At 36.2% G+C, this 127,439-nt stretch overlaps 9 protein-coding genes across 15 annotated transcripts in view; 4 read left to right on the top strand and 5 right to left on the bottom strand.

Moving 5' to 3' along the window:
• The window catches only part of LOC125655001 (uncharacterized), a 22,337-nt gene extending 18,616 nt beyond the window's left edge, over nt 1-3,721 (bottom strand). For both annotated transcript variants that reach the window (XM_056145097.1, XM_056145096.1), the window contains exons 1-3: nt 3,625-3,721; nt 1,993-2,099; nt 1,226-1,302 (exon numbers count right to left, since the gene is read on the bottom strand). In XM_056145097.1, coding sequence (XP_056001072.1) covers nt 1,226-1,302; nt 1,993-2,099; nt 3,625-3,693 — 253 coding nt within the window. In that variant the 5' untranslated portion in view covers nt 3,694-3,721. The remainder of the gene's footprint in view (nt 1-1,225; nt 1,303-1,992; nt 2,100-3,624) is intronic.
• Nucleotides 3,722-6,740: 3,019 nt separating this feature from the next.
• Nucleotides 6,741-13,024, top strand: LOC125655391 (leucine-rich repeat and fibronectin type-III domain-containing protein 2-like). 2 transcript variants are annotated; one of them, XM_048885660.2, is made up of 2 exons: nt 6,741-6,857; nt 7,563-13,024. In XM_048885660.2, the coding sequence occupies exon 2, from the start codon at nt 7,583-7,585 to the stop codon at nt 9,515-9,517; it is 1,935 nt and encodes a 644-aa protein (XP_048741617.2). In that variant the 5' UTR covers nt 6,741-6,857; nt 7,563-7,582; the 3' UTR covers nt 9,518-13,024. The 2 variants fall into 2 exon arrangements, with proteins under 2 accessions (XP_048741617.2, XP_056001070.1); XM_056145095.1 differs by having other exon boundaries at nt 6,764-6,989; nt 7,454-13,024.
• A 2,649-nt stretch (nt 13,025-15,673) lies between these two features.
• On the bottom strand, nt 15,674-25,614 carry LOC125655155 (uncharacterized). 3 transcript variants are annotated; one of them, XM_048885325.2, is made up of 6 exons: nt 25,357-25,614; nt 23,113-23,236; nt 22,742-23,020; nt 22,521-22,616; nt 22,272-22,388; nt 15,674-22,184 (listed from the first exon to the last, which is right to left on the bottom strand). In XM_048885325.2, the coding sequence occupies exons 2-6, from the start codon at nt 23,156-23,158 to the stop codon at nt 17,911-17,913; spliced, it is 4,812 nt and encodes a 1,603-aa protein (XP_048741282.2). In that variant the 5' UTR covers nt 23,159-23,236; nt 25,357-25,614; the 3' UTR covers nt 15,674-17,910. The 3 variants fall into 3 exon arrangements, with proteins under 3 accessions (XP_048741282.2, XP_048741283.2, XP_056001068.1); XM_048885326.2 differs by having other exon boundaries at nt 25,568-25,592; XM_056145093.1 differs by lacking the exon at nt 25,357-25,614 and having other exon boundaries at nt 23,113-23,543.
• A 3,460-nt stretch (nt 25,615-29,074) lies between these two features.
• Nucleotides 29,075-40,345, bottom strand: LOC125655888 (uncharacterized). Its single transcript, XM_048886414.2, has 10 exons — nt 39,919-40,345; nt 37,521-37,740; nt 36,967-37,271; nt 36,738-36,878; nt 36,371-36,568; nt 36,043-36,158; nt 35,426-35,877; nt 30,283-30,982; nt 29,847-30,141; nt 29,075-29,658 (listed from the first exon to the last, which is right to left on the bottom strand). The coding sequence occupies exons 1-10, from the start codon at nt 40,102-40,104 to the stop codon at nt 29,254-29,256; spliced, it is 3,018 nt and encodes a 1,005-aa protein (XP_048742371.2). The 5' UTR covers nt 40,105-40,345; the 3' UTR covers nt 29,075-29,253.
• Nucleotides 40,346-40,383: 38 nt separating this feature from the next.
• On the top strand, nt 40,384-51,251 carry LOC125655239 (uncharacterized). Its single transcript, XM_048885451.2, has 8 exons — nt 40,384-40,724; nt 46,341-46,593; nt 46,827-47,131; nt 47,677-47,823; nt 48,118-48,449; nt 48,609-49,868; nt 50,000-50,228; nt 50,531-51,251. The coding sequence occupies exons 1-8, from the start codon at nt 40,488-40,490 to the stop codon at nt 51,008-51,010; spliced, it is 3,243 nt and encodes a 1,080-aa protein (XP_048741408.2). The 5' UTR covers nt 40,384-40,487; the 3' UTR covers nt 51,011-51,251.
• A 459-nt stretch (nt 51,252-51,710) lies between these two features.
• On the top strand, nt 51,711-62,125 carry LOC125655241 (uncharacterized). Its single transcript, XM_048885454.2, has 8 exons — nt 51,711-52,838; nt 57,002-57,251; nt 57,584-57,876; nt 58,078-58,224; nt 58,594-58,931; nt 59,248-60,561; nt 60,893-61,148; nt 61,242-62,125. The coding sequence occupies exons 1-8, from the start codon at nt 52,650-52,652 to the stop codon at nt 61,698-61,700; spliced, it is 3,246 nt and encodes a 1,081-aa protein (XP_048741411.2). The 5' UTR covers nt 51,711-52,649; the 3' UTR covers nt 61,701-62,125.
• Nucleotides 62,126-71,717: 9,592 nt separating this feature from the next.
• Nucleotides 71,718-82,490, top strand: LOC125655358 (uncharacterized). Of its 3 annotated transcripts, none has more exons than XM_048885624.2 (9): nt 71,718-71,850; nt 72,788-73,178; nt 76,149-76,401; nt 76,856-77,145; nt 77,606-77,752; nt 77,946-78,283; nt 78,812-80,101; nt 80,902-81,133; nt 81,584-82,490. In XM_048885624.2, the coding sequence occupies exons 2-9, from the start codon at nt 72,972-72,974 to the stop codon at nt 82,082-82,084; spliced, it is 3,258 nt and encodes a 1,085-aa protein (XP_048741581.2). In that variant the 5' UTR covers nt 71,718-71,850; nt 72,788-72,971; the 3' UTR covers nt 82,085-82,490. The 3 variants fall into 3 exon arrangements, with proteins under 3 accessions (XP_048741581.2, XP_048741582.2, XP_048741580.2); XM_048885625.2 differs by lacking the exon at nt 71,718-71,850 and adding an exon at nt 72,041-72,057; XM_048885623.2 differs by lacking the exon at nt 71,718-71,850 and adding an exon at nt 72,182-72,590.
• A 7,066-nt stretch (nt 82,491-89,556) lies between these two features.
• Nucleotides 89,557-91,938, bottom strand: LOC125655733 (uncharacterized). The gene is made up of 2 exons (XM_048886178.2): nt 91,794-91,938; nt 89,557-90,256 (listed from the first exon to the last, which is right to left on the bottom strand). The coding sequence occupies exons 1-2, from the start codon at nt 91,797-91,799 to the stop codon at nt 89,954-89,956; spliced, it is 309 nt and encodes a 102-aa protein (XP_048742135.2). The 5' UTR covers nt 91,800-91,938; the 3' UTR covers nt 89,557-89,953.
• Nucleotides 91,939-109,011: 17,073 nt separating this feature from the next.
• On the bottom strand, nt 109,012-124,582 carry LOC125654786 (DNA replication licensing factor mcm2-like). The gene is made up of 18 exons (XM_048884841.2): nt 124,430-124,582; nt 123,796-123,986; nt 120,897-121,066; nt 118,763-118,848; nt 118,180-118,354; nt 117,664-117,773; nt 116,388-116,497; nt 115,992-116,199; nt 115,305-115,439; nt 114,875-115,066; nt 114,081-114,425; nt 113,526-113,690; nt 113,207-113,281; nt 113,008-113,091; nt 112,419-112,574; nt 111,353-111,535; nt 109,812-109,967; nt 109,012-109,559 (listed from the first exon to the last, which is right to left on the bottom strand). Exons 1-18 carry the CDS (start codon nt 124,433-124,435, stop codon nt 109,449-109,451), a joined length of 2,658 nt encoding a protein of 885 aa, XP_048740798.2. The 5' UTR covers nt 124,436-124,582; the 3' UTR covers nt 109,012-109,448.
• Nucleotides 124,583-127,439: the final 2,857 nt, after the last annotated feature.

The raw sequence follows: 127,439 nt of genomic DNA, 5'->3' as shown, positions 1-127,439 counted from the left end.
TCCAAGGGTTCCGTGTTTGCCCAACTCTCTGTTTTGTATTGCTTATAGGAGTTATGAGATTGATCACTGTTCGTTATTTTCGCCTTTCATGTGTGAGAAATTTCAAGTAGTGAAAGTGATTGAATTCGGAAGAGATCAAGCAAAAATGTTGCTGCAGAGTTTGGTTTGCATATGCCAATTATTGGGACAATCTGGGGAGGTAGAAAGAAAATTAAACCTGCGATTTGAAATTAGTCCTGCACGTAAAAAAGCTTAGAATGTGCGCTAGTCCAGAAATCAAAAAAGCATTATTTTTGTTTAAAGTTGTGAGAAATGAAAATTATTCCAATATCTGATGAAATACTCAACCATTGTGATGAAATGTCAAATTGTTTGATGTCACGGCCAAATGTAAACTTAATGGTATTGATATTATAGAACAAACTGTAAAAAAAAATCCTTAAAACAAAAGCAAACCACCCTTGATGAATTGTTGAAATAAAAACCTTAACAGTTTTGCTTATTATAAAATGTCTTTGTAAATACATTGATAAAATGTTACTAGATACTCATTAAGAAAAATTCATTGTGTAAAACAAAGTTAATTCAGACAAGCATCAGAGTATATAATGTATATTGATATAATTCCAATGTTATTTATTACAATTGTTTTGATTGGACAAAAATAAAGCTGAACAAGAGTTTATACATCAATAAATCTGAAAACGTGATGTATTTATACACACCTGAAAACAAATAAAATACTGCGGGGAAACTATTCAAATTTTTGCAATTGTTAATAAAGTGAATGAATTGGAATTATAAGAATCAAACATTCTTTTTGAAGAATTTATCGATGTGTAAACTCTGGACATTTTACTCACAAACTTAACATAAAAGTGCATCGCACTTTTATTCAGTTTGTGAGTAAAATGTCCGAAGTTTACACATCGATAAATTCTTCAAACAGAATGTTTAATTCTATAATAACAAATTGTTAAGGTCCGATAGAAAATATTAGGGCCAAAGTTTACTACATATTCCTGTCTAAAAAAAAATTCATAATCTCTCTTTCAAAAGAGGAATGACCCACTCAAAGATATTTTGTGACAATTCTGGTTGAAATTAGTGCCTTGGTTCTGCAGAAGTTGGAAATGTGAGAAGTTTGCAGACTACCCTGATGATAACGGATGACAGACAAATTTTAATCTGAAAAGCTTGCTTTAGCCTTGGGCTGATTATTTACGTTGAATTCTGGAGTCCAGTTTGGATTCAGCTGTTGCGAATTTTGGTTCAATGTATTCATGGAGCTTGGAATCAAATCTGAAAGAAGTCGAGAAGTCATAGGTATAAATAATCATTATCGATGAATAGTGCTGCTGAAAATATATTGAACTTCTGCATTGTGTGTTGAAAATACCAATTATACATGTGTATGTATTTATATTCAATAGATTTTTTTCCTCATCAACTCTGTTGAAAAGCTTCAAATTCATATACATGTCATTTATGTGTAAAGCCCTAGGCAAGATGCCAAATCCTGGTGGACCAAGTGTCAATTGCCAAATCAATGAAAATGACAGATGCCAATTTATCCTCATCTATTTAATATTTGTTTGTCATTTTAAGCAAAAATCGCAAACAGAAAATAAAAGCTTCATGTAAAATTTTTAAGAGTATTTTTCAGTGAAGTATTAAACAAGTCCAAAAGAATTAAACTTTGGACTCCATCTGATTAAAATACATGTAAGATCTTTGATCCACTCCATTATTGTAATGTCGCTACATATTTGATATTATTTTACAGATTGACTTTGGACTATTCCCTCAATCACAAAATCATGTGATCACCTGTTCTATCATCTGTTCTTGCTGTTCATTGTTTTCACATTACCAAATACGGTTGTAAATGTGTACATTATAGACTTTAAAATGCATTGTACATTAATGCTATTGAAACATCACACAATACACTGCACTAGTCAGGTGAAAATTGAGATAAAGTTGACGTACTTTGAGAAGAGCCATTGCAGCAGTCTAATTCTCGGTTCTCCCGGTTTGTAGATCATCTCCAGGATCCAGGATTCATCCACTCCCTCTGTGTAAGGACATGCTAATTTCTGTAAAATATATCACAATCAGTCCGGTTCCTCATTATAAAATCTCAAAACAACATTTATCTATATATATATACTATATCTGTTTATTTATTCTAGTTTAAAACTTTAGATGCAGACCTTGTGGTATCCACTCATGAGAATTTCAACCTTAAAGGTTTTATGTGATAAATGATAGGATTAATCATATAATAAAGATTTGTCATACTATTCTGTTGATATACAGTCTAGATAAGCTTCAGTACTAATTTGAAAACGTTAAAAATTGAAATTCCCGCTATCTATATAGAAGTTGCCATGATGTGAAACTCATTTGTATTCAAGACCACAAAAATCAATAATTTTGACGTCACACTGTCTGTTCCAGTTCTGACGATATTCTAAGATAATCAAAGACGTGCATGTGGTAGATTTTACGAATAAATAGGTTGATGCCTTCAAGTCAAGCAGTTAATTACACTAATGAGAAGGGGAGATGTGAAAAAAGTTTTTTCAAAATTCCTGACCCAACCAAGTCATCTGAAAATAAAAGACTATGTAAACTGTGGATCTATCATTTGCATAATGACAAGTTGAGGTTCGAGACATTTGTATGAAGAAACATTTAACATCTGCCTGGTCTGCGACTCAGCTGAACGTTTTATTTTTCTTAATTTCTTCTTGTGAAAAAACGGGCTCAAATCTATACCGCTACAAACTTAATTGTTAGTGACTTGTCATGTTTACAGTGCTGCTGATAAAATAAACCGGGGTAACAGACAGTGTCATGTCATAAATTAAACTTCAATAGTTGCTCTCTTAGTGGCGGGTTATTTAAAATACATGATAGATAAATATTGATTTAATTGTTAGGCAATGATTTTTGTTGCTAAAGCCTGTCATTTATGGCCCTAACACCAACAAATTCATATGAAGCATCACTTGTATTAGTCTTCACATCGCCTTTCGATTTCTTTGCCCATGACGTCAGCACATAAACACACAAAATTCCATCATTTAACGTACATATTAATCATGATCTATTTGTAGAATAATCTTCCAATAACTGAATCCTCACGTCTTGAAAGATAGATCCGCGAAATAAAGTTGTAAGAGGTAGGTAAAGCAGCGACACCAACTGGTGTCACTGAATCCCCACTTTTCAATATGGAGTCCGCTCTGACTCTCCCCCACACATGTCACAATATCAAAGCGGGGGTAAGAGTCAGAGGAATCTTGGATTATGTTTGGTGGAGATGGAGGAAAACTCGAAAATTGGGTGGAGGTATATGAACATGGTGAAATGCTCGTGTTCAGTGCCTGTGGAACGAAGTATCATCAAGAGTATAAAGCAGGTCTTAAGACTAGAACGATGCATATCTCATATTAGATCTAATCGAAGTAATCTAAAAAGTTCTACTGCGATTGTGAATGTGATTTTACATTGAAATCAATAGCAACAAGCCCCTGTAGTTTCCTACTTTCTGCCTCGGTGAATAGATGCAAATAAATCTAAATCAATTTCCCTTTCAAACAAACAATACATTACATCTAATCTCTCTTTAAACGATAACATCAAACTTTTTTGTTTTGATTCCCGTTTTGAACTCAGCGCCATATTGTTTACAAAATAGACTTAGAATTTCGATCCCGACTTTCCGTAAAAGTTGAGGTATCCAGTCAATTCAACCTCATGATGTTCGGTCCATACGACTTACATGTACCAAGTGACTCAGCCAAGGTTTACAGTTATGGCCCATTTTGCGCAAGGTCTATCTAATATTCAGTATAATTATTTATTTCATGTAGGTCACATGTTCTACAAGTAAAAGAAGTGAAGGTAAGTATAAATGCTGGAGAATTCTAACTTCTTGGGTAGAATGAATGATCCGGCAATATTCCTCAAAACATTTTAATGATTCATCCATTATCATGAACCCTATATTGTTAATCCGAACGAAGTAAATGATTTTAAAGAGGTCTGCACCTGAGATTTGCAGTAATATTAATTGTTTTTGAGAAGTGTATTTTTGATTTCTACGTTGAAGGAGAATTAGGAAATTATTGTGCTACATGCAATGTTCTAAATATGACCTTTTTGCACTTAGAATTGAGTTCAGATTTACTTGATTTCAATGATTTGTCTGTTGTTGTCAACATAACATCAGCAACACAAATGAATCATTACATAGAATGAATACATAATCACGTCTTCTGACAGTTTGATACAAGTAATGGAAATAAATAATAACCTTTTTGCACTTGATTTGCGGGAAAAAATCCATGATATCAGTCTTAAAATTTAAAATGGAACTTTAAAAAATGGGGGTTAGAGATAAAAAATTTAATTTATTGGCGAAATACCAAATGTTTATACAATTTTCTAGTAAATTGATTTAAATCTTTTGAAAGAAACGGTGTTTTGTTTAGAATTTCAATAAATTTTGATAAATTCATAAATTTTAATAAATTACAATATCTGAATTACTTCCAAGTCAGAACTACTTGTATTATAAATTATAAAACTGAATTACACGTATAGGGGTATAAAAACAGAAGATATATTGGATGAAACAAAAACTGTAATATCATGCAGATTTAGGGCTTTTTGATTAATCAATCCTTTCGCCACAAAATAATAGTCTCTGCCAAACCCTTTGAAAATGCCATGTTACTAAATGTAAAGCTTCTGGAGATTTGAAATGAAAGCGCTAAAGCTTTACTAAACGTCTTCGTGTTTCATTTTTATTTTTTACCTATACTTTTACCGATCATTGTGAAAAGTAACTATATTCTCTCTCTCTCTCTCTCTCTCTCTCTCTCTCTCTCTCTCTCTCTCTCTCTCTCTCTCTATATATATATATATATAGTATTGAAACCCACTGCTTCCTTTTTGATTTACGCAGTTTTGCTTGATTACTATGTTTATTTAGTAAAAATATGCAACTTAATTGCTTGATAAAACCGCAAAATGGCATTGGGAATTGAGAAATAGATACAATACGCAACTTCCGAGATATCAGCTCTTCTGTGGTGGAGGTACATTCAGTGTTCTGTTGGACGCTTAGGTGGGTACAAGATGTATGTACATATTACTATAGACTAGCTATGTCAAAATGGATAAAAGTAATGAAAGTGTAAATTTTGTTTATATCAGCCGTTGGTATACATTAAACTGACCATATCAAGAATGACATTTGTTTGAATTATGCCATTAAATTAAATATGAACTTATTTTTAATTTCCTCCTCTGCACGAGTGATATTTTAATCAAAGAAAAATGGTGATTATCGATTTTTGTTTGAGCTAATTTATTATTAAATACTAATAACTTGGGCAACTCGGAAATTGCGTATTAATAGACATTGAATTCATGTATTTTCAGAAAACATTTTTATTATAGTTTTATCAAAGGTCAAAAGGTCGGGGGGGGGGGGGGGGGTAACGTGATCCTCATGCATTGCTGCGACCATGAGCGCCATGCATGCATTGGTCTAAATTACAGCTAGTGACGTCTTCGTAATTGTGAGTGAAAACTTCTTAAAAGAGACGTGAAACAATTAAATAAATCAAACCAATCTTGAACTATTACCTTAATTGAGATTTATTTGTCCTTATATTAACGTACTTTGTTGCTCCTTCTCTTAACTGATTCGATATGCAAGAGCCTGTTTTGCATATGATCATTTTTGTTTAAATCGAGACAGGATACTGACAATTAAGTTGATGTTGCAGGGGGTTTCAACAGTCTCGTTTAAACCTGTCAGCATTTCTCAAATTCTATGGTCAATAAAACGATCTCATTTATCAATAAAACCTATCATTTGGTCAAATGCTGCTGACTTGTTTCATACAAATTTTTGACCACAGATTACACCGTTTACCTGGTTGAGACATAGGGTTCACGGAGTGCGTGGACCGGTTAACAGGGGATTCTTACTCCTCCTAGGCACCTGATCCTAATTATATATCCAGGGGTCCGTGTTTCCTCTACTCCTTATTTTGTATTCTTTATAAGAGTTATAAGATTCGTCACTGCATGTTCCTTTTCACCTTTTCATTAATAATGTGACTTCGATGAAAAGGAGCATGCACCTTTTCATTAATATTGTGACTTCAAACCGCCGCGGTTGCCTAGAGGTTAGAGCGTTCGCCCTGCATGCGGAAGGCCGGGGTTCGAATCCCGGCCGCGACAGACCTAAGTCATTAAAACAGGTAGTGACAGTTCCATCACCAAACGCTCGGCTTCAGGTGTGAATGTCACTGACGGGTCCTCGAAGATGACCTTAAAAACGAATGCACCGTGTGACACGCTAAGAACCCTCACTGCTCAATAGTTGTAATTAGCGCCGAGTAAAGGTCTAAATTTGAAGCTCTTCACCTTCTTCCATATGGGTGAAATATTCTCGAGAGAGACGTTAAAGTAGATACAATCAATCAATCAATCAATCAATTATGACTTCAAAAGATTTTAATACACAGTTGACAGCTAATGATTAACATTTATCTAGTAGCTCTGGTGCTCACTTGAGAACGTTTGGGCCGAGCTGTCAATGGACCGTATTAAAATACGTCTAGGGTGAAAAAATGCCCTAGAGTTGAATATTTTAGGATCAAATTATCCAGGGCCGAATCGTCAATGGGTCGAACTTGACTTGACAATCGCAGGTACCCACAATTTCTAGACCGGAAGTTCGTAAAGGTATTTTCAGCGTAACCATTATGGTTATTGAACTTCCTAATACCATCAGCTGACATTAAGAAGAATCGGGCCCCTAGCAGGTACGAGTTGTAAATTAATGTTTTATGAAGAATCAGCCGTTTGTCACTATGATTCCATGGACAGGCTTGTTTGAAGATGATTTTTAAAACAAAATTGTACGCAACTTCGAAGTGGCCATTGTTCATTGACAGGTTGGGAACACTTCCCCTATAGCGAGATATTTTCGCTAAAACGCGATTATCCCTCTCTAGCGAGAATAAATATATCGCGTACAACAGAGAAAAACACCCTCGGAGTACATCTTTTCGTGATTCACGTGAAAAGAAGAAAAAGTGCTAAAATGTCTGATACTTCTGCAAATATATGAATCAAAACAAAAACACTCACGATGTGTATTGGATTTCAGACTGCTTCCCTCTTACGCAGCAACTTTGGTATGCAATTTCATTACTATGTTGTCAATTTCATAGAAACAATTCGCATCATATTGAGTGCGTGTCGCACTTATTCAGCGTTTCACGGGATTTGCCATTATTTTCAATAAAGACGCCAAAACACCTGTTTATGGTAATGTCTATTTCTCGTTAAAGAGGAATAATCGCGTTTTAGCGAGAATATCTCGCTAAAGGGGAAGTGTTCCCAACCTGATTGATAGATAACTTGTAGACAGCCAAGAGTTTGTATAAGTATGTAAGAGTTAATTGTCTGAAGATGTCATAAACTGTCACTAATTCGAAATTATACTTCTGATTCTTTAATTACAGTACATGATAGACCTGTAAAGATGCCCTCCATATTTCTCCCAGTCGTCTTCTTGTTAGCAGCATGGAACAAACACCTTACCCAGTCTGTGTACATTCACGAAGTTATTACACACCCTCCAAAGGAAAACACGACTTTTTCTGCATGCCCTCAATTCTGTGTATGTGACTTTTCTAGACATGAAGCCTCGTGCTCCTCGTATTATAAGGGATTTTCTCTCCGTTCCATTCCAAGAACTTTCACTGTCAGACGTCTTAACTTATTTGGAGGTCTTTCATCTGTCCCCCTTGAAATCCAGTTGATGAATGGACTGGAAGAACTTGATCTCAGTAGAAATGCTTTGACTGTGATTGCCGCCCTACCTGTTGGTAACCCTATGTTGCTGCAAGCTTTAGATCTTAGTTCAAATGATATTGTGAACATTTCTCCAGGTGCTTTCAGCAAATTTGTGAATCTAAAAATGTTATACCTAAGTGAAAACAACTTGCAAGTCTTCCCAAAAGATGTTTTTCAAGGATTGATTAATTTGAAAACGCTTCATTTAAGTTTCAACAATATCCATTCCATTCCTGTGGGTGTGTTTGGTGAGCTACACTCTCTGAAAGAGTTGGATTTGAGGAGTAATTACATTCACTGGATTGCAGAAGGCACATTCAATAATCTGACTAATTTAAAAACCCTCCAATTAAGTGAGAATAATTTAAGAACCCTGTCAGGAGACATTGTGTTAGATATGACAAGCATAGATGTAGCTTTATATGGAAATCCATGGGATTGCTCGTGTGAATTAGACAGCTTTCTCAAATTCTTGGCCGTCCACAAAGAAAACATTTCCAATGTAGATCAACTGGTTTGCTACTCTCCTTCAAAGTTGATTGGAACAAAACTTGTGAATCTGTTTCAAAGTGATCTGAAATGTGAAGTCCCTATTATTACGGAAATTTCGAGTTCCCTGGAAGTGGCTGTAGGTTCTGCTGTGACTATTCACTGCAAAGGCTCCTTGGAAACCTATGCCATAGGATACTGGGTGACACCTGAGGGAGTAAAAATCAGCCACAAGTACTACAAAGAAATTCTGGATCAGATGAACGTAACGACTCATTCACATCTGAAGTATAAACACAACAGAGACGACTTCTCTGAAGTGACCATATCAGAGAACAATTCTTTGAAATTGACCAATTTTAGGGGTGTTTTCAATGGAACTTATGCCTGTGTGATGATCAACAGTCATGGAAATGATACGGCAAGTTTAACATTGACATCCATCACCAAATTATTTGATACCAAGTGGGTGGGAATGATCATTGGGGGGCTGAGTGCTCTGTCGGCTTTGGTACTAGGTCTGCTTGTGGGAACCATCAAACTCTGTGCCATACATGTGTGTAAATGCTCTTGCATTCTCGTTGAACGTTATGATAAACCCAAAATGGAAACAAAATACACTTTTGAAGAATATACGGACGATCAGAACTCAGTGAGCAGGAGTTTGGATTACCAAGATTCATATACTGACTCTTTCCAAAATGAAGAATCGCTTCTGAAAGTCCCCTTGAATTCACCAATTGCTAGGACGCCAAGATCATCTCCAAGGAAATGTGCCACGCCCACTCCAGAGGACGATCTGGAGAAAGGGCGAGGAAACACCAACAATACTTTAAATGAAGTGAAAGTGAGACTAGAAAAGAAAATGGAGAAAGTACGTAGTCGAGTGCATTCCATCCGAGAGTCTGGCTCGCAGTACTTGATAACCATTAAAGATACGGGAAGCATTGCGGCTAACCGTGTAAAGGCTGGTGTTGTAATGGGAGTGGAGCAGGTGAAGTCTGGTGTGATGTCCATGAAAGAGTTCTGTGGAACAGGAGAAATGGCCCAGACTGTATCTGTCATGTCCGTCAACACAGATGTAGACAGCGAAGAGAAATCCATGATAATCACCAAGATGACAACACTTTAAGGTGCTTGTAAAGTTGTATATAATATGTACATAGTTGTTTCAATTTCTTTTGAAATTGTGACTTTGTTTTTCTGATATGACCAAAAAATTATAGATTTATTTTTACAGCTTTAACATATTTGATCAGTTGATGTTGTATAATGTTGTATGTTCGCCATTGCTATGTACGCAATAGTTTAGCTTAGTGTATAAAATCTATCAAAAGAAACTTGTGTGGGATAATTGGTATTGCAAAATTACTGCTCAAGATTATATGAGTTGAAATATTGTCATGTGTATTTGGATGAATAGTAGAAACAAAGGCTTCAGCAGAAAGATCGGGCACACATTGCCTACTTAGTTACTACTAATGTAACAGCCATATAATTGAAGGTGCACCAAGAGATGATATACATTTGGCTTTTCCTATTGTCAGGTTCTGAATACAGAGGTGCTAAAATTTGTTTTAAATTTCAAAGTCTGCACTTGTTTTGCTTCATTTTTGTTACTTTACATGTACAAGTATCCATTTATTTCCTGGATTTAACAAGAGCATGTTCTATTTTTGAAGCACGTGTACAGGACTCGAAATTAACATATGTCCGTCAGTCTGTGACTGGCTAAAAGTCTGGCGGACTGACTGGCATTTGTTTTAGTCAGTCTGATGGGACTGGTTAATTTTCTAAAGCATCATTTTGGAAAATATATATTTAATATGAAATTTCATACACATTTGGCATGCTTCGATCTGTTTAATCAACCGGACGAATCTGATTCGTAAATATAAATTCCACATTTAAGTGTTACAATATTGTCTAAGGCATAATGAGTTAAATTTCATTTTAATGATATCAACAAAATATATTTGATTATTTCTGGAAAACTCTGTTGGACTGGTAATTTTTTCTGAGGACTGGTTAAAATTATACCCCATCAGTCCGGCTGGACTGGTGACATAAAAAGTTAGCTTCAAGCCCTGGTGTAGGGAATATGATTCATTGATTTGTTATATATATAATGTGTCAGCATTGTTTGTTTATTGGGTTATTTAGTTTTGGACATATTTTTATCTCGGTCCCAGCAACAATATGCTCTGGTTGTGAAGGTTATGATATTATAATAGATGTATGCTGTATCAGTGCTTGTATATATGCGTGTGTGGTTGGTGGGTGTGTACATTATTGACAAACAAAGTAATGTTTTACATAATTTTATTTCAAAGATATATTGTTTTTAATGAACTTGCAAAATGACATCTACGCCAAAATTTACAATTTTAACAGACAGATTTAGCAATAGCAGATGCAGTTCTGACTGGCAGATCCAGGAATTTCAGAAGGGGGGGGGGGGGCATTAAATAACTGGGGGGCTATCTTGAGGGGGGGGGGGGCATTAAATAGCTGATGGCTATCTTGAAGCCCCCAGTGGGTCCAGGGCATAGCCCTGGTGGGGATCCCAAGAGACATGGAGTTCTGTCAAAGTAAGATACATATATTTTAGTGTCTTTGGACATATTAAAAAATATTAGAAATGGTTTATATTTTTGAGAGGGGGTGGGGGTGTTGGTTACATCCAGTGTGCACTGTGCAGGCGCTGGATCTACCAATGACTGAGTAGCTATTAAAAGCATTGAATATTAGAGTACATGATATATAATTATAGCGGCATATATTAAATTATAATTTGTAAACCACGTATAGTATTGTGCTTTATTGATGTATAATTGTATACATATAAAAGATATAGTGTGATTGTATATTACCTTTATCCAACAAATTGAAATAGGTTATACATTTGTGATGCTTTGTTGAGCAAGCATGGAATCTGTATAAGCAGATATGTATACTATTTTGATATAGTAGATGAAGTAGGTATGAAATCATACATGTACTATTACACAATAACTAAAAGCACATTTATCTCATGAATGTTGGATAAAGCTATAGTTTATTCAGTTGGTGATATACACCACACATGTATAAGATGAATTATTGCACTGCTATACATTCCATAAAAAAAAATCTTTGTACTAATTATGGTGCAGCTGACTAAGTGAATTTGTGTCTAGTGTATCTCTATTGGGTGGGTATTCTATCAACAATAAGGAAGTAGTCCCCAGTTCATGAGTAACACAATATACATTATGAATGCACTTAGATGCAGTTTAAAGTTTTTAAATACACCACTCGTATGTCATCATTGGAGACCCATGCCTGATCTCGTCTTCCACTCGCGATGAGTAGAAGACGTATCCGGCGATACTCTTATCTATGAAAAAATCTCAGTTGACTTATTAAGAAATTAGTGACACTCACACACTATATTGTATATATACTTTGGACATTTGATAAAACATAACAAAAAATGAATGTTTCATTGATAAACATGTATATTGTGGGGGGGGGGGGGGGGGGGGGGGGGGGGCTTAATTTGGTTCTAATAAGTACAAATATACTATTCCTAAAAACACAAATTAAAGAGACTTGTAAATCAAATGTTGAAATATATTACACCTCCCTATATAACTCTATATAAAATTCCCTCACTGTTTTGGACTTCGTTGAGAAGTCATGGAAATAAATTACATACCATATGGTAAATTGTATTCATTTTACTTAGCATGCTAATATCAATTAGAATATAAATTTGATAGTTTTCATTTTCGTCATTTTTTGGAAGAAGCATGTTTGTAGCAAGTGTTGTTAACATGTAAAGAAAAGCTGACTTCAGGACGATATTTATTGTTATATTTATCAGATATATTTACAACTATACATCACTATAAAACCAATCCAAATTTTTGTTGAATTTAGCCCTCCCTCCACCCACACCCCAACCAAATTTTCTCTGCCAAAATGAGTGTTCACCAAATTTATGCCTGGGACTAACTTCTAAGAAAACTTCTAAGAAAAGAAGTAAAATCTTGCTGACATTCAAGGTGAAGGTCACAATTAGCACAGAAACATTTATTTTACATAATGTTTTTTTTTTCTTGACAAATAGTGGATACTGGTATCCTAAACTCACATTTTCCACCACTGCTCTTTAACATTCCATTATATGGATTATAAATCTGGTACATTGTATGTTATTTCATCTGGTCAAACGAAGAGCATTTACAACAAACTTCCTCTTGTTCCTGAGTAGATGAGGTAGATTTCATCAGCCATGGAATTTTAAGGAAATATGAATTTCATATAGGACTCGAACATGCAGATTTTTATTAAAGTTTATGTTTACCTGTTGGAATCAACATTCTTTGATTGTAGATTTTTTTTTCCCTCTCATTTGAGTACACCATTACTGTAAATGATGATTCCACCAGTCATTGATTGATTGTTAATGATCTTGTTAAAAGTTGGTCGACTACGCAGTCATACGCTGACAGCCTAATGTTTGAAATCTTGCGTTTGCTTTTGGTTTTTCTTTGACTTACATTTTGTATATGATTACATATACACATATACAGGTACTTGCCATATTTTGTAGATTTTATATTTTTGTATGAATAAAGTTATTTTATAGACATACATGAATTCTTTTTTTGGAAGGGGGGGGGGGGGGGGACTGTAAATTTTGAGTATAAGTAGATGGAATTTGTTTGGTATTTCTTTGAAACACGTACAGAAACAATCTTGTATAATTGCATTTAAAAAATTATATTGAAGTTGTAAAAATAAAGACAAGCACACATTTATAATGATGGAATAACAGTAAATTCTCAATGATTCTTATCTATTATCGCTTTGAATAGTAAGGTATAATAGAATACTGGGGCTCCCAATCAGGTGACACGTCTTAATGTCTGAACACTGTGAGCATGCACATTAATTCTCGAAGAACTATTCTTGTTCAAGAGGCATGTACAATACGTCAAAATGTGGCATTCTTCTGATGCTGCGTGTAACATTATTTTTCCTGATGACCAGAATTAAGTTTTCGGAGCCCATGCATGACCAGAATTAAGTTTTCGGAGAACGTGCATGACCAGAATTAAGTTTTCAGAGCCCGTGCATGACCAGAATTAAGTTTACGAAGCATGTGCATGACTAGAATTAAGTTTACGGAGCACGTGCTTGACTTGAATTAAGTTTTCGGAGCACGTGTTTGACCAGAATTAAGTTTTCGGAGCCTAGCATGACCAGAATTAAGGTGCATGTATCTTGAACCTTAAAAGGTTTCTACAGGAAGCATATTATTTTAAGCACCAGACACTGTTCACGAATAATTAGCAAGATTGTTTGAAGGTGGTAACTATATAATCATGGTCTTCATTGACCAGTCCTGCAATGCATCTTTTAAAACGGCCATATTTCTACTGCTGCATGTACTCCTTCTCTGGAACGGCTGACCCATGCAGTTTTAACCAATTTATGACTGGGTTGGAATATGTGCAAACGACTTACAGAATGGTGAATGGCGGGCATCCCTGTAATAGGGTACCTACTTTGTGTACTTGACATTCCTCAAACTTTGTACCGTTGTTATGGATACATTGAAGATGTGCATGCGCTTTTTTGAAAGTGATCAGACATTTTTTCGAAAATTTTCATGTAGTTGAACGTAGTCATTTTTTAAAAGCATTTCTTGAATAGACGGTACCTATTTTGTGTAATCAACTCCTCTCACACCTCTAACTTGATGTTCCTCAAACTTTGTGCCGGGCTGCGCTCAAAATCGCACCGTAGCGGCTAGCCTAGCTGCTAGGCTAGATATCTAGGTCTATTGAACGCACTGTATGAATTAACGCTTGTTATCCCTATGTAGGGCTAGCCTAGCACATCGTTCAAGATTGTAGCGCTACCGAGCCCTACGTAGCCGCTCCGATCTTGAACGCAGCCCAGTTGTTATGGATACATTGTAAATGTGCATGTGCCTTTTTGAACATGTAGTTGAACTTAAGTTATTTTTAAGCATGTTTGTAATCAACTCCTCTTACAGCATTTATTTGACATCCTTCAGACCTTGTACAGCTGTTATGGAAGCATTGAAGATGTGCGTGTGTCTATTTGGAAGTAATGGGACATTTGAAAAATTTACATTTACATGGTGTGTCCAGGGGTCCGTGTTTGCCCAACTATCTATTTTGTATTGCTTGTAGGAATTATGAGATTGATCACTGTTCGTTATCTTCACCTTGCATGATGTAGTTGAACTTTAAGCATGGTACCTACTTTGTATAACCAACTCCTCTCGCAGCTTAAAACATTTTTCAGACCTTTTACATTATACACATGTAGATGTTATAAAAATATTGAAAATATACATGTGACATTTTGAAAGTGCTTCTGTGTGTGGGTGGGTGTGTGTGTGTGTGTGGGGGGGGGGGTTAAATTCTATATTTGATATGTTATTTGGCCTCGATGGGATTATATATATGCAATATAATGCAAGTACAAAAAAATTGTCGGAAAAACTGAAAATTCACACTATTTGTCGAAGTCCAAGGACCTTAACTCAGCGAAAAATCACAAAATTTAAACTTGATCTGTAACTTGTTATGGCAAAGCATTGTACCAAATATCAAATGAATATCTGGAGGCACAACACCCCCACCCACCCCACCCCCCACCCCCCCAAAAAAAAACCAATCCGGAATGCGATTTCTAAGTCCAAGGGCAATAACTTAGTGAAAAATCAAAGGACTGAGAGAAAATTTAAGCTTGATCTGTAACTTGTTATGCCATAGCAAAGCAATGTACCGAATATCAAATGTGAATATCTTATGGCAAGACTTTTTAGTAATGCAATGGTGTGTGATCATGTGACCTTGACATGGAAGTTTGATTTACTTTAGATAAAAATCTGACCTATTTAGTATGCCCTGTGGTCTTATCTAGAATAGCAAGATCTTGTTAGTCACATTAATATTGCAGCTATGTGTTACGTGAATTCATTTTCAGTTATGTTGTGATCCTTTAGGGCTATGTAGGGGCCACAATATAAGGTCAAATGTTATCATTTAGATTGATCAAAAAAATATTTTAAAACTCACAACAGGTGACTCAGGTGAGCGATGACCTCTCGTTATAATTCCGATCTGGGCATTCAAAAACTATATGTATAACTGCTGAAGTAAATTCAGCCTATTCAGTACCATACAGTGTACGTGATGACTGTACTGTATAGTTGTTCAATAATCTCCATTCATTCAGAAAACATAATAAACACTACAGATAACTCTCATATGTTTATGTGAAGGCACATTTTTCAAATCCAACGCATGCAACATTATTGGTACAAAAGTTGAGCGCTACATTTCCTATGCGGACAAAAATATTTTCAATATCAATGACTTTTTACCAGAGATGTAAAGCTGTTCATCATCTTTATCGTGTAAATCAGAAACAAGTGTGACTTAAATTCATCACAAAACATTAAACTCTATTCTGTTATAGATATAAACATTGACATTTAAAACCATACTGTATAATTGTTATCTTATATACATGTTTAGCATGCAGTATGGATTGATCTTGCTGACCAATTCATTAACCATCAAGAGATAAAAAATATATATATTAACGATAAAAAAAAAATACTATTCAGGGTCACTTGCTACCAACAAACTTATTTTTAAATGATGAAAACGGATTCTAAATTTTGAATAAATTTCACCACATGGAATTTAATTTTTAACCACGATTGATTAATTACCTCAATGATGTCCGATACAGTGGGAAAACTTTGTACAGACGGACAATATATAACGATGATGGAGCACCATAGAAATATACAAGTTTCTAATAAAACGAGTAATAGTTGTATTAATTACAACCAGAATAAGGCAAAATATATACATATGTATGTAACACCTAAGGCAAATCTGAAAGGTTCGATTTCAAATCACAGAAATCATTCTGAATATGTGCAACTAAGGAGTAAAAACGTGCTTACTTCTTTAGGACACCTTTACAAATTTCGTAACGTAACAAGCACTACGACGTTCACCCGAGTTTCAATCCTGAAAATTGCCGATCTTAGATACGAAGTCCAAGAACAGACAATTTTAAAGATGAAAAACACATCGTCATAATGGCTCACTTTTGTTCGAAGCAGAAAATTTACATAAATACCGGAAGTATCAATCATGATTAATTTATCCTTTTATATTGTTTTACATACATAGCTGGCTAGCTCAGTTGGTGATCAAAAAACTTAAAGAGGTTTTCAGTATTTAAAGATTTTACTATAACTGCAAATATTTTTCGCTCAATAAAGTAGATTAAAGCAGAGACATATATAACAGGTTTCTGATCAAAGTTTTCAATTTTAAAATATTATTGTGAATAAATACCGCATTTCCTCTGATACAATTTTCTTTGGTATGTCGTATCTCCTTAATTCCGAGTGTTTTCTATGTAAATCATTGAGCATCAATGACCGTCATTTTAACTTTGTATGTACATCTGATTAAAAAATTTCCTTTTAGCCCATTGCATCAATAAAAAAAAGAGTTGAAAATTACTCAATTCCAATATTTTGTTTATTTTCCCCATCACATGATGTTCCTCTCTGTAGTTGTTAGAACCGTTGGTTGAATATCCGGTCCATGTCATTCTATGGTCGGAATCATAAGGAGGAATGTTGGCTGGTTGTATATTGTTTATCGTCCCGTTCGAGAATTTGAGACATGACCATTGCCGATGTTCAAAGGGCTGTAAAATTTAGGGCTATGCCCGGTGCTTACGGTCTTTGAGCATGGAGGGGTCTTTATCGCACCTGCTGTGACAGGGGGTCTTGGTTTTTGCAGTCTATAATTCTACACCGGAAATGTAATGTTGATGAAAAGAGGAGGGTATGCACGACAATATATTGATATTGAAAACGTTTAAATCTACTTTATTCAGTCCAAAGATGCAGCTATAGTAGAGGTAATCTGAAAAAATTAAAACCCCTGCTGGATTTGAACATATCAGCATGTTAACCGATTGAGCTACTCATCTAGGCAATGAAATCTAAATGGAATAGGCAAATATTGTTGCTATTTATATTTCCAGTCATGTTTTAAAAGGAAGTCAGCCATTATGATGATGTAGTATACCTCCTTAAAATGTAACTAACAGACAGACAGACAGATATAACAAGCATTGACCGAAAAAGTCATATAAACCACCAGAGTTCATGCACTTTAAATGCTAACAGTGGCTTCTAAATTCAATTTATCATAGTCTAAAAGTACACTCTCCATTCAACTATTCATTTTACAGAAAAATATCCTCCAAGTTCAACAAGTACTTTTTTCGAGCGTACCATTCAATGTATTTTGGAGGTATCCTTTTACAATGACCAAATTAGAGACATAGCGACCCTATTTGTCATTGTCACCAAGCTTATAACTTGATACAACCGTATATCAAAAACGCAAACCCGAACACAACCACATTGAACACAGTCAAAATACCCTCAGTTGTTTAAGGAAACTTGTTGTCTGACTTTGTTACAAACTGTCCACATTTACAAAGGACAGAAAACTTGTCGCTTGTAATTTCGACATTCCTATTGCAGTTAAAGCAGTGATACTTCTTCAACAGCGCCACGTCGTATGCCTCATATCCGTCAGCGTAGGTGAAAGCTAAAACAAATTCAACACGTTCGCCGGCATAACGACTCCCAACAAGCGGCTCTTTTGCTCTCACGGGAATAAAAAATACCCGAACGGGGTACTTATTGTCACCGAGATCCATTTTGATGTAGCCCGTTTGCCTCTGCGTGTGCGGTCTGGTTATGGTCCCCTTGAATACAGCTAAATGGATGTTAGTACAATCTCTGGCATTCACTCGGTCCTCTCCGCTATGGCCGACTTTCCAACTTGGTATGAGACATTTTATGCCATGTCCTTTACCATACCATTCTCTTGGACGTCTTGGTTTAGCTAACGTTCTGCTTCCTTTCCGCAGTTGCTCAAGCAATTCATTTGCCTCCCGAAGCATTTCATCATTGGGTGATGTTTCTTCTGAATACCCAAAGCCAAGTATGCTCAGAAGAATAAACAGGTAAAATTTCGAACTAGGACTTTTCAATATATCATGCCAATGACGAACTCGTCGTAATACATCTGCGGTGCAATATGTTTCCGTAAATTTGTTATGCCGGATTGCATTGAGCCAATCTTTGTATTCAAGGTCAATGGCACTTCTTATCGGAGTGATCCCACCCTGATCTGCTTCTTTAAAGTTCTTTTCACAGATACGCACGATATCTTCAATGTCGGATTTTGAAGATATTGTTTCTAGGGTCCCAAGCGATTCATCTTTGCCGTATTTAAGCTTGATGACAGCAACATGGAGGCGTCGGGAATATATGTCTTCTGTTATGTCCAACTTCTCAAGTTCTTTAGCCTGTGATTTGAAAAGTGCGTTATACCAAAATATGTATCTAAAAAATCCAGGTGGTAAATCTGATGAATCGACACACCCGTAGCATTGCAAAAACAGTTCAAGGATTTTAGTGATGCTATCTGTCACAAAGTTAACGATTTCTGACTCTGGTGACACTTCTAAAAACTCTTCAAATTCTTTGAAAGACATATGTCTGTAAATAAATTCACAGATTTTCAATCTTGTTGCAATTTCTCCAACGTACCCATATGCCTCTTCATATCCAATTAAAATTGTCAATTCTCTTGTCTCAGAAAAGTAGAAACAAGCATCTTTTGCATCTTGAAGCAATTCCTTAATTTTTCTTTCGAAGTTGTCTGGTGGTGTAACAATTTCTGGTCTATCCCCATGAGATTTCCCTGTATATTTAGTAATTCTCTGCAGGTAAAACATACCAAACATGTGATAAACATGTTTGAGTGTATGTTTTGTACTATCATCCAAGTTTTCGTAAGGCGTTCCTGCCTTTTTCTTCCTACACAAATCGACTGCGTGATTAAAGCAATATTCAGCTTTCTTTTCATCCTCTGGACTGCAAATGGAATACATTCTACCCAGGTGAGCGTGAAAATTAGCATCCTCTGGAAAGATGTCAGTTAAACGTTTTAAGATGTCAATCCTTTCCATGTATGGTGCTTTGCATTCGATATCCGCCATAAGGCGAGAAAGTTTCCTCCTGCCAGGCACTTCATTATCTCCAACGTCTTGGTTATCTCTGAAAATGAGTGTTCGTCGTAAGATATCTGCAATGATCCCTGATTTCACTATGCTTTTAATTTTCTTTGCCTTGATGTCTTCTAAGAACATAGTCAGGAATTCATAGAGCTCGTATCGAGCAGTAATACTTAACCCTGAACTGCCACATTGCCTACCTTTTTTCTTGTTCCATGTAAGCAAGTGCTCTAATATTTCCTTCGCAACAATATAATGACAAATGCGTATTGTATTTCGTCTGTTTTCGTTTGAGCATGAAACAATGAACAACTGAACTGGATATGGGAAATCTTCCATGGTAACATTGTAATTTGGTGGGAGCTGCAACAGCGTTGAAAAAAACTGGCAAGGTATTGATGTTTGACCATAGTAGTAAACCAAAGACAAGTATCCAAGTATTTTCTGCCAGGAGAGAAGTGTTGCAGTTGGATTTTGGTCGAGCTGAAGGTAGCCGTGAACAAAAGACCTGACGCCTTTAAATTCTGACAGGAAGGCTTCCATCCCGAATTCATACATAAGGTGCTCTTTGCCGGCTAAAACATCCTTTACTAGGATATCTATGTGATCTTTCTTTATCGGTGTATCACACTGTTTTGAAAATTTTATTCCCAGTTTGTTTGCTTCATTTGATGATACAGTACCAGGTAGCCAAAACTCTGTGTCTTTTAAACTGTTAGCTTTTTTTGGCTGTGTACAACGCTTTATATGTAGTAAAATAACAATCAAATGAGCCCTTTCCAGGAGCTTGTGCAAATATGTTAGCTTTTGCTGGTCTTCGCCGTCAATTAGCAAGACGACTGGTAAATTTGTCTTCTCAAAAAGTGTTTCTATTCTATCGACTAAATCTTGAACTGATGACTGGGAACTCATTCGAACCTGTCCACATGGAGTTATGGTTCTTAATTCCCACAACACTCTCTGGCCCAAGGTGGACCCTCCTGCACCAGGAGCATGATAAATTGTGATTTTGCCAGATTTAAAGGGTTCTAAGTATAGTCGTTTAATCCTCCCTACAATATTTAATGTTAGATCCCGTTCTGCGTCAAAATGTCCAGCCCCTGCAAGATAAAGAGCGACCCAATGAAGATTTCCTCCTCGATAGAAATGTTTTTCTTCTTCATGTAATTCTTCCATTGTCATCTCATTTTCCTGAGTTTTGCGATAAGGATTGTCCATGTAGAGAATTTCGAAATCTTCTCTGAAAATGGCAGCCATTGATTCATCAATGTTTGGAACATCTGTCTTATCGAACGTAGGCAGCTTGTAATCTACATTTTGAATTGAATATTTTTCACCTAGCAGATCGGATATCCCTTGAAGTATTTCTTCAAAATCTTTAACAAGTGTAAGCCTAGGTTTGAGAAGTCCAAGAAGTGTTTTGCTCTCTGTCGATATTTCGCTTCCATTGTTACAGATAACAATGTTTGGGTTTTCAATAAGCTCCGCTATTTTTGAAAGCGCTTTGAACATGTACTGACATGTATCAAAATCACTGGGCCAGAAAACTATGAACGTTAATGTACAGTAATTATCAGATATATTTGCTAATTCTACAACCTGCTTTTCATAGTTCTCTCTGATCAGAAACATCCATTTCATATCATTGTCAGGTGTTCGACTGTCTGTCTCTTGGACTGAACCTCGAAGCATGCACCACTGCGTCCCATGGTGTGAAAGGTGAGGACGATCCTTCCACGTACAAACATATATCGATCGCCTCTGTTTTATGCTGTCCTCGATTCTCGATAGCAACCCATCAACTCGACTATTTTTATCAAAATCAAAGACGCTTAGCCAAGGAACGAGCGCCAAAGCTTCTATACTTTCGGACATATCCTGTATTAAAGTACTAGTAAATAGCACAAAATGCCCTGCTTTAAAGTTATTCAGATAAGCAAATAATTCTTTCATATCAGAGGTTACCCCTCCATTTGGAATTGAGCACATTGGTAACTCTGTTTTCCTCGGTATTTGTTTAAGTTCAGGAGACAACGATGCAGAATGTTTTTTCCAACTTTTCCCAATTCGGTTTGTGTTCAATGTTACGCTTGCATAGGATTTCTGAAATGTTGGTTTTTCTGATACTCTTCTGCTGTGAGGCAAGGGTGGAAATGGATCGTTCTCGTCTACATGCTTTGATTTCTTTTTATCATACATTTTGTGTTTCACACATTTCCATCCATCATCTGTTGATTCTTCAACTTCTGGTTTAGGATCTAGAAAATGCCCAGATCCAACCGAACTTTGTCGTGAAACATCTCTAGCACAATGTTCGGAATGAGATGCGATACTTAATCTGTCAAAGTCATAGCAATCATGCCAATTATCATCTCCTGGAATGAATGTAATGATATATCCAGACCTCTTTTCTTTCGTGCACTTAAACTTCAGTGGATACTTTTGCAGAAAAGATTTCAACCTAACTCCCGATACCTGACGAAATGTCTTTTTGTCATTTTTAAATGTCCCAAATAACTTGGTGAAAACAGTCTCTAGCTTTTGTAAATTCATTGCCTTTGGTTCTTCAGATTCATCCGGATACAAAATACTTTGCAGCATACCAAGAAGAATGGCATCTTTCTTTTTCTGCTTACCTGAATACAATTATAAATCTTTTTATATTTCATGAGGGTATTGGATTAAAGAATAAATAAAATAGTTCAGTATATCTCTAATGTTACCTCTCGGGTTCTCAAGCTCTGTGTACGCCTGATTCACGGTAAGCTTTGATCCCTGCCCAATAACAATATTACTACAGTCTTTGAAGACATATGTATCCCCATCCTTGGCCTTTGTTTCTAAAAATAAACTTTGGCAATTTAACTGAAACCAATATGAGAAATAGTGAAGATCAGCCGATTTCTTGCAAGCATGAGCTAATGAAAGGTAATCTTCACAAATAAACTCACATTGCAGCCAGTCTCACTAACCTTTATCTTCCTGTTCTGGTTCCATAGTAAAGGAAATCTTTTTCAAATCCATGAGAAGGTCATTCCAGATACTCTCATGCTTAGATTCTGGTTTATCTACAAGTAGCAATGGTTTGGTGATTTGGATTCTCTCTCTCTCTCTCTCTCTCTCTCTCTCTCTCTCTCTCTCTCAGATGATTTAAGCACCTAGGTGAAAGGTTCATATAATATTGTGTATTTACCAGATTTTGCTGCTTTAAGAAGATCGTCTGCTAAATCTGTAAGATTGACTTCCGTCAGACCAAAATACAACAGAGGAACACATTTTAATGTGTGTTTCACTACCACGGTGTTCCATTTCTGAAGCATGCACTTAGCACATTTCTTTGGATTCTGTGGATACAAGCCATGTAGCTGGACCAAAGTACTGTGTTCAAACCCAATGTTAGTACCGAAAGAAAACCACTGTCTATCTAGGCGAAAACATAATTCGTCTTCAAATGAGATTGGGTAATCTGAAACTGAATACAGAAAATCAAATAGTTAATTATCTTTTTACGGTATATTAAATTCAAAATTGAAATTGGTTCATATACATGTATGTTTTTCTTACCAGACGTTCTTTTTCCCTGTTTCTTTTTCTTTAGACTTTTGGCCATTTCGCGCCATCAGTAGAGTCTTTTAGGTTTATGTCTTGGTTGTGAGAGGTGAAGATGGTTTTTTGAATTATTGGATTTCTGCAGAATGTTGCGCATGGATGAATAAATGTATTGTTATACAACCAATACACGTATCGACACTTCGCATCAGTTACGTCCGTTGTCTGCCATTTTGCGGTTAAAAACGGTATTTAGAATTTTCTGATCTGTAGCTTTGACATTTATTTTTCCATTACTTGCAGTCAATTACAATAATGTCCCAGGGTGGTGTTGTGTACTACTTGAACTCAATTGACACCTGTGAGCTAGATTATTCTATATCATCATATTTATTTTTGTTGTGTACTATTTGCACTTAATTGACACCTGTGACCTAGATTGTTACAGAGCTCATGTTTACTACTTTTAGTAGAAATGTGGCGTAATGTCTTTCAATATTGTACTAGAAAATTCATTCCTATTATAAATACAATGGGGCAACTCTGATTAAAAAAGCTCTGGTTCGACACTTTCAATATATTTGGATTTTTATTATACTGGGAACTAGGTTTTGGGATTACTATTTTTGTGTGTGTAAATTCTGTTCAGATTTATTGTTCAACTACCGTAAGTTAGTAGTTGCTATTATAACAAATTTGTGTTTCAATCATTAATTGGAAATAAATATCATTATTGTTTTACTGCCTTTGTTAGTAAATTCTGTTGAGCCTGTATATAAATCAAGGGTAATGGACACGATTTGAGCTGAAAATTTTATTTTTTCATTTTCAATGTTTAGAATATGGGTTAGGGTTTAAATAGTTTCAAGTGTATGGCACATCTCATTTTGGTTTAAACATGCTTTTTTTCTATTAAGCAATTTATATGTAAACAAAAACATGGCACTAGCCTTGTTTACTTTACAAAGAATTGTGAGTGCCGTATCTCACTTGACTTGTAACTCAACAACTGCTATTCAAATTTTGGTTGACCTTTAGAAATGCTTTGTAAACAGTAAAATTGGAAAATAAAATTTGAAAATGTTCAGCTCAAATCGTTTTCATGTCCCTTTAATGGGTTGACTCACTGTTATGGGTCATAATTAGCCTTGATTTATATACTGTACCCATGCCCATTTAACTTGTATGAAAACTTAATAATTAGTAGTAACCTCTTAACTTTGGTAGGGTTTGAATTTTTATCGATTGACCTTTGCCTGGTCCCGCAAAGGAACGTAACTCGCGGCGAAGAGTTGATATGTGTATATACTACACACGTGTATTATTACAGTGTATATCAAATTCTAGCTGCAATAATGTAGCCCTCTCCGATTTTGTTTTTTTAGGGGGGGGGGGGGTACAACTCCTTAGGATGTCCGTAATGGTGCAAATGCGAATTATCACTCCCGCAACATTTTCCATCAGTCTAAACATTTGCTGACTTTCTTTATGTAAATAAAATGATATTCTATGTTTCTTAGTCAATATATAAATTTACAACCTGCAACTTACGATTTCTACCGTTTTCAACAATTTTGAGATATATTCCAATTTCTCGAATCATATTTGTGCGCCATATTTGATGTACTGAATTGTCAAGTTATTTGCATAAGCCATATAAGGTAGTGTTTACATCAATGGACAATTACGGAGGAGAAAGCTATTTCGTCGGTATTAAAAAAGTTTAAATTCAATATCAAGTTAAAAAAACGAACAGCGGGATTAAAATTAAACCATATGAGATTGTAACTACATTTTCGCGCAGATTGTCAATGTTTAGGTTTTTCAGTAGTTCAGAGATCTCGCGATAACAAGCATGGCGGAGCAGACGAAGAATTTTGCATGCTGTGCAAGATGTTTAATGAAAAACACCTTTATTAGACATGCCCAAGCACAAAGTTGGTACTCCTTTTGGTGTAAACAACATTTGGAACTAACACACAGAGCTTATCATATCGGTTATTCATAAAATTATTTACACCATTACGGAGATGCTATGGAATTGTAGCCCTATCCCAAAAACGTCAGAATGAAAAAAACCCGGATAGGGCAACATTATTGAAGCTCATTAAATTCTTATAATGTACAATGAATTTAGAAACACTTTATATGCAGATGAATTTAAGGTTGCTAATCTCGATAATGTTAATCTAAACACACGACCTTTTCTAAACAGTTCACGATGTTTACAGGTTAATTTACAATCGTTACAATACTCACAATGCATTTGTAATCCAACAAAATGGTTGACTAAAATTGGGGAAATCCATTCTATAGATAATCAATGTGCTTTTTAGTTTGATCATTAAGTATATCATTTATATATTCACGTTGTAGAGAACACACACACCTGTGTGTATTCCTTTAATATATGTTTGATGCATATTACCTATAAACAATTTGAAAACATTGCATTAAAACATTTCCTTACTTTCACTTCAAGTTTCGTTTTCTATTCAAGGTAAATAAAGCAAAACTAAAGACAAAGCGAGATAACTATGAAAATTACATGATATTATGAACATTGTTTGAAAAAAGTTCTATTTTCAATTTCATTCTATTAAAATTATTATGTAATATTAAATATCACATTTTTTTGCGCGAGCGACAAAAAGACAAAACAAAACGATCCCATTGTTTGACCTTAAAGATTTTTTAATGGTGCTTGTACTCGCTGAAAACTCATCCACACCGACCAGGCTGTTATACAGTGAGACTTCCACAAGCTGTATAGTGAGACTCCCCACGGAAGACTGGGTATATATATATATATATATATATATATATATATATATATATATATATATATATATATATAAGAGATTTATAGTTTTTATACAAGAAGAGAAATATGATACGTTCGTGCGTTCAAGCCCCGCTCGTGTCAACCCAAGTCGTAAACATAGATCATAGCGATTGCTCTTTCGTAAAACAAGTGAGAATCACGGGTCTTTTGGATATAACCCCAATAACCGAGGTACTTCTCCTATAGCTGTTCACGTCTCAATATACATAATTTGTACATTCTTGACGAGATATTAAAAAGAACCCACCCACCTATGTATCACTCTTCCTCGTGCGTGTTGTGTTAATTCCGCAGACCTTCTTAGGAGTAATATTTATCGTTCTCCCAAATGTTTGAATTACAGACTTTTCAAAGTTTCCCTGATATATTCGAGAATTATCTCACTATCCTGCCTCGAAAATATGCACTAATTTTATGTAAATTTAGATGTAATAATTTTGAACTACCTATTGTGTATGATTGATATGGCATGAGAGCGCGAAGGCGCGTTGCTTGTTGGTGGAAGAGCGCGAAGGCGCGTTGCTTGTTGGTGGAAGAGCGCGAAGGCGTGTTGCTTATTGGCGTGACGGCGTGTTGCGACTAACGCGCAGTCACGCTTTTGCAAATGGCCCTATCCGGACACCATACCTTCTGGCTACTTTGAGTGGTATATATACTCTGACTTTAGCTTGTCTATTAATTGTCTCAATCTACAATAAAAGCGTTACACACATTGAGAAGGCTATAAAATTTCTCAACAAGTAAGTGAATCGTGCATGAATTAAGAAACTTTAATGAAATGGATCGAGAAAATCGTAATTTGTTTCCTATGAAGAAAGTTGCAGAAGAAATAATTCTTTACTTACATTTGTAAAGTAATTGTATCAAATCAGAGTATCATGTGGCCTTTCATATCAAAATTTGTAATTTTTTTCATCCCTTGATTTGTATACAACTTTCAATTTGCTATTAATTATTTTCTCTCCAGTTTTACACCATTACTTAATTACTGTTACTTCTTTAAGTAATATTCACTACAATGTGTCTACGGCGAAAATAACAACATTACGCTGTTACGGAAATAACTACGTACATGTAACATAATGCAGTAAACTGCACGTGTCGCCAGTCTGCCTATACAACACATCAACTTTCTCTTTTCAATTCGTTTCTGCAATCACAAGACACATTTTAGTCATATCTTTCGAGTTTGTTTAATTAAAATTTTACGAGATCTCTTTTCCTACAAGAAATCTACGACTCGAACGAGAATTGTAGTACACAAACCTTAGGATTGTACATTTACAGGCGACATATTTTACACACTTTAAAATTGTACAAAAATCGATTCAAGAACAGAAATGGCTGGGTTTTAGAATATGTTGTCTATCATAGAGACAACAGTACAAAACATACTGGAAAATGACATATTAAATGTAGATTTTTTTTCCAAAAAGCATAAGGGTTTTTAAAATGCCACATGTATATCGTCAATGTTTTTATAACATCTATAATGTACAAGGTCTGAAAAATGTTAAGTAAAAGCTGTGAGAGAAGAAGTTGGTTACACAAAGTAGGTACCATGCTTAAATATGGCAACGTTCAACTATATTATGTACATCCATGCAATCACTTCCCAAATGACACATGTACGTCTTCAGTGCTTCCATAACAGTTGTACGTGGTTTGAAGGATGTCAAATAAATGCTATAAGAGAAGCTGATTACAAAACTTGATACCGCCTATTCAAGACATTCTTCATACTTGGACATTTTAATGAAAAAATATTAACGGCAAACTAGCAACTCAACTTTATGATAAACGGGATGATTTCAGCTTCTCCATCGTTGACTTCCCATATCTAGATGCAATATTCCATCATCGCCGGCATATAATGTTTATTTCTCAATCGATTCGATACGCAAGATCTTGTTCTGCGAATGATCAGTTTTGAAATCGAAGCAGGCTACTGACAGACAAGTTGATGGTGTAGGGGTTTCAAAAGTCTCGTTTAAAGTCAGCATTTCGCAAATTATGTGGTCGTTATAACGATCTAGTTGGCCAATGCAAACTATCATTGGGTCAAATGCTGTCTGACGTGTTTCATACCGATTGTTAAGCCGTTATTGGCACAGTGATTAACTCCGTTTACCAGATCAAGATATAGGGCTCACGAAGGGTGTGACGGGTCGCGATCGACAGGGGATGCTTACTCCTCCTAGACACCTGATCCTACCTCTGGTATATCAAGGGGTCCGTGTTTACCCAACTCTCCATTTTATATTCTTATAGGAGTTATCTTCACCTTTCATGCTTGAAAAATGAGAAAATTCAACTACCCGTAAATTTTTTGAAAAAAGTCTGATTGTTTTCAAAAAGACGCATACACATCTCAATGTGTCCATAACCACTGTTCAAAGTTTGAGGAATGTCAAGTTAGAGGTATAAGAGAACTTGTATACACAAAATAGGTACCGTCTATTTAAGAAATGCTTTAAAAATTACCAAGTTCAACTACACGTACACATAAATGTTTTGAAAAATGTCTTCTCATTTTCAAAAAGACACATGCACATCTTCATTGTATCCATAACAATTGTTCAATGCTTGTTGACCAAGTTAGAGATGTGATAGGAGATGATTATAGAAAGCATGTACCCTATTACAGAGACTGCAATCCCCATTTGGGCTGGAAATGGTACCATCTTGAACCGCAAAATCCACTTTGCAAAAAGTGTCTGAATCCGAAACAGGGGTAGGGCGGCTCTACTAGTATGGGTACATACATGTATATTGACGGTTAAAGCAGAAGAAACCTTGGTCAGACAAACGGAGTAATCCATAGCTAAAACCATTATGTAAGGAACAGCCTAGCAATTGGTATGAAACACATCAGACAGCATTTGAACCGATGTCAGGTCGTACGTGTGTTTGCAATTAAATCAAAATTAAATCAGTAAACCATATAATTTACGAAATGTTGACTTTAAACGAGATTGTTGAAATACTGTAATATCAACTTATTTGTCAGTACCTGCCTTGGTTTAAAAACTGTTCATACACGGAGCATGCTATCGCGCATCGAATCGGTTTAGAGACATAAACACCACTTACAGGCGATAATGAATATCAAAATAGAAAAAGACCCTCAGACTTATTGAAATATTTATTATGCAGGTATGTGTCATTCCTAACATATCTTCAAATTTATATGTTTCTTTTTATTAAAAGAATTATAATTTGAATTTAAGCTATTTACAATATACGTATATCAAAATGACTAATTTTAACATTCTCCTACATCAATGTAAAAAGAAGAGAATCTAGATAGATTAGCGCTTTAAGAAGGTAGCAAAATGGTTCATAACTCCGTCAACCTCTGGACGCTTTTTAGGATCGTATTCCCAACAACGCTTTATCAAGGCCATCCAGTCGGGTGGAGGTTTGGATTCCATCGTCATAGATGGTCGCAGGCCACCTTTTACCGCGCTCTCTAGGGTTCCAAATAACTGTGACTGTATGTGTTCCGCGGCGTCTATCCCATACCACATCTCCCAAAGAATGATGGCAAGACTAAAGATATCTGCTTTCCGGTTGTGGATTTCCGTTTGAAGTAGAACTTCCGGTGCCATGTAAGCTGGAGAACCAACAATACTCCCTGCTATTTCTCTTTGGGGTTTGGTCAGTCCTACGTCAGTAAGCTTAATGATTTCTTTGCCGTCCGGTCCCTTTACGAGCTATAAAAAGGAAGTAAAATTCAGAGATTCGATTTAAATTTCAAGAATACTAATACAGAATGCTTATTTCCAAGTTTTTATACATCAACACGTGTTCTGTACATCTTCAACAGGTTTTGCCATTAACCCAGATTGACTTTAACACCAATGTAACGCTGTCTTTCAATACGTAAAAACAAGATACTGACCAAGATGTTCTCTAGTTTTAGATCTCTATGGACCAGATCTTTGTTGTGTAAGTATCGCAGGCCTTCACAGATCTCGATCACCATTTTGGCCATATCTTCCATTTGATCCACCTGTACAGAGTATATCGTTCCGACTTTGGCTGGATTGTCATAGTTGTCACTGATGACTTTCTCTTTTAAAGTCCCTGAGCAGAATTCCAAGACCATGATCCAAAACAGACGTCCCTTTCCTCTCACTTTGTCCTCGCGCAAAGTGGCTCCAAAATAATGGACGATATTCTTATGATCCAACTCTCTGAAATAGATTTGAGATTTTTATGAAATTCCATTATCTCTACATACATGTAGTTTGCGGAGTATAGTATCGAAAAAGAGATTGTTTCTTAATACATTGGGGTAGGGGGTCTTCGACTTCTGTCATTTTACTTAAAATTACCTCATTGTGCGATCCTCTAAAAGTACATCAGATATATTGTTTTCTTGTAAATAGTCTTTCCCTATTTTTAGTGCAATAGTTACAGGTGGCCGATAGCAGACCATTTTCCCTTTGAAAACATCTGCAAAAGATCCGCTCCCCATCAGATCTTCTGTTTGGTTGTATTCCAAGTCTCGTAACCGATAGTCCATTTCCATTATTTTTTTAACATAAAAAACGTCCAGTTGTCCTTGGAGCTTTGTACCCATACTCAGAAACTTTGGGAAAACTTCCCTCAAATTGTACTCGGCGTGTTGGAGATCCTCTTGGATATTTTTTATCAATTCTTTATCAGCAGCGACGAAATCAGGGATCTTTTTCGCAACTGTATCTACACCTTTTGCAAAACGTCCGACAAATTTACTGATCTTGATCCTCAAGTCATCTCCATCAAAAATGTTTTCAATGAAAATGGAAACCAGTGACATCATGCCCTGGCGTGCATTCTTAGCAGCGTATCCTTTGCAGATGTCTCTAACGCGCTTGTCGCTGGGTGACAGACCCCCCGCACTGCTAACCATAGCCCCTAGACTGTTTAGCTTATCGCCTCCGGTAGATTTAGTTTCTTTCGCTTTTGCCCAGATTTGTCGGACAGGTGCTTGTTTTCTCATTGACTTGTGCAAATCTTTGATCACCCTCACATCGCCGTCAAGAAGTGCACCTACAAAATACAACTCAAAGTTTCAAACGAAAATTCCATCATTCCTCAAGAAATAGCCACAATTAGTTTGCATAACCTCATCGTAGTAAAATTTAACAAGATGTACTGTGAGCAATGCTCACTAAGAATACCCCCTGCTTACCCCAATCTCCCAAAGGGTGTTGTTAATAGGTATAAATTACCTCTTTCCTGAGTGGCATAAACCTACAATTTTGACCTTGAGATCAAAGGTCAAGGTCATAAAGGGGTCATGAATGTACATGACACATAGTCTCATGGTGATACACCCATGTCTTATGGTATGACTATGTCAAAACCCTATAATCAATTTTGACCTTGAGGTTAAAGTTCAAGGTCATCTAGAGGTCATGAAGGTACTTGACACATCATCTCATGGTGATACACTCATGTGTCAAATATGGTATGCCTATGTCAAAGAACAAAGAAGTCATGGCCCTGACACGAATACATTGTAAAAACGTTTAATTTTGACCTTGAGGTCAAGGTCATATTGAGGTCATGAAAGTACATGACACATCGTCTCATGGTGATACACTCATGTGTCAAATATGGTATGCCTATGTCAAAGAACAAAGAAGTTATGGCCCGGACACGAATCTGGAGACAGACAGACGGATGGACGGACAGACAGAGTGATTCCTATATACCCCCTAGAACTTCGTTCGGGGGGTATAAATATCCGAACCACGATATGAGAAAATCGTCCCCAGAATAAGAGAAATAACTCCCATATGAATAAGAATATCGATTTATTTGATTTTATCGTTTTTCAAGTTCGTTACCGTATTAGTGTTCTTAGATATTTTGAAATCATTTAATAACTTTTAAAGTGATGACTTCACAACGATGCTGATTGGTTGAAAAATTCGTTTGATTTCTCTGTCAAAATTTCGTTCGGAGTTCATCTGCACTAAGCACGCGGGACTACTTTTCTATGGAATGCGTCTTCCCCGTTCTAATTTTAGCGCTATTTATAGAACGGGATTTTCTACACAAGCATTTTATATAACGACATGCATTCGTTTGATTTTTGTTTTTCATTGCAATCAAAAATAAGCACAACTAAAGATATGAATAAAATACAAATTAATTTAAAGAAACAATTCATAAGCGATGACGTGGCAAAATAGTCAACTTGATGACGTGGACCCCTTACTGGTAGAAGTAGACAGATTACACGAATTCCCGGTATGAATCGTCTGCTTTACGAGATCGATAACATGACGGAGCAAGTGGCGACTTCTGATTTGGTAAATATTAATGAAATTGAATTGCGTTATATGGGGCTCAGTCAACGAGTGCGTTTTACATGTAGATGAAGAGGTGTTGAACTTTTTACTCGATATTGAAATGGAGCCGAGTTGCATTCTACCGTTCCAACGACACAACCAGTGTTCAACATCTCCTCCAACACAATGCAGCATAAATCCAGTCACCACTTGTTATCCTCCTTTATATTTAATTCAGCTTTTAACCATTGTACCTTTAATTTGGCGTACAATTCATCTAAATCTGCACAGTAACTGTTCCTCACCTGAACGCACAGCCATGCCGTTTGTTGTTGTTTTCATTCTTACATATATATGTATTACTACGCGCCATTTCAAAAACGTTGATCAAGCTTTTTGATGGGAGAAACTATTTGTTTTTCTATCTTAAAAACATAATTAAATGATAAGAAATAAAACTTATAATTCTTTGTTTGATGCATGTATCAAACGAAACATTGGACGGAAAACTTCATCAATGCGCTACGTAAAAATAGAGTGTAATGTTGCCGATGTTGAGAAAAATGGAGACGAGTACTATTTGTAAGTATATAAATGGTGACGAGTACTATTTGTAAGTATATAAATGGTGACGAGTACTATTTGTAAGTATATAAATGGAGACGAGTACTATTTGTAAGTATATAAATGGAGACGAGTACTATTGTAAGTATATAAATGGAGACGAGTACTATTTGTAAGTATATAAATGGAGACGAGTACTATTTGTAAATATATAAATGGAGACGAGTACTATTTGTAAGTATATAAATGGAGACGAGTACTATTTGTAAGTATATAAATGGAGACGAGTACTATTTGTAAGTATATAAATGGTGACGAGTACTATTTGTAAGTATATAAATGGAGACGAGTACTATTTGTAAGTATATAAATGGAGACGAGTACTATTTGTAAGTATATAAATGGAGACGAGTACTATTTGTAAGTATATAAATGGAGATGAGTACTATTTGTAAGTATATAAATGGAGACGAGTACTATTTGTAAGTATATAAATGGAGACGAGTACTATTTGTAAGTATATAAATGGTGACGAGTACTATTTGTAAGTATATAAATGGAGATGAGTACTATTTGTAAGTATATAAATGAAGACGAGTACTATTTGTAAGTATATAAATGGAGACGAGTACTATTTGTAAGTATATAAATGGAGATGAGTACTATTTGTAAGTATATAAATGGTGACGAGTACTATTTGTAAGTATATAAATGGAGATGAGTACTATTTGTAAGTATATAAATGGTGACGAGTACTATTTGTAAGTATATAAATGGAGATGAGTACTATTTGTAAGTATATAAATGAAGACGAGTACTATTTGTAAGTATATAAATGGAGACGAGTACTATTTGTAAGTATATAAATGGAGACGAGTACTATTTGTAAGTATATAAATGGAGACGAGTACTATTTGTAAGTATATAAATGGAGACGAGTACTATTTGTAAGTATATAAATGGAGACGAGTACTATTTGTAAGTATATAAATGGAGACGAGTACTATTTGTAAGTATATAAATGGAGACGAGTACTATTTGTAAGTATATAAATGGAGACGAGTACTATTTGTAAGTATATAAATGGAGACGAGTACTATTTGTAAGTATATAAATGGAGACGAGTACTATTTGTAAGTATATAAATGGAGACGAGTACTATTTGTAAGTATATAAATGGAGACGAGTACTATTTGTAAGTATATAAATGGAGACGAGTACTATTTGTAAGTATATAAATGGAGACGAGTACTATTTGTAAGTATATAAATGGAGACGAGTACTATTTGTAAGTATATAAATGGAGACGAGTACTATTTGTAAGTATATAAATGGAGACGAGTACTATTTGTAAGTATATAAATGGAGACGAGTACTATTTGTAAGTATATAAATGGAGACGAGTACTATTTGTAAGTATATAAATGGAGACGAGTACTATTTGTAAGTATATAAATGGAGACGAGTACTATTTGTAAGTATATAAATGGAGACGAGTACTATTTGTAAGTATATATATGGAGACGAGTACTATTTGTAAGTATATAAATGGAGACGAGTACTATTTGTAAGTATATAAATGGAGACGAGTACTATTTGTAAGTATATAAATGGAGACGAGTACTATTTGTAAGTATATAAATGGAGACGAGTACTATTTGTAAGTATATAAATGGAGACGAGTACTATTTGTAAGTATATAAATGGAGACGAGTACTATTTGTAAGTATATAAATGGTGACGAGTACTATTTGTAAGTATATAAATGGTGACGAGTACTATTTGTAAGTATATAAATGGAGACGAGTACTATTTGTAAGTATATAAATGGGAGATTCAAGAAGACGAGACTATCAATATAGCAGTAACAGTACCATTAACGCCGTGAAGGTGGTTCATGAGGGAGTTATGTATAAATGTAGATAACTACAGTAATAACGATGATTCCTATCTCAGAGTACGACCTAATCACTAGAATACCATATACAATGTAGATGAACGCTATTTATCGTAGTCATTTATTTACTGTATAGTTTGTTCTTTATCTCATTCAGACCACGTGAGGTTACTCGTTAAATGTTACAGAGGAAAGCAAAATTGGTCTTCCTCTACTTCGCTTGGAACTTGTTCATGAGAGGTATAATCTGGATAGCATCAGTAATCCTCAACTATGTTGATAAATAGACAGAATCATCAATTACATTTGTATATCTTCCGTCTGACATTTTTTTTAAAAATTGACATGGAAATTCTGTATGCTGAGGGATATCACTTTGTTCTCCTTGCTGTCTTATATCTATACCTACAACAATATACTTTGATCATGTGGGGATTCGGGTTAGAATAGGTCCCCAGTATCCCCTTGCTTGTCGTAAGAGGCTACTAAATGGGGCGGTCCTTCGGATGAGACCGCAAAAATCCCGTGTCACAACTAGTGACATTCTTTCAAAGGGTCGGGAGTTTGGGGGAATAGCTAAAACAGAGGAACAATGAATGATTCTTAAAATCTGGATCCTGTCCAGAGTGCTACCGTCAGTGAACGAAATCTAAGTGTACGACTCACTCTCAATGAACGAAATCTAAGTGTACGACTCACTCTCAATGAACGAAATCTAAGTGTACGACTCACTCTCAATTTCTTTAAGTTGGTCCTCATACACCTGGCACTCTCTGGTAAACTTCTCCAAAATCCTCGCTTTTATTCCATCTACACGTTTGTTGTCAAATTCCCATTCATCTACCTCCTTTGCTATGATGTTACCAATGACGTCATTGGCATCTCTAGCCACTTTCTTCCAATCCTTTGATGAGCCGACACATTGATTTTCCTGGATGTTGAAGACCTTCTCGGTAAAGCTTCTACTGCGTAGTGAGGACGCTAGATCTCCATACAGCTGCTCCTCTTCGTATCTGATATCCGTTTTTAGGTTTTGGATGGTGGCCTTGGCATTTTGTTCCAGATGTTTCATCCGCCTTTGAATGTCCTCAATTTCGTTTTCCTGTTTTTCTCTTCCGGTTGCAGCCAATGTTCTCGCCACTTTTAAAGAGACCAGAGATCGTTTCAATATCTGTGACTGAAACCTACAAAAAATCATCATCATCATCATCACTATCATCATAATTATCAGGATACTTTTCTTTAATCTCTTTCCAAATTTTATCAATATTTTGCATAGCAAATGGAGAACAAATTTCCTTGATCTACATTTCCCCCACCTTTTAAAACAGTTTAAATATTTTATCTACCTGTAATGGCTATTAAGTTTGTTCCTAAGGCTCGCTGGAAACAATTTCTGTATACCCTGAACCAACACTTTCTGGTGATCTTCCGTTCTAGTTTTGAAGGCGACATTTTGCAAAGCCTACAATTTCAAACGCCTGTACAGAAACACTTGCATGCGTTCAAAAGTCAGAAACATCAGGAAATTTAATTTGAAATGCGTGCACCCAGACAAAGGATTGACTCCAGGGATACAGTTCTTACTATTTAGATTAATTAGCAAACACTTGTGATTTTCCTTATATATTCATTCAGTAGATCGCTATAATTAGAATTTACGTTTCGACCACTTACTTCACTGACTGACATAAAGAATATGTTGCTGTCTTTCAGTCCAGGATAACACTGTTTAAGTTTGTACGTAGTCGTGTCCTTGACCTCCTTCAGATCCCTGGCATCCACGGAATCGGTTTTGTTTCCGATAAATATGGTTGCTGCCGGGTTATAATCGTCTCCCGCTGAGTTCACAACAAAACGAAGAAAGTCCCTTAACTAATGAAAAAGATATCAATCGACATAAGAAAAAGTGGGAGGGGGGGGGGTATCAAATCACTTTTGTCATCTTTAAGTTTAATCTAAATTAAGCCTCGAAATTGTTTCTTTTTCTTCATTTATGATAATTGATTATTGCATCTGGCGCTTTGACTAATGTAATTCTTACTCGTCCTGAGTTAACTCCCCCTGCTGACGCGGTATTGACAACATAAATGGCGCCAAAGGATTTAGCTAGATATCGTTCAACCTGACTGCTCTTCCGTCCGTGTTCTCCAAACCCAGGACTGTCCACAATCACAACGCCCTCCTGAAAATATTGGCATATTATAAAAACCTGTACATTTATCAATTTATTAATGTTTATTTCAGTACAATTAATTTCCATTATCGCGCACCTCTAACATTTGGAAAGGCATGTATATTTCTATTCGATCAAAGGGATTGTCATCATCCTTAGGATCTTTATGTTTAATTCGGTTTTTCAAATCTTCGATGCCAGGAGCACTGTCAATCTTGATGATATCGGGGGGTCTGCGCTTCTTTGTGTTTCCAGGTTTGTAGTAACAAATTGCCTCTCTCTCGCCATTTCTGGACTTCCTTAACTCGCAAATAGTTTGCGTTGCTTCGATGGCGGAAACCGGAAGTACGTCTGTTTCCAGAAGAAGATTGATGAAACTGGATTTACCAGCGCCTGTATCACCTAAAATGTACAGAGTATGTCAGTTCAATATTCATACAGATTCAGGATTGGAATTTCAAATTTATGGCTGTCGCAATCTATAATTTTGAATTTTTTGAATGCTGAATTCGTAAACTAACACGATATCGCCATCGGTATATTTTCTTACAATTGTGCTTAGCATGTGTACAGAGAATATTTTTCATTTTTCTTTCATTGCTGTACTCAATACTTAAGATAATTAATTTATATTTTTTCGGTATCATTTACCTGCCACAAGAATGACCAGCTCCCTAGAATCTAGTTCTTTTCTCCGTGCTGCTATATAGTTCACAAGGTCAGGATAGGCGGAGTTAAGGTTCTTCTGGTACTGAGGCGGAAGCCCTCCGTAGTATCGCAATATTTCATCATATATTTCCTGTAATTTCTCTCTATTCCGAGTGTCCAATTGAATGGCTTCTGTCAATCCAGCGTTTGGGTCTGGGACGGGCTGGAAAAAGATTATCCATATTTTGAAAATAGTAAAGTGTTTTTTTTCCGTATATAATTGCAAGTGCACACAGTAACTGACTTTAAACCTAAGGTTTTTGATAACCTTCTGTAGGCGATATCATTGTCATAGCTGTAGATTCTTGAAGTTACAAGTTTAACGAATAGTTTCATCTTATACATGTAGGTTGAAATGACGTTTACTGATGCATGGTTTACGGTCACGGAACAATTTCTTGCACATAAAGAGGACACATCGCATACAAAGTAGATCAACTGCAAAATCCATGCAACAGAATCCCAGAAAGATGTGTAAATCTGTAATGTTAAACCCGAAACTGGGAAAACACGGACTAGAAACCAACAAAGGCCCTTAAAGATTTGTGACATGTGTATTGTAGCTGCTTTGAAAAAAAAAATTATTCTGCATATTTTTCCACAGCTCATTTTCCTTTTCATTGCGTGTTGTGGTTCAGTCTCATTTCTATCAACAATTTGCAGACAAATCACTGCACGATTGACTGGTATGTAGATTTTTATGTCTGTTTAACCAATTGAAAATAAAAGTGTAGATAATGTCTTAGTTGTGAAATAATGAGCACTTCATGGACACTATGAACAAGGACAAAAAAGTTTGTGATCGATCTCCTGCAGAATATCTTATATAAAACAAATTATACATGCATTGTGGATGTTAGATATGTTGGTAGGCGGCATAAAGAAAACCCCGGATAATGGAACCAAAAATGTCTCTTTCAAAGTAATTATGCTAGTATGTATGTTTCCATGTACTCATATTCCGGAACCAAATAATCTTACAGCATCACGAAAACACACTCATAGCAGTAGATATCTCAAACTCATATAAGTAAACTTACGATATCTCAAACTCATATCAGTATAATTACGATATCTCAAACTCATATTAGTATAATTACGATATCTCAAACTCATATCAGTACAACTACGATATCTCAAACTCATAACAAGGAAACACATACTCACATCATAACATCATTACATTTTAAGACTTATACCAAAGAGCTGCATGTCAAGGTCAGCCGCGCCAAGGTCAAAGCATTTCACTTCGAACAGATCTAGACCTACACTGTAAGAAAGCGTCCTCCAAGCCCGCCACGAATTAGGCCTGACAATGACGTCTTAGCGTACACAATTATTGACAATGACGTCTTAGCGTACACAATTATTGACAATGACGTCTTAGCGTACACAATTATTGACAATGACGTCTTAGCGTACACATTTATGTAGAATTTCTCAAAATCGTTTCGTTCCAGTTGGATAAGATACTTGGAAAATATTTTAGTCAACAGTATAGACTCTTATCATCTATTTTTCGCTATTCTTTTTTGACTGGGTACGACGAAACAGCGAAAACGTCTACATTTCAAGTACTCTCCGCTATCTTGGCTAAGTCCGATGTTTACTAATACTTGTAAATATCGTTTAACCCTGACAAATTAAAAATAAGGCGACCCCCTTGTCTGTTCATGAAGATATATGCAAATATATAGGATCTTAGTCAAAATTAAATACCCTGTACAAAGAATGGGTTTCTTCTACTGTGTTTTTTCGGGTATGCAATTTTTGAAAGTATAATCATCGCTAAACATCACGGTCTCTGCTTATTTACGATACGTGGGTATTATGAAAAACCCGGGTCAAATTGCTTACTCTAATTACAAATTACTCAAGTTTTTTCTCTCGCTAAATTGTATTATACCCCTTTGTTTGAAGTGTTAACACCGAGCACGTTATACATTGATTTACGCCCTTACGCTACGCAAGACTGGGTCTCTTAGGAATGCACTGACAGTAGAGGTACGGTCTGACATTTAGCATTGTTCCCGACCAAGTTTTGATAAACAAGCACATAAGAAACATTACACATGGGTGCCATTTTACAAGTTGAAAGTATTTTCTCTTAATAAACGCACAGTACACTTGGTGTCGGTTGATCGTCTGCTAGATAGTACGAGACAGAATTTCAATTAAGTTTTAGAAAGACGTTGATCTACAGTGATGCCTCAGAACCAAAATAAAATCTGAGAGGACTTTCACTGACCCGGTGTCGGAAACTAAATCTTCATTAGCTACATACTGCTATGCAATACCTGCATTCAACAGAGCGTTCTCCGTGACAGACGGCATGACTTACCTGTGGGTTAGAAGTAACACCCGGGCCTTTTCGATCAAAAAAATCCAGCAACAGTCGTACATAGTCCTCACGGTCTTTAAGTGGTCGTCCATCGTTTTCCACATTCCATTGTTTTTTTAATGAACGCAATGAGGCAATGTCAGGAAGCTTAATGATGTCCTCCCGACATTTAATTTCTACCGGCATGCTGTCGGTGTCTAGTTCCACCCTTCTCCCGGTTAGTACTTTTAATTGTCGTCTGTAATGGCTGTGGTTAGTCCTCTCGATTGTCGTCTGTGGTTCAGAAACCGGTCCCGGTCTCGCTTCCACTTATTTGTAAGTGTCAGTATGCTGTACCTTTAAGTCTAGCTTATACGTCATGTTAAGCTCTTCCTGGATAGGAGATCACGTGACTACCTATATTCATGCAACTACCTGCGATTTAAAAATAAACCTTTTGGAAAAAACACACCAAAACCGCGCAGTTTTTCCCCGCATGCTTGACATGCGCACGCAGTTTAAAGTTTAGAACGGCATATATAATTCCTCTACATAGACATGAATTACATTTTAACACCAAAATTGTAAATATGGCGTATTCTGGTATAGATGCGTCCCATAAAGCATGGGTTGCTACCAAAAGAACTAGCGTATCAAGCGTAACTAGAGACATGGTTTTAAATCCTGATGCTGATCTGGACAGTGTTATGGATTATGCTGATGAGCTTGGAGTTGATATGTCTGGGCTAAACAACGTCGAAGAAATGCAAAATAGGATCTGCATGCATCTGGATTATTTGGATTCGCGGGAAAACCATATCGAAACGGTAAAATTATTTTGAATAAAAAATTGCAAGTCTGTAGAAGTAGTATGCTGTCTGTGTTACCCTGGAATATTTCACTGATAGAAAAATGGCATTACGAAGACAAACCATGAGAATATATCCTAAATTTAGCAGCACTGTTTTTGGTTAAGAATTCAAATCGATAAATAGGAAGAAAAGCCTCTTTTTATGAATTCCTTAAATGTAAATACTACCAAATATGATTATGATTTCTTTGCTCACACTATGAAGAATGATAATCTTACTTAAAAACACTTTTTTAAAAGACACTGTACACAACCGCGCTGTAGACGAGAGTCCCGTTGAATTTATTCTTTTTGAATTCCGATATTCTCTCCATTGGTTAAAAAATGATTTAAGATAAAAGTATATACACCACCTCGATACTACATTGAAATAAAGTGAAAACATAAAGAGAGCCGAAAACGTGAGAATCTCCTTGTCGGGAAAAACAAGGTTCCACCGAATAAGCAACTTCATATAAAACATGGAATGCTCCAAACTGTGGTCACATTGCCCTTTGAACTTTCAAACTTGAAAAAGGATAATAGAATCCAAAGATAAAGAACTGGTTACAAAACACTCTCTACTACACAAGAAATTTGGGAAATTACTTTGGAATTTGACAATTAATGGTTTATGCAAGGTACCTTTATTATAAGTTTTGTAGAAATTTAATAACAAATGTGGATAAAATGTCTTCTACAAAAATGACAAGCAACGAACATACAAACACTAATAAAGCTTCGGGATACTAGTATCATTCCATAGGCAAAATTCTAACAGATTCCCATTGGCAAGATTCAAATGACAAACGCAAAATTCTGTATCTTAGTTTCTTCATTTAAAAAAAGAAATTGAATTCCGTGTAGCACTGTATAAATTACATTGCTCTTGAGATGGTCCACATCTGTCCTTGTGTACCGTACAAACAGGTCTTTTATGATCGATTTGAAGAAATGCCAAACAACAGAGCTAATTATTGTATAACTTAAGTACAATACCGGGTACTTCCTGGTAGGTTGAAATACAATGGCAGCTTTATATGGCGTTTTTCCGTCCGTTTGTTTGATGGGATGGACAATGTTAAACCTTCAAATGGCCAAAACTTCACTCAAATTAAGTCTATCAAATTTTATTGAAATTTCACAACAGTAAATGATTTGCAACGATCAATGGATCTGAAGGTCGCATTCAATGTTCAAGGTCAATATACATGTTGTAAGTGAGTACTAGTGACTGTGGCTCTTTGAACCCCTGAATACTTTTTATTCTCCCGTAATCGGAGATTCGGAGACATAGAGAATTTGTCTGTTCGTCTGTTTGTTAACAAACACTTTAACCTTAGACCAAAGTTTGGAATGAAAGATGAAGGGGCTTTCATATTTCACACAGGTATTCCTTGTAACAAGACCGTTTTTTGGTACATGTACCAGCATGTTTGACCTTATGATATTCACTTCAAGGTTTGACCTACTTTTGAAATACTTTAACCTTGGTCATAAGTTTTAAATGGATGATGATAGGGCTTTCATATTTTACATGTATATTATTTGTGACAAAACATTTCTTTGAGAACCATACGGGGGCATCAGTGTTTCATAAAGTAACACATCTTGTTTATTCATAATTTAATATCCATTTAACCACTGCAGTACACTATATTTTCCACTATAGCCCGTGTTCTATCATCCATTAGATGATTCATAATTTGATACTAATAAGTGGCTTCATGTAAAATTTCTTCCTCTTAAATAATTCCCTTTTTATAATGACGTACGTGAAATTGTTTCTTTACAAAAGAGACAAATTCATTTTAAAGAAAACTTTCATACAGGACGCCTTTTGCGTGTGTACATTGTGTTTCGGGAATTCTATGTTTTTTTTAATCTATTGTACGCTTGTTATTGTGAACCTCTGCCCGTCACAGGATATCTAATTCAGGGTTTCCAGCTAAACTTTTGCTTGCATTTCCAAACCAATGAGAGAGATGAAAATCCTCATTTTTTGCATATGAATGAATAGATATTTTAAACTAATTATGGGTTGTGCAGAACAAAACAAGATGTAGATGAGAGGATTACATGTGGTTGGAAGCCAAGAGGTCACACGTTCGTAACCCAGCGTTGACACGTAATATTTCATGCTGTGTCTTTATACCATACTCCGAGAACGCGGGAGATTGGTATAGAATCCGCCTTATTCATGAATTTAAGCAGGCTCATTACACTAAAATTTTATATAATGGCTCATTTAAGCACCTCACATGAAGCACAATTTCTCCATCGAAAGAGTGACCCAAGCTCTCGGTCATTTTACGTGTACTTGTATTTTTGCGATTTTTTCCGGAATCACAAAAGTGTTTTGTTTGCCAATAAGAGATTTTAACATTCAAACTTCGCTATGATTTGATGCATGATATGAATATCGACTAAATCTTGACACGAAGACTTGAGTAAATGTCATGATTTTTTAAACTAAAACACATTTATGAAGTCATAATAGTTTTTCGTTGATATTTCTTATGTCTTCAAGAAACATGTCATTTGGGGGGGGGGGGGGGTTATGTTGGAAAAATATATTTTGAAAAGAAATTGAAATGAAATTGCCAATTTTCAGAAATATCGCTATTTGTTTTTATTATGAATTATTTATTTTTATTTTTATTTCGTACATTTGAACCAAACCTTAGGGGGGTGGGGGGGAGTACCGACCCCGATAAAAATTGATTGAAATTACTAAAATAATCATATTGTTGTTACTTTTAGCACTTTTCATCAAGATATAAGTTTCCTTTATAAATTCATTTCATTCATAAACCATTTGACATCCAGGGAATGTATAGTCCTCGGATTATATTACAATGTTCTCTAGGACTACTTTTTATAATTCCGATCGGGCTTGGTTCTAGTTTGAAAAATTGTAATATTTCTGAATTTCAGCCATTTCAATTTCTTTTTAAAATACATTTTGTCAGAAATATGCTGTTTGTAATTGATATGAGTTTTCAATATTTTAGCCGTAAATTTTAAAAATATCAACAAATACCGTTTTAAATTTCATGAATATCATTTTAATCGAGGAGAAAATAATACTAGAACGTCTATCAGATCCTCGTAGGCATGTTTTATTAGATATTCATACCATGCCTTCAGTCAGAACGAAATATGGACTCTAAAATCTATTTGCAAACAAAACACCTTTTTGTCATTCCGGAAAAAATCACACAAAAAATCGTATAAAATAATAGATAATAATTTGCGTTACTCTTTCGATGCTGAAATTACACTTCATACTAGGCGTTTTAACGGGCCATTAAATAAAAGTTTAGGGCACACATAATGAGTGACCTTAAACCTATGTTTTTAAATATTGATATGATAACTATAAAATATTGCTAATAGTTATTCCAGAAGTATTGGAGACATCTGTTGATGACCCCTGGGCAATCTAAAAATGTTGTACATAAATGTCAAAATGAGAATAATGATATTCTGGGTAAAATTGTTGACGTTAATTTTAAGTGCATTAGATGTACATGTATGCCTAAAAATTTACAATAGTGAGAATTAACTATACCTAAATATTGCAAGATGTGGAAAACGGAAAATGACTGATGCATATTGTTATCAAACAAATTCTGTAATGATCCATTTCAACAGAGATGGACCTCTGTTGTAATGCATCAAGTAAAGGTGTGCTTTATAAGTTTATATATATATATATATATATATATATATATATATATATATATATATATATATATATATCCAATGTTATTACTATATAGTATTACAATTGTTTTTCAAATTGGACAAAAAAAGCTAAATGAGAATTTACCCATCAATAAATCCAAAAATGCTATGTATGCATACGCACCTGAAAACAAATAACATAGTACGACGAAACTATTCAAATTGTTGAACTAAGATAATACAGGGAACGTATTGGAATTGTCGGAATCAAATATCCTTTTTAAAGCATTCGTCGATGTGTAAACTCCGGACATTTAACTAACAAACTTAACATAAAAGTGCTTCGCACTTTCATTCAGTTTGTGAGTAAAATGTCCAGAGTTTACGTATCGATAAATGTTTCAAAAAGAATGTTTAATCCTATGATATACCAAAAAATCAGAGAATTTGTACTTCTTGTGAAAACAATGATGGGGTTGAGTTTCATTATATCCAGCTTCAGATTTGTATTTTTCTGGGAATTTCCCTGATGGCTACAGTTCTGTAGCTACATTATAACATGACTAGTCCAGCTCTTAGCGAAAGAAACTCTATTTACCTTCTTTTAATATGCAAATAGACCAAATGAAATAAAAAAATTCTTTAATTAAATTTCATGTAAAAAGAAATATTTCTGATCAGTAACCTTACCAAATTTATTAATGTAATTCACAAGAGGGTACCACCGTCCAGAGTTAAACAATATTCTATATACATGTACTCTTGTATGCATTGCATTTTTTATCTAATGTTGTATGCATATGTAGATCTTCTCAAATGGTAGTTTGGGGTTATATGAGAATCAATTGAATTGAAAGGGGAAGATAAGGATTCTTGCAGATTTTTAAAGCGTGATTCAAAATTGTAAACTAAGCCCGAAGAGATATTTGATTTAATCTCAAGTATTTGAGGGAAAAAAAACCTATTATCTTAGGTTAACCCATTTCACTGCATGGTGTAAACTTATCAATTCCCCCTCTCATTAAATGAAAACATATACAGATAAAACATATCATTATTTTGCATTTATTTCTAAATTGCATGTAATTTATTTTTCTATCTACGTTATTTATTCTTTTGTAAGACTTCACATATCATTCTAAAAAACCCACTGCAATTGATTTTTAATAAACATGAGAATATCCCAATCGCAAGCCTTTTTAGATTTTTAAACGTATTTAAAGCCAGCATGAGTTAAATCGACACAATGTACATACTTAACATTCAACTAACAATCTCCCAGTGGGACTCTATAGAATTTCAGTTCTATATTTTTTCTTCCGGGTACCAGATTTTTGGTCAGTCGTCCAATCAGATCCTTAATAATAATGTATCAAATACACATAAAAATTGTATTGTGCTGCAGAATGCCAGCTCAACAATAATGAGGAGTGACAATACACCGAAAGGAAACCTCATTCCAAAGCATTATTTAGCGAGTACGTGGGTGTTAAGTAAAATGCATAACTCAAGAAATCCAAAGAAAGAATACTTTGCATATGCATGTATATATAATTACTAGTATCTGAACAGTATCATATATAGTGTAGCAGGGCCCCTACTGGGAAGTCTGCACTATAAATCTACACTATCGTCGTCAGTATCGTACTCAGTATTAATGGGCTCCTACATGTATCTCAAGCAGACGATTTTAACAAGAAATAAACTTGTATATGAAGGAACTGAACCTAACAACGTGCTTCAAACTAGTGCACGGTTTCCAGGCTTTGAACTCTGTCTATGAAGATTTCAGTTTGACCAATGTATTTCTTTTGAATGAATTAGGCTTTGAAACATTAAAACATTAATTTCTGGTCACACTATTTTCATGATTTCATCCCTCATCTACCTCTTATTTCTGCAGAAAGTGAAACTACTCCTAGAGAAACATAACGACGATTCAAATAGACGGAAGAAACTTGGGGAACTTCTAGACAAGTTTATCCAAACTAATAAGAGTTTTTATCAAATGTCTTCCTCTGGAAAAGAGCGTATCGAGGGGCAGACAACTCTAGAATCTCTCCTACAGACAGAGGGTATAACCAAGGACCTAGCTGAGGACCTCAGACTGAAAGCACAGCAGATCACTAACGGACAGTGCGTTGTTGTCGTCGCGGGTATGTTTATCCTCCTTTCGTCTTTCTACGTGGTTTTTTGTTTTTTTTGTTTTTTAATTTTTTTGTTGTTGTTGGTTTTTTTGATATTATGTTGTCGATTAAAACAAACCTAGCTGTATAGCCATGATACAAATTTAAACACAAAAACAAAGCATTGCTTACTATACTTCTCGGAAAGCACACATAAAATGATTTGAAATGATGTATGTACGTGTAACCAATTTTATTTGAAGGTGAAACAAATGCTGGCAAGACAACATTTCTGAATTTGATCCTGGGATCCAAGGACCTTTTGACAGTCAAAGCCATTTCCTGCACTGCTGTCGTTACCAGAATTTCCTATGGTGATCAGACTGCGATACATCTTTTGTATGGAAGTGGGAAAACAGAAGAGTTCATTATCAATCCAAACGAAGACCTCAAACTACAAATTGAAAAGCTATTGTTTGAAAGTGACATTGAAAAGCGTGAAAAAATAGACGTTTCCTGTGACTTCATTGCAGAAGTTCAACTCAAACTTCCAAACGACAGATTAAAGGTATTAAAACCTTATTAAATATTAGTAACATTTCTATGACATTAACAATGTGTGGATTACAATTAAATTTGGAAGGGGATTATTAATATTTATGAAGATAACTGTGTTTACGAAACGTTTTTTCTTCTTCAAATTATACTAGGCACTTGATCCCACCTCTGGTATATCCAAGGGTCCATGCTTACCCAACTCTCTATTTCGTATTCCTTATAGAAGTTATGAGATTGATCACTGTTTCCTATCTTCACCTTTCATTGTGCTCTGACTCAGCACACATTCCCACCTCTGGTGTTTACATAGGGGTCCGTGTTTGCCATACGCTCGATTTTCTATTCATTATAATTATCATGACTAGTGAGATTGAACACTGTTCGTTATCTTTATACATCTATCTTTATGTATCTATCCCGTTTCCCTTGTAGTGAATGAATAGCGAAATTGGTTCATGAAAAGGTTTTATTGATTTATTTGGCCTATTTGTTATACACTCGGTCTAATTTTCAAGAACATGTTAAAGTTAATACATTTCACCTTTGGTTCAACAGAATGGCCTCGTCTTAGTGGACTCTCCCGGAATAGGAGAAAATAAATCTATGGACAACGTAATTCAGCGGTTCGTGGCCACTAATCAGATCAATGGATTCATTTACCTAATCAAGTCCGACAGTGGTCAGAGAGTGGATGAAGACAGGGTATACTTCATAATTCATTTACATCGTTGAAAAAATGACGTTGAAACTATCATTCTACAGTCCACTACACTTACATTGAAGTTACCTATAATGAACTATCTGTTATATTGAAGTAAAAATAAATCCCCAGTAATATTATTTATATGGTTCCACATCGGTTATTCTTATGGATATAATGAAGAATTCATTTCGGTCTCCTGAATTTCCATATATCCAGAGTACACTGTAGTTATTTTATCTTACTAATAGACCACCTCAATGGTGTTGTTTAATTCCTATATAATTGTTTATTAGATAGGGGAATTGTTGAAAATGATTCTGACATCACAAAAAGAGAAGAAGAATGGTTTAGGATTTGATCCACGACTCGCTCTGTTTGTATGCAATCATTGGGACAATGTCAAAAAGGTCGACAGAGATAAGGTGTTTCAATACATAGTATCGAGACTCGGAAAATATTGGCCTGGTCTGAAATCAGACCAAGTAATCCGATTCTCTGCTACTGAGGCGATGAGGGAACTAGGACATGACCCTAATTATATTACGTCTGACTACAAGACTTTGTGGGACGGAATCCAGGAACTTTATACTTCAGCCCTCGATAAAAGAGTCACAGCAACTTACAAGTGAGTCCACAAGTATAATTTGACACCTTCAAAATAGAACACTTTAATCTCTCCACGGAATAGGGGGAAATGCCATTTTGCATTATTGATAACTTGATTACCGGTATAATATCGATCTACTAATTTTGTAATGAATCATGTTTTTTACAATCCTCTTAGATGGATGGAGACGATATTGAAAAGAATGACTCACCACCTTAAGACTTTTGTCCATCGTTTGGATTCATCAGAGGAAGATCTCCAGGACAAGATGTCTCAGATAGAGGCAAAGTTAAATGGGATAGGAGCCAGCGCAGAAGAAGTGTTTCAGACACTTACGGACAAGATTGATCAAGCTTGTGAAGATGTATACCAACAATTTCGAGAACATTTGATGACCCGGCCTTCCAAAACACAAATCACCAACTGGACACTGCCTGAAACACCTAGTATAATCGACTTCACGACGTGGACTGACATCAAGATGGAAATTTACGAGCGTACCTCTAATAGAATATCCAAGGAACTGGTCAGATGGGAGGACCAACAAGGCTTCATCCAAGAAATCGAAAAGACAATTTTGACAGAGATACAACTGAAGTTGAACATATTGAATGGGGAATTAGCTGATGTAGATGAAGATTTAATGGCAGACAATAAATCCACTGCCAGTGATGATTCGGCTCAAAATCCATTTGGAACAATGCGTAAACGACTTTCTGTTGGTAATGCTCGACGAGCAACATTGCCAGGCATCATGGTATATGCAGATGATCACCTGTCTGTTCCATTAATTGCTCAAATCCTTTCTCCTCTCAGTAACGCTATGGGGAATCTCGTCACTGGAAGAAATCGACTAGCTGATTATGAGAAGAATCGAACCAGACTAGCTCGAGAAAAATCAGAACGGTACTACAACTACATACTTAATACGAAAGCCGGGAATGATTTCCTTCGAAAGTTTGTCAATGCTTTATTTGATCAGTGTAGAGAAAAGCTTGGAGATATCCGTGATAAAATTCCCGCTATCATTCGCTCTGATAGGAAAGTGATGGATCATGTACTACGTTGTCGAAGGGACACAAAAGTTTCGATAGAGTTATACGAAGAGATGATGAATGGTTTAGAAGATCTGAAGCAACAGCTCACTGAATATGGAGAAGGAGAAATCTTTGTGGATGACTTTCGTAATGCTGACATACGAATATCTGATTCTGGTAGCAGTTCTGGTTCACAATCAATCCGCATTTCCAATTTCATCGAGAACAGCTCAAAAGATGGCCATACTCAACAGACAGGTGAAACAAGAGCTCTCTGGACTATCCTGCAAAACGGAAATGTTCGAAAGGAAGATGACGTACAAGAAACTCGGGTGTTTATTAGAATTTACATGAAATCTTCTGGAGTGCAGAATGTAACTTCTGAAGTTTCCAAACTCAGGTATAAACAACAAATTCACAGCTAGACATGTACAGCTTTTGGTTATGTTTGAATCATTATGCCAATCATTGCGCATATTTTCCTGCATAACAAAACCTTGAAATAAATGTATCCTTTTCTCTTCGAAACAGATTTTTGAAACACAACAATGTTGCTGAATTTCTCGGTCTCCATCGAGTGCACTCCGGATTGCCATCACTCATTTACAATGATCGAATGAAGACACTTCGCCAGCATTTCAAAAGTAGAAACAAAGATGTAAAAGAACGGATAAAAGCGTTCCAGGAAACAGTAAAAGGCTTGGACTATCTCCACCGCAGAAATTTAGTTCACATGGAGCTAAATTTGCACACCATCACGGTACTATGTGATTCTAGTCTGTGGTTATGTTTCAGTTTATTGTAACTTGATTGGTACAAGTAAATACAAACTTTCATCAGTCTATGGTATAACAGAGACGTGTTTTATCTATAATAATTATAAATGTAATTCAAAAGTTTATTGTAAAGTCTCGAATGGCAGAAAAGCAATGTAACTATTATCATAGCAAATTGATGCGTCGTAATGTAAGTAAACTCTTAAAATACACCTCCATATGTAGGTTTTCGATAGGCTATTCTTTTGAGAGAGAGAAAATGTCTAAAGCTTGTTGTTTTGAACAGGTTAAACAAGGGACGGGGACGGTAAAGTTAACAGGAGCATGTCTTCCACGACGAGCTAATCTTCCAATGGATCCCGAGTCCATCCAGGCGTCTCATTTCGTATTCCTTTCACCGGAAGTACTAAACGGTGAAGCGTACCTTGCATGTGATGATTCGTATGCAGTCGGGCTTCTCGCTCTGGAGTTGATCTTTAGAAAGCGACCGTACAAAGAACACCGTGAATGGTCTCTTGACCAGTTCGCAAGGGAAGTGAACCCACTGCAAATGTTAAATGTAGATGAAGTTTTGGGGGATCAGCCCGAGGACATCAGTGCGTTGATCTCAAAGTGTTTCGGAAAAGCAGACGACCGTCCGCGTGCAGGCGAGTTCCTGGACGTGAAATTTCCGCTTGTTGATATTATGCAGAAAGTAGTTGAAGAACATAAACCTGAATCTAATCAAAGAAATTATTTAGAGCAAGACGTGCTGTATCGAAGGTGAAGGAATTTGAAACAGCATCATTGCTAGGGAAAAATTTTCTTTCATTCAGACGACCTTGTTGTTATCGTATTTTTATACAGAGTATTCATTAATGTGCAATTTGTTTTTAACATACTTGTATTTTTGCACAAGTATATGTCTCACATATTTCGTTTTATTTACTATTGCTATTAGTTTTCAGCTAAGATATGTATTGTAAAACATGTATGCTTGCTAATAAAATATGAATGAAAACGTAAAATGAATCCCTCATTTTTAGTACATTGTATGAGTTTATACATTTCTACTCACTTGCTAATTCACACAAAGGATTTCTCCATATTTTGGTTTTGTTTGTTTGTTTTCCATTACAATAAGATAATTTTGGTGTATGAGAACTATTGGATTTCTCCATATTTTGGTTTTGTTTGTTTTTCATTACAATAAGATAATTTTGGTGTATGAGAACTATTGGATGCCTTTGAATGTAACATTTTTTATACTCTGAGGACTCTCCAAAGAAAATTTTGCATTTCTTGTTCTAGAGAAGAGATTCACTTGGTATGACTTCATCAGCAATGCTATGAGCTAAAGAGTTGGATAATTTTACGAAAATGGTTAAAATTGTAACTATTGCACATTCAGAAAAACCTATATTTTTTTTTGCGTGAATACTATTTTGATGTTGTTCCTTTCAATACTCAACTGAAAAAACATATACTCATTCATCTATTGTTGAACTGTTTACATCACATGGTCTATTTCGGTATTTTGAAATAAAAGATTTTTATTCGCAATTCCACGCTTTTTAATCTAGAAGTGAAAAAAACAACAACACCCTCATTTTCCTATTCAGGATGGAGTTTTCAAGAGAAAGGCTTTTGTGATATCTATTGTGAGACACATAACAGATACACATTCCGGAATGTCAGGTTGTCGTAGAAGGTCACAAAATGACACTTCCTTGAAGTCTCAAGACGGTACTCTTGCACTTGTCAGTGATCTCATAGCTGGAGAGGGCATGCACGAAGTTTTACCCTTCATACATGGGAAGTCATGTTTGTATCACGGGAACGTAAAACACCCCAGAGTACAATAGAACTAAACGTTTACTTCTTGTATCTCTAATTTTGTAATTAAACTTTTAAGTTTTAACGTAATGTTAAAATGGCTCTTGTTTGTCAGTGTTTTTGTCAACAAATGAAATACAAGGAAACAGCATTAAGTGTACTGCTGACAAAACACTCATAAAAGGTAATGATCTTTTTAAATTAAACGCAGCTCTTCTTCTTCTTTTTTTTCTTTCTTTTTTTTTTTTTTACCTATGAATAACTTGTAAGTAGTATGTCCTCAACCTCATGACCTTCCAAGTGTGTAGTCTTTTAAAAATATATTCACGGTCTTGTGGTTTTAACTGATAGATTTTCCGTGTAAGACGTAATAAAGTGTGTCTTTTCAGAAGGCCGTCACTTGTACAATAAGAATTAAAAGCTTTGTTTTGCCAGTTAGATAAAAAGATAGTGCCAAACGGTTCAATGAGACCAGTTCTGTCGACCAATCTTTAAATTAGAAAACAATCTAGTATTCCTAAGTATTTCACGACACTTCTTGACATTACGACGTCTGAAAGACTTTCCACAGTCGGAAGGCAACATAAACTATGGATGACGATGATGACGTATTTCACATTAGTGAGGATGACGTCAGAAATGAAGATGATATGGATAAGTTGTTCGACATTAGTGATGAGTTGGGAGTGGATCTAACTGGTCTAATTACTATCGATGAAATAAAAGAGAGACTTTTGATGGGACTAAGAATGGATGAATATGGAGACTTTAAACAAGTGGTAAATGTGGCGTTTGTTTGTACATGATTTAAGATATATTCATGTGTATATATATATGTATGACAATTAATACCACTGTCACTGCGTATCTATAAGAAGTACACTAGTATTTGTCACCAATATGCACCATTTTCTTAGCTTTAGTTTTGCAGAATCACAATAATCCACAACAGAGGGCTTAATTTAATCTAAATTAGCGTTGAATAAGACTTTGATTTTGCGTGAATACGTAAGTTTCGAGATAAGAGCTCTTCTGTGTAGAAGGTACATTTCATGTTACCCTGAATGTTAAAGTGGGACAAAATGCACCTGCAGTCTGTGGAAACCGATTAGAATTAGAAAAACGGTTTCTGTTTAAAGATGTAAATGTATAAAATCCAAACGATATCGAAAAGAATGCTTTCCTAGAATGAAAACACGAAAACAAGATCATATTTGTTAGTAATATCCAAGATGTGGTATGTACGAGCGGCGAAATAACGTAACATAAGATTGATTGATTGATTGTATATTGTTTAACGTCCCTCTCGAGAATATTTCACTCATATGGAGACGTCACGTAATATAAGAAAATTTACATGTATTTATATACTTCCTGAATGCATATCACTTACCTGGTTTAAGCATTTTGAAATTGAATTTCAGTGGTGAAACAGCGCATGAGAAACTTTGTACATTCCCTTATGCAGTGATGGAAATTTGTCCAACAACAAATTGTTTCGCGCCTTACTGTGTATATAAGAGTTCTCTAAAGGAAAATAACTTTGATGCATCGCGAAACGTACATATGTACATATGTATTCATAAGAAATCATGAGTGGTAGAGACATTTTCCTTCCGATGAATGTTTTGTATGTACATGTAACATATGATTATGTCTCTTCTTGTGAAAAAACCCATTCCGGAATCTAGGAAAATTCTTAAGTATAGGTTCGGACTTTTAGGCCACTTGGAAAATCTATGTACTATTTATTGAATGAATAGCTTAATCACACGGTATCTAGTTATTTCTGTTCTAAGTAATTATTGTTCCATAATTGTTAGTTTTCCAAATTTATATATCATACTAAAGTTTATTCAGTAAAACAATGAAGATGATGAATAGTGATAAATCTAATAGATCTCATAAAGAATACAAAATTAAGAGTAAGGCAATTACGGACTTTCAGATACACCAGAGGTGGGATCCTGTCCCTAGGAGCAATAACTATCCCCTGTTGAACGATTACACTCGTCGTGAGTCCCGTATCTTGATCAGGTAAACGGAGTAATCTTTAGTCAAAATCAGCCTATAAAGGACGGTCTAACAATTGGTATAAAACACGTCAGACAGCACTCGGTTTGATAACAGGATGTATTGGCAAATTAAATCATTATAACGATCATGGAATTTGAGAAATGCTGACCTTAAACGGGACGTGTAGGATATATGGAAAACAAGAACAATTCGATTGAAACCCAGTAACAACCAAACCAAATCTGCAGGGCTCTGTACAGAAAGTGTTACACTCTTACAGTCATAATATTTACTTTCTTGCCCATTTGTAAAGAGTTTATGAAAATATGTTGTTTCATCTATTTTATTTTAAAGATCAGCCAATTTTAAATGTGTATTGTAACAATGCAATCAAGTTTGGTACTTTATTCTATTTTTAATAAACTTGTTCTGAGCATTATAAATTCTTTAGTATATACTGTTATGAAGTTTTTAGTCCAACTTCTTTCTGTCAAGGGCAATTCATTTATGAGTAAAAGGTACATTCGATTTCAGGTGAAAGACTCAGTCATCATATATTTATGTGCCTTGCCAAGTGTAGAAAAAGAAAGTCGAGAAAAATCTTTACCATTTTTAATTTGTACATTTAATTGCTCGCATTTAAACAGGGGGATTCCCGGTCGTTTCCATTGCGTTCTGTTAACCAGATCTAGACCTACGGAGAGACCAAGCTCATTTCTATACATACTTATCAATTCTGTGAAAAGATCCAAAAATATAACCATTTAAAATGGGAAAGCAATCCCAATTTCCTGTCTCATATATACTTTAATACTCTCTAACATTATTTTGCCATTCCATCAATAATTAAATATTTTGATATGATATCTTATATATTTCTATATTTGTAAAGTACCTTAGAGTAACATTTATAAGTCACTATACAAATCATTATATTGATTATCAGTATCATTATTATTATAAACCTTATGAGAAATTCAATAGCTTTTTAAATATGTTTTAAAACACTCGTCTTCTTAGACCCGTCAAACAATTTCTAGCCAAATGCTTGATACCCTCTTCGGTCAACAGCTTTTGCGGGGGGAAAGCTACCCAATCTACCCTAGTCTAGGAACTTTTGAATGAGATATAAGCGCTGACGCAGCATGTTGAGGACATGGCAGCCTGTAGAACTATTGTAGAACTATTGTGTTTCATGGTAACGCACACGTAGTTCTTAATGTGCAAGGCTTTGTGCAATTTTTCTCCTTCAGAAACGAAACAAGACTGGGACAAGGAAATATCTCAAGCGCTTCGGTGCACTCTGCATATTACAATTTCCAAGGTTGTAATTAAAGGTTGGCACGTATCGCACCAAACTGTATGCCAACTGCTTTCAGGATTTCTGCACATTTAGAGTAGAACACCTCAACAGCTTTTTAAAAACCCAATTAGGTGTTGATTGATTGTACATGCGTGTCATGTTGCTAGAAACATAAATATTTACAATGTCTTCATCCTTTGAATGATGCGTTTTGATTATTTGACAGTCATTAAACATTAAATTTACTTGAACCAGGAAGTGCGTAGACGAGTCAGATTCTGTATTACATTAGATGACAGGGGATATTTTTATGGTTCTGTATTACATTAGATGACAGGGGATATTTTTATGGTTCTGTATTACATTAGATGACAGGGGATATTTTCATGGTCCTGTATTACATTAGATGACAGGGGATATTTTTAGGATTCTGTATTACATTAGATGACAGGGGATATTTTTATGGTCCTGTATTACATTAGATGACAGGTGATATTTTTATGGTTCTATATTACATTAGATGACAGGGGATATTTTTAGGATTCTGTATTACATTAGATGACAGGGGATATTTTTATGGTTCTGTATCACATTAGATGACGACGGGTATTTTTATGGTTCTGAAATACGTGGGTAGTGGGTATACATCAAAGTCAGGTTATGACAGATGACAGACTAACTAATGAAACAAATTATTCTCCTTTTATTGTAATACTGGCATTTCATATTGGTGTATTTAATGAATTGTGACCCTAAATTGCATGTCATGGATACACACTGCTGCTGGTGCACAAAACATGTCCTAAGCAGGTGCTCCTTTTTCGCTTTGATTTTCTCTCATGTGGGGTAAATCCATTTCACCCAAACATTCTGCCCTTATTAAAAATTTACCGTTCATCTGGAGCCATCTACCGTCATTCTCAGCTACAGACCTTTTACTTGATCATGTAGGTTTTCATCTGAGTTTCTTCAGCAACTGACCACGTGTCTTAGTTCTGTATTTACACCCAACTTTATGCTAGTAATCGTGGTGACATGTACATGTTACATATAATTTGTTTTCATTAAGCACTCGGCTACACTTAACAAGTATCCGAACATGATTTCACACATTTTTACACATGTACTATCATTTCAACTATGGATATTTCCATTTCTAAGAAAGTTGACCGGGACTATAGTTCGAAACTATCCCAAGCTACGTGTACCTTAGCTGTTCTCCAATCAGCAGCAATGCGTCCGTTAAACATGTTTCCTTTGTAGAGTTCGAAAGCGCTGTTCCGCCATACCCCCTCTTCGTGAACTTTCACCCCATTTTTTCTTATTTTCTATTCTATATCGATATCTTTAATCCATTCTAACTTATTCAATTTTAAGACATGCACAGCTGCAGGAATTCATACTCATTTGTTTTTAATTTTGTTGTGTTTAAATGTTTTACCATGGCCACCCATGTGTCTTTAATCATTTTGTTGCTTATTATTTTTCAACGACAAATACATAATTCTTTTGGAAATTGTTTTTATTCCGTATATATCATCATACTGTGTAAGACATTACTTAAACGTTGCACAGACATGTTTAGTTATCAAAATATGTCTCAAATTTTACTTCTTACAACAGATAGAGAAAGCAATGCAGGGAGTTCAGAGAGACAATCAACATAAGAGAAAACAATTGCTGGAAATGCTTAAGATATGTTATGACACGTTCCAAAAGTACCAGAGGGAAACTCAAGAAAACAAGGAAGATACAGGCACTTCGGCCATCGAGGGGTTTCTGAGAACCGAAGGAATTATCAGTGATCTCCGTAACGATATACAACAGAGAACGGGATTAGTTGAGAGAGGAGAATGCGTGGTAGTAGTTTCCGGTAAATGTGATTTTCATCTCCAGGCATAGGGTTTGAACACTGTACGATCTTGATTATTTGTACCAACAACACAACATGCAGTAGGTGTTACAAAAATATTTGAAAAATACTGAAAAATAAGTCACAATCCTGTAAGTGTCAGAATCAATTTAGAAATTTGGGGGTGGGTAAGGAAGTGATTGCAATCTATAGCAAAGGCAAAATTTAGTCCGCCATGAGAAATGACTGACAAAAATGCCCCCCTCCCCTTTCCAATTCAGACGACATACTTATTACAAATTTATTGCTATTATGAATAATTATTCACTATCGACAATGTAATTTATTCCTAGGAGAAACTGGTGCAGGAAAATCCACTGTATTGAACCTTCTACTCGAAGAAAACCTGCTACCTACCCATGCACTTCCATGTAGTTCGGTAGTAACCCGAATTTCCTACGCTGAAAAGAATAGTGCCCGTATAATTTACAGAGACGATCGGGAAGATTACATCATCAAAAAGTGTGACATTAACTCGCTTCGTAATGTTCTGGGGGACATACTGTTTGAAAAGGATGTGGAAAAACGAATAGAATGTTCTGACGTCAAAGAAGTCCAGATTCATCTATCAGCGAATATTCTTCGGGTTTGTGGTGCATTAAAATGTTAACCAATAAAGGTTCTTGTTTCTTCAAGTTCCTAAAATATGTGGCATTGATATTCTCTATTCTATTTTACGGATAAGTGATTTCTATTTGCTGAGACTGTACGCATTAAAAGACAATACTTAGCACTATTAAGTGGAAATTGTTCGATTTTGATTTAATATTCTGCATTTTTTTCTCAGTGCGGCTTGGTTATTGTTGATTCTCCTGGTATTGGCGAGAACGAGGCGATGGATTCTGTCATTGGAAATTTCGTTTCAACCAATGAAGTAATGGGTTTTATTTACCTCATCAAATCAGACAGCGCTGGAGGCGTGGACGAGGACAAGGTGCAATTTATGCAATACATATTTATGTGTAAAACACATTTATACAATGATATATTATATGCGTGAAAAGGTGATCAATTTCATAACTCCTATAAGGAATACAAAATCAACATTTGCGCAAAAACGGACCCTAGCTGGACATACCAGTTCTAAGTGGGATCAAGGTCCCTAAGAGGAGTAAGCATCCCCTGTCGACTGGTCACATCCGCGTTTGATCTATTTTAGAACGTAGATCATTAATTCTTATTTGATATCAGAACCGAAGCTATTGCATACATTAACCTTAGTAATTTGATAAACATCGATATATATTATATCTAAGAATATACTATAAAGAATTGAAATTTGAATATATTCTTGTTTTAAAAGCTAGGTGCACTCTTGCGCCTTATTATGGACAATCAAAAAAAAAGAGCTGACCAATCAGAATTGCCGTTTGATCCCAGTTGCGCCATCTTTATCTGCAACCTGTGGGATCTCATTAACAGGGAGGAACAACCGAGGGTGTACAATCACGCATGTTCTCGCCTCCAAAAATACTGGACAAATCTTTCACAGTCACAGGTTCTGCGATTCTCCGCCAAAAAAGCAAACAGAGAATTGACCGTCAGTAAGAAATTTATCACTGATGATTATATGAAGTTACTTGTGGCAATTCAAGAACTGCACTCAAAAGCAATGGAAAGAAGAATTCACACCACTTTTAAGTAAGTTGTTGTTGTTTGTTTGTTTGTTTTTTGTTTGTGGTTTTTTGTTTGTTTGTTTTTGTAAAATAAGCATCAATATAGTCTGTGGTAAAGACTTTTAAATCACGTATACTGGTCTACTAGTTCATATTGACGTACGTGTACTTTAATGCACCTCATAATGAAAGGCATAGAACAAACCAGGGTATAGTGTAATTGCAATGTTCATAAGGAAAGCTGTCGACCGACCAAAATTAATTCTATACAGGTTTCCCTAAAGTATACTATTACTTGAGAAAGTTTTCTAGTTTATAAAGATCTCGATTCAATCTTCTAGGTGGATTGACAAAGTTTTAACACGAGGAATACATCATATCAAAGCAATAGTCAAGCAAGTCAACAGTGAGGAAAATCTCGGGATTGACAAAATCCAAGACCTTTCTCAAAAATTAGAGATTTTGAAAAGTAGTTCGAATTCTGTGGTGACCAAATTGAAATCACGAGTAGAGGAAACTTCGATTGAAATTTGTAAAAACTTTCGTGCGTATCTACAGTTACCACAAACACGTTCACGAATTACAAATTGGATAGACCGCGAAATTCCACTATCAAATTCTTGGGAGCAAATCAAAGAAAAGATCGAAGATATCACAGCGGATCGAATTTCTCTTGAATTAAAGGAATGGGACGAAGAACGACAGGGAGTGAAAAAGCTAGAGGACGAGCTTTATGAGGAGGTGAAACGAGAATTTAATGGACTGGAGAATCAAATCGGGAAAATTGAACAAGACATAAGCATGTCAAGAGCCTCGGTGGGTAAAGAAGAGTTGCGCGCTTCCCGAACCACCAAAAGAGGACGAAGCACGCTGCGAAGAATGTCGCAACTCAGTGTCAGCAGCATCAACCTGTACATTTCTTCCACTTCCACACAAAGCGCGGAGGAGGAACTGATGCCTCTAAATGTGTCCGTCCTTGCACAATACATATCCCCAATCAAAAATATAGCCCGCAATTTCAAGAGAAAATTCAAGAGACTGAAAGTATACGATTCTGTTGTTGTTCGCAAAAAGATGGATGCTTTCTTAGCTAAACCGACAAAGATAGCTCACAAGAAATCAGAGAATGTTTTGAAAATGTGTACAGACGAAAAATATGACATTTTGTTTGATTTTATTCAAGCATTGTTGGATAGGCCGTGTCGGTTTCTGGAATTGCTGGAGATGAGAATCCCATCGGTTATACAGTCAAACCAGGAGACGTTGAATCATATTGTTCACTGTCGTTCAGACTCCATTGAATCTCGTGAGACTTATATCAAAATGATGACAGACTTCGAGAAATTGAGAGAGAATTTGAGAGAATATGGAAAAGGTTATATCTTTCTGACAGATTACAGCGTAAACGAGCTCTGCGTGAAAGATCGTTCCTGTAAAAACGGCCATAAATCCTTCAGGTCTTCTGATATGACAAGAACTGTCAGCACCTCAACCATGGTACAGGAACCAGGAAAAGAATTGGTGCGAGGACTGTGGACAGGGCACCAAAACGGATACCGCAAGCAGAAAAAAGAAAAGATGGTCAGCATTTTCATCCGTGTGTACCTCCCAAGCTCAGGGGTTACAGAAGTACATTCAGAGATAGCTAGACTTAGGTACAAGTTACAACTTGTTGTGAACATCAATATAATATAAACATGGAAACTTGCAATGTTCAAGTAACACACGAGAATATATTTCATATGCATCTATAGCAACATGGATATTCAGAGCCGTTCCCTAAAAAAATATTTACAGTAATGTTTTCTTAAAGGGAAGTAAACTATAAAAGGGAAGTAAACTATAAAATACAGTAAATCTTACCTAAAGTGAAATAATAATAATTTAGTGTAGGTCCTATATATTGGATACTGTACACTCTAAATACATTTTTAATACCGTGTATATCCGACGTACATAATCAGTTAATGTTGTTCTGTTGTTTAGGTCCGTGGAAAACCAGCACATTGCTGAATTCCTTGGGATTTCTCACTCTGATGCGCCGTTACCAGCTCTGATATATGATGGACATCTCACATCTGTCAACGATTTCCTTAAGCGGCATCCTTTAGAAAGAGACGTTCACGTGAACAGAATTATTCAAGAAGTGATTGAGGGGCTGATCTACTTACATAAGTGCGACATGGTTCACATGGAACTGACTTCTGATACCGTTACAGTGTCAGCGGAGAAACCATCTCAAGTAAAGCACGCCATTTATTTGTGAATGTTCTTACCATGTTTTTCCTGATAATATAAAAATCACAATTTCTAGTTTATTTTCTTTGTATATTAGGGTACAGTGAAGTTAAGTGGGACCTGTTTACCCAGAAAAGCCATGCTACCACTCGACAAGGATCACATCCAAGCTCAAGAGTTTATATACCTCTCACCGGAAGTCCTAAGCGGTGACGTGTACACAACTAAGGATGACGTGTATTCGTTTGCTTTGTTCATGTATGAATTGATTTTGATTTCTCGAGCATTTGATTCACAAAGGTCAATGACGCTTGCGGACTTTATACATTCAATTGATGTGTCTTCCATGCTGCAGCTGAGGCAACGATTGGCAAAGACAGACGAAACAACACAAGATTTGATTACAAAAAGTTTGATTCACCCCACAGAGCTGAGACCAACTATGTCCGAATTCTTGGTAATCTTTTCGGAGGAAAACCACACCAGGAGAACGCGAATGAATTCATCCTTGTCTACTCATGAGACGTTGCAAGAAGATCATAATGAGACGTTTTAGAAATCCCATTATCGAAACACTCAACAGCACATATTGGAGTGTATGCGTGATCGTCTTTTAATTCATTACAATTAATTGTGAATACTTTGCGTTCATCAGGAATATGTTGTCTTGTTAGGTTATTATTTGTAAATAATGAATAATTGATTTTGAAGTAGAAGTAGGACTTCTAACTTTAGTGAGCTTTTGTCATAAGTGTGCATTTTTCCCCTTCAGGCTTGATGTTTGTCAATCTCATTAGAATTACAAATGTTGCTGTCTTGATTAGATTAAAGGTTTGTCAAACACATTTTCGCAATATCGAAGTGGCATATTGTTCAATGTATATATAAATGATATAATAAATATACACATGCACTGTACAATGGTGACGGTATTCACTACAAAGTCTTTGAAATCATAAAAAGCATTGGCTCATCGGGAACCCCCCCTCTCTCTCTCTCTCTCTATATATATATATATATATATATATATATAGAGAGAGAGAGAGAGAGAGAGAGAGAGAGAGAGAAAATAAAACCCACAAAGTTAAAATTCTAACGCAAACGCTTTCATTTTAAAAATCCTCAGGATTTTAAAATGAAAGTGCTTGTGTTAGTATTTTAGTATTTGCGTTAGTATTTTAACTTTATGTGTTGTTTATTTTATTTCTTTGTATCTTATATCGGACACTGTAATATTATTTTTTAAATAATTTCGATAAATATATAAATAATTTGTCTGTGTGTTACATATACACATGTATATTAATCTGTCTTTTTATGAATCTCTGTCTTGTAGAATGATTTCAAATATCTGTAAAATCAATATCGCATAAAGTCTCTCATTTTCTTTACTGATTCTCTTTCAGGTGACCCATCTTTAAAAGAATGTAAGACCAGTTTGGCTCATAAATCAATGCAGTACCGGCAAATAAAGCTGAATCAGCTAACCTGTGTCTGTTCGAAACGAAATACCTTTACGGTTCGGTACGCTATTTAGCTCGAGTTTCAAACCACAAGACTATCATCTACGCCTCACGTGATCTTATGAAAATGAAAATTGGGAATCTTTCTACACCATAATTTCCGAGAACACAGGGCTGTCTGCAGTTTGTGGGTGCAAAGCTGAAAAATTACGATTTGTCACCTTATCGGTTTCGTGTGCCCTCTTTGTTGTCGGATGATGAGGTATTTGTTTGAGGCAAGGAGCGCTATGCAGGTGCATCTCTCTTTTAATAAAAAGAGTGTCATTAATCAAATGAATAATCAGCGTCATGACATTCACGGTCAAAGATTTCATGTTTCAGAAATCATGTTCAGGGCATGGCGACTCGGAGTTTGAAGGCCATTATTTCCATAAGAGATTGTAATTATTTTACTTCCGTGTTTGGACACCGTGCAATACCTGTAGACATTTATGATATTGATATGTCTGTTGTTTGTATAACGTTCACTACTGGGCTTAATTAAATGTCTTAAGGCAGTTGTTACAGGTACATCACAAATATGTGCCTATTACAAATGTATCATTGCTGAAAATCGACCACGCATATACAGTGTAGGTATGGAAAAATTATATTATGTATAATATATGTTCCCACCGCCGCGGTGATCTAGAGGTAGAGCGTTCGCCCTGCATGCGGAAGGTTGGGATTAGAATCCTGGCGGCAACAGGCCTCAGTCGTTAAAACTGGTAGTGACAGTTCCATCGCCAATAGTTCGGCCTCGGGTGTGAATGTCACAAGTCATCGGAGATGACCTTATAAACGGATGTCCCGCGTCACAGTAGATGTGGCACGCTAAAGAACTCTCACTGCTCAATGGCCGTAGGCGCCGAGCATAGGCCCAAATTTGAAGCTCTTCACCGCTATTGGTGACGTCTCCGTTTGAGTGAAAAATTCTCGAGAGGGACGTTAAGTAACATACAATTAATCAATCAATCAATATAATATGTTCCCTGTAAACTCGGCTTATACTGAGGCAACAGCTTCAATCAATATAATATGTTCCCTGTAAACTCGGCTTATACTGGGGCAACAGCTTCAATCAATATAATATGTTCCCTGTAAACTCAGCTTATACTGGGGCAACAGCTTCAATCAATATAATATGTTCCCTGTAAACTCAGCTTATACTGGGGCAACAGCTTCAATCAATATAATATGTTCCCTGTAAACTCGGCTTATACTGGGGCAACAGCTTCAATCAATATAATATGTTCCCTGTAAACTCAGCTTATACTGGGGCAACAGCTTCAATCAATATAATATGTTCCCTGTAAACTCGCCTTATACTGGGACAACAGCTTCAATCAATATAATATGTTCCCTGTAAACTCGGCTTATACTGGGGCAACAGCTTCGATTTCGGCATTTGACAGAATATTTTGTTTTTGGGGGTGGGGATCATGATAGCATTCTGATGTTTCAGAAATATTGGGCATTGCATATAAGATTCACACTTGAGCTAGGTATTAGGTCACCGTGCTTTATTTTTAATTCAAGTCGTGAGAGAAGGCAAGAAATTTACTTGTAATAAAGAAAATACATCCAAACTAATTCATGAAAGGACTTTCCCGAAATAGAGCGGATTTGCATTCTAACATAAAAATTACGATAACCTTTTTTAGACGACATATATATGTGTTCTTCCTTGTTGCTGCGATCGGAAATACCGATACAGATGGTTAATCAAGGGTTGCCGGTAGGTGTCGCCTTACATAGCTGCATTCCCACTCCCACACATTAATGATCTAGCCGTGATGCAGTACTGGTGTACTGTAATACCCATAGACATCCTTGAAGTTTGGATTGTATTGTATTTCATCTTTCTTGGAAAAAAGGGGTTTCATATCTAAAAATAGAATGCAGTGTTCTTCACTTCATAGGTACTCCTTACTGTAGTCTGAACATATCTCATTTTTTTTCCTTTTTCTTTTCATTGAAGCATGTGTACGCAATGCGTTGCCATGGAACTCTGAAGAAACTTTTTCTGTGTGGAGTTGATATATCAAAGGAAAACTCCGTCAGATTGTATATTTTAAGATTTTATGAAATATTCAACAAATAATTTAAAACTTAAATTCATTATTCATCTCGGCGTTTAGTGATTCAAAATGTTTTTATGATAATCACAGTAAGAAAAAAGTGTCCAATGAATATTTATTTTATCTGTTTGCACCTTTCTTTTTGATGGTTTTGGGAAAATGTCAAAATAATTTCATAGACCATGAATGAAAAATGACTGATAATGTAAGTGAATTAAATATAATATATAAAGATTTGAGTTGAGCTTTTTCTCTCCCATTTATTTAATTTTATTCATTTATTCCTACTTGGGGGTGGGTTTGGGGGTGAAAATCAATCTACAATCTCAAGTAAACATTGGATGTATGCATTCAATTAAATCCTGACTCAGATATTAACGTTATTTGTCATATTTGATAACTCAATTTATATTCTTCTTTTGGAATATATTTTTGACTTATCGATGTTTGACTATACAGATGTATTTGGTTTCTATATTTTGGTAAAAAGTGCAGAATATCCGGAAAAAAACCCGTTTGATTCATAAGAAATTATATGTATTTGAGAGTAAGCCTAATTGCTAGTAATTCTTCGTGATATAGCTGAAAATTGAAATACCATCATCATATGCTTGTTATTGTATCTTGTTGCCAAGGAGACCAAGTGAATTGGCAATAAATAATAAGAGATTGTTGACAAAGTCATCCTTTTACACAACCTCCCCCGTGTACAATTGTAATATGAATTTCAAATGTAATTCAAAACTTTAACCAATCAACTTAAACTAATACAGATGAATGAAAAACAGAAAGTCGCAAAGGATGGCGTTGCAATCGCCACACCCACTTACTACAAAAGCGCCACGCCCACCTACAAAATATACATGTTTGTCTAATAAGAGGAGGCTTTTCTGAAAATTTGCGTCCACTTTTCCATATTCATATGCTGATTGGATAGAAAACTGCAGATTGACCAATGAAAGTTACACGAGATGCAAGAAGTTAAAAAGATCTTATTGAATATACCCTAGAACAGTCGTCATAGTTTAAAAGGTTTTTCGAAGAGTAACACGAACAAACCATTATGGATACATTTACTCCTTTTCTATTTTACCAAATATTTCTTAAAGTGGTAAAATGTCGCACGAACTGTTTGATTCATGTTAAAATTTAATTCATATGATAACTACAATAGAACACGTAAAAACCCAGTGATAATTGCTCTGAGTTTATGGTAAAAAACAAAAATAGCAAGAAAGGCGACGATTAAATTACAATAATTGCCCGTAAACTCTGATGTATTCATTTGACCGATCAGTGTCGGTGTTGTGGTAGTCTGACATGAACACAAACGTTATCATAGATATACTATACTACTAGCACGTGACCTTGGTTATTTTTAGACCTCTCACCTTACTAAACAGAATATGGTGAAGCTTTGTCTTCATCTGCGAAATAGCCAAACGAATGGGTAAAAAAAATCATTCTAAAGAGCAATTTCAATTTCATTTCATACAAAGTAACTAAAACTACCAAAGTATCACACAGCTTCACCAGAGCATGAATAACCGCAATACTGCATGTAATCGTTATACATGAATAACCGCAATACTGCATGTAATCGTTATACATGAATAATCGCAATACTGCATGTAATCGTTATACATGAATAACCGCAATACTACATGTAATCGTTACACATGAATAATCGCAATACTGCATGTAATCGTTATACATGAATAACCGCAATACTACATGTAATCGTTACACATGAATAACCACAATACTGCATGTAATCGTTATACATGAATAATCGCAATACTACATGTAATCGTTATACATGAATAACCGCAATACTAATTGCTATACATTTGAGCTATCTCAAAAGTGCTATAAACAAATTGGAATCAAATCTTCATAAAGGATTACAATACACATATATGTATTTACAGGTGTCTAATGCATCTATTCCCCTAAGACAAGTTAATCCCATTTAATCCCAGTCTGAGCTTGTCGTTACCAGAGGACGGGTTCCCATCTGATGTCGATACCTGTATCCCGACGTCAACCGTCCCCCTAACGAGAACAGAATGGGGTTACTGTGTTTAATATTTCAGAATTTTTTTACAATTCATAATCCGCCACATGATTGATGATGTGTATATTTCATTGTGTGTTTAATGGTCTTTTATCATATTACATTTACGCATACCAACAAATTCCCAATTATTTAGGTTGAATATTGCGCACATTAAGGGTTTGTAAAAACCCTAACCCGATAAATACTAATAAACAAACATTTACTCACAAAAAAGGTGTTTATATTCATGGTATATGTGTCTCTTACACCCTTACAGTGCATGTGTTGTAAATACTCACTAAATTAGTCATGTTAATATAACTTTTTATACAAAATAGTAAATAACAAATACAAATACATTTCAAGAAAGTTTTGCATTGTAAATAATCATATTCGTTGAACTGGCTATTGTCATCTCGTTGATATTCAATATTTACATTTCCCTGTTGTGTCAATGAGAATTGGCTATTGTCATTTCGTTGATATTCAATATTTACATTTCCCTGTTGTGGCAATGAGAGACATGTAATGCTTCATTGTATATATTTCTCGATGGAAACATTGACCTTCCCACTGAACATGCAATCCTGTATAAATGTCAAGTTTGTTTATGTCATGGATAATAAAACAGTAGTTAGAACATGGTGTATTGCTGTGTAATCAACGAAGTCATGATTTTATTGTTTTTAGTTTTATACCACCAACCCATCCGTCCCACCCCACCCACCTCACCCCTAATACAACTAACCCATCCGTCCCACCCCTCCCACCTCACCCCTAGTACAACTAACCCATCCATCCCACCCCACCCACCTCACCCCTAGTATAACTAACCCATCCGTCCCACCCCACCCACCTCACCCCTAGTACAACTTACTTTTTGCAGTGCACTAGATATTTGCATGCACAAAACATATCCGAAATGAAATTAGCACATACATCAATTAACGGAAAACAAAGCTATAGAATCACCATGGTTGATACATGTAATAAAAGACTTCGACTGAATTAGTCGATCTTGCAGTGACGGATTAAGAGGGAACCACCACCACCACCCCCTCCTTAGTTAGAATATTCTTAAATGGTCATAATTGTTTTCACCATTTTGAGGTTTTCGGCACCCTCATCCCTACTGGGGGTGGGGGGATAGAAAAGGTACAAACTTGGATCGCAACCCAAAATTTTCTGGATCCGCCACATATCATGACTGACCGTTCCTCGAGTTTCCCCCATTGTTATTTCCTTTTCCTTGCGCACTGCTATATACATTATCACAGATATTGTAGTATCACATTATATATACATGTACAAACAGGATATGACGTATTTGACATGGAATAGTGCTCTTATGGGGTTTACGAAAGAGCCGCTCCCGCAAGCAATGCAACATACCAACAACGTGTGCAGTCTGAATGAATTCAAACCTGTTTATAAAAGAGCTAGTGAGGGTCTGATTTTAATCAGACTGCAATTTGTGATGCATGACCCAATGTCGGCGAAGAGTGCACTGGGTAGGTCTCAAGTGCACGAATGAATAATTTAATCACCAATTAAGCTCAATAATCACACTATATCAATATGAGTTTATACATGTGCACATGACCTAAATTTAGTCGGACAATGGATGCTTTCATCCATCTGCGTAGGAATACGACGAGAACGCCACCTATACATCAACCATTCAATTTTTGGAACCGTTCTTCACCATACATTTTAGATTATAAGTTAATATAATTCTCTCGAGCCACTTACAAATAGCAAATGAAGCACAAAATCTCATCTCACAAAATTTTACACGACAGAATGAACAAGTGAAGATAACGAACATTGATCAATCTCATAACTCCCATAAAAATGAGAGTAGGGCAAACACGGACCCCTAGAAACACCAGAAGTGGAAACATTGACTGGCTCCACCTGCCGTCACCTTTATAACTTGATCAAGTAAACGAAGTAATCCGTAGCTAAAATCAGTTGGTGAAGAACGGCGTAACAATTGGTATGGTTTTGTTTGTTTGTTTTACGTCTTGTCGAGAATGTTTTACTCATATGGAGACGTCACGAGCTGTAGATGAAGTACCACTTATGTCGTAGCAATGAGGGTCCATTAACGTGTCATCGCCTGCCGCGACACTGGACCTCCGTTTCTAAGGTTATATCCGAAAGACTCGGATTCTTACTTCTAGATGCCGAGCGTTTGTTGAAGTAGTAATCACTACCTATATTTACCACTTAGGTTTGACCCGTTTCCTAATTTCAGCTTCTCCATCGTCAACTTCCCATATTTATGTAGCAATATTCCATTATCACCTGCATATGGTGTTTATATATCTCAACTGATGCGATATGCAAGAGCTTGTTCTGTGTATAGTCAGTTTTTAAATCGAGGTAAGCTACTGACAAACAAGTTGATGGTACAGGGGTTTCAACAGTCTCGATTGAAGTCAGCATTTCGCAAATTCTATGGTCGTTATAACGATCTAGTTCGTCAATACAACTTATCATTAGGTCAAATGCTGTCTGACGTGTTTCATACCGATTGTTAGACCATTCGTGGCACACTGATTTTGACTGTGGATAACTTCGTTTACCTGATCAGGATATAGGGCTCACGGCGGGTGTGGCCGGTCAACAGGGGATGCTTACTCCTCCTAGGCACCTGATCCCACCTCTGGTGTGTCCAGGGGTCCGTGTTTACCCAACTATCTATTTTGTATTGTTTATAGGAGTTATGAGATTGATCACTGTTCGTTATCTTCACCTTGCATTAATAAATTGTCATCGCAAACTATCTAGTACATGTATCCTGGGGTACAAAAAGGGAGAAATTGACCTGCAAGATGTCATATATCATAGGTCAGTAATTATAATAATAGGGGTCAATACCATACCACCATCTAATAAAAACACCCCCAAAATGAAACGAATTTTTACTCAAAACTCCGATTCAAAATAGCTCTAAAATTCTGTTTTCATCGTCACCCACCCTAAATTTCTTTCTAACCCAGTAATTTCAACCCACCATAGAAACAATCCCCTTTGATGCATACAACTAGGAATATTCATCAGTTCTTCGCGACCACTTTTCGTGTCATCCCTATGTATGTTTATCCTGATGGCCATGAACAACGTCACTTCCGGAAATTATATAAATCGTAAAATTGAACATATTTATGTTTGATATAACTGTATCATAACATCTAAAGAGTAATTTAACTTTCAAACTTAAAGCTTTCAAACTCGTCCACCTCCATAGATCCGGGTTAGAAAAGGTCTTCAGTACCCTTGACTTTGTCGTTTTGAAGAATTAAAACAGACATTGCCTTCGTCCGTCCCTTCTTATGTTGAGTGAAATATTGTGTAGAATATTAATCTGATGTCCCACTGGAGTGCGCGCTATTTTTATTTTTTATTTTTACCAGCTTTGGATCCATGAATATACGAAAGAACTATCATGATTTAGAATGGTTATCTGAATATCAAAACTGTAAAAAAAAAAATAAATAAAATAAATAATAATTACAGTTTTATTGAAACATAGTTGTACATTTGGTCTTACTATGCGACATTGAATAATGGGGGAGTTGTAACAGCGTCTATTCCGGTTCTTTTCGCCGTAGCTCACAAGAAACTGAATAAAAGATCGCCCTAGATATGTAATTTATATTAATTTCCATTGTTGTTGGTAAGTTACGGAAATATCCTTTGTCATCCCATTGTAAAGAATGTATCATATTTAGGACACACTTTATCATTTAAACGAGTTTTTGTTATTAGTATATTATACACAATCAGGGTTCATTTAAAAATGGTCTTTATTCTTGCAACGTGATTCACTTTAATTCTGTGTATTAATTGTATGTGTATTAGTCATGGATAAAAACGATGCTCATGACAAGCGGTAATTTAAACCACGGGACTTAGATGAAGAATATTCTAGAATTTCTAATTTCAATCGGGAAATTCAAAAGTACAAAATGAACATGTATAATGAAATTTTGGTTTAATCTTAACTTTTTAAAAATGATTTAGAAATGAGTGAGATTTTTTCACATTTAATTTTACTTTCGGAAGACGTTTAATTTACTTATTTATTGCTATAGGAAAGCTTTTATTTTGCACTTTCGGGGAACGTTGACATGATAAAGAAACCTCACAACCATGAATACCTCACTTCGGCGCTTCATCTACAGCTGTTGCCGACCTTAATTAAAACAAAAAATTCTGGAATGGGACGTTACACAACTCCAGTCACAGATGAAGAATTTCAAATTATTTTTAAACGATGTGCCGATTTTATATTCACAGAAACATTTAATTTAAGGACCCTTCACATCGGATACAGATGAATTTGGTAGATAATAAGGATATTATTTAAAGGTGTCCGATTTCGTGATGTCATAGTAACCCAAAACCGCATGGCTTCGTATCAAACAGACGGCACTAAATCTCCCATTATGGGAAATCCCGAATAGTATACCCTGCGTGATCGGGGTAATTTTACTTTTGTACACTTATGAACAGGACGAACAGGAATTTGTATACTAGTATATACTTATATGCTTTAATACTTACAATAAATCAATTCTTCTTAACTGAGGAAAAAAAGATGTAAAAAAAAAAAAGAATCAAAAACCAATCATTCCTTTTGTACATTTTTAGTATTATTATTTATCCGTTTTAGAAACCATTGATACACACTTTTGAGCATCTACGTACATCATGTAATACTATTCTTGTAAAATCAAGATAGAAACCCTTAATAAATGTGAAACATTCATCACCTTTGCCGTGTTTTACACCTACTCGTGACCATGTCCCTGCTCAGTAAATAATTTTCAAATCAGATCACGACAAATCTGCCAATCATCCCTCGCTACAGTTATTAATTAACACCCTTCTGGCGATTCTAGATCGTGAATCACCAAACAGTTTTAGATCTACAAGATAGCCAGCAACGTTCCTCAAACAACTAATCAAACTAATCGACGAGCTTGAATACCCTGACCGACAAACGATTTTTTTTCTGTACCGTACATTCTGGCACATCTGAAAGAATCAATTGTAAGTATATGTATTTAGTTATTATGGGTCTTTTCTAAACACACACCGTTTTATTCGTTACAAATCTAACATTTAGAGAAACTAGTTTGATTCATGATGAATTCGCTATGTGATTCTGTGCAATTTCAAAGTTGGGTCTGTATTTTCTGAAAAGTCACGTCTAACATTGGGAACAGAAAATGGCTCCCTGTTCCCTATCATAGGACAGTGAGTATATACCCAGGTTATATCTAATTTTCTTTTTGATTATGTGCCCTATGCTGTAATTACTTATCGCACTTTACGCTTGTATTGAGATGTATACAATTCGGTCAAAGAAATCATTCAGGAAATGAAAGCGGAGACCTTGCAGTGGTGCCTTTAACTAAATATTACACAGTTTGAATTTTGGGGGTTTATTAATATTCTAATGAGACTTTTAACTAATTACTGAAAGCCCTAAGTATGTAATTGACAGCATTTCTTTTCTTTTTTTTCTTTTTAAAAAGGTCCTCCTTATCGATAACTTACGGTGGCTTGTACATGTATCGTCCTGACGGAAGTTCTTTTCTTTATATAGATCTATAAATAGATTCTTCCCATGCAAACTTTTCTTTGGAATTCCGTTTTACGTAATCTTTTCATTACTTTTACTATTTTAACCTAGTACTGTTTTGAATCCTATGGCATATTCTGCTTTACGGAATCAGTAAAGCACACGAAGGCACCAAAGCCCGTCACCCGACACGAAACCATTTCAGGTATTTATATACCTTGGGTAAAACAGGGATGAATCCTTTTGTCATATTGCAGATAATTATTGGGGCGGAACTTGAGCAGTAGCTAGAGACGAGAGCACCTTGATATTTGTTCAACTTTTAAAAAATCAACAGTCTTGCCGCTATTTACATTGTCTGACTTTACGAAGACAATTTTTGGTTCTTTCTCTTTTTTCCAGATCGAAGCAAAGAAGGCATCAAAGAGTGTATAAAAACAGATATTCGTACGCGAGACAAGGAAACACGTGTTATGTGCCGGGATTTACCGCTTTGAATTGCCGGAAACCTGTGTTCAAAACGAGAGAGTGTTACATGTATGTAATGTAGTTGAGGACAGGAGAACAAAATATAAAAAAGGACAAAATGTCTAGAAAGGACTATGTCATGACGGTGCGCGAGGACACCTTGCACTACACGGTAGACGATGTGGAAGTCTGCGATGACATCGACGACGCCTTCGACATTGCCGACGTGCTGGACGTGAATCTGGGGGGACTGGGTGATTTGGACAGCATCAAACAGAGGCTGATCATGCATATAGAAAAGGAAAAGGGCAACTACAAAACTCAGGTGAGGAAACCCAGTGAAAACCAGTGGGGGTGGGGTTAGTTCGAAGAATATATTAGTCGACAAATTGAAATACCCGTTATAACACCTATCCTATATGTAATTATGCAGTTCACCAATTACAGATTGCTCAAGCACTTGTATTTTGTAAAATATTCATAAAGATATGCGTGTGGTTTTTCCGTTTAATTCAGAATGATTACATTTCCAATGTTTTTGCCTTTGGTATCTTTACAAATTGTAATGATAACCTTTTTCTTATGAATGTGTTGCTATTGTGAACAATGCGCGTATGACTCTTGAAAAATATAGTATGTCTATTTCAACAGCTGGAAATTCCGGCAGAAATGAAAGTAGAATGTAAATATAAAACAATAACTTTCATTTTTGGAAGTAAGCTAGATTATGAACGGCAACACTTCACGCCGGCGTACTTTCATGAAGCGCTAATTTCCTGGAGCATGCCGAGGAGAAACGTCTCAGTTCATACCCTCATGTATTTCCAAATCTTAACTAAGACCTCAAAGAACAAGGGCATCATCTTACGTGTGTCCATAGAAAACATACGAGTGTAAACAGCATCGCCATCGGCGTTAACACGGCCTGAAGCTTCTATGGATTTTGGATTGAATTTCAAATTACTGCACATCAAAATGTTGTATGTGTAGATCCTGTCCGATAATTTAAAACCGTGTATTTAAAGTAAACATTAAATATTTAACGAGGAAATATTTGTGTTCATCCTTAGCGACAGGAAATTCTGAATAAGACGATCCAAACAACCTAAAGCGCACCCTTCCTCGTTATTTCAAGTCTAACAATTTCTAACGCCAGGGGACAGTGTTACCTGCTACACAAATATTGTCTGTTCATAATCTCTTACGATAATCATGAATATTTAATTTTATTTATAAATAGGAGTATCACATAAAGCTCTACACGGTACATGTATATGTTTGCTATCGGCTGTTGTTCCACCGTACACCGTGAATACAATATTACACATAATCTAAATATCAAATGTGACATACATTTGACATATTCTAATTCTTTGGCCATACAATTGAGCTTTCGGTCCATTTTATAAAATTCTAGATCAACCATAACACTGTAGTTTTCAAATATTATTCTGTATAGAATGCGCATGCGAGTGTAATAAAGTAAATACTATGTGTATATTTTTAGACTTTTGTTAAGGATTTACAAGGATTTAATCGTTTTAAGGCGATGGACTTCAATACTTATTGTGATTGTGTCAGATCCTGCTTTAGTCAACATTGTCATACACTTTATCTTGAATACCCTAACTTCACCGACAGTTCCGAACCTTCTGACAATTGGTGATCTTGAACAAGTCCATTGTATTGAGTATTGTCATTGTGGAGGTTTAAACCCCCTCTGTGCACCACCATATTATTTCTGAGTACATGATGAACTTTAAAGGCAACTACATTTGAATAATAAAGAAATCTTTCTCAGTTTGATTCATTATAACGCCATTCACCCGACAGACATTTTAATGGAGTTGGGGAGATTTTAACGACTTAGATAGGAATTCATTTAAAAAATGTCCTCGTTAACTCCAGGGTTAAATCCAATCCTTCTGATGTTGAAGGTTCTATGCACGTAATCTGTCCCTGTTCTGATGTTGGCTTTCTAATGTTGAAGATGGTTGCACGTAATCTGTCCGTGTTCTGTTTTTGGCTTTCTGACGTTGAAGATGGTTGCACGAATACATCCATATTCTGGTTTGGATAATTTCGCAGTGGAGAAATTTTGGTCGTTAAACACATCACGTGACACAAAGTGATGATTACGTTTATATTATTTTATAAATCCCTCTATGTGCATCTATTAGAAATTTGACAGTTTTTAAAAATAAAATCCTTTGATCCGCTCACATAGTTTGTTGTACAAGCGAGTATGTGAGCGGATCCATTCTGACGGACACCCACGGATTATCTCACCTTTTCCAAATTCTATAGAAGTTTTGCATATCCTGTTTAAAATCATCCTACAGGTCACGTGATTTATGCGATCGGTTGTTTTTATCAATTTTGATACAGCTGTAAAGAACACGTATTGACAACATATATCTGTTCTCTGTACATTGAATAGTAGTGGTCCACAATTGTTTAAATCAAATTAAAGTCATTCATTGCTTGAATTTAACTCTGATAAGTTCCATTAATACATTTAATTCAATACCTCAATGTAACCTTAATTACAATTTAACCGTGGGGATCCTGGTTAGAACAGGTCCTCAGTACCCCGTGCTTGTCGTAGGAGGCGACTAAATGGGGCGGTCCTTCGGATGGGACCGCAAAAGCCGAAGTCCCGTGTCGCACAAGGTGTGGCACGATAAAGATCCCTCCCTGCTTAATGGTCAGAAGCGCCGAACATAGGCCTAAATTTTGCACCCCTTCACCGACAATGGTGACGTCTCCAAAATGAGTGAAATATTCTCGAGTGGGACGTTAAACAATATACAATCAATCATGATAGCATTATGAACCAGAGTACGTGGCCGTGCGTACCTGTACATATTAAGCATTGTCATTTTGAAAAAAATTAAGCTGAATTTTAAAAACAACAAACCAGAAAACCTTTCAAAACATGCATTTAATCTTAATTTTACTATACTACTAGCAAGGGTGGTTAAAGTCCAGGTATTTGTAAATATAGTAGATGTAAATGCTAGTTGACAAGTTGAAAACGAAAGTTTGCAATGTCTAGAGATTGGTCTTATAATACGTGGATTTTTGCCGGGGACCCCAGCATCCTGCTGCTTCAACGGCCCTCTCACGCCAGCACCTGTGCACCCCTACCAACCCACCTAAAAAATACACACACTGGAGGTTACGTTATAAATGATCGGTCACGGATCCCGGAGTGTCCCTGGTACATATATTCACAATTTTTACGCCGGGAAAAGAATGTCACTCATAATGTGTCTGACTTGTTTTAATCTAGACCATAGAAAAACTGATGGAGTTTGCCAGGGAGGACGTGAGGAAGCGGCAGAAGATAGTGGAACTGTTAAAAACAATTCAGGACACACTCCGGATGTTTGATGTGCAGGAGGTACCTAATGTGGAACGGAAAAGAGGGAGCGCGGCCCTGGAGGAATTATTAATCACTGAAGGGGCGACGAAGAATTTCGAAATAGACTTTAACCAACGGATCTCACAAGTGAAAACTGGGGACTGCATGATCGTTGTTTCAGGTTAGAATGTTTATCCAATAGCACTCTATTGTCCAACAGTGTATTTTCAGACACTATCTATGTATATCTTCTGTATTCAATTCCATGAGCAGACCTATGTTGATGGAGTATATCACTAAATCAGAATACAGTAAAACATGGATACAGCGAACACGTTTATAATGAATCCACGCATAAAGCGAAGTGATTTTTATTTCTCTGTAGTTAAAAAAATATTTTTGAACTTATAAGAAGTAACGAATTACGTTTATAACGAATCAATTATGTTCGTCCCCAGCACTTTGCTACATGTATTAGCGTGTTTTACTTTACATTCAGAAATTTCTTAAAGTCAAAAAGCGAACTTAGTGTTTAAAGGTTGTTGAAGACATAAAAAGTATCTATGATTGGGAATATCCATCATATTCATACAAAGAAACATATATGTACTTAATGTTCATCCTTTCTCCTGAAGGTGAGACCTCTGCTGGCAAATCTAGCTTCCTCAATCTTCTCTTTGGGGAGGATATTTTGCCGGTCCATCACAACCCTTGCACATCTGTTATTACGAAAATATCGTACGGAGTGAACCGCCGAGCACGAATCGTTCACATGAATGGAGACACGGAGGAAATAGAGAATATACATCAAGGAGAAATGAAAGATAAATTGTGGGATAGAATATTTGTGACCGATGTAAACAGGAGAGAGAGTGTCTCTAGGATTAGCGAGGTTCAACTGTCTCTTCCGATGGAAATATTGAAGGTATATTCCAAGTCGCTCCCGGGTACACTGATTAAACGTTGCACGGTTAAAGATCGAACATTTGATGAAATTATTTATTCCAAATTAAACTGTTAACGTTTTTCTTTCTTTGATTTTCATTCTAAAGATAAGACATCAAAATGTCTAGTTTTACGTGATGTTTCTGATATATACAATGTATGATATTCATTAGTCAATGATACGTTGTATAATATGAACCCATGATACTTTATATGATATAAATCAATGATTATATGATGAATCAGTGATACTTTATATGATATAAATCAATGATTATATGATGAACCCGTGATACTTTATATGATATAAATCAATGATTATATGATGAATCAGTGATACTTTATATGATATAAATCAATGATTATATGATGAATCAATTATACGTTATATGATATAAATCCATGATACTTTATCTTACCTGATTCATTATCTAATTCAGAGCGGAGTTGTACTAGTGGACTCTCCAGGAATCGGTGAGAATTCTGCCATGGATTCCGTTATTACACATTTTGTCTCAGAAAACCATATCATGGGGTTTATCTACGTCATAAAATCCGACAATGCCGGCGGTGTTGATGAAGATAGAGTACGTACTATATTATATATTCCATCCTGAAAGTTACATGTATCATGAATAGATATAACTGATTGTATTTTAAATAATTTTGAATAATTTTAAGAACTTTGAATATTTGAAGATAAAATAAAACTCGAGAATGGTTTGATTTTGATAAGAAAGATGAATTTGTGCATACATTGTGTATTGTTATTTTTAACAGCTAGGGAATCTTCTAAAAGTGATTATTGACAAGCAAAAAAAGAAGTCAGACGATACTGGAACATTGTTTGACCCCAAATGTGCAATATTTGTGTGTAACTTGTGGGACAATGTCAAGAAGGACGAACAGGAACACGTGTACGAATATGCGGTTCGGAAGTTGGAGAACTACTGGCCTGGACTGGTTAGATCCGGTGTGATCCGGTTTTCAACTAAGCGTGCCAAAGAAGAACTGTCTGTTGACAAAGACTACATTACCAAAGATTATAGACTTTTCTTGGAGGGTTTGAAGGAGTTGGTGGCCAAAGCAACAGACAAAAGAATAAAGTCTACATACAAGTAAGTATTTATCGTACAGCCGAGTCCATAGCTTACATCTAAGATTCACAATTATCAAAAATACAATATTTGGTGAAATGAACTTAGGGAGATACAGTACATCGTTGTAATGGCTGTCTTACTTTTAAGACTTGAATGAAAATATGAATATCAGTAATATTTGTACATGTATATTCCTTTTAAATTTGATTGCCTAGCTGGGTAGCTTAGTCTGTTAACGTGTCAACTGCTGATCTGTAGGTCGTGGGTTCGAGTCCACGAGGGGTTTCATCTTTTATTCAGATTACTTTCTACTAAAACTGCATTTTTGACTAGATAAAGTCAATTTGAACGTTTTCAATTTCATAAATATTACTGTACATATCCTCCACTTGTCATCCATATGAAATTTCTCTGGCATGTTATTCCCCTTCAAAAGATTTTAACTTTGCATTATGTACGCGTCACAAAATAAAAGAATGTTCAATGAATGATTCACAATATGTAACATGCTCAGTGGTATATGATGCACATAATCTTTGCTTCTAGATGGATGGAAACAGTCCTATTTCGAAGTGTCCATCACCTGAAAACTATCGTCAAGTCCGTGGACGATACAGAGCAGCATTTAAAAACCAAAATGAAACACGTTCATGAAAAACTTCAGAGTTTACGGCTGAAGTCAGAGGAAGTCCTAAACGACCAGAAGGCACACATAGACACAAGCGTTAAAGAAATCTGTCAGTTATTCCAAGATGTTTTGAAACAACCGGCCACACATTTCCGGCTCGTTCATTGGATACAACAGGATTTAACTTCGATAACAAAGGATGATATGTGGCCCGATGTCCAGAAAACCCTGCATGAAACGCTTTTGATTAGAATCACCGAAGAATTTACAAAGTGGGAGGAAGATACTAAAAAATGTCAGGCAGTGGAAAGAGAAATTTTCAATGAAATCAAAGCAGAACTTCATATCTTACAAAGTGATTTAGTCTCAATAGAAGGAGAGTTGCATTCTGATTCCGACAGTGTGTCCTCGGAAGAATATGACCTCACCGCCAGGCGAAAGTCATCTCTGCTTCAAATCAAAATAGGCCGATGTGGCGATTATGATTTCGACGTTTTGCATGCTGCCCCATTACCAGTCAAGCTGGTGAGCAGATTTTTGCACCCTTTCGATACATTATCAAATAAGCTCCGGCATTCTCGTATATACGAAACATATGAAATGGCCAAATGGAACAAAAAAATGGAGAAGTTTATGAATGATCCACTCAATGTTGCCAAAAATGTTTCGGAGAAGTTTCTTCATCGATTTTTGCAACCTGAAAAGGGTGATGAAAGTCAACTCTTGAAGTTTGTTTCCGAAATAATGGAACGTCCGCGAGAATTGCTAGAAGTCATAGAGAAGAGCATTCCTGCTATGATTAAAGCAAATGAAGAGTTGCTAGACCACATTTCGTTTTGTCGTATAAATACTACTGAATCTCGCGAGTCGTACGAACAGATGATGGAAGGCATGGAAACGCTGAAACATCATCTGATGGAGTACGGAACGGGACATATTTATGTTGATGATTTCATGGGACGAGAGATTCGTCTCCGAGATGACTTTAACGAGTACGCAGACTCCGGTGAATTCCGCTGCTCCGACATCATTCTGCGTTGTTCGAACAGTTCCCAAAATGACAGGCGTATACCACGAGGGATTTGGACTGCTCTTCAAAGTGCAAGTTTATACGACGAAAGTGAGAAAGGTGATGAAGCCATTCTCATTAAAGTATATCTACCTTTGTCTGGAATTTCAGAAACTTTTGCAGAAGTTACAAAATTACGGTAAGTACTTAATGATTGTTGTGCATATAATGACAACATTCTTCCTTCGTTCAACACCAGTCATTAAAAGTGAAAGTCACTAGTCTTTCATATATGACGTAAAACACGTAGGTCCGTTGTCATAGTTGGTGTTGACACGATGAATAAACCTCAGTGCCAGGGCCGTAAATTACATGGAGGCGGAGGAGGCAGCTGCCTCCTCCAACTTTTGAGCCAAAAAAAATTAAAATATAAAGTTCATTAGAATTTGTTGTTTCCAATAACTAAGAACATGATACCTCCCTTAAAAAGCATTCCAAATCTTTCTTTTAGAATGAGTTAGTCAAGTAACATCTTAGAAGGCCCTAGAATCAAGGATTTTGCACGAAAAGTGTTCAGTGTGCACAAAATGTGCTCAGCGTCTGGGGGCCTGTGCGGCCCCCAGACCCCCGCCTAATTTCCTGCCTCCTCCAAATTGAAGGTTAATTTACGGCCCTGAGTGCTTTATTGCAAGTCCCGAGCGCAATACATTGGTTAAAATTGGTGGCTCCTCATTTTAACCTTGTGACGTCCCTTTACGAGTGAAGAATTCTAGAATGTGACGCAAAAATTGAAATACATAGATCTTCAAGGAGATACTTATATAGACTAAGCCAACTGTTCAATACCATCAATTCATTGAATAAATTCTGTTGTTCAAATGTGAAAAAAGATACATTTATTTTCTATTCCTAAACATATAAGTAACTTTTACATGTATGTTTAAGAAAGAAGACTTCACTTCCGTGCTCTTGTACATGTACGTGTTTTCTTTTCTCCAGGTTTCTGGATCACCCATCTGTGGCCAAATTCTTAGGGATCCACCACTCAGACTCGCCGATCCCCGCTTTCGTTTACTTGGATCACATGCAAAGTCTGAAAGTTTATACAAACTCAACATTCCTCCGTCTCAAGAATGAAATTCCGAGAATACTGGAAGAGGTGGTAAAGGGGCTAGAATATCTGCACAGTAAAAAGCTCGTCCACATGGAACTCAGTTCAAATACCATTACGGTATGTTAAAATGTTTCGAAACGATATATACAGCAAAACATTTCATGTTACATGCAGTTGCATACGATATTTGTTCTTAATGCATGTTTGTGTATGCGAATGAATTAAATGTTTCAAAGAATGCGGAAATGATATACAGCGATTGTGACTTGTATCAAGTATATCCAATAAAGTGATACTATTTACAGCCTTATTTTAGCTGAAATTAATATTTCGCTATTATCAGTTTTGAACAAAAGTATCAGAACTTAAAACGGCAGTTAATATGACCTAGCCATACCATTTATCTAGGCGTAGAAAGAAAATAACATCCATGAATTTAACACTGCGTGAAATTGATTTAGACAAGAAACCGTGAAAATAACAAAACGCCAATTTAAAGCTGTATGTTTGGGAAGTTTTTATTTTTTGAAAAGTTGATTGAAGCATATGTTGCCTGTTGTTTTCCAGGTGGACTTTCATGGAAATGTTAGATTAACGGGAGGCTGCCTCCCCCGCTGTGCTACTTTCCCTATGGATAAGGAAACCATCGGAGTAGGTAATTTTGTATACCTCTCACCGGATGTTCTGAGGGGTGAAATATACATTGCATGCGCTGACATCTACGCTTTAGGACTTCTGTTTTACGAGTTGTTGCTCAGCAATCGCTGTTTCGACAACCAGAGGATGATGACTCTGGATTTGTTTACAAGCAAAGTGGATCCTATTGGAATGAACAATGTCGTAGAAAAATGCCAAGAGGCCAACATGACAGAATCGACTAAAAATCTCATTTTATGGTGCATGGATCCCTCCGCGGATAAGAGACCTACGATTCAAGTGGTAGCAGAGAAAGTGGGCGACCTGAAACGCGAACCATGTACACAGAATTTCAGACGAAGCAAATTCCATACTGACAAACGACACAGAGCCCTAAAACGTGTAACGTCCAGCTCAACTGATATTTTCTGAAACTATTGTGTAAGGGGGTGGTTTAATATCGAAAAGAAAATTCGGTGACTAAGGTACAGGATCTCGTCGTTTTAAAAGTGTAAAGAGAAGCATGTTTAATGTGGAAATCCAATATCTTAATAACACTTTGAAAGGAAACAGAATGGTCTAGTCCAATTTAATTTCATTGTACATTCAATTCGCTATCTCCATAAAATTGAAATTACCATTTCACGTAGAAATAAGTTAGCTCTGTTTAAATTCAAGATTGTGTTCGTCATGTAAACACATGGCATTCATGTTATCAAATAGTTTACATCACATTTACAGAACAATTTATGGAGACGGGTTTGCTTGAAATAAAAGTGTCATATAATATATAAATGTGTAGTTTTTGGTTTGAGTAAAATATGAATATTGTCCATTATCTATGCTTTGCGTTATAACGTTTGAACTTAATGGTGATCAATTTCAATAGCGCATCAATCAATGAGACAATTCCAAATTTTGGTGATGTCTGCACGTGCAAATGGGGTTATTTAAACATTACAAGCTGCTATGCGAAATTAGAACTGTTTAAGTGTAGTTATGAAAGTAAAGGTTGTTTCAAGGACTCTTTCAAGTATTTAACCATTACTGAACATACAGTAGGCCTATTGAAAATCAGTCGAATGCATCACGAAGACAAATTGCAGTACGATAGAAGTAAAAATATTTAATCTAAAGATTGCCAGTGGTGTTTGAACCCGTACTAAGCTCAATTGCTCTTCCGGGTTCACCAATTTTAATATTGGCAGGTTTTAAATGAATTAATTGATTTCGCAATACGAATTACATAGGGATTCGTAATTAACTTTTCTATTGTTTTTATGTCGATTTCTTTGTCGTTAAGACTGGGTGATTTTGGTTGGGAAAAAATAATATTATCTTGTAAATGGAAGAATAAAAAAAAATGTAGATTTATTTTATAGGGTTTTTTTTTTTTCACCACTATGTACAATTTTAGGACATTGAATTACAAGATTAATTTTATTACGAATATATCGGATGGTGTCGTTAGAGAGAAAAATGTATTAGGAGATATACTTTTTTTCTGTAAACTGAATGCAACGTGATAAACTAACATTAAGTACTTTTAAAAATAAGATGACATTGATATTGTTGTAAAGAGTTGGAGGTTATTATTTTAAGAAATTGGGTGAGTTTTTAAAAGGAATTTTACAGGATGCTCAAGTATAAATATATGTACAATGAATTTAAATTTTTTAAAAAAAGGCTTTCTATAATTTAAGTCACACTTCATGTTTCATTTAATCTCTTCAAAAATCCTCTTAACCGACTGACGACGATTTCATAATCATTTTTAAATGTGTTGCACGTGATATATTTTTCATTCATATTAGATATTCTTCCGCCTTGGGTATGAACCAATCAGATATGTCATTTTTACCTTTGTTTGGTCTTTCATTATTCTTTAAGTGTAATTGTTTGATCCGCTAGTATTGAATATTTTATGTGGGGTTTTTTATAGTTTTTTTTTTAAAAAAGATAATTAAACACAGCACGTGATCGGGTGACGGTAGACACATGCAATGAAATCAACCTTCATTCACAAATTTACCGGTGACCTTCAGCAAATCTGCTTTAGAACGTTCCAGAAAATGTATCTATTTCAATTTTAAAAAATCCAGATCCATTTCAGTTCTCCTAAATGTTTTGCGTTTAATTGTTTGTTTGTTTTTTGTCGCCGGCTGGTATTGCACAAAATGGTATTTATAGGCCTTTTTTTCAAAATCATTTATGTCGGCTGTCCTGTTTGCTCAATATAGTGGAAATGAATATCAGATAATAAGGATGGGTGGTTGAAAGTCGTATGTTCTTATTTTTAAACATAATGATATTGCTCATACAGTTAGGATGTATACGATGTAGACTGCTGAAAAACTAATAGACGGTCTCGTCTTAGATCTAATTAATTATCACAATAAAGAAAAGAAAAACAAAGAACAATTCAACTTAAGAATATACATGTATAGACACAGATCTTTTCAATCAATCGTTACAAAATCATATTCCGAAATCAAAATACGTATTTTCCAAACAAGAAATTGATTGAGATGTAGTTATTTCACGGGAATCCCCTTGCTAGTAGAACAATATCAATACCGTTATAAGTCATGGATTCTTTTATGTTTAGGTAAGTCGGATCAATTGTACACTTCATGAATTTTTTATGAAGTATCCGTACACTAAGTTCCAGGGGAAATTCCCATTGAATTCTTGTTTCTCGGATTAACTGCACTCAGATTACTTCCTATTTCTTTCAACAACAAAAATTCTAATTGATTTTTAAGACTGTTGAATTCCTAGTCCAATTCAGCAATGATATTAAAAGAAATTCTAATTTAGCTTGTGCAAATATTTCACCGGCTCCGTCAACTTTTATTTTCATTTCCTTTGTAGTACTAGCAGTGAAATTTTATGTCTGATTTTATTTGTGCCGAGCTACAAGCATATTCAGAACCACGAAGAATGCTTATAACACTTAAATGAAATAGATAACGACATGAACTGCACCGCTTCACGCCAGTGTGATGCGCTAATGTTAAGTATACGACGTGAAGCGTGACAGTTCATACCCTCATGTACTTGATATTGTCAAAGATGAAATTTATTTTTTTAATTTACTTTCATTTCTGTCGGAATTCCCACCAGTTAAGGACCACGTACTATATCTTAAAAGATTCATACGAACATTGTTTACAACTGCTTCACATTCATGAGGAAATGACTATCATTACAATTGGTAACGATATCGAAGGCAAAGCCATTGGAAATATAAATATTATTACGAATGCAAAGTCTATTGATTTAAACTCGAATTGTTAAAATGAACAGTATTTATTGAATAATTAATGATGATCATTGATATCAATTAAAATTAGACTTTTCAAGAACTGGAATTCGGGATGACAGAAATATTGCTAAACCGGAGATTTAGCACTGCTTCGTATATACTAGTTCCGTTCTTTTTTGGAGTGTCATTCGCCTATCTATTGTCTATTGGTATCAATCAATAATTTTGTCATCAAGAATTCCTATTTCATATCAATTAAACACTCTCTAATATTTATTGATATGAAATAATTTAAGGATTCTCTCTGTGTGTATTGCGCGTGCGTGTGTGTGTGTATGAACGCCTTAAATAATGAGTCATTACGACCTCCCAGTCCTGAAGTAAGCATTCTAACTTATGAGTCATCACGACTTCACGGTCAACATTCTAACTTATGAGTCATCACAACCTCCCGGTCAACACTCTTAACTTATGAGTCATCACGACTTCACGGTCAACATTCTAATTTAAGAGTCATCACAACCTCCCGGTCAACATTCTAACTTATGAGTCACCATGATCTCCCGGTCAACACTCTAACTTATGAGTCATCACGACCTCATGGTCAACATTCTACCTTGTGAGTCATCATAAGGTAGAATGCGGACATTATTCTAACTAATGTGTCATCCCGACCTCATGGTCAACATTCTTACTAAGAGTCATTAAGACCTCCCGGTCAACACTCAAACTTATGAGTCATCACGACCTCCCGGTCAGCATTCTAGACCGTTCGCTTCGTAACCGGGGAGGTCGTAAGTTCGGGACCCGCTCGTGTCATTGCTGCGTCAAACTTAAGACGTAAACATAATTAGTGATTGCTACTTCGCCAAACGCTCGGCATTTAGATGTGAGAATTACAGGTCTTTCGATTCGGTTTGATTTTATACTATTTAACTTTCCTCGGGAGAATTTTTCACTCATATTGAGACGTCACCATTGCCGATGAATGGTTGCAAAATTTAGGCCAATGTTAGGTGTTTACGGCCTCTGAGCAGGGAGGGATCTTTATCGTACCAGCTAGGTAACGAAGGACCGCCCCATTTAGTCGCCTTTTACGACAAGCAAGGGATACTGAGGACCTATTCTAACCCGGATCCTCACGGAACTGGGGGGATTTTCGGTTATGACCTTGAAAACGGAGATCCCGTTTTGCAACAGGCATTGGCACTGGCAGGATCCCTCGCTGCTACGGATTTGAGCGCTAAACAAGTGACGTCTCAATAGTAAATAATCCTCGCCGGGATGCCTAACAAACAAACAATCAATTTCTCGCAACACAAATGCAACACTACATTTCAAGGTTGCATGTTACAAGCCGCTATGTGGATGTTCACAGCTGCCTGAAATCCAACAGCCGGCATCCATTCATGTTGTGGACCAACTGTAATACACTCCTGACCCAACCTAACAAATTCAAAGTAAGTACTCCTTTCGGGCACCCACAACAACAATGGCTTCAAACTCCAATCCTTGTCAACATCAATCTTTCATTTCCCTATAATTCGTCATGCCTTAAACACTTAAGTCAATGTCCAGATCACGTCTCAACCAACTTAAAAAACAACACTGTCGTAAGTACATTTGGTCAAGGTGCCCTTCTAGCCAAGGTCAACTTTTAAAATTGATAGTTTAATATCTGCTACATCAGACACCTTACAACTCGACATATGACGCAGGATCATCCAACTTTAGTTGTGGAGGTTACTTCCTCGGGCAACAGGTTCATGTATCGTGACCGTCTTTATGGTTAATACCCCAATTTGTGAGATATAACTTTTCTAGAATTGGTACCTATTACATTGGCGTTTATGGTATGTCTCAATTTGCAACCAAAAGGCATTCTACAAGTAGACAACATTGCCCTTGTACAAATCCTGAACAGTCAGTCTGCAAAATCACCGAGGGTTATGTGTTTTATCACGGCATTGGTTTTAATGGCATCATATGACGTAGGTACCTCGACCTTTGAAATATTCCACAGCCTACATAACCTACATCAGACATGGCTGCCACCAGATACACACATTACACAATTTATTGCTTATCTATCCCTTACCGGTTACAAATATTCAACTGCTCAATCATTTATTGCAGCCATAAGTTTTTACGCCAAAACATTTCACAATATTCACCCTACTGACTACCCTTTTTTTATTACAAAACTGTTACAGGGTATCCAAGAACCCTCAATTAAAATATCCACGGTTGCCCATAACTTAATACCTCATAAACAGGTCATACCATATATGAAACCAAGTTACTTAGAGCTGCCTTTACACATGTGTTTCATATTTTCTTACGAATAGATGAATTTACACTGTCCAAGGACAATACTACTCAAAGTTCCATGACATTTTTGTTACATCAGGCCGAAATCCAACTCTCAATCAAATGTTTTAAGACAGACCTATTGGGCATTGGTACAACACTCCTTGTACTGGCATCTAACGACGCAACATGTCCCTTTGTAGCCATGCTAAATTACATGGAACACCCTTCCCAAACACCCCTTTGTTAACTTGCTTTAGGGGACAACCTCCGACTCGCTATCAATTTATTGCAATATCAACGCAGTGCCTTGGGAATTGACAGCACCAATGATAACTCCCATCCATTTAGAATAGTGGCAGCAACTACCCTAGCAACGCAAGGCGTTCATGGTGATGTCATTCAAGCATCAAGGCGATGGCGTTCACACGTTTCATGCAAATATTCGTTAAATTTCAGCGTAAGTGTGCATGTGAAATTGTACTAGGGGGGGGGGGGTGGGGGGGGGCTTGTACAAACTTTCCGCATTGTAACAATTAGAGGACCCGTCTCAATTTCTCATTATTCTACACTGCGGGGCAAACATGGTTTGGCCAGACAAGTACAGAACTGTCAGAAGTTTGCACAAAATTTTGATATGTTGGACATGATGAGCTTGATGTCCAACCATTTGCGCTGATACTTTGTACAAATTTGACGATTTGATATTTTTGTGATGATTTGATGTTATTGAGACGCTTGCCCATTTGACAATAAACCCATGGACGGGTCGTCACATCTTGTGTTGTGAATTTGTTTTATAATACATCTTGTTTTGTGAATTTGTTTTATAATACATCTTGTTTTGTGAATTTGTTTTATAATACATCTTGTTTTGTGAATTTGTTTTATAATACATCTTGTTTTATGAATTTGTTTTATAATACATCTTGTTTTGTGAATTTGTTTTATAATACATCTTGTTTTGTGAATTTGTTTTATAATACATCTTGTTTTGTGAATTTGTTTTATAATACATCTTGTTTTGTGAATTTGTTTTATAATACATCTTGTTTTGTGAATTTGTTTTATAATACATCTTGTTTTGTGAATTTGTTTTATAATGAGCCAGCAACGTCATACAAAGAATAAACATCTTGACTATTACATGTATGTACATTGCGCTTATTTATCAGGCATCTTCAATAAATCATTCAGTATGGGATTACTTTTGTGGGGAAATGATCAATCGTGAACATAGTGAAATTAAAACCATCGTGTTAATTTCTCAGTCAACAGTATCTTAACTCCAGTATGTACAGTCAGAGTTTGAACCAAATTATTGAAATGCATGTTAATGTTAATCAGATATTTAGTCTTACACTTAACTTTTACAAAAATATCGACAAGGGTAAAAGTACATAGTCAATCCACACATACATATAAAGTACAGAAAAATTCACTATATTTAAATACCACATCTGCCTCTATCGGGGAATGAACTCACGAACCAATTCTCCTAAAAGTGCGTGACTAGCGCCATAAATCGTCCAACCATCTAGTCAAGTGTATAAAAACTTGCTTTCGATGACGATTGAAGTTTTGTCATGCTGTCGCTGCCATTGAGAATGGAAATGAGATGCAGTTATTAAAATATTCATATTTATTTTTTTTTTTAAAAATCCAAATGCAGCATGTATCTTCTATGATCCTCTTAAATTTACGTCCAATAACTGTATCCCATTTCCATTCTCAATGACTGTGTAGCGTGCACGTGTGACATCGTGGCGAGAATTCCATCGTAATCCAAAGCGAGGTTAACAGGGGGAATAAAACACCAGGGAGATTTTATAAGGATGAAAAGTGGAGGATATGTACTGTGATATTTTGAAATTGAAAATTTTCAAACTTGCTTTATTTAATCAAAAATGCTGTTTTAGAAGAAAGTAATATGAAATAATAAAGCCCCCCCCCCCCCCTACTGAACTCGCAATCTACAGATCTGCAGGTGACACGTTCACCAACTGAGCTAGTCAGCTATACCTATAGGTAATTAGATGTGAAAAGAATGTACATAGTAGGTGAATGTGGGTATCCAAATATAGTGGCTGTGCTTTATTTTAGATATATTTCATTAAGGGCAGTTATGTTTAATTAAGACTTTGATTACAATCTCGGTACTTAATATATATATATATATATATATATATACACATGTATATATATATATATATATATATATATATATATATATATATATATATTGTGTGTGTGTGTGTTTCTCTTGTCATTCTGTTATAGTAAAAGTTTTACATCCACTGAAAGAAGTTTCTCTTATAGTAAATTTATTTTCACAACCCCTAAAAGAAGTTTCTCTTATAGTAAATTTATTTTCACAACCCCTGAAAGAAGTTTCTCTTATAGTTTTACTTTTACATACACTGTAAAAAGTTTTTCGTATAGTAAAGTTATTTTCACATACACTGTAAGAAGTTTTTCGTATAGTAAAGTTATTTTCACATACACTGTAAGAAGTTTTTCGTATAGTAAAGTTATTTTCACATACACTGTATGAAGTTTTTAGTATAGTAAAGTTATTTTCACATACACTGTATGAAGTTTTTCGTATAGTAAAGTTATTTTCACATACACTGTAAGAAGTTTTTCGTATAGTAAAGTTATTTTCACATACACTGTATGAAGTTTTTCGTATAGTAAATCCATGTTCACATCCACAGTAACGTTTACACATGCTGGTTTTTTCTCCATTCGTCGGAGGTCGCGTATCGCAGGAAATCCACCATACTTAGTGGTTCCAGATTTAGCGTTTTTGGAGACCGACATTGGTTCGTCATTGCTTGACAGGTCTTGTACCTCTTGCCGCAGTAATGGAAGCAGGCCTCTCCATGCGTCTCTCTGGTCCCACAATCCAAGAACTTGAAACAGGTTCTATAAGTCGACACACAGCAGGGACGATTAGGAACGACTGGGGTCTCTGTCTTACAAATACTCAACCAGCCTGATATCGCTAGGAATATCAAAAGGACCTGTGTAAAGATACAGTGATGTTTGCTTTATTCATTCTTTTGAATAAGATGGATTTGCAGTTGTATTGACCTACACCAACTGCGTGGATCTGGCATGTCGCCCTTAAATAGCCTCTTGTTCTTGTGCATTCAGTGTCTATACTTCCGCAGAATTACACAACGGTTTAACAAAATTCTAGAAAATCTTCGGAAACAGGTCATACATAATCTTTATCAACTCTCACGGACCAGTAATCAGTATACGTCGCCGTGACATGTTTATAGTTATATAAACACACAGAGAGAGAGACAGAGACAGACAGACAGAGACAGACATATACATACACAAATATAAAAAAACCCAGCGCACTAAGTTTTTATTTTCTTGTCTTAAAATTAGGCAAAAAATATGTGTTTACGGTCACCCGACCGACCCTATATTTTCGCCCTGCCTCAAGAATGTTTATCAAAAGAAAATTATATAATTTTCCGGAAAGTTCGTCTCCTTCCGGAACCGAACCCACTATTACTCTACTTCATCCGGGTAAATGAAAACGGTGAGTGTTTTATCTCTGACCTTCAAATAACGTGCCCCTCAATGGAGTTGATAAGTGTTATTGTACCATTCCGAAATTCCACCGCATTTATAGATGTTTCCAACCAATATGATTACTTCAATTTAAAGAACCCGTGGGGATTCAGGCTAGAATAGGTCCTCAGTACCCCTTACTTGTCGTAAGAGGAGTAAGTAAATGAAAGTAAGTAAATCGGTCCTCGGATGAAACTGCAAAAAACTTAGGCCCCGTGTCATCGCAGGTGTAGCACAATAAAGATCCCTCCCTGCTCAAAGGCCGTAAGCGCAGAGCTTCAAAAGCCTAAATTTTGCAGCCCTTCACCGGCAATGGTGACGTCTCCATATGAGTGAAAAATTCTCGGGTAAGAGGTTAATACCACCTTCACACTCACGGATTTTTCTTACGAGTCCTTACGGATCTCCCACTCGTAGTCAATCGTAAATCACTCGTCAGTATCCGTTGATAACTCGCCACAACTCGTACACACCCGTAAAGATCCGTGAACGTAGGGGCAAATGTTTTGACATGTAAAAAAAAAACTTCACGATAAATCTGTGAATGTGAAGGTACCATAGAACAATGAATGTAAAGTTGTGGGAAAATTGAACGATATAACACAATTCCCAGGTGAGGTTGTTTACAACTGTCAAGATATACAACAACTACACAGATAGTAATTCACTGAAAGCATTTCTAAAAATCCGACCTACCGATCCAATCTTTTTCATCTGGTTACCGTAAACATTCATTTTTTGGCCTTATGCATTGAATTACATGATTTATGTACAAACTCGTATATGTTAAAATTTTATAAGATGAATTATTTTGGTTGAATACAGTAAATAGAATTTTCAAATGCATTAAGTCAATAGAATTTACATTCAGTGAAGTATATTGAATTTTGGTTTAGCTTAAACAATGTTTATTCATTCTACAGGAATTTCCTCATAATAGGGAACAACATTAAGATTTACTCACTATACCTTCATATTTCCGTTGTCGTGGACTTTGCGGAATCAATGCAATCCCAAAACTGCAGACACAATTACATGCAATTCATAGTCATTTAGAAAATGATTATTTGAACTCTGGAATCACGTGTTAATTCTGGGCAATGACATTTTATCACTGCATGTAGTTTGTAGTCATTTTCGAAAATTGTAAATTTAATCTTAGTGACTGTGGTGAACTCTCCTGGGATATCAGTGGCGGATCAAGGATTTCCCCAGAGGCGTACACAGTGAATGTTACACCAGAGAAATTTGACGTGGATGAAAAGTGGAGGACATGTACAACAATATTTTGGATTTGAAAGCTTTTAATTTTACTTTATATTGTTAAAATATGTAGTTTTAGTACAAAGTAATCTGAAAAATTGTAAAACCTTTGCTGGACCCGCGAACTCGACGTGCTAACCTACTGAGCTACATTGTATGCAACCAATACTGAAAGGAGTAGACAAATATTGCTGATGTTTATATTTTCATTCAAGTTTTAAAAGAAAGTCAACCATTATGACGTTGCAGTATACTTCTATGAATATATTCACAACCTAGAAATCAAAGGCCTGAAAGGTCTCAGAGTCGACTCGTCCTCGATTTCCAACAAGGGAAGGTATGTACGTCACCATCTGTTGAGCTTTAATTCAGAATCTTTAAAGTATGGTAAAACAAAATGTACATGCATAAGTATTATGCTTAACTAGATATCTGTGGAATTCCAAGGTCACAGACTAGGAACACGACACATCGGCTTGAGGAATTTACCCATAAAAGCTTCAAAAGTTGTGTCTTCTCCCAACTGTATTCAGTTGCAGACCTGCTGACGATGCCCGATTCTAAAATAGTTTCACATTCTTTCACAAACAATGTGTATGTTCCATTGATATTATTAAGAATTATATGTGCATGACAATGATTTTATATAACAAAACACTTAACATACATTCAAACTATATTCAGTTGCGTATGAGGGTGGTAGTGAGGACAATCTACAGGACGGGTCCCGATACCAAAAATGCCAAGAATAATTGAATTATTATTACACAAAATCAAGGCAATCCCAAAACTGCCGAGACACGGAGACATGAAAACCTGCAAATGAAATTCCAACACAATTACATGCAATTCATAGTCATTTAGAAAATGATTATTTGAACTCTGAAATCACGTGTTAATTCTGGGCAATGACATTTTATCACTGCATGTAATTTGTAGTCATTTTCGAAAATTGCAAATTTAATCTTAATGACTAAGGTAGGTCTTCTTTCCTGGGATATCAGTGGCGGATCAAGAATTTCCCCCAAAAGCGTACTTGTACAGGGTGTCTTAAAGATGAATGCTACACCAGAGACATTTGACGAGGATGAGAAGTGGAGAACATGTACAACAATATATTTTGAAATTGAAAACTTTTGAATTTACTTTATTGAGGCAAAACATGTAGTTTTAACACAAAGTAATCTGGAAAAAATTGAAACCTTTGCTAGACTCGAACCACGAACTCGACGTGCTAACCTACTGAGCTACGCAATCAAATCTGACGGGAGTATACAAATATTCTCTCTCAATATGGTATATATATCACCATCTCATAAATATTAATTCTCAATCTTTAAAGTATTGTACAGTAAAACAAAATGTACATGCATAAGTATCATGCTTAACTAGTTATCTGTGGAATCTCAAGGTCACAAACTAGAAACACGACAGACCGACACGAGCCCATTAAAGCTTCAAATGTTGTGTCTTCTCCCAACTTTATTCAGCTGCAGACCTGCTATCGATGCCCGATTCTAAAATAGTTTACATTTTTTTTCATAAACAATGTGTGTGTGTTCCATTGACATTATTAAGAATTTGATGTGTACAGCAATGATCTCAATTTTTAAAAAAATCGATCAACTGTCAATCAAAAAATATATATCACCCATTCATCCATATTTTGGGGTTTGTATCTGATGTCCCTAAGGGGCAGTGTTATTTCTACAAATCTTATACATGTACTATTCCTGAGGCGTATACACCACTTATTTTGCAGTCTCAACACGCCAGAAGGCGCATAAGACGGCGTCTCTCTCTCTCTCTCTCTCTCTCTCTCTCTCTCTCTCTCTCTCTCTCTCTCTCTCAATCATCCTGTCTCTTGCTACCATCTTGACCACCATCTTAATCCCATTCCAGCCGCTTCATCCTGCACTCCTTCTTTCTGCTTCCGCTGTTCTTTCTCCAGGTTGGTTTCGGTTTCCCTCGTGCCCTTTTTCCTTCCGATGTCCACCCTAACGTCGTCTAACAGTAGTTGTCATCTTCCTTTTGTAGCACGTGTCTTTTCCAGTTCCATCGTCATTTCCTCAGTTCATCACTTATTGAATTCGTGTCTGCCTTCTCTGCCACTTCACTGTTTGCCACATCTACTGCTACCTTATCCCCAGGATCCTCCACAAGCATCTGAGAAATGGAATGCATCTTTTCTGACACATCCCACGTTTCGCTTTCATATAACTGCACTGACCCCACTAAAGACTTAAATAGCTTGACCATCGTTCTAACTGCTATATTTGCTGCACTCCATACTTTCCTCAGTCTCACATGTGCTGTCCTTGCCTTCTTTGTCCTGCTCTTGATGTTTTGTGATCCTCCTGATGATGTCACTATTGCCCCCAGGTAAACAAACGCTTCCACGTCTTTCACCTCGTCTTCCCCTACCTTTACCTGCTTGTCTCCTCTCTCATTCATTCTCATTGTCTTGCACTTCTTGATGTTCAACATCCCTTTCGTTCTTGTTGTTATTGTATGTGATGGAACCTCGATGATATAACTGTAAAGTCGTCTGTAAAATCCAAGTCTTCTAATATTGTCGTGAACTTTCACCTCATTCCTGTTTCCCTGTTCTCAATCAGTCTTCTCGTCACGTAGTCTATTACCAGTAGGAACAGGAACATGACATGATACATGCCTGCTTAACTCCGGTTTTAATCTGGGACCACTCTGATATTTCCCATTCTTCAATCACGGCACACTCGAGTCCATCTTATAGCTCTCTGATCATATTGGCCATCTTCTCTGGCACCCCATGCGATTCTGATATTTTCCAAGGGCTCTCCTGGTGCAGAGTCAAACACTTTCTAAAACTCCACGAAATGCAAACAGTCCGGCGTTCCATTTTTGTGCCTGTTCGATGACATTCCTCAGGATTGATATTTGATCGCACGTTCCTCTTGTCGGTCTAACTCCTGGGTGCTCCTTTCTTAGTGTTTCACGACCTTCATTCTGTTTATCATTATTCTCCCAAACACCTTATACTCATCACTGATAGCAGTGTCATTCCTCTCCAGTTGTTGCAATCCCTCATGTCTGCTTTCTTTAAGATCTTCACAATTAGCCCCTTCTTCCACTTTTCTGTGACTCTTTCCTCATGCCAGATAATGTTGAACAGGTCTGTGAGCCTCCTATACTTGTCTTTTCCATATTCACCTTTAGCAGGTTTCCACTCACATTGTCTACTGTCATATATAGAATGTATACTTATTGATTGAAATATACTGTACATGTACATATTTTGCACTTAGAACATGGTAATGACACAGGAAGAATAATTACTTTTTGCAAAAACTGTCTATTTAAAAGTTTGTTAAGCTTTGACTTGACATAAAGACGATTTTTAAATATATAGTCAGCACCTTTCTGATCGAAGATTTAATAATATATCATGTTACAACCTCAATATATTTTTTTAAGTGTAAACTTTTAAAAACCTTGGAGTTCAAGTTGTTATGCCCCCGTAATCAGTTACAACTACATTTTGTATGTGCTATTTTTATCACCAACATTTAGTAATATTGAATACTTGGGTTCAAATGGGCAAAGTTAAATGGACAGTAAAGGTCATTTTGTTCAAATTCTGTTAAAGAAGTAAAGACCAAATGACTCATACAAGTCATTTTCTGTTTAAGATAACAACTCTATGCATTTATTTGCATTTAATTTAAATCCAAATTCAATTATTTGATTATAATCTTCAAATCATGTCCCCTGAATTTTTACTTTCAATTTGCTTTACAAGTTGGCTCTTAATGCAACTTTTGACAAACATGCAGTCATTTCAAAGTTGAAATATATCATTCATATATCTTTTTTAATTATACATCTATTAGAAAGGAGTGAGTGATTTGGGTGGGGCAAAATCATTAAAATAAGCTTTACTATCTCCTTACCTGTAATCAACATTACTGTAGCTCCTATATTGTCATATCATGAATTATGTTTTCATACAAAATCTCTTGGTAGAAAGTTACATTTTCTCTTTATGAAAATATGATTGATTGATTGATTAATGTTTTCCGCCACACTCAACAATTTTTCAGTTATCTGGTGGCGCCCAATTTTTATTGGTGGAAGAGATAACCCAGATACAATGTACCTGGGAGGAGACCACCGACCTTCCGAAAGTAAACTGGGAAACTTTCTCACTTACCGGCGCGAACGGGATTCGAACCCGCGCCGACAGAGGTGAGAGGCCGTGTGATTTGGAGCGCGATGCTCTAACCACTCGGCCACGGAGGAGATAGAATTAAACCGCTCATTTTTTTTTTTTAGAAAATTTAATTTTTCTTATTTTTACAAAAGGCAGAGAACTTTTCAAAAAATTCTCAAGTACAAAAAAGTCAGCTTCAATTCATTTACCAGTCGTGTGAATTTCATTTATTTCACTTTCATCATTATATAACAATAAACGTTTATTTTTATTTAAAACCGTCAAAATGGTTCCTTATTCTTTCATTATACATTGAATACCTTAAAATAGCATGTATCTATAGAGATAACAAACCAGGAAAAAAAACAAGAACACGATAGTCGTGGTTTTTTTGGTTTATGTAAGTTGAATAGATTGGGACGCAAACTAACTAAAAAACTTGTTTACAAAACAAAGGCATGGTACGCGTATACAGGACAAAACACCCAAACTTAGCATTGTGATATTCTATTATGGTATTCCATTGTTCAGGAGGAGGAGCGTGGTCTGTACAGATTACCATATCACAAAAGCAATCTTTGTTTGAACGTGAAATTTGATTGCCCCTACTTTAGGATTTTGTATCAACTATCAAAACGCCACCCTGTAATCTGCTTAAGGAATAATTGCTATTACATAATTCTGTTCTAAATATAACCATTTCACGGAATAAAAATAGGGGTGGGAGACGGTGCTTTTGTCATCTAGATAAGATTCATTACGGGTCGGAGGATAGTGACGCAATGTTTTTAAGAATTTCTCAATCTTTCACAGTGGGCCCCGGCAGTAGTAGATGTGAATAGTAATAGTTGTAGTGAATGAGAAGAATGTGAGCTTGAAAGTTATGAATTGAACTCAGGTAGTAAAAGATGATAACCCCCCCCCCCCCCCCCCCCCCCCCCCCATACACACACGCTCGTAGTTTAATTTAAGAGATCGAAGCCTGCATGGAGGAGGGATTGAGACAGTTTTAGCTATGAAGAAACTTTAGAAGCATCCCCCCGATTTAGGATTTTGAAGAACCTCCGGTTGTATACCCTATCTCTCCCCTCCCCTCCACACTCGATTTTTGTAACTATTGGTGTGAACAAATACTCATGTGAATGATACGAGAGGTACAAAAGATATAAATACGCTCGTATATACTTGTATATACAAAATCCCAATCCAGGGGGAGACATTGTTCTTGTACTTTCTGTCAGTCCGTCACAAAACCTTGTGAACACTTCTCCTTGAAGCTTTGTAAAATGCTGTAGATGGTGATATTATCTTGACGCGAGGATTCCGCTAATTTCCTATAGTTTAATGGTGGATCTCAGAGGGGTGGGGGTCTAAAATAGCGTGTGATCACTTCTATATGGCTTCTCCGATAGACCTGAAACTTTGTACGATATTTCATTGCCATTTGAAGATGTGCATGTTGTTGGAACAGGAGGATCCAATTGTTATCCTTAAAAATTATAGAGGATCTAAGAGGGATGGAGGGTGTAAAATAGCTTGTGAATTCCTATATGGCTTATCGGATAACCTTGAAATTTGTACAATACTTCATTATCATTTAATGATGTTCACATTGTTCTGACCCAGGGATCTAATACTTTTCGTCAATTTACAGTGGATCAAAGAGGAGTGTTTTATAAATTTTTTCATGTTCATCTAATGTTACTTCATCATAACAATCGTTATTTTTGTATCATAAACAACGTCATTGGTCACATTGATATTGACACTTTTCTCCCTCTATTTCTTCAATATACAAAGTGCAGTCCATTATTAATGTCTGTGTTCCTACTCATGCTTTCTCCTCCATATCAATACCCTAGGGATTCGGGTTAGAATAGCTCCTCAGTACCCCTTGCTTGTCGTAAGAAGCGAATAAATGGGGTGGTCCTTCGGATGAGATCGTAAAATTCGAGGTCCCGTGACGGTGTCACAGCAGGTGTGGCACAATGAAGATCCCTCCCTGCTCAAAAGCCGTAAGCTCCGAACATAGGCCTAAATTTTGCAGACCTTCACCGGCATTGGTGTCGTCTCCATATGAGTGAAAAATTCACGAGAGGGACAATAAACAATATTCAATTAATCAATCCTCCATATCATGCAGTACATGAAGGGGGGGGGGGTGTAATTTGGAGCACTTTCAATTTGAAGAGCTGTGGAAACATTTGTTTCAACAAAAATAATTATAGAAAAGATTCAGTAAATAAACTGGCAGGAAATAAGGTCTTTACGTCTGGTGTCAGCACGACAAAATCCACAGCATGTGGTGTACAAACATTGTAATATGTTCGCGGTAGTTAGGGCATACGCTTTGCAAATGGAAGGTCCCAGATTAAATTCTTGACACCATTTTAAGATATCCAGCATATGTAGTGATTGGATTTTTTTTCTCGCTAATCGCCCAGCATAAAAAGCAAAACCCCTGGGTATTTCGGATATTATTTTAAAATCGGAAGATTCGGTTTCATGGTAGGGGTTGGCGTGATCAAGAATGCTCACTGCTGTACAGTCGTGACCGCCATTTGTTTCACTTCACCGACAGCGGTATGTACGAACAATTCTCGAATGAGACCTAAACAACATAGAAACAATGATAAACAGCTGGAATTGGAACGTTTTGAAGCTTGTTTCATATGAAAATCCGGCTTATTCGTAGCTTGATCACATCAGTCAATCTCGTAGTTCATCAAGGACCGATGTACCCATCCTCCATTGTTGCCTGTAATGAAATGTCTAACAAAATCAATGGTAGGCAAAGCGTAGGATTTTAGATAATGATCAAAGGTTTACCCAGTTTATAATGTAAATATATGTCGCTGGTGGAATTGACAAAATGACGTTTTTTAGTATTTTTATGGACCTGCACAACCTGCTCAACAGCATAGTAATGGTAAATTCACACCTCGTAGATTCCAATTAAATTTTTCTTTATATCGACTTCAACCCACTTCAAAAACTAATTGCATAATCATCGAGAATGGGATTTAAAAAAGTACGAAATTTTTGCCAGGACTCGGTCTAGTTATGGTAAATAGCAAGCGAGATAACTTTGAGGAAGAAGAAATCACCATGCAAAATACATATGGAAATCTCCAACATAAGTATGATGAACAAACGGAAATGTTTGAAGTTTCTGCGAATCTTGACATAGTATGAACAAACGGAAATATTTGAAGTTTCTGAGAGTCTTGACATAGCATGAACAAACGGAATTATTTGAAGTTTCTGAGAGTCTTGAGATAGCATGAACAAACGAAATATTTGAAGTTTCAGAGAGTCTTGACATAGCATGAACAAACGGAAATGTTTGAAGTTTCTGAGAGTCTTGACATAGCATGAACAAACGGAAATGTTTGAAGTTTCTGCAAATCTTGACATAGCATGAACAAACGGAAATGTTTGAAGTTTCTGAGAGTCTTGACATAGCATGAACAAGCGGAAATGTTTGAAGTTTCTGCGAGTCTTGACATAGCATGAACAAACGGAAATGTTTGAAGTTTCTGAGAGTCTTGACATAGCATGAACAAACGGAAATGTTTGAAGTTTCTGAGAGTCTTGACATAGCATGAACAAGCGGAAATGTTTGAAATTTCTGCGAGTCTTGACATAGCATGAACAAGCGGAAATGTTTGAAATTTCTGCGAGTCTTGACATAGCATGAACAAGCGAAAATGTTTGAAGTTTCTGCGAGTCTTGACATAGCATGATCAAGCGGAAATGTTTGAAGTTTCTGAGAATCTTGACATAGCATGAACAAATGGAAATGTTTGAAGTTTCTGCGAGTCTTGACATAGCATGAACAAACGGAAATGTTGTAGACTGACTATTTTCACGATCTATCATTTTACAGCCAAATTAATTCCATACTGAGTGATATAATAGAAGGACATGCGACTTTCACTTCTATTAATTCCATACTGAATGATATAATAGAAGGACATGCGACTTTCACTTCTAAATGTCGAGCGTTTGGCGAAGAAGCAATCACTACCTACGTTTACTTATTGGTTTAACGTGGCCATGGCAAGAGTCACAATCACCCTGTTACCAAGCGAATGTTCTTAGAAATGTCGATAAAAAATCAGCTCTGTATGTAGAAAAAATGTTGATTAATAAATTTCAGGAAATGAACCTTTCCTAAACTCTTGCAGTTTGCTTTTTTGTTTTTGGTTGTTGTTTTTTTTTTGGGGGGGGGAGGCACATAAGCCTGTCGTTGACATATAATCAGTTGCAATATAAAAGGACTACCTACTCCTTCTAAATATCCATTTAGTTTCAATTTTGTATCAATAGCATTAAAGCAGATATCATTTATATGTTTTGCATATATACACTATATATCAAGTTTGACCCTGGAGTCAGAACTTCTACCCCGGAGATCCTGAAAGTTACAATTGTGGTAGAGGCCTCCCTGCTCTATGTCACTATACACTTAGTTGTTCTTAAAGATGTGCAGGTGTAGAGAAGATTTTTGAAAACATTGTCAATTTTTGCCAAACCCTTAAGGTCCTGGTGTGGAGGAGTCCTAAAGTTTACAATATATCCCCCTTATCCCAGAGATGCTTCATACCAAATTTGAAAGGAATTGGAATGGTACATGTACTTATCAAGAAGTTAAAAATTTCTATTGTTCACGCATTTAAAAACTGACCATTTTAGCCCCACCCTGATACCAAAACCCATACCACTGGGCTCATCAAAGTTACAATTTTGATAAAGGACTACCTGCTTTTACTAGGTATTCAATTAGGTTCAATTTAGTATCAATAGCACTAGAGAAGATATTATTTAAGTGTTTTGCACATAAATACTATACCAAGTTTGGCCCCACCCTGGAATCAGAACCCCTCCCCCAGGGGTCATGAAATCTACAATTTTGGTAGAGGCCTTTCTGGAAGCTCTACATCACTTCTTAAAGATGTGCGGTTGGAGAGAAGATTTTTGCAAATTGGTCAATTTTTGGCAGTTTTTGCCACGCCCCTAAGGCCCCAGGGGTGCAGGAGTTCTGAAATTTGGATTTTGGGGGTAAAATCCTTGATCATGAGATATTTACACCTACCTGCCTCCTTAACTATTTGCAACATTCCTCTACATCCCCATACAATGCGTCGCGCTATTTTTAGAATACAGTACAGTATCAACTCCAGTTATCCCCCTTAACTATCACTCTTCAGTTTTTCTCGAAACATTGAAAGTATCAACCTCTTAATTTCTTTGAGAGGGGAGGGGGTAGGTGATGCAGGTAAGTGTAAATATTTCATTGAACAAGGCTTCCCCCACCCCCCAAATCCTACTTCATTTCAATATTTCCAATTACCTGCCTCCTTAACTTCGCAGACCAACTTGGGGGTGGGAGGGAAAAGCTAAAGTTATGATTCAAAGTCATATTTATCTATCTATTGTTCCCTCTCTTTGATGCATCTTATATTGCTGCCTTGGCAAATGTGGACTGATGATCCAGTACATCCCATTAAAAATGATGTAAATGTCAATTCTGGCGCCCAGTGTGCTCCTCGCAATATTTCATCAGCTGACACACCACAAAACAAGGCCCAAGAGGTTGATAATCGTCTAGTGTCATGAGCTCTTACAATTTTCAGCGTTTCTGATTCTGTGTTTTCGTAAGCAAAACGAACCATACTCACAATGCATCTTGCAATGGTATATTTTGATGCTTCTTTGTGGCTATTTTGTTGATCATAATGTTACAAACAACCTTTAAGACTTTCGAATATTTTTCGTCCTTTCAATATAAATCTTCAAGGCACGACAAGGAATTTGAAGTCTTCTGAATCTGTAGCATTCATATCAAATGCATGAATAAAAAGAGGCTCCCAGGGTTTATTTAATTTATGTGTTTTTGCTAGAAACTCCATAATTGGTAACATCTTAATTCCTTTCCTTTCTATTCTAAAATGACCTCACTGACTTGAAAACTGAAGCAATTGCCACCAGGAATACAGTCTTTAAAGTGAAATATTTTTATCTGCTTTATTCAGTGGTTCAACTGGTCCTTTTGTCAATGTTAATAATACCAACGGTAAATTCCAATTAAGTGTTAATTGACGTATGGCAGAATATTCATCAAATAATCCTTTTAATAAGGATGAAAGCTCTTAACTTGAATCAATACAGTTCCCATTCTGATAAACTATAGCTACGAGGGCGAGTAAATAAGTAACCAGTCTAACTTATTTCCGGTTGAGATCCACCTCTACTTTTCGATGTAATTGCTCTCTAGTGTGAGGCACTTAGACCAACAGTGTTCAAGCGCCATCAACCCAGAAATGAAAAAGCCACGGTCCTTTCCATTGCCCCATTTCTCAACTGCCGTCACGACTTCTTCGTCAGGCCGGAAATGACGTCCACAGATATCCTTTTTTAAGTTTGGGAATAGGAAGAAGTCGCTAGGAGCTACGTCAGGCAAATAGGCAGGATGTGGTAATAAATTCATATCCGTTTTGCTCTATATCATCCATTGCAACTTTGCAAGTGTGGACTCTCGCGTTGTCCTGTTGCAGTAAAACACCTTTAGAGAGTTCACCTCGGCGTTTTTCACGGATGGCGGTTCTCAGCTGGTCTAGCAAGTTTGCATAGACACTCCAGTTATTGTACTTCTGTTGGGTAAACAGTCCAAAATAATAACGCCTTTTGCGTCCTAAAATACTGTGGCCATCACCTTGCCAGCAGACGGTTGCGTCTTCAAAGTTCTTTGACCTCGGGGACCCAGGCCGTACCCACTGACGACTCTGCGCTTTATTTTCTGGCTCATAATAATGAACTCAAGTATCATCTACAGTCACCAGACGTAAAAGAAAATCATTTTTTGACCTAATACGCTTCAACAATGCGCTGCATACTGACGCTTTGGTTTCCATTTGCTCATCGCTAAAGGATTTGGGGACCCAATGGGCTGTTAGTTTGCGCATACCTAAACAATCATGTGTGATTGTTGAAACGCTACCATATGTAATGCCTATTGCCTGTGCTATTTCGTCCACCTGAATTCGCTAATCAGAGTATACCAGGTCCCGAACTTTCTTACACATTTCTTCGTCGGTGGCATCCAGTGGGTGTCCAGACCTGGCTTCATCTTCTAAAGACGCTCTACCGCGTTTGAATTTCCATACCCAGAATTTAACCTGAGCATAAGATGGTACAGAAGACCCATAAACATCTGCTAACTCGCCGTGTATTTCCTGGCCTGTTTTACCTTTTAAATACAAGTACCGAATTATAGCACGGTACTTAACTTTAGATGAAAAGAATGCCTTTGCATCACTAGCCATGTTTGACATTCAATATTTTATTAAAGAATGACTCGATACGCGTGCAATGTTGTACCCAGGAATAAAGCATGTATTGAAACAAGGTATGAAAATTGTTACCGCCTCGGTCAATCGGAAATGGGATAGGCTGGTTCCTTATTGACTCGCCCTCGTATTTCTGATTTGTATCCAGCTATAGTATGTGGTTCACGCTTCCTCGCATTGAAAAGAAACATACAGAATTCCGCTATTTCTGGAATAGTTGTCACAATGAGATTGGCACCATGTTCCTTCACACCACTATCATATATTCAGAGTCTTGCATCATAAACTGTTTGTGTAGAAGATTTTCTGACATTTGCCATAATTTCTGCAATGCAAGGTGAAGATAACGAACAGTGATCAATCTCATAACTCCTACAAGCAATACAAAATAGATAGTTGGGCAAACCCTCAGACTTGTGATGCAATTTGACAGTTTCCATGCTACAAGATTGGATGTTTCTGGAGTTTGATGAAATATTTGATTGTGATTTTGAGATAATAGGTCTGGCCACTGTGGTAGTTTTATTGGTACATCGATGAGAAGGTCTATCATTTGAGGATACCACGACTGCCTCGGCCACATTGGAGCAATGAGCATAATGATATTCGTTTCTTCCTGAATCTTTTGTAATACTTTCGGAATGAGAATTGGAGGAGGAATGCATAAGCATACATCCCTTTCCAACTGATCGACAGAGCATCCATTTGAAATGTATTCATGTCTGGGAATGGACAACAGTGTATTGGCAACTTTTAGTTGATCAATACAAGTAGTTTCCGTTTGTTGAAACAACATATTCACCACTGTGTTGTTGAGTGACCATCCCGTCATGTGTACCGGTACTTTGTTTCCTCGAGAAAGTGCATCTGCAATAAAATTCTTCTTCCCTGGAATGTGTACAGCTCTCAGTGAGACCTTGTGTTGAATGCACCACTGGAACAACTCCCACGTCAGATAACACAGTTCTGCAGAGTGCGTCCCTCCCTGTTTATGTAACTTATCGCTGTTGTGTTGTCCAATCGTACAAGGATTACTTTCCCTTTTATCACGTGCAACGCCTCTTGTAGAGCTAAGTGTACAACCTTTCATTCCAACCAATTTTTGTGTCCCTTTTGGTATTGGAGGAGGGGGCATACCCCTGTAGTTTCCCAATCCTCCAGACGAGCTCTCCATCTGTGTTCTGACGCATATGTTATCAATGTCAGCTGATATGATGGATCCTGTAATGGAACTCCTTTGGGAAAAAATTCCCGACTCGTACACCATTTCACATGTGGTAGCAACACTGAACGAATCATCATTACATGTGTAGGCGGAGGAATATTCGGTCTCCACATAGCCAGTAGGTGTAACTGTATTGGCCTCATGTGCAATCTACCTAGTGGAACAAGATAAATGCATGAAGTATCACTGCAACTTGGGTGTATTACTGTTCTAATGGAGTCTGCACTATATCTATTATGCTCTGAAACCTGGACTCCGTTGGCATTGTAACGCCCTTTTCCACATTGAAACATGCTCCCAGATCTTCCATATGTTGGGCCAGCATGGAATGAGCGACTTCCTGAGATTGACTATCCATCCCAGATCCTGTACGAGTTGTAACACATAGTCTTGTTGATGAAGAAGAGTTGTTTTGTCTGAATTGATCAGCAACCAGTCATCTAGGTACATGAAAATTTGAAATATGCTGCAAGAACCGCAGAACGAAGACATTGCTCGGAATTGATAACTCTGGCCCAGAAATATGAATCTCAGAAATTTCTGATAATCTGTGTATTGAAACATGGAAATAAGCATCTGTCAGACCCAATGAAATACGCAATTTCCGAGTTACCCAATAGTTCTTTCCCTTTGTGGAACTCTTACGCACAGTGAGACGCAAAACATACTATCGTCCACACGCGGTGGGTACAAATGCTTATCGCTGACATGATATATTGCCTAAAGGCTGATTATCAGACATCATGCAACCACCCAAACTGCAGGGACACACAATATTAGTAAGTTTATTAGTATTTGACAAAATAGTAAAAACAAAAATCGATAATCACCATCTTACTGTGATTAAAGTATCACTCGCGCAGAAGAGTAAATAAAAAATAATTTTATATTCAATTTAATGGCCTAATTCAATCAAATATTATTCTTGACATGGTCAGTTTAATGTTTACCAACAGCTGATATAAACAAAATTTACGCTTTCATTACTTTTATTCGTATTAACATAGCTAGTCTATAGTATATATGTATACATCTTGTACCCACCCAAGCTTCAACAGAACACTGAACGTACCTCTATCACAGAAGAGCTGATATCTTGGAAGTTGCGTATTGCAAAGTTTCCTTTCTTCATTGCTCTCATAATAGATTGCAGAGTCTCCATTTTGAAATGCTGTGAACATCATTTCATTTAGAAGCTTTAAATTCAAAATTATCCGAAGACCTTGTTTCTTTGACACTACTAAAAATGGTGCTGTAAAAGCCTATGTCTTCTTATAGGTAGTTTCTATAACATACTTTTCTAATAAAACACTTGTTTCTCCTAAAATAACAGACTGCCTACACGAGTTTCCTTTATATTTACACCTGGTTGACACTGGAATTCCAACCTTAACCTAGCTTCCTTTGGATTTCTCTTACCCATTTATCTTCTGTGATCGAGATCCACTTCCTATGAAACGTTAATAAACGAGCTCCTACCTGCGAAAATTGTTTACAGTCTGAACATTTACTTCCGTGAAGCTTGAAACTCTTTTCGGCCCCCAAAGGCTTTCCTGGAAAAAGAATCTTTCTTGTTGGCCTGTCCTCCACAAAAATCATCCTCCCCCTGCTCTGAATTCAAGGAATTGCTTGATTTGGATATCTGGCCAGAATTAGACGAGAGCTCAAAAGAATCTGTTTTCCTCTTTCTACTCATCTCCATTAAGGTAATTCCATACTCGCAGTTTTATCTGATACACGTTTAAAAAGTGTATTTATTTTCATCCATTAGAGTTAAAACTAACAAATTATCAAATAAAATACATAGGTCATCACATTTTTTAAGATGCGAGACGTACATAAACAGAATCATACATCACAGTCAGAAAATTACAATTTTCCTTAAACAGCGTTATTAAAATTCCATATAAACTGGTTATGACGATATAGTAGCATTCATATCAATATCATGAAATTGTATCTTCACAAAAATATACAAAATGTCGGTAAAAAATAAAGGAATTAAATCATCGCATAATAGACTTGATAAAGAAATCAACAGAAACGGAGTTATTGCCTTTGGATTCAATATTTTGAAACGTATCATTGATTATTCATCTATAACTTTGACTTGAAATATTTTATTTCTAACAAGATTTTTTTTACAATAACTATAGGAAAAGACTCCTACAAAATTTAGCTAAGTACTTCGTTACTAGCTTGAAAATACGGATGTATATTTAATTGCTGTTATAAAATTTAGAAATTCATTTCAAAATTAAGGATTATCTCCCTCACTCATAGCTCTTATCCTTAGACAAGTTTGACTACACTATCACTGAGGAGACATTATTTGTCGAAATGCGCATCTGGTGCATCAAAATTGGTACCGTATAAGTTTTATATTATGTTTCTATCATGCATAAATCTAAATAAATCATTGATTTTGCAAAATCTTATGACATCACAGGAGGGTGGAATTACTTTTAAGTTCTTATCATTCTTTCTCTTGTAGTTTTTAACAAAACCCTTGGATGTGTTGTAAACATTCTGAGCTTCTCTTGCATCTCATTAAGTTTTCTGCAGATGTATGAAGAGATTCAAAATATTTCCAATGGAACAATTGCCCACCAAACATGGACAATTTAAGTAATATCTTCTGTTGCTTTGCTAATAAAATCCAAATTTTACAAAAACACTTTCCTGCGACTCAGCACTGAATTTACCATTATTCTAGCGGTCAAATCAGCCATCCTCTTGAAGCCTTACGTCTTCAACTCGGTCATCATCATACTCTGCCTCACTAGTTTTTGCTGAATTGTCAACACGACGAAAGTTATGATCCAACTCCTCATGAAACGGTAACTTTGGACCGTCCAAAACCACTTTTCTGTCCCATCACTAAGCCTTCCTCAATATTGTCATTTAACTTTAGATTACAAAAAGCATCAAAGCCATGTTTCTTAACCATAAAGGCTTTATCATCCCTGCTACGAAGTGACCTGTTCTTTAAATGACCAGAAATAGGCTTTTTCTCAACTGCCTTGATCGTGTCAAGTAGAGAACCCTCAAAAGGCATTTTAACAAGTTATTTTTGTCACTCTTGTCTCCTTGTAATTTAGAAGATGTAAATGATTTTCTACATAATATTCCTTCTCATCACCACACCGACACGCACCTGCAAACGATGCATTTGAATCTTGACCATCACAATTCTTGTCAGGTGCATTGATAGACAACCGATCATCTACACTTGACGCAATCGCCGACATTTGCTCATCATAAGGTTTAGACTTTTCAAAATGAGGTCGACCCAATGCTGCCGGTTTAGAAACTCGTTATTTCCAGTTATCTTCTCATCTGGGACTACTCATGTTCGCTTTGTAACTGAATCAAATCCTCTAAGGATACTACCGATGACAACTCAACGTTATTGTTAGGGCCATTCGACTCGTTACCGGATTGCTCTAGGTATTCTCTATAATACCACGGAAGACATCTCAAGGTGGAATTCTAATTGCGCTAGGTATTCTTTCTCTTTAACACCACAGAAGACATGGTGGAATTCCAATTGATTGATTGTATCTTGCTTAACGTCTCTCGAGAATTTTTCACTCATATGGAGACGTCACCAATACCGGTGATGAGCTTCAAATTTTGGGCTATGCTCGGCGTTTGTGGCCATTAAGCAGCGAGGGTTCTTTAGCGTGCCACACCTACTGTGACATGGGACACATCTCCGAAGACCCGTGACATTCACACCTGATGCCAAGCGTTTGGCGATGGAACAGTCACTACCTCTTTTAACGACTTCGGTCCGTCGCGGCCGATATCCGAAACCAAGGCCTTCCACATGTGGGGTGAAAGCTTTAACCTCTAAGCTACCGCAGAGGTGGAATTCTGATTACTCAAGGTATTCTCTCCAATATCACGGAAGACATCTAATCATGGTTGAATTCCGATTACTCTATAATTCTCTACAAGTATTACTTATACAGCGATTTTACAGAGCCTTCCTGGCAGAAGTTGAAAATATGAATATTTCACAACAGACAATGTTTTGACAGCATAGCTCTCCACATTTATGCAAGACCATTGCAGACAAGTGTCAAGAAACTCTATCTTAATCGCTTACAGTATGAAATGTCTATTCACAAAATAACTCCACTCATCAGACAATGTCCTCCATTTCTAAAAATTTAATGCTTACTTGTCATCTCAATAATACATTTTATAGCAAAACAAGTTACATTCTCATCAACAATCGTGTTGCCAAGAATAATATTACATAATACATATATCTACAACTTTACATCCTATGTATACATTCAGTAAGTCAATTCATGTCCCATGGTACAAAAATAATCCATGATTATAAACAAAAAATTACTGCACAGCCCATTATAAACATCCATACCTTTCAGACCATGAATGTTATTTTAAAAATTCAAAAATTCAGACAGCAACTGTTATTTAAAAAATTTTGTCAAAAGTTCTGATATTCAGCACTCATTACAAAAATTACTGCCAAGAGTACAACTTCACACTGTGTGAATCTTTTTTTAATCTAATTTCAAAGTTTCAATTTTCACTAATGTCACAAGTTTTCTTCATTATACACATTGAATGATAACTTTCCGTTTTGAGTCATGGCTGAATCGGTTTGATTTGAAGATCTCACTGTCATAGAATGAGGCAAGGTTTGAAATGTTGATCTGTCTTGCCTGCAAAACAAATAGTCCTTATTTCAAATCATCTTTATATATTTAGACATACACTGAACATAGTTGATATGCAATTGCATTCAACTTTGCAATATTCCTACAAAAAACAAACTGTTGCTGCCAAATATAACTAATAAACAAGGGGGAGGGTATGGGGTTGATGACAATATTTGCCACGACACTTCTGCTATAAATTGAAATTCAAGTCGTTTGGTTGTTCAATTTCCGTACACAAAAAAATTGAATTCTCACCTTGTCAGCAAGATCTTTCTCGGAGATTTCAATCTGTTCCTGTTCCAGTCCGTAGCGATTCCTCTGGAAGGTCATTTGGTCCTGGGCCAGTTGTTTCAGGATAAACAGAAGTAATTCGTTATTGTCTTTCCTGAAGGCAAGGTATCGACCAAATGTCTACAACAGGAAATCTTAATTTAGTGGAATAATACATTTCTATATTCTGAATATACATACTATTACGTATTATAAAGATACAAAGAAAACACTTTTAGTCACTGAAACTTATAAAATAGTGACCATCCTTTTATAACTGAATGACTTTCAACATGATCCCTAGAGATTGATCAGTGTAGCAGTCTTCACGAAAACATTTAAAACTTGCTGGCCAGTCGGACCAGTGAACTGTCTGAATTTACTGGCCCACAGTGAAATTTACTGGCCCCCTAAATTTTCATATGTTTATCACATACATTATGGAATGCATGGTAAAATTGTACAATTAATTTACTGGAACTAAGGTTATTACTCGTATTCATATCTACCCTAAGACATCCTTTCTGTCGATACCAGAAAAACAACACCGTAAATGGTATTTTCTCTCTCTTCGCCCACAAACAACAAGACTACAAATTCACGTATTTTTTACAAACATAAAAACAGCCCGAGTGCACCTTAGGAAGTTGCCAGACTAGCCTTCTCTAAAAACATCAAATGTAAACGATTTATTAATTCTCAAAACTATAGAAATTGCATAAAATCAGAGATAACTGCAATTGACGAAGTTTATTTTAATTGGACAATACTATAAATCAGCAATTACCAGTGTGTGGTGCGATACAGAACGCGGCCATTTTTGTAGTTTCAACAAGTTGTTCGTTTAATATTCACGCGATCAACGTACAAGTTATCTTGACAATTACAAGTATAGTTATCGTTCTTTACAAAATAAACAAACCACGATGTCCAAACACTTTACTTTATGTGCTATTTTTTGATTAATTTTTATTTTGATGGTAAATTTAAGCAAATAAGACCTTTAGAATAACTTAATCCAACATTATATTTAATGTGACTTACAAAAAGTTTACAAGCCCATCGGACTTCCTCATTTTTAATTTTCACTGACCCGACCGTAAAATTAACTGGCCTCGGTCTTCGGACCACTGAGTTTTCATGAAGACTGGTGTAGTCAGGGTTCGAAATTACCTTATGGGTGCAAGTCGGAGACTGGTAAAAATCATGTCAGACTAGTAAACTCTCAATGACACTAAAATCCTGTTATCAATCTTGAATTGGTTAAGATTTTAGCAAATTTGTCCAAGTCTCTTAGATGATTGAAATTATGGTCAAGCGTTTACATGACAATGACATGCTGACCTTCCAAACATGTGTACATTTATAAAAGGGGGTTACAAATAAAATGTATTTATGGGCTTATTTTATATATATGACATACTGGAAAGACTAGTGAAATGTTTGGCGATTTAGTGAACATCAAAAGTCACTAGTCCATACAGACTAAAAATTTAATTTTGAACCCTGGTAGCATTGTTCAGTACCTTTCTCATGGACCTGGTAACGCTGAATTTCTGCGTGCTGATAAAACTCTCAAGCATGATACGAATCGCCATGTTCACATCGTCCTCGTTGACGTAATCTCGTAGGTGCATCTTAGCGTGAGATTCAGCCATTCTGATCATCGACTCTATATGTCTCACTGTGATGGGAACACTCCCTGTGAACTGTAAAGAAATGATGTTTAGAATGTGATCAGACAGCCGTCTTCAGTGCTCCTCAGGAACACCTTCATCTAAAGTTTAAGAATCCGATTGATTGATTGTATATTGTTTAACGTTCTTCCATTTATATGGAGACGTCATCATTGTCAGTGTAGGATTGCAAACTTTAAGCCGATGGCGCTTACATCCCATGAGCAGGTGGGATCTTTATCATGCCACACCTGCTGTGACACAGGAACTCGGATTTTGTGGTCTCATCCGAAAGACCATCCCATTCAGTCACCTCTTACGACAAGCAAGGGGTATTCAGGACCTATTCTAAGTTTAAGAATATGAGTGTCAAATGAAATAAATGCACAGCTTGTACTTTCATTATTAAGCAATCCTTTCCTCCATTTCCAATAGCAAGCGAAGCAAGATCTCAAAATATGGACAGGGAAAATTCAAGCCTACACATGCATCTACTTTTTTTTTTATCTTGTTGACTCGAGATTATGAACTTTCACGGATTATTAACTAAATATCATCCTGGTCTTTAGATCCCCTGCATATTGCAGTGCTCAATATTTAATTTGGCCCGGGTAGCTGTGTGGTGAAATCCACTCCCAATGAAAAAATAGCTGGATTCACAACCACATAAATGTACTTGCCCTAATGGTAGCATTGTCAACATATCTCTTTAGCTTGACTGTCTTTCTGCTAAATCATACAAATTAATACTTAACTTTTCTTATTGTCCCATCCCTCTGATTAACACACTTTACACAATCTTTCTTATGTATAAAATGACTCAACATCACAACTTTTTCTACGCCCAGTATGGACTCCTTAATTCTCGCTTTCGACATTACATTCTTTAAAATATTGCAATCTTTCTACAGCCTACCATGGACTCCCTCCTGAGTTCTGCGTACATCTTGGCCACTCTGTCCTGGTCCATTTGATGAAGTTTGGGATGGACCTTGTTCTTACAGTATACAATATACTTCTTCAACAGATCCTGAGGGATCGTCTCCACTGTGGAGGTTGTGTTCAGGGAGTGCTGCAGGAAGAACACATCATGTGAATCGTTATACATGCACTTTTCAATACAGCTTATTGACTAAAACATTAATTTCACCTAAATTCAGTTATCTCTGGCAAAAAATAAGATTCTCATTAATCTTTATATACAGGAATACATCCTTGAAATTTTTTTAATACCAGTCTATCTCCATATAAATGTGATTGACAGTAATTTGTTCCAAGTTCAAATAACTTAATCAAAATTCTCCACACGTGCATCCAGACTATGTGTACGACTTTAAAAACTGTACAGGACACATCAACACTAAATCAAATGTAGATACCAGATATAAAATCTATATATACATTCATGTACACATTGAACATTTCATCTAAAATAACATACTTCAAAATCTACATTAGAAGTGTATGTTAAAGAAAAGCTTTCCCGTATTAAATAACTTTCTTACTAGATCTCCATCAGCCTCGACTTCTGCTGCGTTCGGGTGGTGCTTTATGTGACTTCCTGTGACAAATCTGGCCAATCTCTCATCCTAAAAGAAAGAATCAAGAATTCTGCTCAGAAAATCCACTTTGATTTTTTAAAATTACAAATTTTCTATCTCCCCCCACTCCCTTCAATACAGTTCACTGTTTTTATAATGATACCTGAACAGGATCTACTGTGTCCCTGACCACGCACAGAATGTCAAATCTGGACAAGATAGGTTCCGTCAAGTCAACCTGTAATTACAATGAATGTATGCAATCTTCTTAATGTTTCCTTTCCTATAAAATTTTGTACCATGCTTTTGAAATCTGCTCAAGTAAAACATTCCTCAATCTCTTCTCAAACAAACTTATTTCAAATTTCAAGAAAAGTACATCAAGTTTACCTTCTCAAACAAAAACATATTTTAATTTTCCAACCTTCATTTGTAGAAATATGTTCAACATCCTACCACTTTTAATTCTCAATCACCCTTACGTTTTCTGAGAAGGTTAGCGAGGGATCGTATCTCCCTCCAATAGGGTTGGCAGCTGCCAGTACAGCACATCTCGCCTGTAGGGAGGTGACTATTCCCGCCTTGGAGATGGATATGGTCTGCTGTTCCATGGCCTCGTGTATACTGGTCCGGTCTGCATCATTCATCTACCAATACATAGCAGGAAAAGTCAAATCTTTGCATTCCCTTCAAGGAAATTCTAGAGCACTTCTTCAGGATAATGCAATTTTTGGAACAGAAAATTTCTGAACTTTCAGGAAATTCAATTACTGTCGTATGATAAAATTAATTTGTTCTAGAATACATTCATCCAACAAAAATATCATATGCATGTTTCGCAATACAAGAAGCCCCAACAATATCAAGACACAATAAAACACACTTTTAATGAACACACTAATTACGAATTCATCATGCTCATTCCCCTACAAAAGGAAAATAACGTGACTGTTACTGGATATAACAAAGTTTGTATTTTGCTGGCCCTGGAGGTTCACTATAATCATGATTTACTGCAATTATTTTTCCTTAATTACCTTATCAAACTCGTCAATGAGACACATTCCTTTGTCAGCCAGCACCAAGGCGCCCGCCTCCAGCGTCCACTCCTTGGAGACAAGATTCCTCTGTACATACGCCGTCAAACCCACTGCCGACGCCCCCTGACCCGTTGTAAATACCACACGTGGCCCTGTCTTCTCGACATACTTCAGGAACTGGGACTTGGCAGTACCAGGATCTCCACAGACAAGGAGGTTGATATCACCTCGGACCTTGTGCTTTCCTCCTGGATTTTTAGGTTCCCCACCAAATATTGACAATGCCACTGCTCTTTTAATGTCTTCATGACCATATATTGACGGTGCCATGCTGGCAAATATCTGTTCAAAGAACAGAATGACATGTACATAACATATGACATGCGATATACTATAAACCCAACTTTTATTCGTGTGTGAGAAAATTTCACAAGATTCGCAAGACCCTCATCGTCGTGAATATTTCTCATCACGAACCAGTCCATGAATGTCGGTCATATGCTCCATCACGAAAATAACTTGCACTTAATCAGTTTACCACAGGTGAATTACGAAATTCAGTAGCCACAAATAAAAGTTGGTTTACATTATTGCTTCAGCATTTTTTTTTCATTCTGGGGTAATTTGTGTTGCACTTATTTCACATTTGAGGGGCAAGCCATAAACATGGGATTTGTAAACCTTTCTTCTTTTCTAATACATGAAACAAAACAATTCAACTCGGAGTACACATGAGGAAGAGAGAGTAAACATAAGATTTGAAGACCTTCATTCAGAATATCGATCCTTACCCTCTCTCCTATCCTCTCGTCTTTAGCGAGCTGTACAATGGCCTTGATGTCTTCATCAGTCAGTGCACTGACGGCCAGTTTGTCATCTTTCTTTGTGATATAGTTTGCCTGGATCACCGTAGCAAACACGGGGAATCCGTTAGCTGTGTTCAGAGATCCGTCATAGTTGTTGTGATAGATTCCTGTCAGTTCCTGCAAGAGTCACCACCATTTAACTAACCTTACATATATATTTAAACCTGACATACCATTAACCAACAATTCCATTCTGACAAGTATAAATACTTCAATAAAAAGATTTCAATCTGTAAGACAGTACCACAACTCAACAACTAGGCAAATAGGATTTTCATATTTCAGTGCACATTGTTTGCAGGCAAATCTACAGTACTAGTTCATTCATTTCACTTCACATGCAAGTCCAACTTACAACTTCATCTCCAGGTTTACACGTGTCCACTAGATCGTCCAGTAAAATAGCATCCTTCGACCTGGGTAGACGTCCGGCCGGAACTGTCCCTGGACTCTCCTGAATGGTCATTCTCTGGTAATTCTTGTAAACTGTCTGAAAAATTAAAAACAAGAATGTGAAAATGCGTGGAACATTTGTGTGAATGAATTGACAATTTAATATGAGATCTTGAATGTAAAATAATCCCAACTACATGTACTTGTATAGATACCCCCCCCCCCCCCCCCCAAAACCTTTCAAATCATCAAGTATATGAATTTTTCTGAAATAATTTTCAAATTTAATGGGTGATATTCCTAACAATTCATCAAGTATGGGTGAATTCCTCAGTATCAATGTCAAGTAATATAAATCATACTTAGTGGAATTCAAGATCAACAGAAAATACAGAGTGAAACACATAATTGGGTTCATTGTATTCAGAGAAATACATACTCCCTATATTTACTTCTGACTTCATTTATCCCAATGTTAACAATCCAGAAACTGTAACTTCTGAATGATAATTTTTGGGAACCGATATTCTGCATATTACGAATTTTTCCAATAGACGTCAATCTCTTATTTAGGTACTTCATTTGTCTAGAACTGGTCTCCTAACAAATGAGTCTCAAACAAGCTTATATTTTAATACACATGCCATACCTGTTCCATGTTGATTTCGAACGGTCCAGTGGATTGACATTCTGGACATGACCCCGGTTTGACCTCCTGGTTTTGTGACTGATAGAAGGGGCCCAGTATGTAATTACACTTGTTACAATCATACTTGATGACACTCAGCTGAGGCAAGACTCCGGTGCTGCTCGTGACAACGCCACTGGTTCTGATCAGTTGGTTCAGGTGGAGTTGTCTGATGAAAAATGGAAAATGCATCAATGCACCACAACAGAATTTGATAAGAACAATGCATTGTACCTCTGTGACATTCCTATTCATTTGTATGTACACTTACAATAGGATCAATATGCATACTGTCACATTTCCAGAGTTACTTGATCGATATTCATCACATCATTGTCTCATTTGATGAAGTGTTACCTTAATGATCTCAATTCCTCAATCAATGGTAACTCTGCTATTCTGACATGAATTTCTTTAGCTATGTTCTCATATTTTGGATACATATTCAAAACCACTTCTTTGGCAGCCTGAAAAAAATACAATTTATAAATCACCACTTCTGGTAAATCACATCATCCACTCCTCCCTAAAATCTAATCCCTTGCATCTGATGCCTGTTATGACACCCAATATGAATTCCGCCATATCTTCCATGTTTATTTCTGCTCAAACACGGACAAAGCAAACTTATAACAAAACTAAACTCATCGTAACAGGACTAATACATTCACCGACCTCATCTATATTGAAGCACAGTAGTAGCTGAACGCCAGGAAGACAAGTTGCAACATTAATCATGTTTCACATGAATACATGTTGCAGGTTTTAACCCAAATTTTTGAAACGGTCATGGTATAACAAGAAGGAAATGCAAATCTGACCAACACTTCCGCTACATAGCATCTTGGTCACCAACATGAATCAATTGTTCAAATAGCAGATGGTTAGATGAAAAGATGGACAAGGTGAAAAGTTGTTTGTGGGGAAGACACTGACAAAATGTATAAAAATACCATGAAAATTTAACTACTAATGACCACCACTTTCTCAAAATTGAATGAATCAATCTGAAAATACCTAGGACACAGTTTTATACAAACTGTATATAGCATACAACATTTCAAAAACGAGTCCAGCGATTTTTTTCTACCCACTGGTACTGGTGCCGGTACCCATTCAATTGGGAAAAATAGCGCCAAAATTGAACAAATTGGGAATTTTCTACCAATGTATCGGCAAATGATTTCAACGAAAAGAAAAGAAAAAAGAGAACAAAACAAGAAGTAGTCATCCCTTTAAAAACTTTTTTACGGTAATATTTGCTGTTGTGGTACATAAGGAATCATCGTAGCCTCATTTTAGAATCGTCGTAGCTCTACAAAACACGCGCACTGCCATATGATCTGTACTTTCGATTTAATACTGGAAGTGAACATTTTAGTTAACTTGTACAACTTGTACAGACTAAGTAAGTTACGATGTCAGCGGTCTATTTTTCGGCAAGTAAATTGGGAATTTTTAGTCTCAAAATTGGGAAAAATCAATGGTTTTTGGCATTGGGAATGATACCGTTCATCGGTACCAGTTATATAAGGAAAAAAATCGCTAGAGTCTCCCAGAAAATCTTCAGATAAAAGGCATCTTGACACTTTGCTTTCAGGAGTGTATAACAATGTTATAGAAGTGGTGTTACCTCATCAAAATTCAGCAACATTTCAGCAGGAGCCTCTGGTAGGAAGTAGGCCAGCACTTGTTCTACTGAAGCCAGCATGTTGTAATCTATCACCAAGCTTTCTCTGTTGGCTGTACAGAGAGGAAAACAAGTCATGACTCTAATCAATGAGATGTACTCCCAAATCAAGAAATTTAAATTCAATGCACTACTTCAGATTCCTCACAATAAATACCATAGGGAAATATTTAATTTGACAAAACTGAAATTCAGTGTTAATCTACCAGAACAGAAAATAATGAGATGTATATACTCCTCCAAGCCAAAGATTAAAATGCACAAGAGAAAACTTCAAGCAAAATAATGCAAACTTTTTATATACATATAATACACATCGTATATGCATCAAATTTTCAGATATGAAAGGCAAAATCCTCTCGAATATTTATGAATCTACAGTTACTAGGCCAGAGCTACATGTTATGTCAAACAGTAAATTTAGTCTGTGTTGATGACATCCATTTGAATGTGTCCTACCTTCCACCATCTGTCTGATCTTCTCCCTGTACACATTGTGACCCTTGGAATCTACATATGTCCGTAGAAAATTTTTGAATCTGTTTTTGATTTCAGTCTTGGGTCCTAACATAGACACCCACTCTCTGACTGAGTGCCCCTTCATGTCCTCAAGGTTCTCAATACTTTCTATCATCTGCAACACAAATTCTAAATTCAACTTTATTTTTACAATATTTAACTACTAAATGTTCTCTCTATGACAATGCACCAGAAGCGATTTCCAGTTTCACAAAACGAGAAGAAACTTCACATTTGGGTGGGTGGGGGGAGTTGAATTTATTTTTGCATAGGAACTTTAGCATGTGATGCAAATTTAAATGTGTTACAATCATTTATCTGTATGTTAAGTCACCTGCATAGCAATCAGAGTTATAACTGATTTGATTAGAGAGCCCTTACTAACACTAAAACACTGTTTTTCAATGCTAAACCAAATCTGGTAAACCCAAGTCATTACACAAGAATGAAAGAGTTCCAAAAGTTCAAATTTCAAAAATCTTTAAATTATTTGAAAACTGTGTTAAATATCAATACTTCCTACCTCTTCATCATCAACCTCTCCTTCAGCCGCCCGCTCAGCTCTTCTTCGTTTCCTGGGCGCTGCATCATCTTCATCATCAGACTCTTCTGTAAAAGAAACAAGTATTGGCAAATTATTCAAATAGCACTTTAATCTTATCTATGATGCAATATCCTCTACTATACGAAAAACTGCATACTCTATCAGATCACAAGTTACTCCGTCTCTCGGGCATTATACAGCAACATACAAACTTTATGATAAAGCTATTCAAACGCATGGAAGTCAAAAGGTTAACTTCTGTACTGTTTAGACAGTTTTAAATTCAAGTGAGAAAATGATTTATGTACAAAAATGTTAAATAAAACGCCAAATACACAATCCGTTACATCACGAAAATTACCTCTGTAGGATCGAAAGACCAGTGTCACAAGGAAAGCACAAGCCAATACTTAACTTGTTCATACATTATCAATGACCTTGAAAATCAATAGGGTTCTTCCTCATTCAATGCCAAAAAAGTATGCAAACTGTGATCTTTGTCAGTTTTATGGTTCTCTCCGAAATTTGCCTACAACCTTACACACACAAATACACATTAACGATGATATACATCCCTTTTGCAACTACAGTCAACTCTCGATAAACCGCCACCTTTTGTTTTTATGAAATTATGGCATTATAACGAATTTGGCGATGAATTGAATTACCGCCATCTTGAAGAAATAGAGTTACCGTTCTTTTATATGTAAGAGTTATCTTTTGTCCTTACTTGCATAAACCACATAAACAATGATTTGCAATATCCTGATGGGTACATTTTGGATGATGTTCTTGGTACGTAATGATTTGCTTTTTTTCGTCGAAATTTAACAGGACCCTCTTTCGTGGCGAAACCATAGCTAAATTGAAATGTGTTTCTATGATGTATAAACAACTTGACTACAGTTCATCTCCAGTGATTTTCTTGTTTATTCAATACAGCAATTACTGGGATCCTTCTGTCCAGGTGTACGCCGAAGATCGATAATGACCAATTTACTGCTTCACTGACCACGTGCACCTATGGCGGTTTATCGAGATAATTAACACGGTGAAATATACTTTTGTAATGAAAACACTGTGGCAAATGGCGATAGCGAATTTGGCGTTTTAACGAGAGTTTTAAGTAACAGAAAAAATGTTCCTAGAAAAATGCGGCGTTATAACGAAAATGGCGATGAATTGAGTGGCGATAATTCGAGAGTTACCTGTAGTTGCACAAGGGGATACGGAGAGATTCAGGTGACTTACAAATACCAGTGTACTGCTTCAAGTGCTCGACATCCAGAGCTGCCAACATCATGAAATGGAAAATAGTAAGGCAGGGGTCAGGGGCCGCCTAAGGCCTCCTGCCGCTGGAGAACTTTTATGAATAAATATGTAACCTGAGCAATTTTAGGCATATTTCAAATCCAAATTTAATGAATTTAGACATACTAATTGTCAAGCATTAAATGATTTTAGAACTGCAGAAAGTCTAATTTTATACATCTTTTATTCATTTTACCTTCTAAAACTTGTGTACAAAATCTTGCTACATAAGAACAAATCATAATTTTTCAGTTACTGTGTCAGTTATTCACGCAAATTTTTTAATGTCATTTTCCTCGCCGTGAGAAATGTTGAAGTATGTCAAACAGATTGTACACTTAGCATACAAACTCCCACTTTCTGACTTTGAAACGAATATACTTAGATGTTTACTTGCATATTGTTCTTTGAATTTCTGGCTTCATTCGGTTTTCTTCTTTGGGAGATTATTATTGTTATTTCCATCAATGCATGCCTTACGTTTAGAAGCAGCTGCCATATTGTTTATTTCAAAGCATTAAAATGATTGAGATTTTGTATATATATATAGACTATGCAAACAAACGTAGTAACGACTATGGCTTGTTTATTGTAAAAGTAAAAACCAATGACGGACAGCTCTAAAACTTTTGAAATGTCAACTAAACGAAAATCGGAAGATATATAGTGAAATCGTAAGGCGTATTTTCGGCCCTAAAATCGTAAGCCTTACGCCAAAATCGTGAGGGTTGGCAGCTCTGGACATCCTTTCATGTTTTGTCCACATAAAACCACATTAAAAACAAAATTCACATTTACTAACCATACATAAGCCCCCTCCTCATTCGCCCAGTCAGGATCCCTTCCTCTCTATCCCTCTGCCTCATATCTCTTTCCGCAGCCTGCCGCTGATTTTCTGATAATTCTGAGTAATCATCCTCATCCAAACCCTCCTGGTCATACCTGTCCAGAGCTGGAATGACTCGATAATCCCTAGAGAAAAGAAAGGTATGAAAAATTACAAATCTCCACAATATGTATAAATTACTCTTCATATTATCATCATAATGTACCAAGTTGCTAAAAAATAATTTGCAACTGTTTGACCACAAACTGAGAAGTTAAAAATTACCATGATTACACAGATTTTTAAGTGCTGTGTAGAAGAGTATATCCAGGGTTCGAAATTACCTCTTGTCCATAAGTCCAAGAATAGTAAAAACATGTCAGATTAGTAAACTCTTTATAGCATTAGTCCGTACAGACTAGTGAAAATCCGGAAATCAAACTTGAATTCAATCTTGAATTGGTTAAGATTTTAGCAAATTTGTCTTACTCTCTTAGATGTTTGCACTTATGGTCGATTACCTGCATAGTTCAGTGTTTGCACTACAATGACATGCTGATCTTCCAAACATATAAAGTGCATTCGAGATCGTCGTTCTTTGCACAAATTCTGAATGTCAGTTACGCATCAAGAGAATGGGGTCGAGGTGAAAGAACTCACACCACCTCTGTAAATAGTGTGGTCGAAGAAGACATTCATATGCACATGTTCTCAGCATTCGCAACTCTAACACAGGAGTTAGTAACATATAACTCATGGCTTGGTCAATCGAGCGAATTTCAACTCTTGTGACTCTAAACTGAGCACGAAAACAACGGGAATGTGGATCTCGAATGCATGCTTATAAAAGGGGTTATGTGATTAACTCAGAGGTTACTGTTTGCTTTTGAAGATCTTGAATGCAAAATAAAGTATGATGGTCTTTTTCTTCTGTAGGTGTCAGAAAATGAATTGTTTGCAACTGTGATGTGTTTGGTTTGATTAAATACTATTGAAATTTTGGGATCATTTTATATGATATACTGGACGGTAGGGCTGAAACGATTCACCGAAATATCGATACTGTTCAATATAAACCCTCGATTCAATGTTCAATTCATTGCCTCGATTTTCAGTGCAATACGTTTATTATAAACTGGTTCAGTAAAATACATCAGGTTCGGCCTGTAATGATTTTGTTACCTGCATGAAGGAAGAAATAGTGTCAAATAACATTCAGACTGTTGTTTACCTTGAGTCTTACGAAAATAATAATAAACTTTATCAATATAAACTACAGAGCCAACATGCATCTTACCATTTGGCAATTTGGAAACATTTTGCTTTTAAAATTATGAATGTAAATCTTGGTAATTAAACTTTTCTTCAACGTTAACATTGGTTTCTTCTGTAAATTGTATTGTATTGAAAGTATTGAATCGGGACATAAGTATTGCAATATGTATCGTATCGTGAAGGGGGCGTGTCGTTTCAGCCCTACAGTGGACGGACTAGTGATATGCTTTGCAGACTAGTAAACATCGATAGTCACTAGTCCGGACTAGGGCTTGAAAAAGTTAATTTTGAACCCTGTTTATCTATAATATCCTAATGTTTTAAAACATATTCATTTTTGCTGAAGATATCTTCGGGGGAAGGGGGATGCTTATAGTTAGAATAATATAACTGTGTCTCGGGACAGGCCCTCACCACAGTTAGAATACCTCCCATATACCCGTAATGTAGCAGAAAATTGCGGTATCGCTCCAAAACGATTTTAAACTTATCAAAGAATAAACGCGTACATTTAAAGTTAAATTTATATACAACTAACCTCATTGGTAATTTGTAAGTCCTTAACACTGTAAAAAATCGTATAATAATATTGTGAACTCAACACTTTGAAATGTCACTTTTCTCGATTCGAACTGACTGCCATTTTACCAGAAACTGCCATCGGAACACCCTGCTGTTTTCGAAAAACGAACGCTTACCTAATTTGCAAATAAGAACGGCCCACTACCATATAAGGCATTGGTGTGAAAAAAACCGGTTTCTACACATGGTGTGGAGACAGAAAGTTGACAATCTGCTGCGTCTTTACCCCTAAGTCTTTCTGTAAAACATTTTTCACAGTTCTGTCAATCTTAACCAATTTAGAAGTCAGACTTTTCTTGTTTCCAGGTTTTTTGGAACATGAAAAAGTTTTTCCACAGCTTATGCAATTGTTGGATTCCATTTTGATTATGAGATCATATAAACCATTAAAGGAAATTAGGAATGTTGATGGCTTCATCCGTACCCGCCATTTTCTGAAGCATCCACTGTTTTCCCATAATTCCTGCATGCCTCAGTGCACTCTGGTTAATTTTCTTTATCAATGAAATCAAATTTCAGCAAAAGTTTATATAGGGAGAATATTACTTCAATCCCATGTTACAATATTTAGTTAACATATATTTCTCGATTTCTAACGTTTATTTCAAACTTTAAATTCATTTTCATGTCAAATAACGAAGTAGTAATGAGCGTAGTAGCATTTTCCGTAAAAGGCTATATCTCCATATTTGGAACGTCATTAATATTCAGTATTTCACGCTGTGCGCATACGCAATGACAAGTTCCGGTAAAATGGAAGGTGTTAGCAGCGAAATTTAAACTCGTGGGTTTACATCCTCAAATTCAACTAATTAAAATGGATTTAAGGGCAAGTGGGTCGTTAAGGTAACTTTCCAAAATGCATATGAGTGATGTGTTACATAATTTTACCGAAACATGCACTGTGTGCAATTTTCATTTTTCTACATTGCAGGTATATAGGACGCATTCTATTGTTAAATCGGGTCCGTAGGACATTATCATTTTAACGATAGAACATTCTATCTAGGATGCTTACTGTTCCAAATTATCCCCGAACAGTTCTTCTCCATCCTCTTCCTCCTCTCCAACATTTTCCCCCATCAACTCGGAGTCATCCTCGAATGGAGGTAGGTCCCTTCCTGGGCTGGAAGTTAAAGGGTCAGTGCGACGCCCCCTAGATCTAGTTGGACTGGTAGCAGTAGAAAAGGGGTCTGAAGATGTATCTTCCTGAACAAATACAATAATCAATATATCATAAAACTATCCTTATAGGAATGGTCAAACATACTGGTGTTTCAATCTAATAACATCATCATAAAACTATTTTCATAGGCAATGCCAAAAAATAATCTGACCCGGTTTCTAAAACATGAAATATGCTCAGAAAGTCAGTGGTCACTGATAAAATTACCCACTGATCGATTTAGATCTAGACCCACATGTCCCACTAAAGGCAATGATACAAATATAAACCTATTAAGAATATTGTGATCGCAATTTATAAGTCATTCAGAAGTCATGCCATACATTTCCAATCCCTGTTGCATACAGCACTTCCCGTACGAATACCTCTTAGATCTCCTTATATTAGCTGTCATTCTACTGTAAAACTGTTAAAAGAACTGAAATACTACTACCGGGCTTAATATTCGCTAAATACATGCACTTACTGCCATTATTTTGTCTTTCTTGTAGCTTTCCTACCAAAACAATGAACCTCGCCAACGTGACTGTTTTCGCGGGAAATATTCCGAAGTTGGGGTCGTGAACCTCAACGGAAAGATACGAGAAAACACGAGTCAAAATAAAAATGTATTTCGATCCCGATATCATTTTGTTCAAGTAGAGTAGAAACCACAGTATATGGTTAAATTCTGATTATTTAGGGGCGTAATCAGAATATCTAAAATTCATCAGCGCCATTAGTGATCTAAAATCGACCAACAAACCTCTTGTCTCCATGTGCTTACGTCATTGGTTTTCTGAGTAGATCTATTGGCAAAAATACACTTATCATAACCAGCGGCCACTTTTATATATCTAAACAACGGAATGTGTAGAGTGCGTATGTAGCACTTCTAGCCCCGGTGTAAGGCTTTGCACTGTTTACAGTCACTATAGTGATTTCCAGCTGGGGCTTGAGATAGGGACAGTTTCTTTAATCTAACTTTGAAGGATCATATTTTCTTAAATTAGATACACTAAGTCTGACTAACAAACAATTTACATACTGGTAAATATTCATTCAGCGTATCTTGAATGTGTATACAAAGAGCAACAAGGCTCTTAACCTGGACACGAAACAGTGTAAATTAAAAGAATGATAGGATGAATAAAGGCACCTGCCAAAATATAGTGGGTTTTCTTAGTACTATATATATCCATATGATACATGTATATATGTACTTAAAAATGTATTTGAAAATGGTGTTTATGTAGTAGTTAGAGCTATATGATATGGAGCGTCAAATTAACATAAACTCAAATGATGGAAGATATCTTTAATCATTTTAAGACTATCATTAAATTCAAATGATGCGCGCAACAATTCTTGAAGAGATCTTTAAATGCTAGTAATTATTGATTAGTACTGGTATATAAATATCTCTTCAAATAATAAATTATATGTGATATCTTCAATTCTGAATTATTGCGAGCAATAATTGGATTGATGAATTCTTCCAATAATTAAAAATATCTTAACTTGTTTGAGTTTATGTTAATTTGGCGCCCTATAATATAGATAACTCTTGCAGCCAAAATCATTTTCAGAACGACGGAGTTACTGTTCATGGCATGTAAATGGATTTTGACATGGGTAAATACATTGTATCAATTTTATCAAACCTTAATTAATAACGTTCTTTGTTTTCATTTGACGTGTAGTTATCTAGTAGAACATTCTATGACCCATGGGCGGATCAAGACTCCACACACACACACCTTGGTATTGAAAAATCCTTCAGAATCACGCCCCCACACCTTACCGACATCAACATGTCACCTTGCATAACCATATGACATAAAGTATCTGCAACTATATAGAATTAGTAATGACATAAAATATCAGCTGATTAACGTATATAGAAACACAATGGGACACCAAAGAATAAAAAAAACTCTTGGGTGAGTTCCTTGCAGTGTGAAAGCTTTAATTATCTGATGAAGGAGACAAGGGAAATAAGCCATGTCGGGGGCTAATACCAATGAAGACGTCATAAAGCAGAATAATTATCTCCTCAATGGGGCGTTTCAGACCAGATAAGATCATGATACCATGCATGTGCATGCGACGCAGTTCAGGTGAAAATCTGATCTATACAGCCAAAACAAGTGCATGCTGCTAAATTAACTCCTTCTCCTAAATTACTTTTAAGCTGGTATGTACAACTGTCCTAATAGGACTAATACCCCCGCATATCTTTGTAAATCGATTAAAATCGCTAGGGGTCAGAATCATCCTACAACAGTCTGTGTGGGAAGTAAAGTGACTCCGAATGGAAAAGGGGAATTACTTGATTATGACCCAGAAATAGTTTGACCTTCGACCCAAAAAATTAATATTAATTATCCTCATCCCACGACCAGTCTGTGTGTTTAATTTGGTCACTCTAGGTGTGGAAAGAAATATTCGTTTCCCTGTTGAAAACAATTGAAATTAACCCCAGCACGTAATGAAATTATAACTTTTAAAACTTTTTAACTGCATGGACGCTGGGCAGACGTATTTGAACTTTTGTCCTCAAATTCACTTGACTTTTCACCCCTAAAGAAATGGCAGAGTTGGTATTAGAACTTCTTGACCATTTTATTGTGTGCATGCCCGTTTTATTTGGCCTTTGACTTTTTGACTCCCAATTCAATATAGGAGTTATCATCTCCATTAGAGGTTTATCACTCTTTAAGTAAACTGGTTTGTTTTTATCGATGTCCTATTGATCTGCCCCTTGACCTTATGACCCCAAAATCAATATCTGAGACGACCCTTGTGAATTCACCATTGATGTAAGTTAAAATCAATTCGCTTCAACAGATGACTAAGAATAGCTTTTAAAAACTCTGAACCGAACGGCTAGACAAGGTAGTTCCTACTTATCCTGAATACTTCGTTTAGGGGGTACGGTTAGGTTTCTGAGAGAGAGAGAGAGAGAGAGAGAGAGAGAGAGAGAGAGAGAGAGAGAGAGAGGGGGGGGAGAGAGAGAGAGAGAGAGAGAGAGAGAGAGAGAGAGAGAGAGAGAGAGAGTTTATAATCAATGAATGATTTATTTTGAAATCTCATCACCATTTTTACACTGGTATATAGAGACAATGTGTTAAGTACTATACAAGTGAAGCTTGAAAATTTACAGATTAGAGGAAACTGATTAACTTTAAATTCACTTTGATAATACAACCACAGTACATGTATTTATGCATTGTATTCTATGTCATTTGTTTATGCACGTGTATAATTCTGGATAAACCAATAAATCAAAGTATTGTCTGATAGTCTGTGGAAAATAAACGTGAATAGTATTTCCGCTGTGTGTATTTTCGGGCAGTCTGAATTATTTCTGTAATAATCAGACACAGCTTTTATTCCGTCTCCCAGACAGACAGATGTATAGAAGTATGGCACAATACAGTCGTGGTGTGTCGAGCATTGAGGGCGTGTGTGTAATTTATTCATTTTGTAGAAGA

This window comes from Ostrea edulis, chromosome 7, assembly GCF_947568905.1.
Source record: "Ostrea edulis chromosome 7, xbOstEdul1.1, whole genome shotgun sequence".
Taxonomy (NCBI): Eukaryota; Metazoa; Mollusca; class Bivalvia; order Ostreida; family Ostreidae; genus Ostrea; species Ostrea edulis.
Note: the sequence above shows the minus strand (reverse complement) of the source record. Positions and strands in the feature narration are given on the sequence as shown.

Coding starts and splice junctions, on each gene's coding strand:
- LOC125654786 (XM_048884841.2), bottom strand. Junction 117,774..118,179: donor GATCAGACAGATGGTGGAAG/GTAGGACACATT, acceptor CTCTCTGTACAG/CCAACAGAGAAAGCTTGGTG. Junction 115,440..115,991: donor TCGAAATCAACATGGAACAG/GTATGGCATGTG, acceptor TTAATTTTTCAG/ACAGTTTACAAGAATTACCA.
- LOC125655391 (XM_048885660.2), top strand. CDS start 7,583: ATGCCCTCCATATTTCTCCCAGTCGTCTTCTTGTTAGCAGCATGGAAC.
- LOC125655888 (XM_048886414.2), bottom strand. CDS start 40,104: ATGCCGGTAGAAATTAAATGTCGGGAGGACATCATTAAGCTTCCTGAC. Junction 30,983..35,425: donor CCAACTTAAAGAAATTGAGA/GTGAGTCGTACA, acceptor TGTATTTTGTAG/GTGCACTTCTTGACGGCGAT. Junction 30,142..30,282: donor TTAGAGGATCGCACAATGAG/GTAATTTTAAGT, acceptor AATCTATTTCAG/AGAGTTGGATCATAAGAATA.
- LOC125655358 (XM_048885624.2), top strand. CDS start 72,972: ATGTCTAGAAAGGACTATGTCATGACGGTGCGCGAGGACACCTTGCAC. Junction 77,146..77,605: donor TTCCGATGGAAATATTGAAG/GTATATTCCAAG, acceptor TATCTAATTCAG/AGCGGAGTTGTACTAGTGGA. Junction 81,134..81,583: donor TCAGTTCAAATACCATTACG/GTATGTTAAAAT, acceptor GTTGTTTTCCAG/GTGGACTTTCATGGAAATGT.
- LOC125655239 (XM_048885451.2), top strand. CDS start 40,488: ATGGCGTATTCTGGTATAGATGCGTCCCATAAAGCATGGGTTGCTACC. Junction 40,725..46,340: donor GGGAAAACCATATCGAAACG/GTAAAATTATTT, acceptor TTATTTCTGCAG/AAAGTGAAACTACTCCTAGA. Junction 47,132..47,676: donor TTCCAAACGACAGATTAAAG/GTATTAAAACCT, acceptor TTGGTTCAACAG/AATGGCCTCGTCTTAGTGGA.
- LOC125655241 (XM_048885454.2), top strand. CDS start 52,650: ATGGATGACGATGATGACGTATTTCACATTAGTGAGGATGACGTCAGA. Junction 58,932..59,247: donor AGAATTCACACCACTTTTAA/GTAAGTTGTTGT, acceptor TCAATCTTCTAG/GTGGATTGACAAAGTTTTAA. Junction 61,149..61,241: donor CAGCGGAGAAACCATCTCAA/GTAAAGCACGCC, acceptor TTTGTATATTAG/GGTACAGTGAAGTTAAGTGG.
- LOC125655155 (XM_048885325.2), bottom strand. CDS start 23,158: ATGGCCAAAAGTCTAAAGAAAAAGAAACAGGGAAAAAGAACGTCTG. Junction 23,021..23,112: donor ACAGGGAAAAAGAACGTCTG/GTAAGAAAAACA, acceptor TTCTGTATTCAG/TTTCAGATTACCCAATCTCA. Junction 22,617..22,741: donor TCTTAAAGCAGCAAAATCTG/GTAAATACACAA, acceptor TGCTACTTGTAG/ATAAACCAGAATCTAAGCAT.